At 42.8% G+C, this 144,179-nt stretch overlaps 2 protein-coding genes, 1 long non-coding RNA gene and 1 other non-coding gene across 6 annotated transcripts in view; 1 reads left to right on the top strand and 3 right to left on the bottom strand.

Moving 5' to 3' along the window:
* Positions 1–42,786: 42,786 nt before the first annotated feature.
* Positions 42,787–86,632, bottom strand: Senp2 (SUMO specific peptidase 2). Its single transcript, XM_036203658.1, has 17 exons — positions 86,392–86,632; positions 84,399–84,457; positions 80,889–81,022; positions 79,544–79,610; positions 77,640–77,730; positions 72,094–72,262; positions 69,994–70,121; positions 68,901–68,995; positions 68,354–68,405; positions 65,555–65,615; positions 63,359–63,532; positions 61,844–61,975; positions 59,829–60,032; positions 58,983–59,062; positions 48,225–48,309; positions 46,223–46,318; positions 42,787–43,940 (listed from the first exon to the last, which is right to left on the bottom strand). The coding sequence occupies exons 1-17, from the start codon at positions 86,490–86,492 to the stop codon at positions 43,878–43,880; spliced, it is 1,791 nt and encodes a 596-aa protein (XP_036059551.1). The 5' UTR covers positions 86,493–86,632; the 3' UTR covers positions 42,787–43,877.
* Positions 86,633–98,124: 11,492 nt separating this feature from the next.
* On the bottom strand, positions 98,125–98,230 carry LOC118594362. The gene has a single exon (XR_004946352.1). It is a non-coding gene; the product is annotated as a U6 spliceosomal RNA (small nuclear RNA).
* Positions 98,231–119,375: 21,145 nt separating this feature from the next.
* Liph (lipase H) overlaps positions 119,376–144,179 on the top strand; it is a 46,476-nt gene continuing 21,672 nt past the window's right edge. The window contains exons 1-5 of the mRNA XM_036203659.1: positions 119,376–119,529; positions 127,435–127,802; positions 129,755–129,863; positions 135,317–135,418; positions 138,403–138,492. Coding sequence (XP_036059552.1) covers positions 119,430–119,529; positions 127,435–127,802; positions 129,755–129,863; positions 135,317–135,418; positions 138,403–138,492 — 769 coding nt within the window. The 5' untranslated portion in view covers positions 119,376–119,429. The remainder of the gene's footprint in view (positions 119,530–127,434; positions 127,803–129,754; positions 129,864–135,316; positions 135,419–138,402; positions 138,493–144,179) is intronic.
* Positions 128,498–144,179, bottom strand: part of LOC118593973 — a 43,176-nt gene continuing 27,494 nt past the window's right edge. For 2 of the 3 annotated variants that reach the window (XR_004946315.1, XR_004946317.1), the window contains 5 exons: positions 138,580–138,628; positions 135,212–135,355; positions 133,761–134,195; positions 130,357–130,459; positions 128,498–129,000 (listed from right to left, as the gene is read on the bottom strand). This is a non-coding gene — a long non-coding RNA (uncharacterized LOC118593973). The remainder of the gene's footprint in view (positions 129,001–130,356; positions 130,460–133,760; positions 134,196–135,211; positions 135,356–138,579; positions 138,629–144,179) is intronic. The other variant, XR_004946316.1, reaches the window with a different exon arrangement.

The raw sequence follows: 144,179 nt of genomic DNA, 5'->3' as shown, positions 1-144,179 counted from the left end.
ATAGATGTGTGTGAACTGGGTGTGTGCTAGACTTGGTTGGCTCCTTCCAGGAGAACCTGAAAAGCTTTAAGGTGTTTAACAATATTAGTGTGGATGCAAAAAGCAACACAATTGGGGCACAGTGTCCACTAAGAACTCCAGTCTCCACCTGGATGTTGATCTGTGATGTCTGACTTTTTGGACAGTATAATGTTTTGTTTTTGTTTGCTTGTTTGTTAGTTTGTTTGTTTTGAGACAGGATCTCACTATGTATCCATGGTTCTCCTGGAACTAGCTACATATTTACCTTTCTGACTTGGATATCACACAGTTCTGCCTGCCTGTGCCTACAGAGAACTGTTATAAAAGGAGTTCACTACCATACTCAGTGAGACTATATATTTAAAAATGGGGTACACTTTATTATGCTCCAGGAGTTGTCTTCCCAGTGGTGATTGGTCCTTGTTTTCAGTGTGACCACTCAGACATATTCAGCAGTGAAGGACATATGACTCAGGAACATCATTTCAAAAGTATTTTATGCACAGTGTGTTTACACTTTCAGTACTTTACTCTATTGTCGTTTGTATTAAGAAAAGCTAGTGTGCTAATATGGACTGGAGCTTCTGGCCCAGTTGCCTCAGTACATGATTAGCATAACCATGGAGTTTGCTAATGAAACCCAGAGTTTGACTCCTAATTCTGCTCCAGATGTGTCCAGGATGTCTCAGTCTTATTAGTCCTTGTCCTTGAGAAGTGGAAGAAGGAGAGACATAAGTTCATTCTTTGCTGTAGAAATTTCAGGCTAGATTAGAATACAGATCTGCTCTGGAAAAAAGAAATGGCAATATAGAGAAGATAGGACTTTGGTGAGAAAGGCATGAACAGGTATAGTGTGTTCTCAATGCTCCTGTAGTCATTACCCCTACCTTAGCCAGAATTAATAAAGGCTGTGCAGATGGTCAGTGAGGATGTCACCTAGAAAGTGATGTGTACAGGCACTGTTTATTATATTACCATTGCACCTGGCTACTGTTCTTGTCAGTTCGTGATGAGGACATATCTGGGCATGGCTAGTGGAAGGGGAGTTCCTATTCATCCCAGCCATCATGTGACAACTTGGCTCTGAGTGACTTTCAATCTGAGCATCTCTAGAAAATATGGAAGTCTTGTTCACCTCTCAATGTGGTCCACTAACCAGAGAATCACTAATTGAGAGGCACTAGGTAGGTTGAAAATATTGGAGGAAGATCATATATTTCTACTAAGCTAGGGAACTTCTATAGTTTCTCATGTAAACAGTGAGGGTAAACAGTGAAAATAAATACATTCTCTACTGTTGGAGCAAGAGTAACCAACACAACCTCATGCTACCTGGATTCTCTCAAGTGTGGCTGACTGTTCAATAACAGATACCACAGAGTATATGGACATTTATTTGAGGGCAATCTGTGTGTGTGTGTGTGTGTGTGTGTGTGTGTGTGTGTGTGTGTATGTAAGCATGCATGTGTGTGTATATTGATGGATGGATATATATATGGATATGTATATTCATATGTTTTAGACTGAGAAGTCTCACAGTATATAGCCCTCTAGTAAACACTACTCAGAAAGGAGGGAGCTTGTAAAGTTTACCGTATTTATGGGACTCTAAGAGAGACATGGACACTGTTTATCAGGTAGTAGCAAACTTAACAGTCATGTTGCTCTTCTTTTAACACCATCACATTGACATGAATTTAGGACTTGCCTAAACCATCAATGCAGTGCATCCTGGAGTGTGCAGTGCACTCAATGATCCTCCTGAAAGACCACAGAGACTCTGATCACAGTGCCTGGAGAATGGGCATGACATGGATGTACTAAAACAGACTGGTTTCCTCTATTTTCCTCCACGAAACTGACATAACTGTCTCTGCTGTTAATGCTCTCCTAGGGTCCAACGTCTTGGGAAAGAACACTCAGGAGCACGTGGTTGCTCCTGAGAATGCTGAAATACTGCAAGTCCGGGCAGACACTTCCACAGATGTTCCACAAAGTGAAACGGAAGGTACTGTTGAAATGCATTAATTTCTTTGGCTGATTTATGGTAGTTGTGGATCATCATTGTATGAGAGGAGGGAAAGATGATGACCTTAGCATTAATTTCCTATGTAGATAATGTTAAGTTGCATAGTTCCTCAGTTGAAATTCAACCACACGATTTAAGAATGAAATACAAATTCACTAAGTTCATGCAGTTTTATCCAAATCAGTCAGAGATCCTCTGTAAACAATAATAAGTCCTGTGAGCTGAGAGTCACTTTCTTTCCCCTAGTGTACCCTGAATCTTCTACAGTTCCACTTCACCATAGCTATATGCACTGCATATGTAAAGGTCCTCATCACTTATTCTGGAAAACACAAATCAACCCACTACATATAGCTGTGCTGAGCTTTAAACACATTGTTATAGGTAAATTATGAACACTAATTTTTTCCCAAGGAATTTACAATTTTAATATAAACCAGCTGACATTCATCCCCAAAGGCTCATTTCTAGTTAAAATTAAAAAAAAAAAAGTTTTAAAAAAAGTCTCCCAGAACAACAATGGAGCCTGGGCTAGGTCCTCCATGGTTGATTTACAGCCTGCTGACACAGGGGCTCAAGTCCTTATTATTTTCTTTTTCACAACAGTTTTCCTGAAAATTGGGTTCAGTGACATGGACATTTGTCTAGATAAAACAAATGTGAACATAGCCTGGTGCACAAAATCCCAGGTCACAGCTAGATGTAGCAACTGTAGACACAGAACTATTCTTTCTTACTTGAGCAATCACTTTTTTTGGAAATCAAACTCCCAACTGTCAACTGAAGAATGTGTTTTTGCTTACTGTGGTGCACTAGACAGAAGACAACCAGTACTCACACAATTCACATCTAAAACATGTCTTCAGGGACTCCAGAATACATACCATGTCTGTGGTTTTCAGGGTCCACCTGCAACATACAGTAAAGAAAACACTTTGAGACTCAGATTATGGTGAGTTCTGTTTGCACAACACTTTGGTTCACCTGTTTGCTGGACATTATTACACCAAGGATTGCCAAGCCCTTGGGTGGGGGATTCTGGATTAGTATGTTATGTGATACTGACAGAATATCGCAGGATGTCTCCTTTGTGACAAACACTAGTCTGTTTTTCACTTTTGCTGACTAGAGGCCACATCAGGTATCCCTATGTGTTTAGCCTCCACTGATGGTCAGCTACGATAAATCATGACATGACAGAGCAACTCTTATCTATATGTGATTACTATGATTTATTTGTTTATTTGTTTGAAACTAGACTTAATCTTTATTGAGCACTTATTATGTGCCAGGACAGATTAATATTTTTTAATATTATAAGGCAATTAAGTAAATATTGTTATTGCTACTTTATTGAGGAAGGTAATGTAGACACAGAAAGGATAAGTTTGCCCAAGGTCACAGAGCCAAGAACTCCCAGTGTTTCCAGACAGGAAGCTTGAAGCTCAGAGCTCAAGTTGTCATTGATAGATACTTACATGTAATCTATGTGCATGCGTGGAGTACACACAGGAGTCCCTGTACGCATGTGCCGCCCAACCTTTAAAAAGCTGGTGCCACCTTGCATTACTCTCTCAGGCTCTCAGGCGCTCAGGTGCTCAGGCTCTCAGTCCTTCTCCTCCTCCCCCTTCCCCCTTCCCCCCCCCCTTCTCTCCTCACCCACGTGTGCTTCATCCAGGCCTGTCACCTCTATCCTCTTTAATAAAACTCTCCCGTGGTCTTGTCGTGTTCGGGACGTGTTTCTAGCGCCAAATAACTAACATTTTGGTGCCGTGCAAAAACGGGCGCTTCCGGGCACTCTGTGCCTGGAAACCCGGGAACCGGGACGTAAACTGTGCTACACACGCTGGGAACTCTGCTCCGTTCGCGACAGATCACTCCATTTGCCTGGTCGCACAAATCCGCATGCAACACCGCTACTGATTGGTAAGTTTTCCCCTTTTCTTTTCTGGCTACTGCTGGCCCCCATTGCGGGCCCGGATTTCCAGCCACTTCCCACATCTGCAGCTTGAGATATTTTGCGAAGGGACCACCACCGTCAGGTGCGTTCCGGGGGTCGTGTGAAGCCGGCAGGGTCTTCGCACCCGACGGGGTGGCTGACCGTGAAAAAGGCTCCTGGGGAGGCCTTCCTTCACTCGACCAGGCCCCCGCTTATCGGCTGACGAGCTGATAAGGCGGCTTGTGCCCGAACAGATCTTCGTTCGATATTTGGGGACGCCCAAAATCGGACCTCTAGACCACGTTTTGTTTTTTTAATTTTTTATTTTTTTGCCTCTCCACTGCGGACATGGGAAATAAGTTTTCCAACTCGATCAGCCCTACTTACAGATTCCTAAGCTTATCCGTCTCTGTACTGAGAGACAGCCCAAGTATGCTTTAAAAAATAACAAAAAATCCCAATCTTTTACGGGAGTTATCTAATTCTGACCAGCAAACAGGCAAATGGAAAGAGTTGCTCTTTATTTTAGCTTTCTCTCTCTCTAAAAGCTCTAAAAAGGTAACCATGGCTTGTGATTCTTCCGCCAACCAGCACGCACCTCCTGCTGGCCGCCGCGGATGGTGGCCAGCCACGAGAAGTGCGGCTTTCCATTATTGATACCGCCACGACTTTTTCACAGTGAGTCTGCTGTTCTAATGGCTGAAATCTGAGGTATATGTTTGCGAAGGACAATCCCGGGGGTTGTCCAGGCTGTGCTGGCATTGGCAGGCACATTCTTGCTCGGAGCAAAAATGGCGTCTGGGGTCTACCGGGTGGATCCACGGCAGCACAGTTGCAGCTCCTCCCATCCCTTGACGAAAGTGGGGGACTTTAGCTGAGCTTAGATCTTACTTCATTCTCAGGACGCCTGAGTTGAAGTCTGATCCCGGTTTTTTTATTTTAATTTTTTATTTTCCACTCAGTTACAGCCATGAGACAGAGGGCGGATACCACCCACTTACTTTGGCGGATGGGGCGGTACTGATAAATATGGCCGCTTAACAGCTTTGCGGTACCGGTAAACCTGACCACATAACAGTATGGCAGGTACTTCAGCCATTAAACGTTAAAATAAGAGTTGCTTCATCTCCAAACTTTCTGCTAAAGCTCTAAACCCTTTCCTTTCCCACTAAGGCGTCTGCCACGTGTAACCTCTGTCTGACTTTCGCGCCATTGGTGGGCGGGCTCAAATGCACAGGCTTGGGCAGTTCCTAAGAATTGCCCTAACTCACCTTAACTCCACCCACTCATTCTCAAACTGCCTTGAGAACCACAGACGGGTCTAAAAGTAGCTGAGATCTAAACAATTAAGTTTACAATAATCGGGATGGCTCCTAAGCCAAAGGAAATCAGCTTATAGCCTCAAGCAAGTCTTCCAAAGGATTGGTTTACAGTCTGCCTACTGGCAGATCCTTCTAAAAGCTGTCCTTAAGCCACCAATCATCAGGAAAAATTCAAGACATAGAGCAAATCCATCTCTTGTTCCCGGCTAAAAGTTAAGTATCTGGAGAACAAGGCTCCTGACCCCACGGTCAAAAGAGTCATCTATGGCATTTAAGGTGTGTCAGGGAAAAAGCCCGAAAACAAAATTGCCAAATGCTGGCACTCGCTGACTCCTGAAAGCTGTTGGGTCCCTGTTTTAAATAAAAAAGGCCATGGGCTAGCGAATGCCCTGCCCTTGTGCTGCCTAGAAAGACAACCAGTCAGCTGACTGCCCCCAGGCGCCAAGACGCATGGGTACAGCAAGCTAAGACCTCCAGCAAACCTAGGCTTGGCTACAGACATAGCAGGGAACCCAGAACTCAGCAGGGGAGCAATCAGTTTCCTTCCTTCTGGACACCAGAGCCATTGACTCAGTCCTGGGAGTTTAGGAAGTCACTCCTTCTTTCTATTGTCGGGAACAGAGGACAGCCTTACTTCCCTCACCAGACTTAATTGCACTTTCAAAGTTACTTAATGAAAAAGATTTCCAACTAAGATAAGAGCTCATTGTCTCATTTCAAAGTTACCGCCTGTGTTTCTCATATGCATACAGACAGGGCCACGATCTTTGCCTTGTACCTAATTAAAAAAATAAGTTCTCTTCCACTTTCAAGCTCGAGAGGACACCAGGATCCACTGCCTGGTCACCAATTCCAGAGGAATTTCCCAACTAGGGCCACATAGAGCCGGAGGCAAAAGAGACCGTCAAAATATCCAGGCGGTAAGGTTATAACAGTTTGTAACCGTTCAATACTCAGTAACTGATCACCTGTGTTTCCCAAACTCTAAACTAGCAAAACAAACAGGTGCCTTAAATAAACCACCTCAAATGAGGCTTGTCTCAGATAAAAAAACCAACCAGAGTACTTAAACATCACAGCCACCTTTAACATGTCTCCAACCAGACAGATCTACCTCAGATAGATGTCAGCTCCAAAAACGAAATAATAATGAATCTTTTCTCTAAGCTTTTTATGTCACCAGTGTTTTGTCAGATAGAAGGTTCTCAGCCACACCATGGAGGACGGACAGCGGCAGGATCTCATCCTAGGATCAGCCACACCATGGAGGATGGACACAGCTACAGGATTTCATCCCAGAACTTCAGGAGTCAGCTTCCCCATCTCCCCCCATCTATCATTCCCCATCTCCCCCCCCCAAAACCAATCAACGTCCATCATTCAGCCTGAAGCAGTCTTTGATAGAAACGGCGTCCCATACCCATCTATCCACATTTTTTCTTTTTAAAACATGAGAGTCGGGAATGATAGATACTTACATGTAATCTACGCGCATGCGTGGAGTACACACAGGAGTCCCTGTACGCATGCACGGCCCAACCTTTAAAAAGCTGGCGCCACCTTGCATTACTCTCTCAGGCTCTCAGGCGCTCAGGCGCTCAGGCTCTCAGTCCTTCTCCTCCTCCCCCTTCCCCCTTCCCCCCCCCTTCTCTCCTCACCCACGTGTGCTTCATCCAGGGCCTGTCACCTCTATCCTCTTTAATAAAACTCTCCCGTGGTCTTGTCGTGTTCGGGACGTGTTTCTAGCGCCAAATAACTAACAGTCATACCACCGGCTTCCTTTGTAGAGTCCCTCTGTGGCCCCTGTGTTGGAATTCCTGGTCACTGTCCCCCACAACCCCAGCTACATGACCGACCGAGCATGCGCTGCCAAAATGATTAGTCATTCCAAGGCTTTACATCCTATGTAATCCATGCGCGGCATGATCCCGAAATTTAGGAACAGTGTGATTAGGCAATCTATGCACGTGCGTGGCTTAGCTACATATGTGCATGCGCAGGGGAATCCATAAAAAGCTAATCACAGATTCCTCCCCGCTTCCCTGCTCCCCCCACCCCATGTCTTCCATAGGCCTAAGCACATTCCCTTGTCTCTCCTTCCCTAATAAACTCTGATAGTGGGTTTTGTGGTGCCTCATACCTTTTCCCACACGGTAACAGTGCCGCTTAATAACACTGGCAAAAGCCCAACACCATGTGCTCTTTTGCTCTCCTGGACAACTGCCGCCCGGTTCTCCCCCACTGGGGTTTGCTCTGGATGGGTGTTAGTTCAAAAGCGGCCTCAGCTTCCATACCGGCCTGATGGGGCGTCAGATGTGAAAGGACACATCTTGTTTGGATGCCTTGGGGGTCGTTCTCGTCTAGGCACACAGTCCAGGATGCCAGCAGCATCTTAGAAAATACCTAGCGTCTAGGACAGGGCGAGGCCTAAGGAGGGAGAGGCCAGGACTTTCTGACCCCGCAGGGGCAGGGCGCGGCTGTGCTGGGGGCGCTCCCTCTGCCTCCTCCATCGCCACGACCGGCTTCTCCATGCGGACAGCGCAGCTAAGGAGGCAGCGCCCCGCCTGCGCCGGCTGCGCCTCCCGAGCCAAGGCCCAGGGCTTCGCTTCGTACTGTGCGGGCGGCAGAGAAGCGCCAGCCGCCGGCCACTCTCGGGAGCCTGCCCGCACCGGCCGCCCTCTGCGGGGCCTGCGCGGTCAGTAGCGCGAGCTCCGCGGGCCCGCGCACAGGCTTCCCGAGCTTTTGCAGGAGCTGCAAGTGCCGGGCAGCGCTGCGTCGGGGCCTCTTTCCTCTCCCGGCCGCAGCGGAGCGGGGCGAGGTTAACTCGAGGGCTCCGTCTGCACATGGTGTTGGCAGGCGGTTCCAGACACGGAAATACCGTTTGTTGACCCAAAATGGCCCCGTGGCTGGTTGTGTTAGGCCGGGGGCGGGGTGTTGGAAGAGGGCGTGAGTTCTGACTGGAAAATGTCCCCCTCTCTTCAAGGAGGGCCCCAAACAGGTCCTGCCCGGCCTCCTGTTGAGGCCAAGATCTTAGGGAGGCTGTGTCCATGAGTTGGGTGGGACCCCCTTACACACACACACCCCAGTGTTGGCCGAGGGTTTAGTGATCCCCGTGCACTTCTGTGTATTTATTTGTTTGAGTCAGGCATACTGATCTACACCTGTAGCTCCTGCACTTGGGTGGTAGAGACTCAGGAGACCAGTAGTTTGAGGCAAGTCTGGGTTGTATGAGACCCAGTCTTATATGCCATAGGTTTAGCATATTTGAGGTATGCCTATCAGCTTCCAAGTGAAATTTACATACTTTTATCAAAAGCAGAACACCATTCTCCCAAACACTCCCTGTCCCCTTGGCTCAAATTCACTAGCTGACATAGCATGTGTGAATGTTCTATCCAGTCACTAATCTGGTCTAATTCTGTTTCCCCCTCTTCCTAAATATACGATTTAACACTCACGATAACCTAACCAACTTAATTTTTCAAGTGTGATAGCCACTAAAACATCAGGGAATAATCATTAAAGCAGCTTTTCTCCCTTTCGTAAAGGAAATAAACTGTGTACCTTTATCAAGGAATTAGGAAACTCCTGTACATCAGTTGGGGAAGGTGTAACAGTTGCACGTTCCGGTACAACTAGAGGGACAGAAAAGAACTGTCAGCTTATGGTACCATTTGCCCACCCAAGCATCTTTACTTGACATGGATAAAAGTGTATGGCGTCAGTACATGTGATTAGACTTAGTTAGGCGACTACTGGACTGTTTTTCCTAATGGCAAATGTAGGTAAAGATTAAAAAAAATAAACAAAAAACAGAGGGTTTTTTTCCCTGCTTTCTAGAAAATAGGAATCTAAAGCAATGTGAGAGTCTATGTTTCAATATGTAACTACTGAATGCATGTTTTAAAAACTTTTATACATTTATTCAGTTTGGGAAGGAGCACATCAGAGGACAGACAACCTTTGGTGTCCAAGTCTCTCCTTTCATTAGGTGGATTCTGGGGATAGAACATCAGGTCTGGTGACAAGCACTGATACCTACTGAGCCATCTCACTCTCTCCATTAAAATCGCACAATTAAACCACATATCACCATCAATTACTGAGATCATTTTGAAGCCCAGAAGAACTGACCATCCCTTTAGCATATCTCACAAACATATTTCAACCTCCATCAATAGATACATTCTGATTCTGCATTCATCATAAAGAGCATAGAATTTTAGCCTTGATGACATATACATTACTGGGGAAGTGAATTTAGTATGAGGTATATGGTGTAACTGTATTGATCCTTCATCCTTTGACATACAACAATAATTTATTGAAGAGTGGAAAACAATAATAAGCATATTGTGTCTTGTTTCTATTTCTAGTCTTTTCTTACTATTCTATGAACCTTTGTATTCATGTGTTTTGTGGCATCCAATTTAAAACCAGCAGTGATGGGGAAGAATGATTGTCTGGATCCTGTTGACCATGCAAGTCCTTTAACACAGTTCTACATGAGAGTTGCTTCAAGGGTGATGCATACTCTTAAAACTGGGTAGATATTCTGGGTACTTATGTGTCACTCGTTCAGGGTGTATAGCCCACAAGGTCTCTGCACTTCTAAGGGACACATTTGTATTGCCATTAGACATCAATCAAAGATCTCCCCATTTGTAATTGTCTTTAGGCCAGGTGTGAAGGTGAGTGTGACAACCCTAAGTATCTGTGAACTGATGAGAAGTACTGGTACTTCCCTGTAATGACTAGGATGAAATGTGATACTGATGTAACAATACCTGTCCTGGGTTAAGTGACCACAGACTATGTCATAAAGTAGACAGTTCCTAGGACTTCTACAGACTTGCAGATATCCTGACATGAACTTACATGATAGAACATCTTGTTTGGTGAATAAGGTAACATTTTAAAGACTCAGGATAGTGGGCAATATGTCTGGGTTCACATCTTGGCTCTTCTACCTAAGAGCATATTAACTCTCTCTTCTCTCTCTTCTCTCTTCTCTCTTCTCTCTTCTCTCTCTTCTCTCTCTCTCTCTCTCTCTCTCTCTCTCTCTCTCTCTCTCTCTCTCTGTGTGTGTGTGTGTGTTATTCCACCCTGGGAATTTACATAGTCAATAAAGAAGAACATGTGTCTATGCTGTTACTGAGTCATTCAAGGAATATAACCCAAGCAGTGTCAACACTTGGGAAGGTTAGTTATTGTAAAATATCCTGCTAGCCAAAGTCCTGAATTTTAAATTCCCAGGTCACTGTTCTTCAATCACATATGACTGCTAGTCCTAAAGACCTACATTTTAAATTTACCAATCTCTATTGAAAAGAGGTGTAGATTTTAAAATGATTCCTATGTTGTCCTAAGTATACAATCAATCAAATGTCCATGCCTAAAAATAGCCAGCATTTGGGTGTTGGTGGCACATGCCTGTAATCCCAGCTCTCAGGAGGCGGAGGCAGGTGGGATCTCTGTGAGTTTGAGCCCAGCCTGGTCTACACAGCTAATCCAGGACAGGCTCCATAGCTACAGAGAAACCCTGTGCCAAAAAAAAAAAACAAGCAAAAAGCCAGCATTGTTCTCTAGAGTAGTCTAGCTGCTTTGCCATGGTCAGTGTATACCTGTTTAATAAAATGAACCCCAGAACTCTTGATGGATTAACATTTCATATTAAAATGTCTAGTATTATGAGATCATTGAAAACCTACAATCTTAATTAACAGCTTCTCACACATATGAACATTTCTACCTTTAGGTTTTGAACCTAAATGGGGATGGTCAGGAATATGATTTCTGTTTAATCTGTATAATTCTGATGAATAAAAATAATACTAGAATATTTGTCATAACTGACCCAGGAAAGAGAGTAATAGCATTTTCAGTCACAAAGACAGCTAATTTTAGGCTTTAGAACATATTCAAAGCAAACTTATTGCCCCTGGAGTCGAATACTCTAGGATGAATTCCTAGGTGTTGTTTATCGCTGATTCAAGGTCAGGCTTTTTAGATATAACTCCCTACAGTATTTGACTTTTTGAATGGAGTTCCAGCCTCAGATTATGTTACAGGATCAAGGTTCAGCCAACTTTCTGTTGGGAACCCTCACCAACTTCGAGCTACGTGCATGGCCAAGCGTTACTCACTGGCTGGTCAATGTGACCTACTTAGCCTGAGAGAAACTGTGACTTCTGTGTTATGAGAATGGGTCAGACCCTAAAATGTAACATATAAGTTGTTCAAAGTTGGGCAAAGAGAAGAAGAAGAGGTATGAGAGTGTGTGTGTGAGCATGAGAGACCTGCTGTGAAAAGAGGTGTACAGTGTGAGTGAGTGTGTGTTGTAGGGTGTGTGAGTGTGCTGGAGTAATGTGAGAGTGAATGGATGAGAAAAGAGAGAATAAATGATACGTGAAGGAATGTAGCAGAGTAGAGAGAAGAAATGTGTACAGAAGAGAGAAGTGGAGCTACGTAAAAAAGATGTCAAGGAAAATGAAAAGAGATGTATCTGTGCAAAAGTGGTATGTAGCTGTGTGGAGAATATGTGTGGAATGTAACTTGATGATGTGGAGAATGTAACAAGGTGGAATGTATCTATGTGCAGACAGATTTTCAGAGAATGAGATGTTTTTTAGGTGAAGTAAAAGAGAAAGTTAGAATCAGAATGTATGGGTGCTTCTTCATTTACCTGTCAGATAGATAGAAACTTATTTCTAAGTACCCTCGGACAAAAAAATTGGCTAAAGTCCCACTACTCAGAGGTCTTCTATTCACAACCCTGGAGCAGTTCTGGGGAGCTAGCCTCCTCTGGACTGCATTATAAAGCATTTCATAGAGATTAGAATATACACAATATATAATAAAACATAATTCTAACAACACACAAGTTATACATGTTTAAAGAAGACATTTTGAGAAACATTAACCAGTCTAATTGAAGAAGTATTCAATGGCTAGTAATGTCATACCTCGATTGTTACAGCAGTTCCCCATTATGCTCCAATTCCAAAACAATTATCACTGTATTTATAAACGTCTACAATGAGAAATATCTCAGAGTATACTGGCCACTCTGCACTGAGGCACGAACATATCTAAGTACATGTCAGCAGCAGGTCATAGAGGATTCATTGTGAACTCATCATATTGTGACATCCAACAGCTGCTAGCTAGGCAAGTCAGTTCACATAAGTTCAAGACTACAGTCTGGGTTATTTTGAATGCCAGTGTACTTTACTTCATGATGGCCAACTGCAAAGTAAATGTTTTCCCTACACCACACAAACACACACACAAAGATTGCCCTTAAGGAAGTGGATGCACTATCAAATTTCTCTGTGGTGTCTGTTAAATGGCAGAAGAGTGAGCAACATGAGTGAACTCAGGTAGCATGAGGTTTGTGTTAGTTACTCATGTAACTATCAGTAGAGAATGTATTTATTCTCACTGTTTACCCTCACTGTTTACATAGGAAGCTATAGGAGGGCCCTAGTTTAGCAGAAATATATGATCTTCCTCCAATATTTTCAACCTGCCTAGTGCCTCTCAATTAGTGATTCTCTGGTTAGAGGACCACACTGAGAGGTGAACAAGGTTTCCACATTTTCTAGAAATGCTCAGATTCAAAGTCATTCAAAGCCAAGTTGATCCAGACTCACAGAATACTCTGGCCAAGACTTAACAATTATCCTGATTTTCTCAAAGTTCCCTCAAAGATTAACAGTGCCTCCAGAAAACAGGAAGCAGTCTAGTGAAAACAGCATCCACATTCCCAAAATATTGGCTATGGATGTTTGTTATAATTTTAGGGGGGTTGGTTACAAGTTGTTATTGGTAATGGTCAGAAAAAAGCTGAACAAAGTTGAGTAGATTCAAGGATTTCTTTCTGAAAAAAAAAAGGGGAGGATATAAAAATAATAGAATAAAAGGATAAATTAATGAATCTATTTTTAAATCAAATACAACTACCAGTCTTAAATATTTTACATTGGTATAAATTTTTATATATTGATACAATTTAAAGTTAATTTTGTAATGCTGTATGTATGTTTCTACTCTTGTTTTGGTTATTAGGCTTATGCATCTCATTTAAAAATGTAATGTATAATTAAAAATACAGATTAAGCCAGGTGGTGGTGTTACACACCTTTAATCCCAGCTAGAATTACATAGTGACCCTCACACAACAATCTTGGGTGACTTCAATACACTTTCTTCAATGTACAGATCATCTAGATAAAAACTAAACAGAGATATGCTGGTGTTAAATAATGCCATAAACCATATGTACCTAGTAGATATCTAGGAAATATTTCATCCAAACACAAAAGAATATACTTTCTTCTCAGCAGCTCATGGACATTTCTCCAAAATTTACCATGCAACTGGACATGAAGTAAGTCTCAACAGATATAAGAAAATTGAAATAATACTCTGTATCTTATCTGAACACCATGGATTAAACCTAGATATCAAAAAGAGCAGAAATGACAGAAAGCAAACAAAGACATGGAAACTAAACAACGAATTACTGATAAAAATTGAGTCAAAACAGAAATCAAGAAAGGAATTAAAACTTCTTCAAACTGAATGAAAATGAAAACACAGCATGCCCAAAGCTATGAGACACAAAGAAGGCATTCTAAGGTGCAAGTTCATAACACTAAGTGCCCACATATAAATCAAACAAACAAAACAAAAACAAAGAGATCTAATGTTGGCAACTCAATAGTAAACCTGGAAGCTCTGAAAAAAGAAGGAGAAATATTGCAAGGTATTTTATTACACTGTATGAAAATATGTCACTGTGATTAGTTTAATAAAAAGCTAAATGGCTAATAGCTAGGAAGGATGTGGGGGGCACAGAGAATGCTGGAAAGAAGGGCAAAGATGCTGAGAGATGGGAATAAAGAAGACACGCAGTAAGAGAAGTAAAAGTCATGACCCATAGCAGGACATAGATTAATACAAATAGGTTCATTTAAGTTATAAGAACTAGCTAGAAACAAGCCTGAGCTATAGGGCAAGCTTTAATAATAAGAAATCCCTGTGTCATTATTGGGGAACTGATGGTCCCAACAAACATCTGTCTATAAATGGCATCTAATGTGGGGGTATGAATATCCAAACATAGGGCCTGAGAAAACAAAAAATACAATTCTGGACAAAGAACTAGTCTCTCAGGCAGGCTGGTTCTTGGCAGTGTACAAAGACATGGATACAGGCTGTTGCCTGTGGGATGGTGCCAGTTGCTAGCCATTAGTACCATGTGCCAGTGCGATGGGCTAAGCTGAGCTGTATGTCATGTGATCAGAGAATGTTGCAGATGCTTAGCAAAGCCAGGTCCAAACACAAGAAACCTCTAAACATGTTATAGTGTGTTTAACAACATGTGAAGGCTTAAGGGGGGAAAAGGGATATACACAGTTGTAAAAAGCAATAGTTTAAAAACAATAAAAAGTCTTTAAAGAGAGAAGTAAAGTTAAAAAATAAAAAAAGAATAAGCCATGTAGAGATGGGAAATATACAGAAAGCCTGGATCCTGTATAGTGTTGTATTGACTTTAAATTTTTTGATTGCTGATAAGCAAATAGCTGCTGAGAGACATTGAATTATAAAAACTACTACATTAAACTAATCTATATATTTTTTAAATGTCTTAAATTAAAGTAAAAAATATATTACTTTGGGCAAGAGGTTATGCTTTTGTTTCCAAAGGAAATAAAAGGCTTTGGATTCATTCAAAGTAATTGGGATCAGATTTGATCAGGGAAAACCCCATGAAAATCCTTGCTACAGACATAAAGAAATAAACCTATAAAACCTACAAGATAGGTGATGTATATTTTACCTGCTCAATCATAAAACTATTGTTTGTTGTCTTTTGGGGGTCCTGATACCCAGCTCTCAAATAAATACACACAGAGAGTTAGTCTTAATTATAAATTCCTGGCCTTAGCTTGGCTTATTTCTAGCCAGCTTTCCTTAAATTATCCTGTCTACCTTTTGCCTCCAGGCTTTTACATTTCTCTTACTTTTGTATATCTTACTTTTACTCTTACTCCATGGCTGGCTGTGTGGCAGGGTGGCTGGCCCCTGAAGTCCTCTTAGCCTTCTCTGGCTCCTTCTTTCTTTTCCTCCCAGATTTCTCCTACTTATCTGTCTGCCAGCCCTTTCCTTCCTTTCTCCTGGCCTGCCGCTCAGCCCTTCATCAGAATATCAGGTACTCTAGACAGGCAAAGCAACACAACTTCACAAAGCCAAATAAACACAACATCAAAGAATGCAACATATCCTTGAATCATTAAACCAATGTTCCACAGAACAAACCAATGTAATACGTCTTAAAATAATATTCTACAACATAAAACAAAAAATCATCTTTAACTAACTTGTGCACATCATACAGGCCATACTTGTGTTAATATAGATATGCATGTTACCTTTGAAAGTTTATGTGTTCTCAGAGCATGGGGACCAGACACCAAGGAAAATGGATGGTCCAGGTAACCCAGCCTCTCAGAGTGCATCTATTGCAATTTCCTCTGAGTTCTGCATCCAGAACTGCTTCAAGGCTGCTGGCAGAGATGATCCTACTTTGCAGGCTATTCTAGCCAGCACTTGACCATTATTCTAATTTTCTTAAGGTCCCCCAAATATGCCAGTGCCCCCAGTCAACAGGAAGAAGTCTAAAGAGCATAACACCCACATTCCTAAGAGGTGGAGTGAGTAGTTTATGATAATCCAGTGGGTTATGGATGTTTGTCATAATTTAGTGGGGATATAGGAATTCAGGAAAAAAGACAACAATTAACCTCAAACATTTTACATTGGTATCAACTTTGGTATATTGATACAAATTTAAAGTTATGTTTGTTATACTGAAGGTATGTTTCTATTCTTATTTAAAATATTGTACCTATGCAGCTCATTTAAAAATGTAATGTAAAGTTCTTGCCCTTGAAAGCTATTTAGGATAATAAAGAAATACAGGTTAGTAGTTGGTCTTCCATAAAAATCAAACTTATAGTCCAGTTAGGTATATTTTCAGAGTCAATCAGAGACATATTTTAAATAGATAGATGGTCTTCCAACACTTCACAGACCAACAGAATATGGCATTTTTATGTTTTAATAACATAGGGCTTCTCATGACAGTGAGACAGGTCTGCTCCTGGCAGCACCAATCTACTTCAGAGAAGATGATGGTCATCGAAGAAACTCCATATGGAGTTTGATTTTCTATGTGGCAAAAACTAGCCTTTTGGGCAAGAAACTTCCCTTGCCTCTACTGCTGTCACTACACTGTCCAAACTAGACAAGCAGGACATAAAAAAAAGCAATTACTGAACTTTGCCAAGACAGGATAGGACAGTCCTTCAAAAATTCCTGATTCATAGAAAAGTCTGACAGATAGACTGTAGGCAGAATATGGATGACTCAGTATAGTAGAGGCATGTTAGGTGACTGTCAAGGCAGCCAGATGTCTGTTACTTCTGCAAATTTGGAAGTGGCTTATACTACACTTCCTGTTTACTCAGGTAATATTATATCCTTCTGAGGTCTTTGGTGAAGTTGAAGACTAGATAGTTTTAGTTGTATTTTTCCTTAGTTATGAAAGAAAATAAGTTAGGTACAAAACTTTGGACTCACTAAGATAGGATAAATAATGGAGTATTTTTTATTAATCTGCCTAATACAAATGGACTGGATATTATAAATGTAATACTTACTTGACAATTGTTCTTATTGTATACAGTTTTACTATGTTAGAGTTAAAAATCCTTTTCTTTTTATTTCCCAAGAAGAGGGAAATGTTGCAAGATATTTGATTACACTGCGTGAAGATATGTCACTGTAAATGGTTTAATAAAAAGCTAAAATGGCCAATAGCTAGGCACAATTTTGGGAGCACAGAGGACAATGGGAAGAAGGGCAGAGGTGCTGAGAGATAGGGAACAAGCAAAACATATAGAAGGAGAGGTAAGAAATATGAGCCACATGGCAGGATGTAGATTAATAGAAACTGGTTAATTTAAATTGTAAGAACTAGTTTGAAACAAGCCTAAGCTATAGGCTGAGCTTTCATAATGAATAAGTTTCTGTGCCATTATTGGGGAGCTGACAGTCCTGGTGAAAAAGACCAACAGAAGAAGAAGGAGTTGGAGAAAGAGAAAGAGAAGGATAAGAAGGAGGAGGAGGAAGAAGAGGAGGAGGAGAAGGAGGAAGAGAAGAATGAAAAGAAGAGATAACACCCAAAAGGAGTAGACAGCAAAAAATAATCAACTCATGGCTGAAATGAATGAGATAGAAGCACGCACACACACACACACACACACACACACACACACACACACACACAAACACACACACACATACACACACACCAAAAAAAAAAAATCAATGAAATGAAAAAAATCAATGAAATGAAGAGTTGTTCTTTGAGACAATAAAATTAACAAACACTTAGCCAAATGAACTAAAATATGGAGAAGGGGATCAAAGTTTATAAAATTAGAGATGGAAGGGGGAACATTACAACAGACACCAAGGAAATATAGAGAATCATAAGGACCTTAAAATTTCTGTACTCTACCAAACTGGAAAACCTAAGAAATAGAGGAATTTCTTTATATAGATATATCCTATTAAAGTAAAATCAATATCAAATAAGCAATTTAAATAGACCTCCTAGTCAAATATTACTTAATGAAATAAAAGCATTAAAAGTCTCCTACTCAAAAAAAGTTCATGGACAGATGAATTCAGCACAGAATTCTACCAGGCCTTAAAGAAGAATTGACTCCATTACTCCTCAAATTATTACAAAAAATAAAAACTGAAGGAACACTGCAAAATTATTTTTATAAAGCCAATATTATCCTGACAACTAAACCACACAAAGACTCAACAAAAAAGGAAATTATAGACCAGTATGCCTTATGAAGATAGCAGGAACAATTCTCAACAAATACTTAAAAAACCAACTTCAAGAACACATAAAAAAGATTATCCATCATGATCAAGTTAGCATTATTCTAGAGATATGGGGATGGTTCAACACAGGTAAATCAATGTAACAAACCATATATACAAACTGAAAGACTAAAACCATATGATCACCTCATTAGATGCAGAAATGACCCTTTGCAAAATCCAACACTCCTTCCTGAAGAGTTGGGATACCAAGGACATACATTAACATAGTAAAGGTGACTTACAGAAAGCCCACAGCCAACAGCAACCTAAATGTAGATAAACCCAAAGCATGTCCACCAAAATCAAGAACAGGACAAAAATATCCACTTTCTCCATACCTATTCAATATGCTACTTAAAGTCTTAGCAAGAACAATAAGACAACTGAAGGAGACCAAGGGGATATTAGCAGGAAAAGTGTCAAAGTATCTCTACTTGCAGATGATATGATTGTATACATAAATTACCCTAAAAACTCCACCAGGAAACTTCTACAGCTGATAAACATGTTCAGAAAAGTAGCAGGATTAAAAATTAACACACAAAAATTGGTAGCCTTCCTATGTACAAAACAAGCTGAGAAAGAAATCAGGAAAACAACACCTCTCAGAGACCTTGCCTTGGAGGAGGTGGGAATGGGAGGTGGGTTGGGGGAAGGCTGGGGGTCGGGAGAAGGGAGGACAGGGAAATCTGTGGTTGGTATGTAAAATGAATAGAAAATATAATAATAATAATAATAATAATAATAATAATAATAATAATAATAATAATGAAAAAACCTTGGGATAACCCTAACCAAGTGAAAGATGTATAATAAAAACTTTAAGACACTGAATAGACAAATTGAAGAAGACATTGGATGATGGAAAGCTCTCCCATGCTCATGGATAGGTAAGATTAGTATTGTAAAAAAATGGCCATTCTACCAAAAGCAATCTACAGATTCAGTGCAAGTCTTATAAAAATTTCAACATGGATCTTCACAGAAATTGAAAAGATAATTTTCAGCTTCATGTGGAAACACACACACAGACAGAGAGAGAGAGAGAGAGAGAGAGAGAGAGAGAGAGAGAGAGAAATCTTAGAATAGCTAACACCATCCTAAATAATAAAAGAACTGCTGGAGATATCACCATCCCAAACCTCAAATTGTACTACAGATAATGTACAGTATTGGCATAAAAACTGACACATTGATCAATGGAATTGTATTGAAGATCCAGAAATAAGTACACACACCTATGGGTGCCTGATTTTGATTTTTTTTTTAAGCCAGAAACACACAATTGAAAAAAGAAGGCATCTTCAACAAATGCGGCTGGTCAAACTGGATAGCTACATGTGAAAGAATTCAAATAGATCCATACTTATTGTAGAGAAAGGGGGCCAGCCAAAGAAACCTACCCTGGCCTTGAACCCAGAGCCAGTGAAAGAAACACACCCTAGATCTGAGACCTGACCCAGTGAAAGAAACACTTTATCCCTGAACCAGAACCTAAGAAACATGCCCTGACTCTGAAACCAGTGTCAAAGAAACATACTTTGTCCCTCGAATTAGAGCCGGAAGAAGAGGAAAAGAAAAGAAGAAGAAGAAGAGGAGGAGGAGGAGGAGGAGGAGGAGGAGAAGAAGGAGAAGAAGAAGAAGAAGAAGAAGAAGAAGAAGAAGAAGAAGAAGAAGAAGAAGAAGAAGTAGTCATTCAGGAGAGTGGCTGCCTCTGCCAGGTGGGAAGGAACAGCCCACAACTGAACAGGAGAGGTGTTTATATAGGGCTTCTTAGGGGTAGCTGACCGTGAAGGGCTCCTGGGGAGACCTTTCTTCACACGACAGGGCCCCCGCTTATCGGCTGACGAGCTGATAAGGCGGCTTGTGCCTGAGATCTGTCCAGACCTCCGGGAGGTCTTGGCTCCGGATCATGTTTATTTTTCATTTTTGTCTCTCCGCTGCAGACATGGGAAATAAGGCTTCCAACTCGATCAGCCTTACTTACAGATTCCTAAGCTTATCCGTCTCTATACTGAGAGATGGCCCAAGTGTGCTTTAAAAAATAACAAAAAAATCCCAATCTTTTATGGGAGTTATCTAATTCTGACCAGCGAACAGGCAAATGGAAAGAGTTGCTCTTTATCTTAGCTTTCTCTCTCTAAAAGCTCTAAAAAGGTAACCATGGCTTGGGATTCTTCCGCCAACCAGCACGCACCTCCTGCTGGCCGCCGCGGGTGGTGGCCAGCCATGAGAAGCGCAGCTTTCCACTATTGATAACGCCATGATTTTTCCACAGTGAGTCTGCTGTTCTAATGGCTGAAATCTGAGCTATATGTTTGCGACGGACAATCCCGGGGGTTGTCCAGGCTATGCTGGCATTGGCAGGCACATTTTTGCTCGGAGCAAAAATGGCATCTGGGGTCTACCGGGTGGACCCACGGCAGCACAGTCGCAGCTCCTCCCATCCCTTGACGAAAGGGGGGGACTTGAGCTGATCTTAGATCTTACTTCATTCTCAGGATGCCTGAGTTGAAGTCTGATCCCGGTTTGTTATTTTAATTTTTTATTTTCCACTCAGTTACAGCCATGGGGACAGAGGGCAGATACCACCCACTTACTTTGGCGGATGGGGCGGGTACCGGTAAATCTGGCCGCTTAACAGCTTTGCAGTACCGGTAAACCTGACCACATAACCGTGTGGCAGGTACTTCAGCCAACAAACGGGAAAATAAGAGTTGTTTCATCTCCAAGCTTTCTGCTAAAGCTCTAAACCCTTTCCTTTCCCACTAAGGTGTCTGCCACGTGTAACCTTTTCTGACTGACTTTCGTGCCATTGGTGGGCGGGCTCAAATGCGCGGGTTTGGGCGGTTTCTAAGACTTGCCCTAACTTACCTTAACTCCACCCACTCATTCTTACACTGCCTTGAGAACCACAGACTGGTCTAAAAGCAACTGAGATCTAAACAATTAAGTTTACAATAATCGGGATGGCTCCTAAGCCAAAAAAATCAGTTTATAGCCTCAAGCAAGTCTTCCAAAGGATCGGTTTACAGTCTGCCTACTGGCAGATCTTCCAAAAGCTGTCCTTAAGCCACCAATTGTCAGGAAAAATTCAGGACATAGAGTAAAATCCATCTCTTGTTCCCAGCTAAAAGTTAAGTATCTGGAGAACAAGGCTCCTGACTCCATGGGCAAAAGAGTCATCTGTGGCGGTTAAGGTGTGCCAGGAAAGAGAAGCCCGAAAACGAAATTGCCAAATGCTGGCACTCGCTGACTCCTGAAAGCTGTTGGGTCCCTGTTTTAAATGAAAAAGGCCATGGGCTAGCAAATGCCCTGCCCATCAACAGCCTTGTCCTTGTGCTGCCTAGAAAGACAACCAGTCAGCTGACTGCCCCCAGGCGCCAAGACGCATGGGTACAGCAAGCTAAGACCTCCAGCAATTCTAGGCTTGGCTACAGACACAGCAGGGAACCCAGAACTCAGCAGGGAAGCGATCAGTTTCATTCCTTCTGGACACCAGAGCCATTGACTCAGTCCTGGGAGTTTTAGGATGTCACTCCTCCTTTCTATTGTCCGGAACAGAGGACAGCCTTACTTACCTCACCAGATTTAATTGTACTTTCAGGGTTACTTAATGAGAAAGATTTCCAACTAAGATAAGAGCTCATTGTCTCATTTCAAAGTTACCGCCTGTGTTTCTCATGTGCATACAGGCAGGGCCATGATCTTTGCCTTGTACCTAATTTAAAAAAATAAGTTCTCTTCCACTCTCAAGCTCCAGAGGACACCAGGATCCACTGCCTTGTCACCAATTCCAGAAGAATAAGGTATCACCCCTTTCCCCACTAGGGCCACATAGAGCCGGAGGCAAAAGGGACCATCAAAATATCCAGGCGGTAAGGATATAACAATCTGTCACTGTTCAATACTCAGCAACTGATCACCTGTGTTTCCCAAACGCTAAACTAGCAAAACAAACAGGTGCCTTAAATAAACCATGTCTCAGGTAAAAAAAAAAAAAAAAAAAAAACAACCAGAGTACTGAAACATCACAGCCACCTTTAACATGTCTCCAACCAGACAGACCAGATAGATCTACCTCAGATAAATGTCAACTCAAAAAGCAAAATAATAATGAGTCTTTTCTCTAAGCTTTTTATGTCACCAGTGTTTTGTCAGATAGAAGGTTCCCAGCCACACCATGGAGGACGGACAGCTGCAAGATCTCATCCTAGGACCAGCTACACCTTGGAGGATGAACACAGCTACAGGATTTCATCCCAGAACTTCAGGAGACGGCTTCCCCATCCCCCCCCCCAAAACCAATCAACGTCCACCATTCAGCCTGAAGCAGTCTTTGAGAGAAACGGCGTCCCATACCCATCTATCCACAATTTTTTCTTTTTTAAAACATGAGAGTTGGGAATGATAGATAATTCCATGTCCACATGGTTGGGCTTGCCCGGCGGACCGCCTAACTATTTCCAGTGTAGAATAGCCATCTCCGGGTCAAACATCTCGTGGGACCAGGACTCTGTGGCCTTACGTGGTTGTGTAAAGCGAGCGCGCAGCCATGTAATCTACGCACATGCGTGGAGTACCCACAGGAGTCCCTGTACGCATGCCCGGCCCAACCTTTAAAAAGCCGGTGCCATCTTATATGAGCCCCCCTTCTCTCCTCACCCACGTGTGTTTCATGCAGGCCTATCACCTCTATCCTCTTTAATAAAACTCTCCCGTGGTCTTGTCGTGTTTGGGACGTGTTCCTAGCGCCTAATAAATACTAACAACCTCAGGTGTTTTTTACCTCAGCACCTTGCTCTTGTGTTTCCCTTAGAGATTTTGTAAAACTGATAGTTGGAGCATTTTTTTGTTTTTTTAATAAAAATGAGTTGAAAAAAAAAAAGATTTCAACTGCCAGCCTGGCGCAGGTGGCAGCCCAAGTATTCAGCGACTGCTCTGACTTGTCTTCCGCTAGCCAAGAGCCTGTGTGGCCTTCTTGTGGACAAATCTAAAAATGTTTATTTTTAAAAAATGACAAAGAATAACAGAGCCGTCCTGAATTTCAATAGGGTACGTGCCATGAGGGCTTTTGCGCTGAAGGATGACTACGTCCTGGTTATGTGAAGAAGCCAAGACATCACCAGACTGCAATGCCGGTTTTCTCTACTGCAAACAGTGTTCTGTGACAAAAAAAAAAAAAAAAAAAAAAGGAAAAAAAAATATCCAAGCTAACAAGATCCTGGCGTCCTGGTGTCTTATTTGCTGAGCGTTGTGTCTCCCGGGGGTGTCAGCTAGTGGCCTAGGGGAACAGCCATTGGACAGTCGGGCCGGGGCAGCTCCTTGTCCACCGAGTTCTTGGGAGGGACACAGCTAGGTGAGTCCTGTGCAGCCAGCAGCTGCAGCCTCTCCTGGGGCCTTGTGGGAAGTGCGCCCCTGCTGGGTCCCCGTGGAATGGCAGTTTGAGCAGATCTGCAGAACTAGAGGACAGCCTGCACTGCCAGCTGAGACGCTGCCTGGGTCTGCCCAGGCAAGACTACAGGTCAGGCAACTCAAGGGCAGAGGCTCTCCCTTCCTCCAGAGCGGCGGTTCTCACCTTCCTAATCCGGTGACCCTCTAATACAGTTCCTCATGTGGTGACCCACAACCATGGAATTACCGCGTTGCTACTTCCTCACTGTGCTTTTACTTCCTAACTGTAAACTTGCCACTGTCATGAATCATAATGTAAATATCTGTTGTCCAGTGGTCTTAGGTGACCCCTGTGAAAGGGTCTTTCAACAACCCCCAGGGGTTGCGCCCCACAGGTTGAGAACTGCTGAGTTAGCCACCTTTGTCCTAATTGTCCCTCTTTAAATATCAATACAGACGGAAGCTTAAAATTATGTAAAACAGGTGGTGGTGATGCACACCTTTAACCCCAGCACTCTGGAGGCAGAGGCAGGCAGATCTCTGTGAGTTTGGGGCCAGCCTGGTCTACAGAGGGAATTCCAGGACAGCCATGGCTACACAGAGATACCCTGTCTGGAAAAACAAACAAAAGCAAAACAGACTTAATAACTGTCAAGTTATAGGCCGAGGAGGCCTGAAATAACTTCTCCTGATGGGAGTGTAGCTCAGTGGGAGGTGCTAGCAACACCGAGAAAAGGAGCAGCAGGGAGGGAGCAACCTCCAGGGCCAGGCTGTCTGCCAATAGCTACCATGTCTAGGAGGGACTCACCACTTCCCCCTCCTCCCATCAGAAGGAGTGAAGATGCAGACATGGGTTCCATGGTAGAGCATAGCCAGCAGGAACAGAAATTAGAAGGAAAGTGAAGTTTGCTTGGGGTTATTTTGGTTTTTTTGTTTGTTTGTTTTTAAGATAGGGTCCTACTATGTAACCCTGGCTGACATAGTACTTGATGTGCCCCTTTGCTGCCTGGAAACTCACAGCTGTGTCAGCCTCCCAAGTGCTGGGATTATAGGTGTTCACCATTGTGCCTGGTAGAGAAAGGTGTTAAAGGTGGACCCGCTAACTCAAGTGTTGGACTGCCTGGGGCCAAATTGGTCCTATAGAGAATATTCTCTTACCCAAGCCACCATTATTGTGGCGTTTAGCATGCACAACACACACACACACACACACACACACACACACACACACACACACACACACGTATGCATCAACAAACCAGTATCATACCATAACCATTCAAAAATACAGATTTAGGGGCTGGAGAGATGGTTCAGCAGGTAAGATGGCTCAGTGGCTGGCCCTTTTTCCAAAGGACCTGGATTTAATTTCCAGCACCCACATGGCAGTTCACAACTATCTGTAACTTCAGTTCCAGGGAATCTGGCATCCTCATACAGAAATACATGAAGACAAAACCCCAATGTGCATAAAAAAAAAAAAAAACTCTTTTTAAAAAAATCTAAAAACAACAACAACAAAAAAAAAAACAAACAGATTTTGGCAGGCCTAGTGAAATAGAACTGTAATCATAACCCTCAGAAACTGGGTCAGGAGATGTTCAAGACCTGCCTGGATAGTCCAGTGAGACTTTGTCTCAAAATGAAAAGTAAAGTCCAATGATCACCTATATCTATAGGCCCCAGGGTTAGTGATTATTATATGTCTGTTATTCATTAAGTGTCACTGTTTGCCATGTGTGAAAAGCTGTGAGGCACAATAAAATTCACTAAAGAGTTTATTAAGAGAAGAAACAGAGGGCAATGTGCTTAGGTCTATGGAAGTTGTGCATGAGGAAAGAGGAAGAAAGGAGGAGTCTGTGACACACTTTTTATGAATTCCCCCACACATGCACATAGCTACACCACACTTGTGCATAGATTATGTGATCACACTATGCACAAATCACATGATCACACAGCACACAGATTACATAGAACGTAAAGCCCTGGAATGAATAAATGTCTTGCTTGGCTTTTGGACAGCATATGTTCGGTCAAGTAGCAACACCCAGAATTAACTCCATTCTAAAACTGTATATGTATGTATATTTATTTATATATGCATATATATGTATATGTATATATATACACACACATATACATTTATACATATACAGGTTCAGATGTAGATTCTGAATTTTTTTCTGGTACAATTTCTAATGGGGCTATAATCCCCCAAAATAGTTGTGAAACAACAATTCAGAAGCAAAAATCAATCCTGTTTTAGGTCTCTTTGTTCGGTTCCAGAAGGAAATCTTAAGAAGGCTTTTTACAAGGTTTTTACAGATTAATGTGTATTGATTACTCTTGCCTCCATCTCCTCTTAAGCTCCCTCTACCCTTGTCCATCTCACATCTTTCTTACAAAACCATTTCTCACCTTCTCATCTATTAGCTTTGTCCTATGTGACCCTGACATTCCATGGCTTCCTTTGTAGCCTGGTGGGCTCAGCAATGGCTATACAACTTAAGACAGCGCCTCCCCCTCCTTAAGAATCTGTCAGTAACTGAGAGTAAAGCAGGAAGGGGTAGAACCCTATGGGCCCACCCCCATCCATGACTGTCAACAGGGCTGGTCTTGCGAATGCCCAGTGCAGGCAACTGCAGTACTGTGTTCCTGGTTGCAAGGGCTATGTTGTACTAGAGGACAGCATTTAGCAGCACATCCATGTTCATTGCTGTTATGAATTTGCAGGAGTGGGGGACCCCCAGACGGCCAAGCCAGGGTATTCCACTTGTGAGGGGAAACATGCTGGGCAGATGCAGCAGGGGTGCTGCATGTAGAAAGTCATTCACACTCAGACGCTGCATCCACCTGGAGAGTTTATTATAATAGATGGAGAGAAAGGTAGGAAAGAGGGAGACAGGGAAGAAAGAGAAGGGAGAGAAAGTGGAGGTGTGCACACATCATGGGAATGGAGAGAGGGTGGAAGAGAGAGGAAGGGCTTTTATGTCAGGACCCAGGGTGGCCCCAAGGGGCCGGTCAGAATACTAGCAATTGCTGTTCTATTCATAGTAACCAAGAAATGGAAGCAGCCTAGACTTCCATCAACTGATGAACAGATAACAAAAATGTGGTACATGGGGCCAGGGTTATGGTTCAGCATTAAAGGGGCTTACTGCTCTCCCAGAGGACCTGAGTTTGGTTCTTAGTACCCACATGGGGCGGTTCATAACTGCCTGTAACTCCAGCTCCTCAGGCAACCCCATACACATGAGGCATACACTCATGAACACATAAGACTAAAAAGTTTAATAAAAAGAAAATATAGTGTCTATACACTTAATCTTATACAGCTGTTAAGAAAAAATTATAAGTCTGCAACTGAATGGAACTAGAAAAAATTGTACTGAGTGAGGTCACCCAGCTCCAGACAGACACATGCTATGTGGTGTCTCTCTCACATGAATTCTAATTGTGACATTCTTGGTTTTTTTTGTTTTTTTTTTTCCTGTGGAAGAAAAGAAAGTAGGAAGTGGACATTGGAGGGCAGAGGGGTGGAGCCTTCAGGCACAAGAAATTGAACCACAGGTGAAAAGAAAGGGGAGCATTAGGGGCAGAAAGGTTTAAGCAGGGGAGACACTGGGGGACTGAAAATCAAGAGGGCAAGGTGTGAGTCACAGCCAAAACAAGGGATATACAAAAAGCTATGTGGAAGCCGGGTGGTGGTGCTGCACACCTTTAATCCCAGCATTTGGGGGTCAGAGGCAGGTGTATCTCTGTGAGTTCAAGGCCAGCCTGGTCTACAGAGTGAGATCCAGGACAGGCTCCAAAGCTACACAGAGAAACCCTGTCTCGAAAAAACAAACAAACAAACAAACAAACAAACAAACAAAAAGCTGTATGGAGACACTATCTTGTAAACCAATTTTAAAATGCAAAAGGGATTGCAGGCAGACACCCTACATGGGTAGTGCTGTTGCCCCTAGCAGAGGGTCACTAAATAAACCCTGGTGCTGGGTGTGTGACACCATCATGGGATTGTAAATCCCACTTGATGAGAATAAAACCACGACTGTAATTTTTGAGCCAAATTTGAATCAAGCTTTATTAAATACTGCCAGGACAATGGACACTGATCAGGGTGACTCAGAGACCTTCAGAGCAATGCAGGATCTTGCCAGTTGCTCATCAGAACTAGAGGATAAAGCCTGTATGGAAGACATCATGCCTCTTGATTGCAACATTCAAAGAAAGCAAGCTAGAACTGAGCTGGAAACTTCTTCCCTGTTGGCTAATTTTCAAATATCCCACAAGATGTGAAACAGGCAGCTGGGAAAGAAAAGGTACCAATGGTCTCCCCAAATTGGAAGAACAAAACCAACCTGCCAGGCCAGATGTGCCCACCCATGCAATAATGGCACAATGTTATAGGAACAAGCAACTTCTCCATGATGGATTTGAAGCCTACCCAAACAGAGGGAGTGAATGCCTGGTATCATAAGTCTGGTCAATTATTCATGCATAGGCCCAAAGAGGTAACTTACTACTGGAGACTTTTATACCCAAACTACCTTTTATATGTGAAAACTTTTCTGAAAAATGTTTTCACTTGCAAGGATTCAGCCAAGAGTATTCCCAGGCCACTAAAAGTGGCAGACATCTGTAATCTCAGCTTTCAGGAGGCAGAGGAAGGAGGATCATGGTCAAGGCCAAGCTGGGCTGCATAGTGAGACCCTCTCAAAATACAGAAAAGAACCAGTAAGATGACTTTGAAGGTTAAAGTGCTTGCCAAATAACTATACAACCCATGGGAAGGACGAGGGAGAAAACCAACTTTATGAAGTTGTCCTCTCACACACACTCCACACATATACAATAATAAAAATTTAAGAACAGAAAAAAAGATTGAATAAATGTTAGAGATTGCTTCAAAATGCTATCTGCTTAGCCCTCAGTCACACTGTATCCTTGTTGAAAGATGTGGCCCTGTGACCAAGTTCTAGCCACAGAACATGAACAGAAGTAACTCATGCCTCTCCTACAACTGCCCATTAAAAATTACCTGCCACTCTCCTCCAAGATTTCCACTGGCTGGCTGTTAAGGACTGCAGTGCCCTAACCAGAGAGGCTCATCACCTTTTGCTCGAGACAGAATAAGTATTTCAGGCTTTGCAGGAAACAGCAGGAGGTGATACAAAATGATACCTCTTGGGGGCTAGAGAGATGCTCAGTGGTTAAGAGTGGTTTTTGCAGAGGGCCCAGGGTCAATTGCCAGCACCTACATAGCAGTCAACAACTTTAACTCTAGCTCCAGGGGATCCAATGCTCTCTTTTGGTTTCCAGGGGCACTGCATGCACATGGTACATAGATTTGTGTGCATGCCTATGGAGGGCCATCCCACCCCCACTTTTCCTCAGAGTACTCTTGAGTAAGAGCAGCAGGAAATATTAGTTAGAGGTATAGAGGAGAGAGAAACAGGTAGAAAATAGAGGATAGCCTTGAGAGGGCCTGGACCCTAATCCATCAGGCCAGAACTTTATTCCAAAGGGCTTTTTATGACAATGCCAAGGGGAAGAGCAAAGGGCCTCCCCCTTGCTAGGTACAACACTTCCAAACACTTGATACTCAGGTCCATGGTCCAATTATCCTCTTTATGCAGACCTGCTGAATAAAGCCACCAGGAAACCTAGATGGGCTCCAACAGATTCCTTTTCTTAGTATTTAAAAGAAAAGAAAGAAAAAGAAAAACAAAAAACACTCATTAAGAGCTCATAGCAATCTCCAAAGCTGTCACACCTCCCAGAGAAGGAGTAGAAGATGATATAGATGAAATGCCTTTTTTGGAACTGGTCTAAGATGAATACAGCAGTCATAGTTGCATCAAGCCCTTTTCAAATAAAAAAAAGTTCTTGATGCAACTGCATCAAATAAACTCCTGATACAACTGCATCAAACTTTAAAACTTCCTTAGCTTCATCAATAACATTAGCAGGTTAACATAATTCTAACATAAATATTGCTAGACAAAATTACAATTCTCTCAAACTTACATCCAAAAGCAAACTCTGAATAGAACCATTAACACTTTAAAAACTTTAGCAAAATATCCAAAAGCAATTTCTTAATGAAACTCTTTACACTTCAAAGTAATCCCTTTGTCTAACCATTTGCATTTCTTATTAACAAAACGTAACATTAATCCACTCAACAAGAAAATACTTTTTTAAATTAAATAGACTAAGAAATATTAATTCCCCTGTTTCTTTATAAATTTTTAAACTAAATCTCAAGCCTAGTTAGAAAAAAAAATGTAACTTCTCCATTTAAACACCTGCATTTGTAACATAAAACCAATTCCATAAGCAGTTCCATCTTTATATAAATAGTTCCATAAAACAGTTCCATTTTTAACACAAAACAGTTCATGAATCACCACAATTAATAAAGCATATATGTGTACACAATGCTGCATCTTGAGCCTAGGTAGAAAAATAAATAAATTTTTCCATTTAAACAGTTGCATTTTTAACACAAATAATTTTATAAAACTGTTCCTAAGTCATCACCATTGATAGAGTCTATATAAATAAGTAAATTCAAAACTGTCCCATTGCAATGAAATCACCCCTGTGCAATTCATTTCTTAAGTCCAAAAATTCAAATAATAAATTCTTGTACCAGCCTTCCAAACCCATAACCAAAACCTTTTTGTAGTTTTATCTCTTTTTTTTTTTTAAGTTTGAAAAGTTAAAAATAAATAAATAAATAAATTCCGGGTACTAGACTTCTACTTCCAAAAAAGGAAAAAACATTTCTCACAACCAAAAACCTTTTGTAGTTAACAATTTTAGTTCAACAAATTGTCTCTGCAACTTTCATTCTCACAGACAGAGGTATTTTCAGTTACAATAACATTTTATAGCAGTCTTTCCCTCATAGCAAAAGCTATTCACACTACAAGAGCTGGTTGGTGATAAGTCCTCTCAAAGAGACTTTCTTTTAGCTAGCAAACGGAAACTGCAAAGCTTTTGCTGCTAGCTCAGTTTTACGGCTTTTACAATCCCAGTCTGTCTGTGCCTCCCAAAACTGAGCTGTTCCCAGGACCTCTGTGTCCTGAGGCTAGAAAGCTTTCAATCACCTCATAGCCACACAAGCTCAGGGCTCCTTCAGCTGCTATGAGCCATTTCCTACAGCAACCCTGGCTCTGGGAGGAAATCCAGCCACTACTACAGCTTCCTTGGGTCTCATTACCTGCTTCCAGCACTCTAGGTCCCAGAAACCTCCTGATGCTTTCCTGTTGCATGACGAATGTAACCCCAGGACAACGCCATGGTTCCAGCCACACCCTGCTGCTGGGAGCTCAGGCTGTGTCTCGGCAGTTCCTGCAGAGCCCTGATCTGGCTGTTCATCCTGGAACATGGCTCTAGCTCCTTGGGCTCCAGCACTCTAGCTGCCCGCTTGGCTCTTGGCCTCTTGCATGTCACCTCTGCTGTGTCACCTGCTCAGCTCTCCACCTTTTCTATGCCATCTCAGGACTCCAATTGCCAGGGACTGCGGTTCCAAGAGACAGGCCTGCACCAGCCACTAGGGTCCAATGAAGTCTTTGCTGCACTTCAAGCCACTACCTGCTGTAGAGTCTCCACTCCTGTCCTCACTGCTGCTTTTTTTCTGCAGGAAGCTTGGAGGCCCTCGGGCATCTGCCACCTGCACTGCACTGATGTTCCTCAGGTCTTAGCTGCACATGCCTGGCTGTGGCTGTTTCTCAGCAGCTTCTGGAGTTTCTGAAGCCACCCAGACTGCAAAACTTGTAGTCTGCCAGGGACACTACTCTCTTCATCCCAGGCTGGTAAAGTCTACTCCACTACTTCACTATAAATTCACCTAAGCCTTTACAATGTATATACCTAAAGCTTATTCTACCCTAATATCTCAAACTAAACTTATGACTTACTTTACTTAAAAGAGAGAAAAACATAGACAGAGAAACATAGACAAAGACAAACATTCACTGCAGCACTTGGGCATCCTTCCAGACTCTTTTTTCTTTTTCTCCTGAGGATAAAACTCCCTGCCTCATTTAACTTTTTTCACTACAAAACTGGACCGCCCCAACTGCTTCCCTAACTCTTACTTTCGCCAAGTACTCTTTTTCTTTTTGTCTTTGCCCCTGCTCACTGGTGCCATCTGGGGGGGGGGCATACCACCCCCACTTTTCCCCAGAGTGTAGTAGACCCTTCCAAATACCTGATACACAGGCCCATGGTCCAATCATCCTCTTTATGCAGACCTGCTGGATAAAGCCAACAGGAAACCTAGATGGGCTCCAACACAGGCCAAACAACCACACACACACACACACACACACACACACAAAATTTAATTTTAAAAATGAAGCTAGCTGGGTGGTGGCGGTGCATGCCTTTAATCCTAGCATTCATGAGGCAGAGGCAGGTAGATTTCTGTGAATTCAAGGCCAGCCTGGTCTACAGATTGAGTTCCAGGACAACTAGGGTTACACGGTGAAGCCATGTCTGGGGAGGGGGGAGAAGAAGCTACCTCTGTGCAAAGAAATTTGGCAGTACCTAGCAAAATCACAAATGCTCCTGGGTATTTGACACAGGAACCCCATTTCAAGTAACCTACCCCTAAGACAGGTACCTATATCACTGTACTGTTCATGATAGAAAGACTGGTACCCTCAACATCTGTTTAGGAAGGTACAGCAATAAGCCACAGTGCCTTAAATCACTCAGCAATAGGAAGGAACATGAGGAATAGGGCCTAGAACAGCTTAGGTTAAATCAAGGGGTGTGCATGGTTTATTATGCCTTCTTTAGGAAAGCAATAGAAAGACATGGAAGTCTTGGATGTATTTCCAAAGTCTGGAGGTCAACATGTGGGTGCTGCAGGGAGAACTGGGTGGAAGGGGCAGACCTACTATGAACATGCCTTGCCATGGAACTTTGCCCCAATCATTTGCTCTGTATAAACAAAAACAGAGACAAAAGTCCCCAAACACAAATACAACTGTATAATGAATTGATAGCACAACCACTCATAGTGAACAGAGGGGTTTTTGGTGGCACTGGGGATAAACTCAGGGCCTCAGGGCCACAGCACCAGTTCTTGGGTTTTCAGATGAGTACTCTCATCATGACTCTAGAACACATCTTATACTGGGCTTAGTGGTCCTGTTAGTAGAACACTGGCATTGAGACTGTGACTATGCATATATGTTAGGACCAAGCAAATGATTGTTGATGCAGAAGGCCACCCTGATGTGCAGTATTATGGTATAAGAAAAGAAACCTCAGAGTCTCAAATTTGAAAGTGAAATCAGTAAAAATTCTTCTCTTCAAAGAAAGGCATTTCCTCTTCTATTGCAAAGGTCTGGAAGCACCAAGTTTAAGGCGGGGACTGTGTGGTAACAAAACAATGACAATGAACTTAAGTGTCGTGCCGTCCTCACCCCTGAGTAAAATACGTGCAAGGCAACCAAATAGTTGGGAGCTTTTCCTTCCTAGAACAATTCAAGCTCATGAGCACAGGAGTAATAATGGAAACATATAATCAGCATTTTGTGACTATGAATGAAATAGCACACGTGCACACACACACACACTTTAAGAAGGATTCATCAAAACTTACAACGGGGTTCAGACCAACAAAGCCTGCAACACTGAGCACAACCAGCACCACTAACTGGCACAAGTTGACTTTCTGAGCTCTTGTTGCAGTAAAGTCAGCTAAAGGGGGTCCTTGCCTAATAAATCAAACCAACTACCTGAGAAAATCAACTTCAAAACCTAAGTCTTAGTTCCTAGTTGGGTAGCAAGGCACACAGTGTGGTACACATGATAAATGGAGCAAACCCCAAAATAGTTTAGATTCTAACATATTCTTAAAATAATTGGAGAGTTATGAAAATGAACTGGATATTGGTATTTTTTTAATTGATTACTTTGTTAAATGTAAAATGACTCTCTTTGTTGAGAAGGAGACGTTCTGATACATTTAAGTAGAAGAACATGAAGGCTCATCAGGGTTTTGTTTGCCAGGTTTGGCCATCACCCATTAGAAGAAAGAAATAAGTGAACTAAATCAACTTTTTTTCTTTTGATTTTTAGATAGGGGTTCACTATGTAGCCCTGGCTGGCCTGGACCCCATGGTTGTGCAAACCAGAATGGCCCAGAACTCAGTTTCACAAGTGCTGGGATTAAAGGCGTGCACCACCACACCTAGAAGAATTATTTGTCATTTAATAACTGCAGAACATATTTGCATAAAGGCTTATTATCCTATTTTCTCTTTTTGTCTCTTCAAATTTTTACAAAAAGTTTCTTATAAAATTTCTGTGACACTCAAGTCATTCACTGAGGTGATTCACTCTATCCTTCATTGTGAACCAAATAAAGGCCCACCTGTGAAAAATGTAGGCATTAAATCCCTGGAGACACAGACCCTTAGTTCACGCTAGAAAGGACAACCACTATAGCTCTGGGGAGTGTGTGGCTACAGGCATGTGCTACCATGCAGTTAACACACACCTAAGTGTTAGCCTAGACACCCAGCCTATACCCAGCAGCCTAGATCTTAATGATGCCATTTTGTTCTAAGAGGAAAAGCCAAATATTGTATAAAATGTTATATGTAACAATATTACAGTTAGAATCATGACATTGTGAATTATGACATTGACATGAAAATATGGTCAGAATCAATTGTCAAAATGTTGAGTGAAAATAAAAATGATAAAAATGAAAAAAATAGTATATTTGTTAATTTAAAAATATACACACATAAGCATGAATATGGTGGAAGGCAGCCAGGATATATGCCAAACAATGTTACAAGCTAACTCTGGGTGGTTAAGTTGAGAATTTTTATTCTTTTCTGTTTTCCTTTAAAAGTTTTTTGAGATTATAATTCAATTACAACATATCTCCTCCCTTTTATTTCCTCCCTCTAAACCCTCCCATATACCCTTCCCTGCTTTCCTTCAAATTCATGGCCTGGTTTGTTTTTTACTAATTGTTATTTGCATGCATATATGGATATGATATACATATCATTCCTAAGTAGAGTCTGTTCGGTCCATATAATGCTACCTGTGTGTGTGTAGTTTCAGGGCTGACCACTGGGCACTGAGCCAGTTGGTGTACACTTCTCCGGGAAGGCCGCCTCCCATTCCTAGCCATCCTCAGGTATCTGTATAGTTCTCTGTAGGGTTGAGGCCTTGTGGGCTCTCTATCTAGACTGTCATGCCCATTGGTGTCATCCTTGTTCAGCTCATGTTTGGACAGTCATGTTGGTGAGGCATGATTAGGAGACACAGTCCCACAGCAAACTCCCTGATTCTGTGGCTCTTACAACTTCCCACCTCCTCTTCCACGTGTTCCCGGAGCCTTAGGTGCAGAAATGGTTTGTAGATGCATCCATTGGGACTGGGCTCTATAATTTTGCACTTTTATTGTTTGTGGATTTCTCTGATAGTCTCTTTTTATTGTGAAGAGAAGTTTTCTTGATGAAGGTGAAAAATACACTTATCTGTGGGTATAAAGACAAATGATTATAGGTTTTTGATAGAGATCATGCTAGGTGGTAAATTAGTGTTTGTAGATTCTTGTCCAATAACCATGACTTCACTAGCACTGATTAGCTAGCTAGGTTTCCAGTGTCAGGCATGATTTCCCTCTTGTTGAACTTCTCAAGTCCAATGAGAGAGTTGCTGGTTACCACCAAGGTATGTGCCATTACTGTATCTTTAGGGTTATCCTGCCATGCTGGTCATTGATGTGTCTCACAGGTGTCATAGCTGGGTAGGACTGTTGGTTGTCTCCCTCCCTTGGAAGCTTGCATAGTGCCTTCAGATACCATGAAAGCTAGTCATCAGGGAGGGGACTTTTCAAGTCTGTCCCAGATCCTGGGTCTCTGGGCCCTGTTTCTGCAGTACCTGGTGTCTTCAGCAATAGGAACTTAGCCTCCAACCCTGAGGAGTAACCAAGGGAAATTGCAATTGACTATGTTTTGGGAGTCTCTTAGGCAGCCCTAGACAACAACTCAAAAGAGAAATTTTCCTGCATGTTATTGGAGTTTTTGTTAGGTGATCGTTGGCTCTTGGAGGGACCACAAAAAGTCCAGATGAGAAAGGTTCATTAAAATATATATGTATATTTATACACACAATTTCTTGTTTTATGGGTTTTTGTAAATAATAGTATGATTTCTTGTAGATTTTTCATATGTCCTTATTGGTTTTTTGCTTTTATTTTGGTTTGTGAAGACAGGGTTTCTCTGTGTAGCTCTGGCTGTCCTGGAACTAGCAATGTAGACCAGGCTGGCCTTGAACTTGTAGAGATCCGCCTGCCTCTGCCTCCTGAATGCTGAGATTAAAGGTGTGTGCCGCCATCTGTGTGGCTAGATGTTCTTGTTATTTTACCCACCTCTCTCCTCCTCCTGTGTCTACCTCCCTCTTCAGCCCTAAAGAAGCCTCCTTTCCATTTCCCCATCAAATCGCTTGTGTCCTGCTGTTCCCCTTTACCCTCCTTTCACCCTCCTCTGCATTTACTCCCCTCCCCAACCCTAGGGATTCCCCACTCCCATTTCCCTGGCACCTTGCTAGTCCCCTCTCTATTATCTCCTACCTCCCTATCTTGACAATGGTTCTGTTCTACTTTCCTTGTTTCTGTAGTTCCTATAGGCTTCATATTCACGTCTGAAGATTTGGAGCTAGGGGCCTCCAATAAGAGACCATGCATATCATTCTGGTCTGGGTTACCTCTCTCAACTTGACCTTTTCTGCTTCCACCTGTTTACCCACAAAGTTATTTTATTTTTCTTTGCAGCTGATTAGTATTCCCAGCAGGTATGAGCCACATTTTCATTATCCATTCATCTATTGTAGGACTTATTTCTAAACAATAAAAACCAAAAGCTGTTGTAGTTTCAGAGTCCCACTTGACAATTGCTGCCCCTCATCCTTGGGCAAATGGAGTCCTGTTCAGAAAGTCCTTTCCTACACCTGTATCACTAGGGTATTGTTGTTTTCTTACAGCAGTTTCAAGTTTCAGGCTAAGGTCGTTGATCCATTGGAGTTTGTTTTTGTGCAAGGTGATAGATACAGATCTAATGAGTACTTCATGTGCACATCCAGTTTTCCCAGCACCATTTGTTAAAGACGCTTTTTTGTTTCCAAGGTTATTTGTTTTGTTTTTGTTTTTGAGTCTTCATCAAATATTGAATAGCTAAAGTCATATGTGCTCATGTTTGGATCTTCAATTTTGTTCCTTTAGTCTACATGTCTGTTTTTTGCCAGTACACATTGTTTTTATTACTATGTCTCTGTAATATACCTTATGACCTGGAGTTGCTATCCCTCAGCATTATTCTTTTTGCAGAGAATTGTTTTGTCTATCCATGGTCTTTCGTGGTTTCGTATGAATTTTAGGATACCCTTATCTATTTCTGTGAAGAATGAGGCACAGACTTTGATTGGGAGTGAACCTATAAATAGCTTTTGGTATAATGGTCATTTTTACAATGTTAATTCTACTAATCCACAGACATGGGTGTCTTTCTATTTCCTTGTGTCTCTCTTTCTTCAGCAGATTTAAGTTTTCATGTAGAGGTCCCTCCTTTCCTTGGTTAGGTATACCACTAGATACTGGATTTTCTTTGAGGCTATTGTGAATGAGTGTATGTCTATAACCACCTTCTCTGTATGTGTGTTATTGGTATAGAATACCAATAGAAAAGCTATTGATTTGTGCAAATTGATTCTGTATCCTGCCACATTGCTGTGTTTATTGTCTCTAGAAGTTTTCTGGTAGGATTTTGGGGATCTCTCATGTATAGTGTGTCATCTGCAAATGGATAGTTTGACTTTTTCTTTCCCTATTTGTGTCCCTTTGATTTCCTTCTTGTGCCTTATTGCTGCTGCTAGTGCTTGAAGCACAGCATTGAGAAGGAGTCGGGATAGTGGAGACCCTGTCTTGTTCTTGACTTCAGTGGGATTGCTTCAAGCTTTTCTCCATCAGGAAGGATGTTGGCTGTGGGTTACTTGTATATAGCTTTTACTCCCTGTAGCCTTCTATTCTCTAGTACTTTTATCATGAATGCTGGATTCTGTCAAGTATTTTTTCTGCATCTATTGAGATGATCATGTGGTTTTTGGTTTTAAGTCCATTTATGTCATTTATTATCAATCTGCATGTGTTGAGCCATCCCTGCTTTTCAGGGATAATTCCAACTTGGTGGATAATCTTTTTGATGTTATGTCTGTATTCTGTTTGCAAGTATTTATTATTTTTGAGTCTATGTTCATCAGGGATATTGGCTTATAGTTTTCCTTTTGTGTTTTGCCTTTACCTGGTTTAGGTATCAGAGTGATACTGACTTCATAGGAGGAGTTTGGAACACTTGTTGGAATGGTTTAAGAAGGATCTTCTTTGAATGTCTAGAATTCTGCTGTGAATCTATCTGGTCCTGGACTTTTTGTTTTTCCTTGTTTTGTTTTTTGAAACAGGATTTCTCTGTGTAACAGCCCTGACTGTCCTGGAACTCACTTTGTAAACCAAGCTGGTTTCAAACTTGTCTCTACAAAGTTTTATTGCTTTGTGGTCAGATAGGATACAAGAAGTTATTTCAATCTTTTTGAATTTGTAATCATTTGTGTTCCAGGATGTAGCCTTTTTTTTTTTTTTTTCTCCTTTAGTTTTCCGAGACAGGGTTTCCCTGTGTAGCTTTGCGCCTTTCCTGGAACTCACTTGGTAGCCCAGGCTGGCCTCGAACTCACAGAAATCCGCCTGGCTCTGCCTCCCAAGTGCTGGGATTAAAGGCGTGTGCCACCACTGCCTGGCTCGCCTATTTTTAGAAAAGCTTCCATGTGCTGTTTAGTAGAATACATATTCTTGGTGTTTGAATAGACTAGTCTGCAGATATGTTAAGTCCATTTAATGTACAATGTCAATTAATTCAGATGTTTATTTTTTGTCCAGATGATTGACTGGAGAAAAGTGGGCCAGTGAAATTGCCTACTATGAATGGGTTAATGTATGGTGTGGGGTGGTGCAGGCAGGGCAGAGTCTTGTGGATGGATGTAGGTAGGGCAGGTCTTAGTGGACATCTAGAGGTTAACTTCAGAAGACAAGGCGGTGGGACTGGCTGTGGGCCCCTGGAAGATGTGGGAAGTCTGGGGATGAAGTGGGGTGGTAAGTGGCCAGAATTTTATTTTTTAACTGCTATCAGTATTTTTCCATAAGTACTTTTTATTGACATTATTAAATGAGATTATAAAAGGTATCAGATACTTAGGAATCACACTTTATGATTGCCATACGTGTGTGTAAGTGTGTGTGTGTGTGTGTGTGTGTGTGTGTGGTGTGTTGTGTGTGTGTGTGTGTGTGCTGTGTGTGTGTGTGTGGTGTGTGTGTGTGTGTGCTGTGTGTGTGTGTGTGTGTGTGTGTGTGTGTGTGTGTGTGTGTGTTGGAGTTGCATATGGAGGTGAAAGGGCAACTTCTGGATGGTGGTTCTCTCCTTCCCCCGCAGGTTCTAGGGAGTGAACTCGGCTGCTTTTTGGGCCATCCTGTCAATCCCAGATTCCCTGTCTTATCTCCTATGTAGAGAAGTAACAGGACTTCCACTGGAAATGCCAATGTACAGAGTGATTGCCCTACAGATTTCCATGAAGGCTCTGGACACTTCTAGCCTGTTTGCCTAGGTTTAGATGGATCCCCTTGAATCAGCCTGTGCCTCTCCCATCCTCCTTCCCTCCCTCCCTCTTTGCCTATCTCCTGTCTTCAAAAACCTTTCATTTTGCTCTCAAGTCATTAAGAGCAGTGTTTTCAACTATGGCGGGGGAGTCTATTATGTGATAGCAAACTTCCCAGCACACCAAAGCATTTGCCCCAGCACTTCAAAATGAAAAATAAAACTTAAAAAGAAAATTTGGAGCTAGGCATACTGGTGCATGCTTTTAATCCCAGCACTGGTGAGGCAGAGGTGGGCAGACCTCTGTGGATTCCAGGCCAGCCTGATTTATATATTATAGGACAGGTGGGGCCCTGTCTCAAAATTTTTATTTTTCATTATCTGTGTGTGAGGTTTGTTCATGTGAGTACGGGTGCCAAAGGAGGCCAGAAGAGAGCACTGGACCCCGAGGCTACAGCAAGTGCTCTTTAACAATGAGCCATCTCTCCAGCTGGTCTGACTCCTGTGTTTGTCTATTCAAGTGTATACCATGTATGAGTATACAGGGCCCACAAGAGGGTGGTGGACTCCCTGGAGTCAGAATTATAGGCCGTTCTGAGCTGCCCAGTGTGGATGCTGGGATTAAAATTTATGGTCCTCTACAAAAACATCAAGGACTCTTAACTACTGAGCCCTCTCTCCAACATGAAAAAGCAAATGTTTATTTTACAAAATGATTGTGTACATGTGTGTTATGTATTGATGAGTTTCAATACAACATCTAAAAAGCCACTTAATTCAATAATACTCATAAATGGACAATATTAGTATCTATTCCAACACACCCAAAATCATCCTCTGTGTGTGTGTATGGGTTTTTGGGGGTTTTTTTTGTTTTGTTTTGTTTTGTTTTGGTTTTGGTTTTTCGAGACAGGGTTTCTCTGTGTAGTTTTGGTGCCTGTCCTTGATCTCGCTCTGTAGACCTGGCTGGCCTCGAACTCCTGGCTCTGCCTGCTGAGTGCTGAGATGAAAGGTGTGCATCACCGCAACCTGGCTATCCTTGTGCATAGTAAATAATTAAAAACAATAAATTAGCAAGCTAGCTGTATCTCTACCTTACAAATAAGTTCTAAAAACTTATTTGATATGGAGGTCTTCTCAAAGTTAGCTCACAAAGTCATTTAAATAATGTGGGTTGACTGTGGTTGATATATTGTGCACCCCAATAAATTTATGAACAGCCATAATATTAAACAGAGAGGTTAGGCAGTGGTAGCACATGCCTTTAATCCTAGCATTCCAGAGGTAGAGAGCCATCTGGATCTCTGAGAGTTCAAAGCCACACTGGAAACAGACAGGCATGGTGACTCACGCCTTTAATCTCAGCACAAAGAAGAAAGGTGTACGGTGGGAGTACTAGGGACTAGCCTAGTTAAGCTTTTAAGTTTTTGAGCAGCAGTTCAGCTCAGATTCATTTTGGATAAAGACTCAGAGGCTTCCAGCCTGAGGAAACAGGGTCAGCTGAGGAATTGGCAAGGTGAGGTGGCTGTGACTTGTTCTGTTTGTGATCATTCAGCATTCATACCTGCCTGGCTCTGGGTTGGTTTTTATTAATAAGAACTTTTAAGATTTGTGCTACAGGTTGACTACAGTATTTTATGTTGTTTATATATTTGGGGTTTACTGTATGTGCAGGAAGACTCCCCACACCCACACAAGGCCTCAGCATCATGTGCATCTTCTCGGTGGAGGTGAACACCCAGCATCCCCTCAGCAGTCCCCAAGTTGTGTCCAAGACTCGGGAGAGAAGGAGTGGGGGTTCTAACAGCCTTGACCAACTTGGGTAGGATACGAAATCTGCAGGGGTGGTTGGACAGCTTTCCTCCACCTCAACTCCAGATAAAGCACAAACATAAAGCAGTTGACTGCAGAAAGAGAAGTCACCAACACTCTGAATTTCTTAAAATTTACTCAATTTCAGAGACTGTGTGCTAAACAGAACAATGCAACACTTTTTCAGGCCCCAAAATTGGAATTTCACACACACACAAATCACTGGCTTTAACTTTGCTGACTCACTAGTTACACCAATAGCTGGTTTTGTCACCTATTTTTATGTCATGATCTGTCTGACTGTAACAATTCTATTACCCACACACTTCCTCACACCAAGGGAGACGCATCAGTGCGTCAAGAACTATGGGTTGTGGTGCCTTAGCTTGGATTCCCGAATTCAGGTGGAGTAGTGCAACTGTAACGGCACATCTGTACTCCCTGCTCTGCTGCTCTGTAGACCTACTGTGTGTCTGCATGAGTGAGGTGTGTGCACAGGCCTGCAGATGTGGACACGGGAAGGCCGGAAGAGGGGTCAGTTGTCCTCCATCCCTCCTCCTGATCCTCAGGTCCTCCTGCCTCTACTCCCTCAGAACTGGGATTGCAGATGTGAGCAGCTGCCCGGCTAATGACATGGGTGCTGGGCTGAGACTGAGAGTGAGTTCTCGCTAGCTTCCTGTTCTGAACAAGAATAGCTCTCAAGAGCACACATGGTGGAAAGCTCAGAGGATGCCCCTCAAACACCACGTCAACCGCAGCACCACTCACTCACCTGAGTGGAGAACAAATCGCCGTCCAAGAGAACAAAGCCAACAGAAACAAACCTTATCCAAGGCCCTTAATTCCCTTTAAAATTTACTTATTACTATTATGGTGCACCTGATGGTGTGTGCCAGTGTTTAGGTTAGAGGACAATTTGGGGGAGTCAGTTTTTCCTTCCATGGCATGTCAGGGGTTTAAACTCAGGTCAGGCAGCCATCGTGGTAGGTCTGTGCCATAGACTCTCAGGTAGAATTCTAGCATCCATTTTTCAGCCGTGTAGACACAGTCAACCTCTGAGCTCCTTTGGTTATACCAGCTGCCAGATCCCGGCATCACTGGCACAGTTCCTGGGGGCAGGAAAGGGTCTAGGCTAAAGGAGGGGATCTCTGGACAGCCTGTCCTGTGGAGGAAGAAGGACAAGCAGGTCACCCCTGAATCACTGGACCACGTGCTCTCAGGTCTGGCCACGCCACAGGTCTCTTTGGGTAGGCTCAGCCATTTGGGTCCACACCACAGGCCCAGCTTCCATACCAAGGCCACTTCAAGTCTCAGAAAAAACAGGTTTCAACAGCTACAACCTCTAAGCAGCTTGCCCAGGATTCTCAAGAGCAGGTATGTGCATCTGTGTCTAACATGCATGCAGCTTTTCCAAGTTCTCTCTTCTTTTTGTTTGTTTCCAGAACAAGTTTGGATAGTTGAAGCCAACAAAAGAGGAGAAATTATCAGCATATTCTAGGTTCTGCCAGTCTTCTATTACATGGCAAAAGCAACACTAGGCACTAGATGTTGTAAAATATGCTCTGACCAACTTTCTGAAATTAAAAATGCATAACCACATCTGTAAGATTTTTAATGAACAAAAAAGTTAAATACAAACTTTCATGTGAAAAATAGATGACTTTAAAATGGTCAACTCAGAGCCAGGTACTAAATCTCTCAGTGGGACTGGAGTAGGGCATGCTAATGAGCCAAGGACTTAATTTCAGCTTTATATATATTTATATATTAAAAAAAAACCTCTGAGGAAAAACAGGCTTAAACTGAGGAGCATCTTCTGAAATAGACAGTTCAGGCCAGCCCTCTACCATTGTGAGGGTCATACTCAACCTCACCTGGGATGAAACATTTATGGTCACAGTTACTTTGAATCCAGTTTCAAGAGGAAGCTAAGCTACTTCAGTTGGAAAAAAGAAAGTGTCTAAGATGAGCACGCACTGCTCTGAGGATGCAGAGACTGAGGTCCTTGGCCACATTTCCATGAACTGTGCCTGTGTCATAGCAGCAGACTCCCTAAGAGGCAGCTAGATCCCTACAACAAAGCATCGTCACTTCTGGCATTTTCAGGCCTCAAAAGGGAGAAGGTTAACTTCATGTCGGCAGTTCCTACTCCAGCATTAGAGAAGCTAGTCAACACTCCCTTCCTCCCCCGCTGAGGTCCCTCTGCAGCAGGGAGTGGCAGTTAGATTACATTCTTTTCAGAAATAAATAGTTCAAACAAATTATTTATAGTTAATTATAAAAGAGCAGTGAGAAAAGGGCACTGCCCAATGTTTTTTGCAAATGAGTGAGTGAATGAATACATGTGAACAAATATACAGAAAAAACAATTCATAGAACAAATCCTGCATTTCCCACATTCATATGGAAACAACTCTTTAGAACAAAAAACATTAACTAGCATTTGTTCTTGTATGGGTGAACAGTCCAGAGCTCTGAGCAGGCACAGCCTTACAGACAGGGTTGCAAGCAGCCCCTCCACACCTCAAGTCAGGGCTACTGTGTGTGGAGAGGCCTTCATGCACTCTTGATAGCTCAGTACCTGTGAGAGAACAGAAATGATACAGGGACTTTTAACCCATAATGCATGAGGTATATGGAAACATCCATGAAAGAACCACCAGCAGCTAGAAGACCCAGGCAGGGCACTATCAGAGCAACTGCTGGTGGAGGATTTCCCACACCATCTTCTTCTGGAAGAGAGGCATCTGGTGCTGAAAAGAATCCCACAAACAACAGTATTACACACTTCTGTGCACAATATCACAGCATGACAGCCTTTAGGTGTCATCACATAAATAAAATAGGATGCACATGTCCATCAATCAGCTGGACCATTTTATATCATGTATAAATTTCTGAAGCACAATGGGATTTAGTTTTAGCCAAGAAAGCTTTCTTGTCCTGATCTTCCTGCCTATACCTACAGTGCTGGGATTACAGGTATGTGTTGCCATGTTTGACGAAGGTTTTTGTTTTTGTTTATTTTGTTTGGTTGCTTGAGAAGGGTCTTGCTAAACAGCTTAAGCTCTTGTGGTCACAGGCTTCTCCTGCCTCAGCCTCCCCAGTTCTGGGATTATAAGTGTCCAACACCGGCCTATATACATACATTAGTGTGTGATTACATGTGCACACAAGTAATATGCACTTACAAGTTAAGAAAATCCAAGGCTGAATATAGAATCATATACTACAGGGACAATAATAAAAAAAGGAAAAAAAAAGAGAGAAGAAGAAGAAAGGAGGAGGAAGGAGGAGGAAGAAGGAAGAAGAAAGAAGGAAGAAAGAAGGGGGAGGAAGAAGAAGAGGAAGAGAAAGGAAGAGGAGGAGGAGGAGGAAGAAAGAAGGAGGAAGAAGAAGAGGAAGAGGAAGGAGGAGGAGGAGAGAAGAAAGCAGCAAATGGGAATGTCCAAGCAGTGGCACAAAACTTTTCTACATTCTTTTTTTTAATGGTTTTTCGAGACAGGATTTCTGTGTGTAGCTTTGGAGCCTGTACTGGAGCTTGCTCTGTAGCCCAGGCTGGCCTCCAGCTCAGGGATTAAAGGCATGCGCACCACTGCATGGCCTTCTCTACATTCTAAGTAAACATCACTTTAAAAAAATAATTCGCGCCAGGAGGTGGCAGCGCACGCCTTTAATCCCAGCGCTCCAGAGGCAGAGGCAAGTGGATCTCTGTGAGTTTGAGGGCAGCCTGGTCTACAGAGTGAGTTCCAAGACAGCCAGGGCCACACAGAGAAACCCTCTCTCAAAAAATTTAAAAAAATAAAATAAAAACAAAAACAAACAAATAAAAATCCCAAATAAATAGAGGACCCCACCTTTGGGCTATTTGCGGCACATTGCTACACACAGGTAGAGAGCTATCTCTCTATCTCTATTACACAACACTGAGTTCCCAAGGATGTGTGCGGCAAAAGCCTGAATACGTGAGTGACCATACTTTTTTTTTTTTTTTTTTTAAAGACAAGGTCTTTCATTATATAGCTCTGGCTGGCCTAGCACTCACTATGCAAACCAGAGTGACCCAAAACTCACAGAGACCCTCAGGTCTCTGCCTCCCTAGTTCTGAGATTAGAGGCATGTACCATCATGCCCAGCCTTAACATGGTTCTTGAGTTATTTTAAATAGTTCTAGACATCTAAGGGCTCAGTAGACTATTTGCCTAATATGCATAGTGGTACACACTTGTAATCACAACAATCAGAAGGCAGAGGCAGGAGGATGAGAAGTACCAAGGTCATCCTTGGCCACATAGTGATTTCCAGGCCAGCCTGTGCTATAGGAGACCTTGTCTCTCTATCTCTCTCTCAAAAAAAACCAAAAAACAAAAAAACACATAAAATTCAGTAAAACATTACTTTATTCCTAGTAAAACTGTGAGTGTATTCGCTGAGATCAGAAAGATATGAATTCAGCAGGGCAGCCCTGGTTACTTCATGTTCCTCCAAAGCATTTAGTTCTACTTCTCAATAAACTGTTTGTTTGGAATACAGGAACTATCAAACAGAGGTCTATGGATGAGAAAAATTTCTAATTGGGGTTAACTCTGTCTGTAGAAAGATTGAGAGTCCACATCAAACAGAAACTTAAGGGTTCCTGATATACTTGAATTTCCTCTCAAGTTTGACATCTTTCAGAAAGGAAAGCATGTTCATTTATGCTTCCATCTTGGACCTGGGGTTGAAGTCCTCACAAGGCCTGGCTTCCCCTCACTGTCATCTACTCTCACATGCCTCCCTTTAGCTGAAAACAGTAATACATATGAACCAATCAAAAATGGAGTTCAAGGATAAGCAAATTATACCACTGATCATCAAGAATTCTTGGTCAAGTCCAGGAATACACCTCATGACCGAGCATGCACATCACTGATTCTGAACTTAGGCCTTACCTGAGGTTCCTAGCAACAGTCTGTCTGTTAGAAGAGCCTGTAGTGTGCCAGGCACTGCCAAAGTACAGAAACAAGTAGGAACATGAGAAGCAGCTTGGACTCACCTGAGTAAATGTGATAGGTTTGTCCCTAGAAATATAATCTGCATATTTACAAGTAAACATTCCACAATCACTCCCATTCAACTGCTGAGGAATCTCCTAAAACAAAACAAACAGGAAGAAGAGGTAAACTATTACATGCACACCCCTAGTCTCTCTCTAAACATCACCGTAGAAAAACAGCATGATGATGGTGGACAAATCTGGTGTTGCACAAACACAGATGCACACACAAACATAATCACTCTTATTCCTTGTAATATAAAAACCCTAATCATGACACAGCATATGAGGCCCCCATAGAAACACCTGACAGAAAGAAGAAGTAAAGCAAGTGAGAATTCTAAGCAAAACAGGACCCACCAAACATGACGGGGAGGTGGGAAAAGAAGGAACAGCATTTGATTCATTACAAGAATACTAGTGATGATTATTTCAGATTATTATAAACTTTAAACATACCTGAATGTGAACCATTTTTACTTCAATATGAAGAGGCCTAACTTAACATTAGTGCAGCAGTGACAGGCTGCAGACTAGCACTACTGGGACTAGGCCTCACCATTATAATAACCAAGAAAAGCCACAAACTTTTTATCCTGTGGCAGACCAATCAGAATTGAGACAAACAAGTACTAAATGCTCTAGGACATAAAGGATAGCTTACATAATCTGTCTATAGATTTCCAGTTTCCTTGCAGCAATGCCAGTACCAATCCCTGTTTGACAGAGCTGAGCTCAAGGCTCTCCATGATCCAATTACTGTGTCAGAATGGATGGGAAGTCCAAGCTCGAGCTTGCAATAAAGGTTCTTTGCTTTTGCATATGAACTCAGACTCCTGTTGGTCTCTGGGGGCTCACGATGCAGGCATAACAAATACTGCAGAGGTTACAGTCTTAACAACCAGGACAAGTGCCTGTTGCTTAGGATCCCTAAAGTTTCAAGTGAGATGAGAAAACCATCTCCGAGGTTATAACCAACTAGGATGACTCCTTGAGTCATGTCCCTGAGGCAGAAACTAGGAGCAAGCAGCTAGCTCTAAGAATATCAGAAGATAAACTCATATGGAAAAAGCTGTGTGCTCAGGTCTGTATCATCCCAATCTTGGCTTGACATGACCGTGGCCATCTTGAACTGTGACCCTAACTGAACCTGAGTTGAATCTGTTCAGTTTTCCCAGCATATAGTTTCTTAGCATACTGTGGCAGGTAAAGCCATTGGAGTGGTATGTATGGGAGGTGTAGGACCAGACTTTGACATCGTGAATACACAGAATGTGCCTTTAGTCTCTAATATTAGCTCAAGAAAAACCAGATAATTATTGTTAGATGAAGTTATTTCTATTGTGACCTAACCTTCTGAGCCAATCAGAGGTAGCCACCAGGCCTGCTGCTACTTTGTGCCATGCTTCTGTCCACATGGAATATAAGCTGCAGTCTGTAGTCACCGGTCTGCCTGCCTTTGATCTCACAGTACCCTGGGGGTCAGTTTCAGACACAAGACTGGATTTTCCCAAAAAAGCTTTATATTTAAAGCAAGATAAAAGACAAGAAGCAACTATCTTGGCAATATTGATGGCTATAGGCTCAGAGATAAGCCACTTAAGAAATATAAGCTGGGACTGGAGAGATGGCACAGCAGTTAGGAGCAGTGACTGTTCTTCCAAAGAACTTGGGTTCAATTCTCAGCATCCACATGACATTTCACAACTATCTGTAGCTCCAGTTCCAGGGGACCTGACACTCTCACACAGGCATATAGGCAGGCAAAATACCAATGCACATACAATAAAAATAAATTATTATAAAAAAAGAAAGAAATATAAACCTTAGGACTGAGATTGTATCCACAGACCTTAAATTCAATCTTTAGTGTCTCTCTCTCTCTCTCTCTCTCTCTCTCACACACACACACACACACACACACACACCAACCACACTTCTGGAAATTGTGTGCTTACAGAATGACTGAAACAAGAAAGAAACACAGACAAGTGTCACTTACATGTGGCGTCATGCAGTAGTGGGTCCACTCTAAGAGACTAAGATCTGTATTTCTTTTCATCTTACTTTTATACTGCAAATACTGACTAAAGAAAACAAAAACAAATAATGAATGTATCATTGAAGACCCAGGAGACCACTCACTGTGATTAAAAAGGACTTTGTGATGTTCAGCAGTGATGTCATTCTAAAATCTGGATCTATTTGATTTTTAGAAATGTAATTGGGCTGGAGAGATGGCTCAACCTTTAAAGGTTAGGCTCACAACCAAAAATATAAGAAATGTAATTATATTTTGATTTTGAGTTTTAGGTTTTCCTTTCCTGTTAGTCAAAAATTATACATGTTAAAAGATACCATGCATCCCTACTCTAAAAAAAACAAAAGCCTCTAAAACAAAACCAACAAAATTAAATTTAAAAAATTAAGTAAGCAAGCAAAGAAATAACACCAGATGTATAAACTCCAATGCATTAATGAGGAACAGAAAAAAAAAAAAAAATCAAGCCAGCATAACTACTCTAGAAATGATTAACCAGACAGTAATGGTATCTCGTGAGATTGAGTTAGATGAAATCCCAGAACACTCAAAATAATGATAACAAACATGTTCAAGAACACAAACAGATGAATAAAATAAAGGTGATGGATGTTATGAAAGTAAAAGTCAACAAAGAGAGAGACACTGAAGAAAGCCAAACAGAAATGCTGGAAATAAACCCTGGCAAGTCAAAATTTAAAACTGTGGGAGTCTCAGCAACAGAACGAGTTAAGGAGAGGACAGAAGAGGAAACGAAACAATCCCACAAGGATAAAGATCAAACAATAAAAGGTACTGGTGGGAAGTCCAAGATACACGTGACATTCTGAAAAGATCCAATTTGTGGATTATAAGTATAGAAGGAGAAATCTCATTCTAAAGGCACAGAAGACATTTTCAAGAGAATCACAACAGAAAGTTTTCTAGAGTTAGGGAAACAAATGCCAACCTAGATACAAGGAGGCATATAGGACTGAACAAACCCGAGAAGTCCCTCCCTGGTCATACTACAGCTACAGACACAGACAGAAGTATACTGAAGGTGGGCAGCAAGAGGAAGCACCAAGCCGCAGCCCATCTGAGTAACTGTGGGAGCCCACAGAGCCAAAGAGACTCTAAGCTGCTTCACCCAGCAGGGCTGCACAATGGGAAGATTTCACCAGGGGCATGATTACACTTGGCTGACAGTGTGCTCTGATCTTGCAAACAGGAGGTCTTTTGCTCCACCCCTTGGCATGTTATAAAAGCCATTTTCAACAGAGGACAAGGCTGGTGGGTATTGACCCAGGCCCTCCCAAAGGTATCCTGTCTTTCTGTCTTTCTTCTTGTGATCTAGATCTCTCTTTCTATCTGACATTTCTTAATTCCTCTCTCCTCTACCTAAGAACCCTTCAAAAGGTAGGAGCTGGACCCCCACAAATAATACCAATTAGTCAACAAACTTTAAAATCCAGAAGGGCTTGAGATATTTATCAAGTCCTGAAAGTTAACTGCCAGTGTGGAATAATATATACAGGCAAAGTTACCTGCCATTATTGAAGGAAAAATAAAAAAATCTGATAAAGATAAAGTAATTTATGACTATACCAAGCCAACTCTGCATATGACAGTAAAAGGGATCCTGACTAAAGAGAAAAAAAAAAATCTACCTATGAGGATCACGCCAGATGAATCATGCTAGAATTAAATACTAAGGAAGGACAACCCCAAAAGGTACAAAACAATTGAAATGGCAGGAATTCGATACCCAAGTCTTAACAAACCTAGGAAAATGGAAGTAATACCTTGTATCCTATTTCATCACAATGGAACATGTCTACAAGTGAACATCAAGAGAAACCCTAAGGCATACACAAACTGATATCGATGAAGCAACACACTATTGAACAATGAATGGGTCCTAGAACTAAATGTCAGTGAAAACAATGTCTCAGAACATCTGGAACACAATGAAAGCAGTCCTGCAGGGACCTTTGCAGCTCTACATGTTGATGAAGAAATCAGAGACATTGCAAATACTAACTGAATGATACACCTTAAAAGATTTGGGTAAAAAGAAAAAAAAAAATAAGCCAAACCTCAAGTAAGTAAATGGAAAGAAATCTTTATGATCAGTCCAGAAATTAATGAAATAGAAATTAAAAGAAAAATATAATAATTGAAACTAAGAGTGGGTTCTTTGAAAAGATAAATAAGATTATAAACCCTTAACCAAACTAACCAAAAGAAAGAAGACACCAACTTACACAATGAGAGGTGAAAAGGGGACCATCACACCAGATACCAGTGAAATGAAAACCATCAGGTCTGGAGGTCAGAGATGGCTCAGTGGGTAAAAGCACTGGTTGCTTTTCCAGAGGACCTGGGTTTGATTCCCAGCACCCACATGGTAGCTCACAGCTGGTCTATAAGTCTAGTCCCAGGGATCTGATGGCCTCTTCTGGCCTCCTTGGGCACTGCAAAATATGATGCACAGACACACATTCAGGCAAAACACCCATACACACCAAACTAAAACAAATAAACAAAAACCATAACTTACACAATATACCAGGTCTTGTGCTGAAAATATATATTTCATTAAGTTGGAAAATCAAAAAGAAATGGAAGAATTTCTAGACAATGTGACTTACCAAAATTGAACCAATATGAGATGAACAGTTTAAAAAGATCTATAATAACATGCAATGTGATTTAATCAGTAATTAAAGCTCTCCCAACAAAAAGCAGTCCAAGCCCAGATGGAGTCATGGTGATGTTTATGAAACACTCCAATGCTTCTCAAGCCACTCCATAGAAATGGAAGAAACACTTCCAAACGAAAGGAAGATAAAAACATGGGGTGCAAGAATCAACAAACTAATTTTCCTGATGAATTTCAACTAAATACTTGCAAATACATCAAAAAGATCATTCACCATGATGAAGTTGGTGGTGCAACTTGATCAAAGATATAGGAAAGCAACAGGTGTAAACCAATAAATGTTCTAAGTTACACAAATGCAACCAAGGACAGAAATCCCATGGACATCTTGACAGATGTAGAAAAAGCAGTGACAAAACCTACCATTTCTTCATGATAAAGGTTCTAAAGAAACTTGGATTTATTATAACATTATAAAGCCTACATATGACAGCCTACAGCCAACATGATATTAAATGGGGAAAACACTCAAAGCATTTCCACTAAAATAAGGAAGGAGACAAAGGTGTCCAACTTTTCTATTCTTCTTCAGTACAGTCCTGGAAGGCTTAGCTGGAGCAAGCCAAGGAAAGCACATAAAAGGATACAAACAGCAAAGGAAAGATGTCAAAGGCCCCTATCTGCAGATGTTATGATTTTATACATAAGAATCCCTAAAGACTAACCAGGAAACTTTTAGAACTGATGCACACGTTCAGTGGAAGGACACAAAAAGCAACACACGAATCCTTCCTATATATCAATGACAAAAAAAAAAAAAAACTGAAATCTTGGAAGTAATCCATTTTTTTTCAAGACAGGGTTTCTCTGTTTAACAACCCTGACTATCCTGGAACTCACTCTGTAGAGCAGGCTGGCCTCGAACTCACAGAGATCTGCCTGCCTCTGTCTCCTGAGTGCTAGGATTAAAGGCGTGTGCCACCACCACCTGGCAGTGATCCAATTTTTCACAGCCTCAAAAAAAAAAAAAAAAAAAAAATAAGTACCTGGGAATAAACCTAATCTCAGCATTTGGGAGGCAGAGGCCAGCCTGCTCCACAGCATGAGTTCCAAAACAGCCAGGAGTATTACACAGAAAAACCCCGTCTTGAAAAAAAACAAATGAGATACACTTCCCCCGCCCAAAAAAAAAGAAAAAAAGCATTTTAAAGAGCATATGGAAACACAAGAGACCCTGGAGAGGCAAAGCAATCCTAAGCAAAAACCAAACCACTGAAGTTATCACCATACCTGATTTGAAGTTAAATTACAGATCCATATTAATGAAAACAGCATGGTACTGATGTAGAAACAGATTCAATGATTGAATGGGATACAATAGGGAACCCAGATACAAGGCCATGCAACTTTGGCCACTTTTGACAAGGATGCCCAAAATACATAGAGAAAAAACAATATCTTCAACAAATGGTACTGGAAAAACTGGCTATCTACCTACAAAGAAAAGAAAGAAAAGAAACTCAAAAATCAATTCCAAGTGGATCTAGGGCCTCAAGCTAAGCCCTGAAACTGCTAAAAGAGAACGGAGTACACTGTGAGATATAGGCAGAGGAAAGGACTAAACAGTACTCTGACTGCTCAGGAAACAAGGCCGATCATCCACAAGTGTGATCAAATAAAATTAAAAAGCTTTTGACAGGAAAGGAAGCTAAGTCAATTAAGTCTACAGAATGAGAGAAAAATCTTCAGAGGATCAGTTTCTAGAATATACAAGGAACTACACATTGAGAAAAGCCAATTATTAGAATGGGACCGAAGAGAGAATTCTCAAGACAACAAATGGCTAGTATGCACTGAAGAAGTAAGTGTTCAACATTTATTAAGACTACTCTGAGACCTCACCGTAGTAAGAATGGCTATGATAAGAAACAATGCTGGTGTGCACACAAGGAAAGAAGGCCTGATACACTGTTGGTGGAAATGTAAACTGGTATAGCCACTATGGAGTTTGTCAAACTGCTAAAAACAGAACTTCCATGTGTCCCAGCTAGGCCACTCTTGGATGTGCCCTAAGGACTCCATATCCTAAGAGAAACTTGAGCCAGGAAGTAGAATCAGCCTAGATGTCCATAAACTGATGATGATGATGATGATGATATGCTACTTATACACAATGAAGTTTTATTCAACTGTAAGGACAAATGAAATTGTGAAATTTACAGGCAAATGGATGGGACTAGAAAATGTTAGTTAAGTGAGGCAACCTAGGCCCAGAAAGACAAACATAGTATGTCCTTTTTCACATGTGGATACTATCTTTTAATTTTTATATCTGTTTATTATATAATCAGGAAACTTGAAAGGGCCTATGAGAAGGGCAGGGGCTATGAAGTGGGGCATGTTGGGAATGTCTGAAAGGAATGTCTAAGATGGGAGAGTTGGCGATGGATATAATCAAGATAAATTATTTACATTTGTAAATTAAAATTCTAAATCAACAATGAACTAATTCACTGTTACAGTGTGCCTTTCCTCACTTCAAATTAAGAAACAAAGTGGACTGGACTAAAAAAAGTCATGGTCATGAAATACCAAAAAAGGCAAGAAGACAGTTTTCAATTCAAGGAGGCTAAAGAGACATTAAGTACACATCTGAACTCTGACTGACTCCTGGGCCTGTGGGGAAAACGTCTAGAAATGTGTGGTAAGGGCGTATGTGCCTGTAATCCCAGCACCAGGAAGAAAAGACAGGAGGACCCATGGGTTGGTTTTGCTGTCCAGTTAGTCTAGCCTAATTCGAGGTCGTGTCTCAAAGTAGGCAGACAATGCTCCTAAGGACAACACCCAGGGTTGTCCTCTGGCTGCCACACAAACACAAGCACCTATGTGTAGCCATACATACATACATGAATTTGCACACACATACACTAAAAAAAAAAACTTTACTGATAATTAACTTCCTAAGCATGGTTAACACCACTGCAGTTATAGGAAAGAATTCCTTACAAGGCAAGCCTTGAACTCACAGATCCCTGTGCTTCTGCCTCCCAAGTGCTGGGGATTAAGGTGTGCCTACCACAAGAAGCTATAGAGATATATTTTTTGAAAAAGTATTTGCGTATGAGTTTTTGCCTGCATTTATTTATATGTACCATATTTATGTCTGATGCCATTGAGGCCAGAAGAGGGCAATGGATCCCTAAAACTTCAGTTAGAGAGAGTTGTGGGCCACCATGCAGATGCTGGGAACTGAATCAGGGGCCTTTGCAAGAACAATAATTGATTTTAACCACTGAGCCATCTATCTACCTCAGGAGATATATTCTTCAATACTATGAGTAACTCATTTTAACCTCAATTTTAATTTTAATCTCAAGGTCTTCAAATTGTAAAACCTGTGCGAGACTATGTATATTCTCAACTAGAGAAACACTGTCCCCAGCAGGGCTAAAATTGGCTTTCAGGAGGTAAACATTGTAGGTGTCCAAATGTTTTTATAGCCTTCTAAAGCCGAACCAACCAAAAAAAAAAAAAGTCTTTCTATATTTGTACAGAATTCCAGACTGGCCTCCAATCCAAGATGCTCCTGTCTCAGCCTCCCAAGCTGGGATCAAAAGCATGAGCTACCATGTCTGGCCACAAATATGTCTTTTTTTTTTTTTTCTAGACAGGGTTTTTCTGTGTAGCTCTGGCTGTAAAGGAACTCACTCTGTAGATCAGGCTGGCCTCGAACTCACAGAGATCTGTCTCCTCTGCCTTCCAGGCGTGCACCACCATGCCCAGCTCACAAATAAGTCTTAATCCTTAGTATTTCTTGTTCTTACGATGCAGAATTAATTTTTTCTCCTAATGGAAAGTGATGAGTATCATAATGATGAAAGTGGATTCTGCAGCTGGAAAGAGGCAGTTCAGTGGATAAGAGCATTAGCTCTTACAAGCGCTGACTGCTCTTCTAGAGGACCCAGGTTCAATTCCCAGGACAGACACGGCAGCTCACAGCTGTCTACAATTCTATTCCCAAGAGGATTCATGGCCTGTCGCGCCCGCCTCAACCAGCAAGGAAGACGCAACACCGGGATCTTTCTCATTACAGTTTATTCAGACCTTTGATTAATTGCATTGTGTCTCTCTCGCTGGGGCAAGCCTCTCCCAGCACCTAAGTAGGTCTGGGCAACCAACCCCAAGCAGCCACGTGGGCACTGTCCACAGGTTCACGCATATGCCAGCAACACACGAATCCAGCCACAGCCAAATAAGGAGCTGTTTACCATAAAGAGTGTTTGCCATCGGGAAGGCAGAGGGTAGAAGCCAGCACCATCTTTAGGGTGCGGCTACACGCGGCTCTCTACAATGGCCCTTCTGACTTTCATGGCCACCAGAAGGTACATGATGAACAGACATACTTGGAGGCAAAACGCCAATATACATAAAATAAAAATAACTAAATCTGTGGAGGCTAGAATGATGGCTCAGTGGTTACAAGACCATTTGCTCCTACAGAGGACCCAGGTTCAGTTCCCAGTCCCCAAATGGCAGTTCACAACCATCTGTAACTCCATTTCCAGTGACTCAGATATCCTTTTCTAGCTTCAGTGGGCACAAAGTATATACAAATATGCTGGCAAAACACTCAGACACACAAAATACAAAGTGTGCATGTTGTTGAGGGATTAGCTACATCCAGGAACCTTTCAAAGACAGGAAGAAGAACATAAATATAGTAAAAGTACTAACAAGCAGCGTAGAAAAGCACACTGTGTGATTTTACTAAGAAATCTCTATGCAGGGGCAATACATGTATATACACACGTATCTACATTTAATACTTTACACAGTAAATACTATAAGGACCATAAACAATTTAGTATCTTCTGACTATTAAGTATTTCTTCTCTATACTTTTGTCTAAGATAGCCATAAGTAAAAAAGATCTATACTAAAATATTGAGGAAAAGGAGTCAAATAAACTATTATTAATAATTTCTCTGTATCAGTTCTTAGGGAATTTCGTACTATTTTGATCATATTCCCATCCCTCTTTACTCCTCCCAGATCCATCCTCCCTTCCCCACTCTCCCAATTTTGTGTCCTCTTATATTAAAATAAACAAAACCATCATGTCCACCCACAACTTTTGGATACATGGCTTTCTTCTAGAACAGTCAAGATGGGGGGGGGGGGGGGAAGCTACACTGTGAAGAAAATGGATTATCTCAACAACTGTTCTTTGTAAAATAAACGTTGCATTTCTGTTCACCCTTACTAAAGTTAGAAGAAGGAGCTGCATTTGCTGTAGTTGCCAAAGGTTTAAAAGACTATGGGATTGTCACTAACATGACCATGACTAAATTAACTTGGGGAGGAAAGGGTTTATTTGGCCTACACTTCCACATTGTAGTCCATCATTGAAGGGAGTCAGGACAGGAACTCAAACAGGGCAGGAACCTGGAGGCAGGAGCTGATGCAGTGGCAGAAGAAGAAGGAAGAAGAAGGAAGAAGAAGAAGAAGGAAGAAGAAGGAAGAAGAAGAAGGAAGAAGAAGAAGAAGAAGAAGAAGAAGAAGAAGAAGAAGAAGAAGAAGAAGAAGAAGAAGAAGAAGAAGAAGAAGAAGAAGAAGAAGAAGGAGGAGGAGGAGGAGGAGGAGGAGGAGGAGGAGGAGGAGGAGGAGGAGGAGGAGGAGGAGGAGGAGGAGGAGGAGGAGGAGGAGGAGGAGGAGGAGGAGAAGAGGGGGTCAAGATCATGATGGGGAAACCCAGAGACAGCTGACCAGTGCTAGTTGGAGCTCACTGACTCTGGACTGACAGCTCGGGAACCTACATGGGACTGAACTAGGCCTGCTGAATGTGGGTGACTTGTGTGGCTTGATCTGTTTGTGGGGTCCCTGGCAGCAGGGCCAGGACTTATCCCAGGTGCATGAACTGACTTTTTGGAGCCCATCCCCTGTGGTGGGATACCTTGCTCAGCCTTGATACAATGGAGAGGGGCTAGGTTCTCCTTCAACTTGGTATGCCAGACTTTGTTGACTTCCATGGGAGGCCTTACCCACTCTGAGGAGTGGATGGGGGTAGAGTGGGAGGGAGGGGAGGAGGCGAGAGAAGGGGAGGGAGGAGGAACTGAGTTTGGTATGTAAAATGGAAAACATTTTAATAAATGTATTAAAAAAAGAAAGGAAGAAACTGTCCAATAGGCTTGCCTACAGCCCAATCTTATAGAGGCACTTTCTCAATTGAGGTTCCTTCCTCACTGAAAGAAAACTTTAGCTTGTGTCAAGCTGACATAAACTATTCGGCATACTGAGCTTATTGACGCACTTTAAATACACAACCAATCAGGACAATGAAGAAGTGGCTATGCTTTTAAGGGAGGCTTCTAGCAATTACTAATGGAGTCCCCCTTCTCTAAGGTTTTAATTCTATGCTCTCAGTTATCTCAGTCCAAGAATATGAAATGGAAAATTCTAGGAATAAGCATTTCATAAATTTTAAACTGCACACTATTCTAAGTAGCATGAGGAAATCTGGTACTGCCTGCTTTATGTACAACATTCACAATATACACCGAGGAGCTTCTGAAGTGTGGGTCATACCATGATATAGAGCCATATGACTAAAGATGGCGGTCACAAAACTATGGCAACAGCAGGTTCCCGAATGTTCAACAACCAGAACCACATGTTGTGTGATGACCTAGTTTATGATATTATGACTAAGGAGGTGTTGGGGCAGCAGAGGCCATGCTGCATCAGCAGCACCAGCCATTTCACTACAGCCATTGTTCTCAAGACACAACATGTGAACTGGGCACTGCCTGTGCCGTCACACCCCAACCACCAACCAGTGCTGAACCTCACTCAGACTGGAGACTACTGTACATTATGAATGCCACTGCTTTTTACTGTACACAATTTTCCGCTCCTATAAAAACAAATCTGTCTAATTATACCATTTTTCTATCCAGCATAAAAGTATCAAATGAATATATCTCTGGGTTGTATTTAATGTTAGAATGTCTGATTTTAAAAATTGCTGTTTGGGTCAGGCTGTGCTGATGCACACCTTCAATCCCACCACTCAGGAGGCAGAGGCAGGAAGATCTATGAGTCAGAGGCAGCCTGGTCCACAGAGCGAGTTCCAGGACAGCCAAGGTGGGGGTAGGAGGGTCAGGTGGGGGATTAGGGTCAGTAAGACAGCTCAGCTGGTAAGGGTGCTTGCTGCCAACCCTGACCATTTAAGTTCAATTCCCAGGACCCATTTTTTATTAGAAAATGTTTGACTGTATAAATACTATTTTATGTGCCTATGTACCTAGGGACACACAGAAATGTCTCAGGTGAAAAGAGAAGTGGGAATGTTTAAGAAGCCCTGCTCTGTCATTCTACACATACTTGCGACTGTTCGACTAGCATACGTACTATCCGGAGAGCGGAATATCTGTGTCCAAGTAGCAACTATTTTACTTAATAATGGCTCCTCCTAAAGGCAAAAATAACATGCAAAGGAGGTTTCTGAAACAGAAAAATAGGTGAATTTTCATACTTTGAGACAAAGTGATCCACACAGGTTGGTTCTGCACTGCCTATAATTGTAGATGCTCACCTGGAATATACACCTAACAACGCTGGGGACTACTGTACTGGGAATACTTGCCTGCACAAACCACACACTTCATTTAAAAAACATCCCTGAGTTCTATGAAATGAGCCACAGAAACACAAGGTGACTTTAGGATTACAGGCCAATACTCCCTGGTTAACATTTTTTCAGGACACCCAGAATTCCAATTTCGAGGAAATCTAATTCCTAAATAAGGATTCTAGAGAATGCCTTCCATGGAAACACCTGCAAAGTTGCCGTCCATGATTTAGCAAACAGAATCTCTCAGCTGAGATCAGCGCCTACATTAGTTTTAGACAAAAAGGTGGATTTAACGAAGTCTTAAAGAAGCACATCCTATCATTACGTGTTACTCATAACTACACGTTAGGACAGCAACTCAGAGCGTCCTAGTGTTAAGCAGAAGAGAAACCATCCAATGGAGGAAAACAGCACAGAAATAAGACTTTCAGATTTTACTTACAGAAGAACCTCACAGATCCTGTGGCCTTTTTGTCCCATAGAATCCAGATATTTAAGACACTTTTTTCTTAGGTCCATTACCTATATGGGAAAAGACAGGAATCCTTAGACATCCTTTTTTGCTGTTTGAACCCAGCCTAGTTGAAATCCAGCTCTTCCTCCCTTAGCCTCCTAAGTACAGGGATCACGGCATGTGCTACCATATCCTGCCAGAAACATTGTAAACATCAGTAGCAGTATGAAAATTTATTTCTAAAAAATAACAGCATTTTAAAATTTTTAACACATGTAGCAATATGAACAGATTTATGAACTTTTAGTTAAAAGTTCTAAAACATCACAGATGGTTTGAGATTAACAGGACATACTTCAATTCCTCTACAAAGGCCTAGAAGCTGTTCATCAGGCATCAATAATCCTCCTAGTAAGGGATTTTCCCCTGAATCTTTCTGATAAAAGTCAAAGCTCCTGCCTCCTCAAAGCGTGCCTTGTACCTTTTGGAGCTGAACAAATCAACACTTAGAGAAAGGACTCTGCAGAGCTTGCCTTTCACACACTGCTGGCCTTTCATTTCCTTCACTGGAAGAGTGAAAGCAGCCTTCCTTGTTGAGGACAATCATCTACACTAGGGCTACAATTAGCAGTAGAATCCTTTCTTAGCATGTACGAGGTTCAGGGATTGATTCCCAAGACAAGAAAGGAAAGAAGTGGGGACAGAGGAAAAGGGGACAGGCAGGGGAAGGTCAGGGAAAGAAGGGAAGTAAGGGAGGGAGCAGAGAGAAGGGGTGGAGAGAAAGAGAAGGAGGAGTCTATAACTAAGCTCCAACAATTAACCCTCTCAACTCACCACCAGGCTCCAATGCACCTTCCGATGAATAGGTACCAGAACAAGTTCTTGTTCAAAGAGATTTACCCCTTTGGTCCATCTTTTCACTGCTTGGTAACCCCCAGACTTTAATTTAGGATAGAAGAATGTACTGAATGCATGAAGTGCTGGATAGCCTTGCTTTTTACTCCTTTCCACTAAAAGATTCATGTAAAAATTAATGACCTGTAAAATACCAAAAGATTAAAATTTGGAACATGGCAGGTACATTACAAAATTAAATTCCTACCTGAATCAGAAAGTGAGATGCTTAGGAAAGGGCAGTCCATGCAAGAAGTCAGAAAACAACTGTTCAGTACAAATAAGCTAGACAAAGACGGATAAAGGGCTACAGATTGAGCTTAACCTAGTGCTTGCCTAGTACATACAAAACCCTGGATTTAATTCCCAGTACTAGACCATCTCCCTAAATGAAACCCAGCAAGTCATGTGACAATAATTTTGAAGCACATGAATCACATTTTTATGCAATAATGAAAAGACATATGCAACTGTTATGCAGAAAAATAAACTATTAGCTATATCACTACACCCAAAACATACCTCAATTCAGATATATTTCCCAGAAAGAGAAATGTCAAGATATGTATGGAGCTTTTGAACAATAATTTCTTCAAATATAAAGTATTTTTCAAAAATTTTACAAGCATATTTGCAATGACATCTACAAATGACAGTACTTTCATGTAGCTAGGCTTGTGACAAAGGAAGACGGAGCAAATGAGAGAAAAATCAAGGACAGAGCAGTTGGTTAGCTGAAAAAGTAGTAAGAAATAAGCCAGCCTTTGCAGAGTATGTACTGACGCAGACAATAAATCGAGTGACTTTTTTTTTATATTTATCGTTTGCTATGGCTTGAACACATATCAATCAAAAATTCTTTAAGATTTATTTTTAACTATGTATATATATGTAGTTATATGCACGTTGAATGCAGGTTCCCATGGAGCCAGAGATACAAGAATCTTTGCAGCTGGAGTTGCAGGCTGTTAAGCCAAGGGACATGGGTGCTGGGAACCAAACAAGGGCCCTCAGAAAAGCAGCAAGCACTCTTAAATGCTGCACCATCTCTCTTGTCCTTTCTCTAAAGACTTAAACGGGAATCTAATACTCAACTCAGTGTGATGGCGTAGGCAATGACTCACTCATGAGCACTCTACCCATGGAGAGACTACCTTATAAAGTAGCTGAAGGGAGAGCAAGCCACAGTCCCCTTCCTTCCTGTGTGTGAGGGCCCAAGCACCACTCCCTATCATTGTACCAGCAGCAGACAGTGAAGCTACAGGCAGAGACTGGGCTTTGTGGTCATCAGAACTGTGTGCAACACCTTTTGGTGGGGCGAGGACAAGGTCTCATTATGTAGCCCTAGCTGGCCTGAACTTGCTATATGGACCAGGCTGGCTTCAAACTCAAGAAATCTGCCTGCCTCTACCTCCTGAATTCTACTGGTAGAATTAATGCTTATGCCACCACACCCACCTCACTACATTTTTAATGAGATGTTTACACTGATCAGGTGATGCACAACTCAGTGGGAGAGTGCTTGCACAAGATCCTAGGTTCAACTTCCAGCATGAAAAGAACAGCAAACCAACAAACAACCCCTGGGGCTGGTAGGAAAGCCTATGACCCAGTTAGTTATTCAGGAAGATACGGTGAGGCAGGAGGATCACAACAGGGTTCAAGGCCTGTCTGAACTATGTAAGCTAAGGCCGGCCGAGACAACTTAGTGGAAGCTTGTCTCAAAGTAGAAGATAAAAGGGAAAACAAAGAGGGCAGAGAGCACAGCTGAGTGCAGACCACTTGCTTGTCTGACGTGGGAGACCCCGGTTCAATCCCTGGCACTGAAGAAAAGGCAGCAAAACAGAAACTGAAGTTGCTCCCCAGGCCCCTGTAATTGGGCAGAAGTCACTGTGACAACAGACAGCGGATGACTAAGCAGAATGACAGTCACAGCAGGGACAGACGGAACTGACCTCATCATTGAGCCACTGATAGTTCTTTAAGGTCTGGATATCTCCTCGAGTAATTCGCAATTTGAAAGCGCTGCTTAGGATCTCATCTGGTGGCCCATGGCCCAGGGCATTACTGATTTCCTTTTCCATGTCCTGAATTAGAAGGTCCAGAGGATGTGACTTTAGCATAGAACCACTATCAGGTATCAAAAGCCTCAGACTGAAAAAAATGCCTTTCATCTCAGTAACACCTGGTGCTCTTTGAGAAAATCCACTATTCAAGATCTACGAAACTGCAGTGTAAGAACATTCAAATTTACAACTATTAAACAATCTTAATAAGCTTGGTGGTGGTGGCGCATGCCTTTAGTCCTGGGAGGCAGAGGCAGGTGGATCTCTGTGAGTTCTAGGTCAGCCAGAGAAATCCTGTCTCAGGAAAAAAACCAAACCAAGCCAAAACAGTCTTAGTAATGGCTATCTTCCTTGAATTATTTTAGTGAATTATGCAACTAAATGTATATTTAGCTTACAAACCCAATCAAAATTATTTCCATTATTGTTTTTTATCTTTCCACGTAATTTTGTTGTTTATGACTTGATATCTTATCTCTGTCATGGTCAGCTTTAATATTCACCTCGACAGGATGACCTACATTTAGCTGCCTGTGGGCATGTCTGTGGGGGACTGTTAAGTCAATTGATGTGGAGGAACCCAGCAGAATGGAGAAACAGAGCTGAGTGATCATACATCTAGACACTCTCTCTTTGCTCCTGACTGTTGGTGTGATACATCTAGCTGGAATACACGTGTTCATACCTGGAAGTATGAGCAAAAATAAATCCCTTTCCCCCCAAGCCACTCTGGTCCCTGTTATGGTAATAGAGATGAACTACAAGAACTCCAGTGCAGCGCACTGTAAGTACCAGAGAGATCACTCCTAAGCGAACTCCTCCACACATATACCAAGACAACAGGGAAGGAAGATCCAGTATGAGGAATCCCCTTTAAAATAAGAATTATAACTACTTTCATTTCCTAATTTTTTTAATACTTTCATTATATGTATGGTAATCAATTTAAAAAGGAGATGTTTTAGAAAACCATAATTTTGAAAATGTTCAATACATTCATTTGATACCACATTTTAAAACACATAACATTTGAAGGGTAGAAAAACAATCAGTTACGGGCAGACATGATAGCACGCACATTCCAGCATTTTGGAGGCTGGCAGCAAGAGGACAGCCATGAGTTCCAGACCACTCTGGGCTAAGTAACGACCTAGACCCCGTTTCAGAAAGAGAAAAGAACCAAAACTAAGTATACTTGTCTACCAAGCCACCTTCACACAGACTACAAACGATCAATACAGCAGCATAAGCAGACCAAGAGTCCAGTTCTTGTTTTGTTTTTATAACATTCATACATTCAGTCCTTATCTGGATCAACTCTTCAAAACACAGCATGCATTTAAGTTCAGAGAAACTGGCTGGTCTAAAACAGCCACCTTACTCTGACCCACACAGGAATTATACCTCTGTAAGTTCAAAGAGATCTGTTCTTCTCTCCTTCTCTCTGCTCGGGAAGTTCTTTTCCTTGGCCTCAAGTACTGACATTTTCCTCCTGAGTAAGCCATTGCTTCCACTTCCAAGGCGAAGCCGGGCAGACACTTCTTCGGACAGATCAGGCTCCAACTGGTGCCCCCTTGTCTGACCAAAAGATTTTCAGTGTTGACATGATTCATCTTGCACATACACACTACATAAGGAATATAAAACGCTGTACAAGTTATGAAAGAAGATACAAGGGTTGGGGATTTAGCTCAGTGGCCCTGGGTTCGGTCCTCAGCTCTGACAAAAAGGGGGTGGGGGGAGAAGATACAAAGCTAATTGTTTTCTAGTGTTACCTCTCATGGATTTTCATTTTGGGTGGTGAATAAGTGCATAAAAATATATTTGATAGTGAAAGTGTAAACCCCAATGTGAAGCCACACAGACTCTGTTCCAAGTAGCCTTTGTAACTGTACATACAGTTCATGGAGATGTACAGACTTTGGGTCTGGTTAGTTTTGGTGTATGGTTTTATAAAATTAAGAAAAACTCTGGCATTAAGAGAGAGAGAGAATGAGTATGAGAACTGGCATCTCTCCAGACAGTAGACAGACTCAGACTCTGCTCTGGCAAGGGTGGGCAGAAGATTCAGAGTTAAACAAAGGCCCACAGGGCACATCAAGGGAAAACTGAAACCCTCGCCCTCCCTCGGGAAGTAGGAAGGAAAGAATGTTCAGTTCCTATCCCAATCTAAAATGTAGTTCAAAGGTGTTTGTAACGTTTAGAAAGGCACAAGCTATGGCTTGCAGAGCATCATACAGAGAAATCGACTTCTGTCCTTATTCAAGGTCAGCCTGTGTTAGTTAAACCTGCTTCAATTTACTTCTTCCTCATTCTGTATTGGGGTTGGAACCTAAGACCTTTAACATGCTAGGCAAACACCACCACTGAACTACAGTCTAGTCCTCTATTTTGCCCCCATGTATAAAACTCACACCTTACAAAGAGTTAGGAAATGGATTTAGAGATAACTCTGGAGCAAAGTCACTGTGGTCTCAAGACACCACTGAGCATTCTTTGTTCTTGCTGACTGCCAGGCAGTCCCATCCCCTCCTCCATTGATTATAAGGAATAGCTCTCACTGTGTTGTCCAAACTTGTCCTCCCCAAGGGCTAAGACCATGAGCACTCTTCATTTTAGCAAAATCCATGATAAATGATAATTAAACACAGAGTCAATCTGGAATCACTAGAAACAGAACATTAGATAAGGGAATGTTTTAAGACTTAACTCTTTTGTAGTTCTATATAACTAAAATGTGAGTAACGTAAAGATTCAGTTGCATTTAATCAAGAAATCTTTTCCTGTGTGGAGTGTGGCAGTGCACACCTATAATCCCAGCAGAGGGATTAATTAATTAGTTGGTTAATTAAATTTCTAATTAATTAATTTTTCTAGTTAATTAATTAATAATCCCAGCAGAGGTATTAATTAATTAGTTAATCAATCAGGGGACAGAGGGAAGTGGATCTCTACAAGTTTGAGGCCAATCTGGTCTATATAGTAAGCTCTAGGCCAGCTAAGGCTACACAGTGAGACCCTGATTCAAAAGGTAAGACAGATGAGAGAGAGAGAGAGAGAGAGAGAGAGAGAGAGAGAGAGATACTTCTGCCAGATACTAAATTTTTAGCAAGATACTTCATTATTAAAAACCTGAGTATGGAGGCTGGAGTGATGGCTCAGTGGTAGCACCAACTGTGCACCTACTGTGCTTCCAAAGGACCTTCGTTCAATTCCCAGCATCTACATGTCAGCTCACAACTGTCTGTAACTCCAGTTCAGGAGATCCTGCATCCTTACACAGACATACATGCATGCAAAACACCAATGTTCATAAAATAAAAAGAAAGTTAAAAAAGACAAAACAAAAACCCTGAGTGTATATACAGAGATCTCTGAAACGCTGATTCTAATACTTGCACTGAAAATAGACCAGGTGGTGGTGACATACACCTTTAATCCCAGCACTTGGGAGGCAGAGGCAGGTGGATCTCTGAGTTCAAGGCCAGCCTGGGCTACAGAATGAGTTCCAGGACAGGCTCCAAAGCTACACAGAGAAACCCTGTCTGGAAAAACAAAACCAACCAAACAAACCAACCTTTACCAAGGGCTTCTACTTACACCTTCCTTTTCCAGGCAGAGTCCCACCACCTTGTCTGTATCAGCTTTTCCCTTTGAGTACCTGAGAAGGAAAGCATCAGTTTACACTTCCGCTATTTAACGTAGTCCGTGTTCGTTCCGGAAGAAAGATTTCCTAGTGGTGCACATCTGTAGACCCAGAACTCAGGGAACTGGGGCAGGAAGGTCAGTTGTTCAAGGCTACATAACGAGTTGGAGGCTATCCTGTCTCAAAAAGTTTTTTTTTAATTTTAAAATTAGGACTTACTAATCTCTGAACAAAAGTGGTCTTGAGTGCTGGCCCTGTCCTGTCTGACTCCTGGCCTGCACAAATAAACTGTGGCATTCTTTCTAATGCTTTCCTCACCATGATGGCTGGCCGCTAAAACAACCATCCCTCAAGTTGTCCGTCGGGCACTCTAACAGCAGTTGGAAATAACATGAAGGACTGGTGTCAGGGAAGCGTGGCTGCTGCTGTAACTAGACCTCTCTGTGGATCTTACAGTTCTCCAAGAAATCTGAAGGAAGAACACTGGGGAGATGGAGACACGGGAGAGAGCGCTACTCTGGAGTGCTGAAAGCAGTGCTGAACAGGGCTCTGACAGGAAAGCCACGGTGACACTCGACTGCACTCACGAGGGGCACAGGGGACCTTGGGACTCTAAGTGAAGGACGGCTCGATTTTTTCCTCCAACCCAGAAGCTTATCTGGGTGAGATTTTCAAGAGGATGGAGTACAGGAAGAGGTGGTATATGCCTGTAACCTCTGCACTTAGTGGGCAGAGGCAGGAGGGCCATGAATTTGAGGTCAGCCTTACTTACACAGTAAGACCCTATCTCAAAAGACTGGAAAAAGGGGCTGAGGACATGGATGAGTTGGTAAATCACTGAGTCTGAGTACAGCACCCATTAAAAGCTGGGTGCAACAGCACATGCTTATCATCCCAGCTCTAGAAAGGAGGAGACAGGAGGCCCAGCCTTGCTGACCAGCCAGGTTAGTCAGATCAACAAGCACCAGGTTCAGTGAGAGACCGTGTCTAAAAAAAAAAAAAAAAAAAGAGTAGGAAATGACTGAGGAAGACATCTAATGTCTCCACCTCTGACCTCCGCACACATACACACACATCCCCTCCCTGCCCATTCTCTTGAAAAAGGTGGGTGAGGAGCAGTGACCGCTGAAGTGACCGCTCAGCAGTCAGGATATGGCAGGGCCAAGCTACAGAAGACTTGGAAGGAAACGCAGAGGCGAAGGATGACAGTGATGAACAAGGAGGACGCAATTACCAATTACTAAAAAGGATTGGTACTGCCAACTCACCCCAGCCGCCCTGTCCCCAAAAAACTCAGGTACTCTTCCCTAGACCAAGAAACTGGCCACATGCTTAAAGCACAAAACTGTGACCCTGTCTTACTGACTGCTTTATTGTTAGGAGAGTAGTTTGTTTTGTTTTTTGTTTTTGGTACTCTTACACTTACTTATTAGAGGGGGTAGCAAAAGTTCTGTGATACACAAGTGTAAAACAGAAGGCAACCTCAAAAGGTTGGTTCTCTCTACCATGTGGGTTCTGGGAATCAAACTCAGGTCATCAGACATGGTGGTAAGCTCCTAAGCCATCTTGCCAGCCCTGTAATGTCATTTTGAAGGCTGCCTCAAGAAGAAAGGTGCCTTCCTTGCAGAGAGCTGCCTACGATCATCCACCTAAACACTCAGAGGCCATGGCAGTTGTGGCCCAAGGGAGCTCAGCTATTGTCAAGCTGTAAAAGACATGTTGTCCATGTGGTGAACTTGCAATGGTAATCATGACTGGATTCAGAACTACCTAGTAGACAGAATGTGTCTACGAGAGCTCACCATTCCAGATTGGAAGCTGGGAAGAGACTGGTGACAAGCAAGCATTCCCTTCCTCCTCCGCTTCCTGATCTACAACTACCTTGCCGTGCTTACCCATCACAATGGGCTGAACCCTGAGTCAAAATCAATCTTCCACGACACTGATTCTGTCAGAACTCTGCTCACAGAATAGACAGTAACACCTACTCAACTGATCTGAGATGGCAATCCCAACAAGCCTTTGAAAAGTTGTAAACTTCAACAAACTTTTCAAACTTTCCTGTACAATTTCTGTTTGGATATTGATATACCAATTTCTTTCTACTCTTATGAAGTACCTAAGATTCACAGCATGTGAGTGATATTCACTAACTACACGTAGTTAACTATGCACAATAATTACCCCATTGTGAGTTCTCTGAGGATACATTTATGCCTTTCTGGAACTTATCCTGGCATATAATTTATAAATAAACAGTTTCCTTAAAATGGCTTTGAGTTTATATAGTCCTCTAAACCAATGGTCAACAAATCTTTCTGAAAAGGACACAGGAATAAAACTTCGGGCTTTGTAACTTCGTCCACACTTCCTTCCCTGTGGTTTACCTAACAAGAACAGACAGACCAGATCTGGACCCTTGGCCACTGCTGGCAAAGTCTGCTATAAAATAACAACAGTCTGAAGTCCTAAGGACAGCAGGACTATGTCCACTGTTCCTATGCCTGGGACAGTGGCCACTTAGGTGTGCCTCCAAACCCATACTCCTAAGAAACACCTACTTCCTCAGGCCCCGAAGGCTAAGAGATGAGGGTAGCCTGGAAGTGTGTGACTGAAGAACTATTTCTTTTCCTACTTACAGTGCTGACTAGTTAGCAGCTGAGGAGATCCACAGTTCCTCATGGTTATTCATAAATGTAACTTCTGAGAAGACTTACTCTACATGAAATCTTAGAATTAAATAGGCCACGCACCTCTTCTCACTTCTCATTGAACAGAGGGGTCCCCTTGTTTCAACAACTCTGTCTGTGGGAATGAAAAGAAAGATCCTTTACTAGCCAGTCACAGGTTGGAATTTCAACTGTCAGATTCAAAGTATCAGGACATTTGTTTGCACTGATGCTAATGTGAACTCCAAATCCACTGGCTGCATCACTTACAAGCACCTAAAATACATGTAACTTTCTCTTCCTTCAATATACTCTTGAGCACAAACTGATAACAGATCATCTGATAAGCAGGTCATTCAGTGAACAATTCTTGGAGAAATACAAGGAAGTTAATATGAAGTTAGTTAATTTTAGTCTCACAAAATATACTACCATACAGGCATTTTGCAAGTCAACTTAATCTTAATTTTCTTTTTTAAAATAAAACTTCAGGTCTGCTAGTCAATCCTTGCAGCCTGACAATACTTACAGCCTGGTATACCATCTTTGAATAGTGTGCCAATTTTCAACAAGCATGCTCTCACATGAACTAAGGTCAATGTCTTAAGATGGAACTAACTCTAGAACTCACACTGTTTTGGAACAAAGTGGGTTGTTCTGACTCCATGACTCTGCTCCTCCATCCAGCCTTTGGTCTTTAATGTGTCCATTTGACTTCTCTGAGAACTTAGGAAGACAAAAGGAAGAAGATCAGCTCAGGTACAAAAGGAAAGACCTCAGTCACAGTGGAGAAAGGACTAACATTCAAACCCACAACACCAGGACGACAACGAAAACCCATAACCAAAGTTAAAACTCCCAAATAATAATTTATTTTTTCTGTATTCAATAGCTAGACAATTCTGAGACTCAACTTGATAGTTCCATACTTCATGGGACTCTGTGTATTTGCAATCACTTGTCAGGATTACCAGGTGAACTGAAATCCTGAATTTATACCTTCCTGCCCATTCCTCCAGATAAATGTAAGAACAGACATCACTTCCTTTTGCTGCTGTTACCTACCTGTTCAAATCGCTGGCATATTTAATTAACAAGCAATCACATAAACAAAGTTCTTATGACCCAGTTAACTTTAATTGTATTTCTAAGGAGACGTTGCTAAAATGCAATCAAATCACTAGCTGCCTCAGAGACTCTGTGTGTGTGTGTGTGTGTGTGTGTGTGTGTGTGTGTGTGTGTACATGAGTGTGTGCGTGCGATAAGAAAAATGAAATACAGAAGGAGAGGCTGTGAGGGAATAAAGAAAAGAAAATAGAGAAGGGACAGACAGATGAGCAGAAGAAAGGAGCTAGGACAAAGGCAGAGAGACAGAAACTGTGGGAAAAGTTCATATTGAGGAGGTTGGGCAGTGATTCCCTTTCTGTACATAAATAAGAGTTCATGTGAGTGATGTGGTTTCCAATGCATATAATCTCAGCATGTGGGAGGCTGGGGCAGGAGAATTACAAGTTCCAGGCTAGCCTGTCCTAGATAGTGAGATCACACTATCAACCACAAAAAAAAAGAAAAAAGAAAACACAAAGGATTCATGTAGGCAAAGGTCTCTAAAGCTAACAGAAAATTCCATTTTGTAAGCCACTACACTACAGTGTCTGACAAATACCCAGCCGCTCTCTTCACACCAGCACCTCTCTGAAGCAGGACAAAGGACACATGCTAACCAGGTACTCCTCCCGTCAACTCTCTCCCTACGATGTGGCGCTGCAGGAGGGAGAGTGTCCCCATGACCACCTTCTTTAAGTCGCTCCAGTAACTTCCGATATTTTTCTCTTTCATCCTTTTGGACACCCTGGATAAAAAAGCATGCATGGTCAAAAAGTAGCACATAAAACATAAACTCAAATCTAACCATACATTGGCCAGTGAGATGCAGTCCATAGATGGACTTTATTTGGGGCACACTGTTCTTAAAGTTGCTTTAATTAAATATCAACTTCATAAAAAAAATTTAAAAATCCCAAATCCTGACCTCTTTAGAAAAAAATGAATTAGCCTGGAGCTATCCCTTTAGGTAGGCCATTTGCTTTCCACCCTACTTCAGTCATTTACAATGGCTGCTGGATCCTCAGTTCTCAACCTGTGGGTCCCGACCCCCAGAGAGAACGCCCTTTCATAGGGGTGCCTAAAACCATCTGCATATCAAATGTTTACATTATAATTCATAACAATAGCAAAAAATACAGTTATGAAGTAGCAACAAAAATAACTTATGGTTGGGGTGGGGGTCACCACAACATGAGGAACTGTATTAAAAGGTCACAGTATTAGGAAGGTTGAGAACCACTGCGCTAGATGTTGGAGGCATTTACATCTTTGACAGAATTATTTTGAACAAAATTGAGTTGACCAGAAATTAACAGAAATAATCCACTTGATAATCCGAGTCCACATCACCAATGGCCTTGCAGCCACATTAATCTGTAGTCTCAGGCTTTATGGTACATGGTCACCCTCAGCACCTCACCCAGCTGACCTCGCCTGGCCTTCATGGACAGTAAACTCGATTCTTTTCTCCACCTTCTCCACTGCCCATTACTCTCACTTCTGCCTGCCATAAATGCTGACAGCTCTGCCCACATCTCATTCCATACTATATTCTCCCCTGAATAATCTTATCAGCTCCCTTGAGTTAAATTACATCAATACGTAGAAAATTCAAAAACGCGTCTCTAACCCTGCCTTCTTCTCAAAATTCCCATCACCTATATCCAAGAGTCTACAGGAGAGGTCTTCTTGCGTGTTTCACAGGTACTTTAAACAATGTCCAAAACTGAAGTCAGCATCTTCCCCCTAAACACACAGGGTATCTTAGTCAGTGACATATATTTATCCAGAGCTGAAATCTGGGCCTCAGGTTTTCTCAGAATGCCATGTGATTATTCTCAATTAACAAACGTGTTCTTGCTAAGACTGAGACCCACTGTCCTGGAATCCATCTACTTAGCCCTGTCTCAGATCTCCTAAAACACTCAGGCTTCTCTGCTGAAAACCCAGAGGGCCTCTGGCCCACTGTTCCCTTGGCCTGTCTGCTGAACTCTAAGTTATTAAAACTTCCTGAAGGCAGGGGCCAAATCTAGGATCCACATCCCCAATTACTAAAACTAGTGCAGTGTCTGGGATTTGAATAAACATTTCGATGAACCAAACAAATAGCTCCCAAACCATCTACCAAATTAAAACAGCAGAAATGCCAGAGACAGAAATTCTCAACATTCCTGGACTAAATGAAGCTCTCCAGAGAGAAATGAAGGACTATCTCTTCATTACATCATTTAGCACCTTCACTTAATCACAGTTACTAAAGTTTATAAAAAATAAGTTAGGCAGGGCATGATGGTGCATGTGTTTAATCCCAGCACTCAAGAGGCAAAGGCAGACAAATTTCTGTGAGTTAGAGGCCAGCCTGGGCTACAGAGTGAGTTGCAGGCCAGCTCAGGCTATGTAGAGACCCTACCTTCAAAACTAAAATAGAAAAAGCAATCTCTTTCTAATAGGAGTCTCTCCTTCTTCTAGGTGGACCGAACATCTGAAACTGACTCTAACTATGTGTGTCTAGAGTCACTCTGGGTAGCTAACTGTGCAGCAAAAGTACTTACTACGAGTCAACGCAGGCTGGGGAGGCCAGCAAGGGATGGATGCTGGGACACTCAGAGTCACTGTACCCCTCCAGCACCTTTTGAATTGTATGCCACAGTACACAAGTTATTACCCAAAAGCCACTAAAAACATTTCTTTTAAGATATCAGGCTGAAAGGGCTTACCTCCTCCACAGTGCAATGGGGCCGCCTCACACCCTTGCCACCCTCTTCGGAAATCATCTCTGTTACAGCCTGCTCCTGAGGTTTCCATGTTAAGGAACTCTCTGGATTGCTTTTGCTGTGGCGACGGCCACTTGGTCTTCTACTATAGCCTTCTGATCTCAATGTGAAACTGGAGAGTGAAAGAGAAAACAGAGAGAGAGCATATCATTGAATTGGGACTTATTGTTCTGCTGTTCTAACTTAAGACTGCTAGATTTTAAACAGTCATCATTTGCAAAAGTTAGATATCCAAGCATTTCACTATGGAATGTCTGGTCACCCGAGCGGTCACATCAGCCAGGATTCCAACCCTAACTCCAGATTTAGTTCCCTACTGCACACACCTCTCCCCCAACAATGCACTTTTCCTTTACTCAGTGTGCACCACTGAGATGTCAGCTAATGTCTGCAAATTCTATGCTGGGATAGCGCAGCATGCCTACAGTCGCAGCCATTAAAAATGCTTCGGTCCAAGACTCTAAAACCATCTGGGCAAGGAAACAAGACCCATCTCAACTTTTAAAAGGGGTGTGTTGGGAGTGGCTAGGGGGCATAGATCAGAGGTAGAGTGTTTATCTAATATTCAATGCCTGGGTTCAATCCCTAAAACTTGAAAGGAAGAAAAGGGAGGTGGAAGGGGGTGGGAAGGAAGAGGGGAAAGAGGAGGAGGGAAGGAAGGGAAGAGAGAACAAAATGGGAAGGAAAGGGATGGAGAGGGGAGGAAGGGGCTGATGATTAATAAAGAAACCAGACACAGCTTTTGTGTGGCTGCAGCCAGTGACACAACCTGCGTCTCTCCTGGCTGTTGCCAGCAGCACAGACGGACGGCTAGCACAGCTCTTGGTGAGTGCTCTGAAAAGGATAGAGCATGCCATAGGCTCTTTTCACAAAGACACTGTACTATCTCTAAAAACATCCACTGTCTCTTAAATGGAAATACTAATGCCTTACAAAGAAAGGTTAAGGAGAAATTCAGGATCAAAGCAGATTTTTTAAAGGTGAAAAGCAAAGAGTATGCAATCCTGAACTGGATCCTGGTCCTGAACAGGGGAAAAGTTACAATGGAAAAATTTAAGACTTAATATTTAAAAAAAAAGGTGCAAAACTTTATAACCTATAATTATATAAAATCAATGTCCTCGTCCTTAAGAAATAAACTCAAATATATTTAAGAAAAAAGGCAGGAGTCCAAGTGCTAACTCTCAAATGGTTTAGAAAAACTGTATGTACACATGACCAAGAAGAGAAAGTAGATGCAGCCGAGCACCAGTCAGAGTGGGGTAAGGGTATTTGCCTGAATGAATTTCAAATCACCGAAAGGAAACACAGAGCAAAACTGACAGCATGGAAGGGAAAATCCAAAACTGTAGAAAACACCAACACTCTTCACTCAATCACTAGAAAAGAAAACCAGACCTATATAAAGCACCATCAGCCAGAGGGACCTAACTGATATCAATAGACTTTAGTCAGCAGTAGTAGACTACACAGTCTGTTGAAGACGGTGTTAAGCACCATCCAAACGGGTAATACTGTAGACAAAAGCTGAAATGTTAAAAAACTTAAAAGTGAAATTAATGCAAAGTATATTCTCTGACCACAAAGGGACTAGCCAGAAATCACTATCAGAAAGATATAAGGACTACTCAAGTACTTAGAAACTAAACAATGTACTTTGAACCTTGTAAATGAATAACAGAAATGAGATAAAATTGTAAATAGAAAGGAAACAAGCCAGTCTTTAAGCTTGGTGGATGTCAAATGATTATCACGGGAAACTGACTGCATAACTACATGTTTAGAGAATCAAGTTCATTTCTAAACACGTCTCATGAACAAGAATATCCCTCAAAGAGTAAAACTGCCAAGCATGCAGCACACACTTTTATTTTCTCCAATGTTACTAACACTTTCTTTCACAGCACTGTAGGAGAATCCCATCAGAGCCCACACTGCATCCTGTTGCTGTGTATCTTTGGTGTGCCTCCATCTGATCAATCTTTGCCTGTGGTTTTGTAGAACGCATTTTAATTGTAAAGTAACTGTATTTACTCACAGGTAAGTTTAGATGATCAGTTTCTATAAGAACACTACACTGAGTGATGTTGTCCATATATGTGCAATATGCCTGGAGGCTATGGTGTCACTTTGTGCTACTAACAACCATTTCAATTTCATCTTTTTATTAAGGTAGTATGAGGCAGGGTTCTCTATCAAAAGCCACCCCCTTTCATAATTAATAAGGATTGGGGGAGATACTGTATGTTAATGAGATCCTGGGCCTTATCAAATCCGCACTTTAGCTCAACCATGACTCATCATTACTGTGCCGGTCACAAATGGCAATCTTTCTCCTCTCTTTTGTACTCACAGTCAGCATGTTCCTATAAAGATCCTCCTTTTCCACAATTTACATCCATCCGTTGGTATTTGTGTTCTGAGCTTTACTAATTTTGATGTTTAAATTGTCCCCTATCTGGCCGCTGAATACCTATCAAGTTTTTTCCCAAGTCAGGCTGACATTTCAGCAGTTTGGGCCCTTCTGTTCTGATACAACATGCTCCTATGTCGATTTTACCCCCTCCTAGCTTTACAACGCCTCTTTCATGCAAATTCAGAGGCACCTGGCTCTTAGTTTCTCCTTCTCTCTCTGTCTCTCTCTCTGTCTCTTTCTGTCTCTCTCTCTCCAGGGTCTCACTGTGTAGCCCTGGCTAGGCTGAAACTGGCCATGTAAACCAAGCGGGGCTCGACCTCAGAATCTCCTGCCTCTGCCTCCCAAGTGCTGGGATTAAAGATGTGTACTGCCACAGCTGGCTTTCACTTAAAATGTTTTAAATTATCATTTTATGCATATGTGTTTTGTCTACATGTGCACACAGAACTTGTAGAGGCCAGATGGGGGCATGAGAACCCTGAACTTGAAAGTTACCATCTGAGTGCTGGAAACTGAACATGGATGGGTTCTCTACGATAGCTCTAAAACACTGAGTCGACTCTCCAGCCATCCACCTTTCACTTGTAATTATAAGTCAATTATTAACCGGGATCACCAAATGTGTATGTGTTCATGTTTGCCCATGTGTGCTTGTGCATGCGAAAGTGAGAGGCAACATCAGGCATCTACCTCGGTAGCTCTCAATTTTTGAGGTGGGGTCTCACTGAACCTAGGAGCTCATCAATTCTGCCTAGACTGGTTGGCCAATGAGCTCCGGCATTTGCCTGCTTCTCCCACTTCTGGCACTTGGGTTAAGGATCTGTGTAGCTGTGGGATAGCTTCTACATGAATGCTAGGAATCCAATTTAGGTCCTTCTCTTGTACAGCAAGAACTTGATTAATTGAACTATATCTCCAGGCCCACAATTTTATTCTTTTTATTAAACAGGGTTTCTTTGTGTAGCCTTGGCTATCCCAGAACTCTCTCTATAGACCATGCTGGCTTCAAACTCAGAGATCCACCTGCCTCTGCTTCCTGAATGCTGGGATTAAAAACATGCACCAACACTGCCCCAGCTCTGGCCCAGAACTTTTAATAAAGAATCTAACTTGAAGCCGGGTGTTGGTGACGCACGCCTTTAATCCCAGCACTCGGGAGGCAGAGACAGGCAGATCTCTGTGAGTTCGAGGCTAACCTGGTCTACAGAGCTAGTCCAGGACAGGCTCCAAAGCTACAGAAAAACCCTGTCTCTCAAAAAAAAAAAAAAAAAAAAAAAAAAAACTCTAACTTGAAAGATACAACTAAAATAAACCAAGGCAGGCTAAAGGAAAGTCCTGGGGGCTAATGGAACAGAAAAAGCAGGGTCAAAGAAATTTAAAAATAATAAACAGTTTTTGAGATAAGAAAAGGCACTGCACATTTATAACTGGAGCAAAATACTTAAGGGAAAAAAATCATGCAGAGTGGAGAGGACTCTTAGAACTTAAAAACTATGAGAGCTTAAAAAAATCAGAAGGCTAAAACAGAAAAATTGAGAGTTGGACAGCCTGAGTTACATAATAAATTCCAGTCTAGCATTGACTAGGTGGTTGAGAGCCTATCTCAAACAACAACAACAATAACAAAACCTAAAAAACAATCAAACCCACAAGCAATAACAACAGAAATCAATAAAACATGCCATGGGTGGAGGGGGGAGGGTTGTTTTTTGAGACAGTCTCTTTACATAGCCCTGGCTGTCCTGGAACTCACTATGTAGACCAGGCTGGCTTTGAACTCAGAGATTTGCCTGCCTCTGCCTCTTAGTGCTGGGATTAAAGATCTCAGCCATCACACCTGACAAAACGTGGCTTTAAAATGAAAAGGTAAAAGAAGAGACTGTGAACATAGACATCCACGTAACAGCAATTGTAAAGAACAACAACAGTAAACAAGGGGCAACTGACAAGACAGCTCAGTGGGCAGAGGGCTCACTGCCAGGACTCACCATGACCTCCATTCGGTCCTGGGGCCACGTGATGCAGAGAGAGAACCAACTCTCACAAACTGTCTTTGAACTTACACACACACACACACACACACACACACACACACATACATACATTCACACAGTTTAAAAGAAAGTGAACATCAATTCTTTTTAAAATGGCTTTCAGGGAGGCTGGAGTGATTGCTCAGGGCGTAAGAGTACTTGCAATTCTTGCAGAGGACCAGGGTTCAGTTCTTAGCACCCACTGAACGTTTTAAAACTCTCTGTAACTCCAATTCCAGGCATTCTAATGCCCTCTTCTGGCCTTCAAAGGCACTGCATGCACATGGTACACAAAGGCTCAAGAAGGCAAAACATTCATACACATAAAATAAACACAGATATTGTGTTTTCATTTTCACTTAATTCTAGGATGGTTTTTATTTCCATTTTGGTTTCTCTCTTAACCCAACTGTCATTCAGTACTATGTTGTTTAGTTCCACGAGTCCAGGTACATCTATCATCTTCCAAGACAGGTCCCATACTCAGAAGAAGCTAGCAACACAAACTGGACTTGAGAGAGAGAGGAGGGCAGAGAGGGGAGGGGACACATGAAGTTGAGTGGGCAGGGAGGAAAGGGAGGATCTGGCTGGGAGAAGTCAGAGAGGGGGCAAGAACATGATCAAAATACACTGTGTGAAATTCTCAAAAAAGTAACTAAAACCATTATTTAAAAGGGTCTACAGAGATGGCTCAGTGATTAAGAGTACCAGCTGCTCTTCCAGAGGACCAGAGCTGGGGGTTCAACGCCCTGTTCTGGCCTCCTCAGACATGAACTATGAATAGGCAGATACCTATTCAGAGAAAACACACATAGAATTATTAAAAATAAAAATCTTAAAATGGTTTTCAAAACTCAATCATACTACTGACATGTAATACAGTTGGAAAGGAAACACTTAAATTCAAATCTAACTAGTCATACGATATTCAGCAAGTTATTACCCTCAGAGTGCCTGCTTAATATTATTTTACAGAACAAAAGTGGAAATGCCTAAGCAGCAGTGAGTTCCACTTACAGAACAGCAGATTGAACACTTACCCAAAAGAAGGCAGGACTCTGCGTGGCTGATCTCGGGTCACTGTCACTCTGATCTTTGGATAGTCACTAATTCCATTAGGAGATTTATTACCTTTAAGAACATAGTTGTAGTGAGAGGAAACAAATATCACCATGAACAGCCTGCATTAGGACAGAAAATTTGTGTGCTAGAACTAACCATCTTATCTTTTTAAAGCATAGGACTCCGGCGTGAGGTTACAAAAATTAAGGGAAAGCAATGGTGGGCTAGGAAGGTAGCTCGGTGGTACAGTATTACCTAAGATGGACGAGACCCTAAGCTCAATCTCCACTACCACAAAACCACATCAGCCATCAAATAACTGATATTAAAACAATATGTCTAAGTCAGATTCAGTTTGCATAAACTTTAAAACCAGGAGCTAAATAAACCTCGCTCCTCACGTTGTTCTCTCAGCTATTCTGGTCCCAGCAATGTCAAGGAACCAATACACAGGAGTACAAGTTTATTCACCTTTGCACGTCTACGCCACAAGTGGTACCCTAACTAACAAGTGTGAGGAGCATAACTACAAAGCATCATTTCTCAGCCTCTTCTACTTGTGGCTTCTGAACCTCAACTTCTGTCACACTCATTTTCACTAGCATTGCCCTTTGTCTCTCAAACTACAAGTCTACCTACATGGTAGACACCACAACTGTATCCAGAACTCTGGCTTCTTCTGAGCTTTTCCCACAATACTATTCTGTCCAGTACATACAATCACAATCCCCCTTCAGGGTGTAATGACAATATGCAAGTCTATATAACTGCAGGAATCAGGAACTTAGGGTTGCTCATTAAATATATGATGAACTCTGAGCAAGAACAAGGTCTTCTGCTATTTCTGACAATGTCGACTCAGTGACTGACACATAGTAAGCTTGACGATATTTTTTTTAAGATTTATTTTATTATTTTTAATTATGTGTGGATGTGTGTGTGTGTTTATATCTGTGTGTGAGTCCAGAAGAGTGTATCAGATCCTCTGGAGCTGGAGTTATAGGCAGTTGTGAGCTGCCTGATATGGATGCTGGAATCTATACACAGGTCCTCTACAAGAGCAGTACACACTCTTAACTACCCAGCCATCTCTCCAGCCCTTCCTTGTTTTTTTCATCAATGAGAATTGATCTGAAGTCACATTAATATATATAAACAGAAAGCACAGTAGTCAACTAAAGACAAGAATGCTAAAATTAAGCTCCAAGGTTGAACATCCTTATGTGAAAACCTGGGTGCTGATACTGAGGTTTCCAGTTTCAGATTTCAGATCAGGGATGCTCAACTGGTAGGGAGCATGCAAATATCCCCAAAATCTGAGACATTGTAAACCAGAGATATTTTTAATCCCAAGGATTTAAGGTAAAACCTACACTTATTTTGTTGTTGTTGTTGTTCTTGCTTTGTTTTTCAAGACAGTGTCTATGTAGCCCTGGCTATCCTGGAACTCACTCTGTAGACCAGGCTAGCCTCAAACTCAGAGATCTGCCTGCCTCTGCTGCCGGAGTAGTGGGATGAAATGTGTGCATCACCACCTGAATGGCACCCAAGAAACACCATCCAAGGCTGTCCTTCTACTAAAATACTCAAGACTTCTGACTTACTCTGACTTACTTGCGGTTTGATTTAAAAAAACAAACCTCAACTGTGCATTAATGTCCCCTTCTCCAGATAAGAAACTGAGACACAGACGTTAAGGAACCTTTTAGAGTTCCATGTCTGGTAGAAGGTAGACCTCAGCTGTACTTGTTTTGATAGACAGTAAAGAGACTATGCTCTCTTCTCCTCCTAATCCAAAGTGGTGCTTCCCTCTCACACTCCTCCTCCGACTTCGGAGACACAGGCAGAAGTACAGCTAAGCAAGAGCAATTGAGCGCCTCACCCAGTTTCAGCATGCTGTTGCAGGATCCAGAACCCGTCAGTTCACAAGAGGAAGAGTTCGAAAATACCTAAAATAAAGCAGTCACTTCTGTAGCACTCAAGTTTGCAAATTTAAAACCGTTTCTAACTTAAAAGCTCACTCTATTCATGATTATTTTCAAGCCAGCACACAGAAATAACATCATTAAGATTTAAAAAAGCTGTCAAAACTGACAAAACAGTGTTAAAAAGATAATTACATTTTTCCCACAAATACTTAAATAAGCAAAAAAACAAATTTCCTTTTTCAAGACAGAGACTCGTTATCCAAATCGGCTGACCTCACACTCACCCTACTCTGTTGTTTTGTTTTTAAGACAGTGTTTGACTCTGTAGCCAGCCTGGTCTCAAGCTCATAACGATTCTTCTATCTCAGCCTCCTATGGATTACAGGCATTAATCACTGTACCTGGCCTTTTCTTTTCTTCCTTCTTTTTGTGTTTTAGGCAAGGGTCTCACTAGGTTGTCACAAATAGTCCTGAATGTCCAAGGTCAGCTAACTCTCCTGCAGCAGCCTTATGAGCACTAGGATCACAAGAGTATGCCATCAAGCTCAGTGATCCAATATTCTTTTTTTTTAAGTACTGCATTCTTGTGTGTGTGTGTGTGTGTGTGTGTGTGTATGTATGTGTGTGTGTATGTATGCATTGCTGCGCATATGTGTCTGTATGTGCGTGCATGGACGGAGATCAGAGGACAATTTGTGGGAATTAGCTCTTTCTACAGTGTGGGTCCTGGGGATTGAACTAAGTTCATCAGGCTTAGCAGCAAGCCTCAGTTTGCTTTAGTCTTTACTCACTGAGCCATAAATATTTTTATAATACTTAAATTTTTAACCTTTAATTTCTTGACCTTCATATCAAAGCTAATAAATGCATGTTCATTTCTGGAAATAAGTCAACCTATATGTAATTCCCCAAAAGACTAGGAGAATAGTTTTAAATTCAATTTACAAACATTACAGTGTATAGGGCAACTCAGTAGTAGAGTCATGCTTAAGATATTTAAGACCCATATCACACACACCTATAATCCCAGCAGTCAGGAGACAGAGGTAAGCGGATCTCTGAGTTCAAGACCAGCCTAGTTTACACAGTGAGTTCCAGGACAGCCAGGGCTATGAAAAGAGACCGTCTCAAAAACAAATAGACAAACAAACAAACAAAGGATATACGAGGTCCTGGGTTCCATCTCCACACAGAAAATCAAGGATATACGAGGTCCTGGGTTCCATCTCCACACAGAAAATCAAAAAGGGAAAGAAAAAAAAAAAAAAAGACCAGTATCCAAGCCCCATCTCCACTGACCTCTCCTGAAGGGGCCACATCCCGTGTTCCATTACAAGCAGAAGACACCATGGGTTTTGTGGTCAGCTGTAATGGCAATCTAAATAAACTCGCAACATTGTAGAAATTGTTTTTCACGTGGTGAATGATGCAATCTAGAAAGTACCAACAAATTATAAAAATGGAGCACTAACTTGCAGAAAAAAATTCATTATGTTTTGAAAAGAGCCTACCTTAGTTTTTAATAAAGTCTCATGTTTCAACACTGAAATAGAAATGTATCTATGAAAGTATTTTTGGGCCATCGAGATGGCTTACTGAGTAACACTGCTTGCTATGTAAGCCCAGCAACCTGAGAATGATTTCCAGAACCCATAGAAAGATGAGGGAACTGACTCCACAAAGTTGTCCTCTTGACTTCCACAGACATGCTACGGCACAACTCCACTCACACCTGTGCATCATACATACATGAATAATAAATACCTTTTCCAACTGAACAAATATAATTCTAACACATGAATTTTGTTTTAATCAACTACCACAGCTGCTAGAAAAACATTAAACTATTACTTTAGTAAGCCACAAACTGATTCACCAAGAAATGATCTGAAATAGCAGCTTTTGAGCAGTAAGCTTTGTAGAAGACATAAAATGAAACTTCACAGAGATGAGGGATAAATTAACAAGGAAGATACATACTGCTGGGTATGGAAAGCCTAGAGAGAGCACAGACATGCATTATCAGTTTGCCCTTCCTTCCAAGGCAGGTTACAAGAGGACTGCCTTAAACAAAGCCCCTCCTAAATCTTGTTTGAGTGAAGGACAATACATACAGCTCTTGAGCATCTAGGACAAAGAAAAACTGCCCCACTACTAAACCAGACGCAATGGGCAATCTCAAGCTCACTTCTCCCTGGTACCAAAGATTACAAAATAGAGAAGTAAACAAATAGGGGGGAAGAGGGGGGATGGATTTCAGTGCTCCTCCACTTCCTTTTTTATAATACTACCTCCTTACTTCCTACACATCTATGTTTCCTAGTTTCCCTTGTACTCACTAATTATAGTGTAAAGAACTAGTTTCTGCTTCTGAGAAAAATAGCCTAAAATGGTGGCTTTAAGCAAGAGTTTCGATATAGATAAAATATGAAACAAATACTCTCTAGAAAGGGGAACAGCTCAAATAAGTGAGGAAATGTGTTGGTCCAGGAGGAACAGAATCCAACTTGGAAGCAATTCACTTCTTTGCTGACTATGATGGTGCATACTTGTAATTCCAACATTCAGGAGGCTGTAGCATCCTGTCCTAACTAGGGTTACTATTACTGTGATGAAACACGATGACCAAAGCAACCTGGAGAGGAAAGGGTTTATTTGGCTTACACTCTATCATCACTGTTCTTCAAAGGGAGTCAGGACAGAACTCACACAGGACAGGAACCTGGAGGCAGGAGCTGATGCAGAGGCCATGGAGGAGTGCTGCTTACTGGCTTGCTCCTCATGGCCTGCTCAGCCTGCTTTCTTATAGAACACAGGCTAACCAGTCCAGTGGGACCACAATGGGCTGGGCCCTCCCACATCAGTCACTAATTAAGAAAATGTCCTACAGGCTTACTTACAGCTAGATGTTATGGAGGCATTTTCTCAACTGCCGCTCCTTCTTCTCCAATGACTCTAGATTGAGTCAAATTGACATAAAAATAGCAAGCATACATCCCAAGTTCATGAGGTGATCCCAAGCTGGAGACCAGCCTGGGCAACATAGTGAACTTAAGGATAGCCTAAGCTACATATGGAGACCCTTTCTCAAAAAAGAGAAGTACTAACGTTTTCAAGTTATTGTTTTCCTTTCAAGAATTGACAATTCCAGGTTATTCCTACAATAAGTTGAGGATCATTTCTACTCTGCTGTGTTTTTGAAGTGGGCAAGAAAAGAGCATTAATGATTGATGTTTACTCCACAGGCCCCAGAAGACAAGACATATTTCTTGATAATAATAATATAATAGACACTAAAGTATTGGAATGTTTTATTTTCCTACAAATTTTTATCAAAAAATAGGTATATCCCAATACTGTGTTAAATTATCTCGACTCATACAAAGAAAGGGCTCATCTGTCAAGACACAGACTGCCCTGTGTTCCTGAGACTCTCTGACTTTCACTGTAAACTCATGGGTCTGCTCTGAGGCCCTCCTTCCTTCCTCTGCTGTCTCTCTCCCCAAAGCTACCTAGTTATCCAATGTAAAAGCCAGAAGCCAGGTGTGGTTACCTAGTAATTCAGTTTAAATTAGTGAAAAGTAAAAATTCAGTTCTTTATTGAGGTGTGATGGCTCACATCTGTACTCCAGAACTTGGGAGGCTAAGGAAAAGGAATGAGGCCAATTTGGATTACTTAGACATACACACACACACACACACACACACACACACACACACACACACACACACACACCCCAAAAAATTTTTAAAAATTTAAAACCTTGAAATATGGAGTTAAACTAGCCATATTTCGAGCATACAACAGTCATTTCCCCTGGGAAGAGCAGCCAGTCAGCACGCTGTGCTACCCAGCTTCACCTCCAGTTCAGATCCCTTTCTTTTGGTTTGCAGTAAGGAAATCAAACACTGTATTCAACAGAAATGGAGTGGGGTGATCCTTAGGACAGAAGTAAAGAATTACCATACACAACCAACCCAGGAACCTTCTCTCCCACCACCAAAGATCTGTTTTGTTTTTGCAGTACTAGGGACTGATCTTTGGGTGTTACATGCTAGATAACCACTGAGCTTATTCCCATCTCTTATTACTTTACTTCTAAACAGGGTCTCATTAAGTTGTCTAAGCAGGCTTTGAACTTCTGATCTACCTGCTTCAACATCGTCAGTAGCTAAGACTATAGGCCTGTGTTTTTTTGTTTTTATCTTTTTTTATGTTGCTTTATGTATTTTATTACATTTAAATACAAGCTAATATTTTATATTAATTTTTTTTAAGTAGTTCACTTTTTTCGTAGTTAAAAATGATGGTAGACAGGCCAAGTATTCATTTTTTGACTTCCTATAATTGTGTAAATCAAGACATACTCAGTATTTACTGGATTTAAACGAAACATCAACAAGTTCCACAGTGAACCAATACATCTGGAATAGACCCAAATTCACAATCACTGTTGAAAAAAGGAAACAGACTATAATACTAATCTGTTTTTATTCTCTTCTACCAGTAAGATACAAGAAAGTAGATTTGAGATAACAAATTAGATTGGTTCATCCAGCCAAGTCTGAACAGGTTTCCTTCTCAAAAATCAAGAAAAATTAACGTTTTATTATAGAAGACTTTAGAACTTCAAACACACATTCAATACACATAATCTGAAAGACACAAGCAGTCACCTCTAGGAAAGACAATGGTGTAGGGAAAGGCTGGAAAGAGGCAACTTTCATTGTCTGAACTTTATACCTTTTGAATTTTGCTCCACACATGTATTTTTCCTACTAAAAGAAATGATTTTTAAAATGTAGTACCTAATCTTGGTCTTTTAGCTGGGACTTCATCAGTGTCCACTGTAGCAGAAAACAGAGTGCTGTAAAGAAAGGAAAAGAAGTATGTATATACATATGTAATACATGTATTTTTATAAATAAACTTACCCAGAGCTGGAAGTGTGACTCAGTTGTACAACATGTGTTTAATATGTAAAAGACCCTGGGTTCAACATCTAACATCAAAACTTCATACCATACAACATTCCTTCTTCCAACTACTAGTCATAAAAGGAGATAAAACGTATAAAACAGAAAGCTATTTCTAAATCTTAAGAAAAACCCAACACTCCCTACAGTGTAACAATGTGTAATCTGGTCAAATTAAACCAATAAATCATTTGTTTTTGAACAATGACTCCAAAGACAGACATTTTTTTTTTTATCTCAAGTGACAATAGCAGCCTTAAGAGGTTACATTATTGGGGGCTTTGGGAGAGAGTGCTTAACTGCCCCACCCACCCTTATCCCAGTGCTGGGGACAGAAGACAGGACAGGCATGATAGTCAAGTACTCCACCACTAAGGCATATCTCTAGTCCCTAAAATGAGTTGTGCTGGTTTTGTTTTGTTTTGTATTTTTGTTTTTTTGGGTTTTTTTTTGGGGGGGGGGGGGTGGTTCAAAACAGGGTTTCTCTGTGTAACAGCACTGGCTACCCTGGAACTTGCTCTGTAGACCAGGCTGGCCTCAACTCAGAGATCCGCCTGGCTCTGCCTCCCCAGTGTTGAGATCAAAGGCGTGCACCACCACCACCCAGCAAGTTGTTTTATTAGACTCTAGCCCCTAAATACAATAAAGAACAGAGGTGTAGGCAACTAGAATTCAAGGCTGGCCTGGGCACGCGCACAAGCGCGCACTCTCACTCACACACTCACACACACACACACACACACACCACACACACAGGGGCAGGAGACGGGCACTGAATGACTCTGGTGAACCATGAATGAGAATAATTGTGAGATTAACAGTCCCCATTCAATAAAATATACCCAGTTTCGTTGTACACCAGACACAGAATTAAACAGTCTGCCCTTACGTAGTATTATAAACATAACTTTAGGAACTTTATAACAAATGGTTCTATGTCTCTGGAATATGTGCTACAGTTTAGCTAACAACCAATTCCATCAGTGACCTACATTCCTAGAATCATCTATGAATCATTTTGTTCTACTTCCCCTAAACCAATCTTTTGTCCATTTCTCTTGACCTGGAAACACAAAAATAATAATCATCATCATAATGAATGAAGCAAACACAGCAAAGTAAGGAAAGGAAGGAGGGAAGGATGGGAGAGACTTATGGGGAACATAGAATTTGCACAGTATTTTTTTTCCCGAGACAGTTTCTCTGTGCAGCTTTGCGCCTTTCCTGGAACTCTGTAGCCCAGGCTGGCCTTGAACTCAGAGATCCACCCGTCTCTGCCTCCCAAGTGCTGGGATTAAAGGCGTGCACCACCATCGCCCGGCATGCACGGTATTTTAATCTCTAGGTAAATCCTTAATTAAAGAGGAAGAATGTAAAATAAGTAAAGGAGTAGATGCTAAGTAGTAACATTGGTAATTTCCCTCTAATTTTAACCAAGTCTTAGAGTGCGGTACCTACTTTCCTTCTGCTTCTTACACCGGATGCTAAAGAACAGGACCATTCTCCTCCCCTCTAGCCCAACACACACAGCTGCTGTAAAACAAGACGACTGCTGTTCCCTGGTGCGAAGAGAACAGTACTATGACTATGGGCAAACTCCTAAACCTACTGGCTGGTCCCTCCTTGCACTGCCCGCCCGCTATGACATCGGAGACCGGAGCTGTACCGGGCGAGCAGCACAGCGCCGGCCTCCCGCTCCCCCTCCGCTCACAGTTAGAGGGGAGGACTCGCCCCAGGCCTCCGCGGTCCCGGAGCCGCCGGTTCCCACAGGCCCGCGGCGCCCAACGCCAGCGCGGGGGAGGGGACCGGCGCGCGGCTGCCTTACCTGCTCGAGCGCCGCCTCTTGAGCAGGGCGCGGGCCCCGGGCGCGGGCCGCTCGCACAAGCGGAGAATGGTGCCGAGAACCTTAGCCAGCCATCTGTACATTCCAGGCCTGAGCAGCAGCGGCGGCCGACACACCCCGAGACGCGAACCCCAGAGCTGTCGCCGCCGCTGCCGCCTTCGCTGCTTCGGCCGTAGCCAGGTTCAGGCGCGGATTTGTGACGCCATCAGACGGCCCACAGATTCGACGTTTCCCCAGGCTATGGGCGGACCCTCCCCGCGCTGCTGACGTCACCTTCCGCCCAACCGGGAAGCTGCCTCCGCAATCTGCGCACGCGCACCGTGGCCCCGCTCCTTGTAAGTCTAACAACAGGAAGTTGGCCTGACCCAGCGTGCTCTTGCGCAGACCTGATTGGCAGGATGGTGGGCGGGGCCTTCTCTTTGGTGGAGCCAGTCAGGAGTCGGCCTCGGGACAAGGCCCACAGACCCAGACCACGTGTACCGCTATGAAGTAGTGAGAGCTACCTGAGCCACCTAACTGTGGGGACTCTGTAAAATAATTCACCCCGTGAAAATAGGTCAGGTTATCTGTTGAGTGTTTAACGTTTTACTCTTCATTTTGCATATACATTGGCCTCATACGTTACTCGGATTGTTGCCCTCATGTTCACAGCAACCGAAAGCAATAGGGAATATGCCTGTCATAAAAGCCAAAGGTATATAACAATTAAATCATGTGTCTAAGATAATAAAGCTATCCACCAGCATTTAAACAAGAGTCCAAGTACTAGGGCCCATTCGACATTCTTAAGGGCAAGCCTACCGGGAGAGACATTTTCACAGATAATTATAAGTTAGAATACAAGATAATTAGCTGCTGCCATGAATACAGGTGCAAAGAAGCTAGAGAAAGGAAGACCATATGCTGAGAAGGGAGGGCAGAAGGACAAACACATCCTTAGGAAAGTGGTGTGCAATATTTGTACACTGTGCGAAGATGTATTGTTGTGATTAGTGTAATAAAGAGCTAAATGGCCAATAGTTAGATAGGGAGGCTAGGCAGGATTTGGGGGGACCGGGGGAAGAGGAGAAGGAATCACAGTAGTGAATAATCTGAGAGATGCCAATGATACATAGGAGTCAGACATTCAGAATGAAAGAAAGGTAAAAAGCCACATGGTAAAACGTAAATTATTAGAAATTGGTTGGAGTTATAAGAGTCAGTTGGGGAAAAGCCTGAGCTAAGGCCAAACTTTTATAATTAATAATAAGTCTTCATGTTGTTATTTGTGAGCTGGCCCAATGGTGGTACCCAACATGAGGCTTAGAAAGATTCTCAGCCTTTTTGGATTGAGGAAGGAGAGGGGAGGTCACTGGTCACTTCTCTGAAGCTTTGCTGATCAATCAAGTCCTTACCCTGATATCTGACTCCCGAGTTTTTACTGTTAAAGAATAATTAGATAAATGCTTCATCCAACAACCAATGTGGAGCTCAATTATCCATCCACATAGGGCCCCAGAAAGCGACCTCTGGGGCAAGCTCACCAAACAGAGGCATGGCTCTTTTAAGAGGTCCTGCTCAGCACCTGAGCACTTGAACAGCCAGCACTGGGTACAAATGCCTGCTGCATCTCAGACTCTGCAACTTCCCAGAACTGGGGAAGTAAATGGCTCCAGGCCTGGCTGCAGGCAGGAGGCTAGGCTCCAACCAACTGGAGGGGGGTGGGGAGCTGGAGGCGCCGCCAGAGCCACAGCATCATAGCCTAGTCATTTAAGGTTTGGCTCACGTGGTCAGAGGACTACAAATACACAAAAAGCCAAGTCCAGACCAAGAAGACCTCTGAACAGATAGAGTATACTTAAAAAATATGTTTACCCAAGGCCCTGGGTTTGATCCTCAGCTCCAAAAAAAAAGGGAAAAAAATGTGTTTAGATGCTAAAGGAAAGAAAAATGGATATAGACAGTCATAGAAAAAAACTTAAAAATAATAAAGTCTTTAAAAGGAGAGTAAAGTAATTTTTTTTAAAAAAAAAAAGCCCAATAAGAATGGAAAATGTTATAGCACAGGGAAAAAGCTTGAACCTTATATGGTACTTTGTTAATTTTGAATATTTTGAATGCTAATAAACAGAGGGAATTCTGGGAGAAAAAAGACTCAGAAGATGCAGAGCAAGCAAGATGTTCAAGAGGAGAGGTAGTAGCCACGAGCCATGTGGCAGAACATAGATTAATATAAATGGGTTAATAAGTTAAAGGAGCTAGTTAGGAACAAGCCTAAGCTAAGGCCGAGCTTTCATAATTAATAAGAAGTCTCTATGTCATTATTTGGAAGCTGGCTGGTGGGACAGAGAAAGACTGGTTACAGGACGGCTTCGGAGACACAAGGACTGAATGATACCTGAAGCCTCCTAATCAGCTCCTCTGCTCCCCTCAACTGTCAGGTCTCCAGTCTCATTATCATCCCTGTGAACATAGAGCTCACACAATCAATTATCAACTATGAACAAGTCCCACATTGTTTGTGGGAAATCCATTCTCCTCTCAACAATTCTGAAGATGCATCAAAGGTTTTTATACCCTACAAACCTTTCCTTGACTGCATTTCAGTTAAAGTCAACTTCTAGGCTTGCTTGAGTTCAACCCGAGTGCTTCCCATGCAGACCCTTCCTTTCAGCAGACTGTGTTCCAGGATTCAGCTACAAGCTTCCTGCATGAATGTTACTATTCTGACTTGCCCTTTGGAGACCCACCCATCGTCCTGACATAAAGTTCTCTTTAAACGGAATACTGCCCCTCCCCTGCCTCTCTCCATTCCCATGAGGTGTGTGTTATGCCCAGAGAGACCACCAAAGATGAGCTTACCAGAATGCAAAAGCAAAGTTTTATTGGGAAGCAATTCAAGCCTAGGCAGGGACCCTGACAAGCCATCCAACACAGTGGAGGCTGGAGGAGGTGCCCACCCCTCTGCAAGCTCAATTTTTAAAGGCAAAAACCACAAGGTTACATCAGTTAGAGGTGCTAGTATGGGTAGAATTCTGATTGGCTCGCTTCTAGGGACTTTCCAGAAATCTTTATCTTACATCTAAGAGGGGGTGGATGCCTGTCACCATTCCTCATTGGCTGTCCTCGGGTGGGGACATTTCTGTGGTTAAGCAATCACCATGAAGACTAGGGTTGGGATACTCTGTACTTTGCACTTTCTAATTCCTGGAATCTGGGTCAGCTGGTTCCAGTAACTCAAGGCCTATACCTAAGATGGAGAACATAGGGGTCTAGCCCCTCGATAGCCCTATCCCAGGGTCCAGGAAGAAGCTATGAGCAGCTAATAATTTAATCTTTGATCATATTACATGAATCTATATACACAAAACTCTTTAGTTTTCATACACTCTACTTTTCTGAGTCAGTTCTCTCTCTACACAGCTTCTTTTCTGTTCTTATACTCAGCTCCTCTCTATCCTTTCTCTTCCTGTCCTCTCATTGTCCTAGTTTCTACTAAGCCCTTTCCATCTCTACCTCATCTCCATCTCCATCCTACGATCTGCAAAAACTCTACCTTGCTGCTTTCTTGAGCTTTGCAACTCTGCTAGGAATCTTGCCTCAATTGCTTCCCTCCACCTGATATGCAAAAACCCTTTTGTCCTGAGTCATTTGTTCTGGAACGCCTGTGAGAGGAAGGAGAGTCTGAGCTTCATTTGCCCAAGAAATAAAGCTATGCACTATAGACGTAATTCTGAACTGTTTTACTAAATAAGAAACACAGAGCCAAATGCAGAGTTAAAAGCCCAAGAGGTCAGAGAGCAGTAGCCAAAAGCTGAGACCACTTTCTTACCATCTACTGCTGCTGCTGCCCTTCCCCTGGGAAAGAGACCTACTTCCTGTGTGTCTGTCTTTCTATTGACTTTCTGTTCTGCCTTCTCATTGGTTGTAAACCCAACCACATGACCTCCTCATGACTGCCTGTCTATACAGACCTCCAGGTCTCTATGGTGGGTATTGAGATTAAATGCGTGAGTCTCCATGCTGGCCGTATCCTTGAACACACAGAGATCTGTCTGTCATGTGATCAGGATTAAGGGCATATGCTATCACTGCCAGACTTCCGCTAAATGGCTTGCTATTAGCTCTGACCCCCAGGCACTTTCATTTATTAACATACAAATAAATAAAATCACATTTCAGCACAAATAAAATATCACCATAATGCACCTAGCCTGTCTTCAAGGTGGTGTCTCCAGAAGAGTATTTACCTTAATTCAGGAGACTGTTTGCCATTTTGGCCTAAGATGCTTCAGAAGTATTTTGGATAAATCCACTGTTAGGAGTTTTTGGAAGCATACATAGCATACAAGAAACTCATTGCAGGAACTGGCTAATATATATACAAAAGCTAAAATATCATCAAGACTCCTTAAGCTATAGCTTGACCTCTGGAAAAGTTCTTGACCTCCCAGGTAATAGCTTTTGTCATAGTGACTGAATTCCATTACATATTCCTGCAGCTTGCAGCAATTAGTGAGAGAACCCAAGGGTCAGTTAACCAGATGCTGCCATTTAGGGGATGGGGTCAACAGTTGTGGGTCTCTGTGTTATCACCATCCGTTATAACTAGAAGCTTCCTTGATGCGGGTTAGAGATGCATTAATCTATCTGTATAATGATGTTATTAGGAGTAGGTCAATGTGTCTGGGCATAAGTTTTTGGCCTGATGGGGTCAGGCTTGGGATTCATCTTGTGGAGGACTTAACCGCAATCATAAAGTAGTTGTTTGGGGCTGGAGAGATGGCTCAGCAGTTAAGAGCATTGGCTGCTCTTCCAGAGGTCCCAAGTTCAATTCCCAACAACCACATGGTAGCTCACAACCATCTGTAATAAGATCTAATGCCCTCTTCTGGCCTGAAGATATACACGCAGAGCACTCACGCATAAAATATAAATAAAAAAAAAAAAAGAAAGTAGTTGTTTACTCCCATGATATCCATGTTACTACTGCACCAGTGGGCATGACTTGCCAGCTTGATCATTATTGTGGCTTGCAGGGTTCTCAGCTGGGAAAGACTGATGATTACATTTCTCCTCCAGTAGCATATAGTACCTTCCTACTAGAAACTATGAAAACTGACAAATAGGGATGAAGCTTCTGGGTTAGTACTTGCTTAATGTTCCCATAGTCTGTGACTTAAGCACAAGATGTCTTCAGCAGTAGAGTATTACCATCAAGTTCTGGAGGGTAATCAAGAGTATCACCCTGTAATATTAGTGGATCTGTGGAACCTCAATGGGGCCAAAAACTCCAAAAGAAGTAATTGTTCCTGACACTGGGCTTTTTATTTGTTAGTTCATGGTATCTTGTAGGGGTATTGTTGCCTTGTTATAGAAAAGCTGGATTTTCACCCTATACAATAGCCACAAATAATATAAAATGCTTTGAGATAACACTAACTAAACAAATGAAGGACTTTTTTGATAAGAACTTTAAATCTCTAAAGAAAGAAATTGAAGAAGATATCAGAAAATGGAAGGATGTCCCATGCTCATGGATAGGTAGGATTAACATAGTAAAAATGACAATCTTACCAAAAGCAATCTACAGATTCAATGCAATCCCCATCAAAATCCCAACACAATTGTTCACAGATTTGGAAAGAAAAATATTTAACTTCATATGGAAAAACAAAAGACCCAGGATAGCTAAAAGAATCATGTATAATAAAGCAACCTCTGGAGACATCACCATGCCTGACCTCAAGCTCTACTATAGAGCTATAGTAATAAAAAACAGCTTGGTACTGACATAAAAACTGACATACAGACCAATGGGATCAAATTGAAGACCCTGACATTCATCCACGCACATATGGACACCTGATTTTTGACAAAGAAGCCAAAACTATACAGTGGGAAAAAGAAAGTATCTTCAACAAATGGTGCTGGAATAACTGGATGTCAATAAGTAAAAGATTACAAATAGATCTATATCTGTCACCATGCACAAAACTCAAGTCTAAGTGGATCAAAGACCTCAACATAAATCCAGTTACACTAAACTTAATAGAAGAGAAAGTAAGAAGTACTCTTGAATGCATTGGCACAGGAGATCATTTCCTAAATATAACACCAGCAGCACAGACACTGAGCACAACAATTAATAAATGGGACCTCCTGAAACTGAGAAACTTTTGCAGGGCAAAGGACATGGTCAATAAGACAAAAAGACAGCCTACAGAATGGGAAAAGACCTTCACCAACCCCACATCTGACAGAGGACTGATCTCCAAAGTATATAAAGAACTCAAGAAACTAGACATCAAAATACTGAACAATCTAATTTAAAAATGGGCTAAAGAACTAAACAGAGAATTCTCAAAAGAAGAATCACAAATGGCTGAAAGACATTTTTAAAAATGCTCAACATCCTTAATCATCAGAGAAATGAAGATCAAAACAACTCTGAGATACCACCTTACACCTGTCAGAATGGCAATGATCAAAAACACTAATGACAGTCAATATTGGAGAGGATACGGAGCAAAGGGAACACTCCTCCACTGGTGGTGGGAATGCAAACTTGTACAACCACTGTGGAAATCAGCATGGCGGTTTCTCAGAAAATTGGGAATCAATCTACCTCAAGACCCAGCCATACCACTCTTGGGCATATACCCAAGGAATGCTCAATCATACCACAAAGATGCATGCTCAACTATGTTCATAGCAGCACTATTTGTAATAGCCAGGACCTGGAAACAACCTAGATGCCCCTCAACTGAAGAATGGATTAAGAAAATGTGGTACATATACACAATGGAGTACTACTCAGCAGAGAAAAACAATGACAGCATGAAATTTGCAGGAAATGGATAGAACTAGAAAATATCATCCTGAGTGAGGTAACCCAAACCCAAGGACAAACATGGTAGGTACTCACTCATAAGTGGATTCTAGATGTAAAGCAAAGAACAGACTGCAACCCATAGAACCAGGGAGGCTATATAGCAGGAGGGACCCTAGGATGACTGTGGCTTATAATAAGTTTTGGTTTTATTCTATTACTGGGCAAGCCTCAATGAAACATTTCACTGTTAGGATAAGAATTTATACAGTATCAAGCTGATAATAGATAGATAGATAGATAGATAGATAGATAGATAGATAGGATAGATAGATAGGATAGGATAGGATAGGATAGGATAGGATAGGATAGGATAGATAGATGTAACCTTTCAAAGCCCAGAGGCTAAAAAGATCCATAGGAAAAGACATAAGACATACATAAATGACATACATACAGGCAAAACACCCTACCCATACAAACAAAATAAACAAAGAAAAATAAAGAAAAAAACTGGATTTCAACACTGAGGAATGTGTGTGTGTGTGTGTGTGTGTGTGTGTGTGTGTGTGTGTGTGTGTGTGTTTGTATTTCAGGTTTCCATATGGCTTTTTCAAAAGGTCTTTAGTGTTATTCATACTCCCTCCTCTACTTGCCCTCCACTCCTCCAACCCCAATTTAACCCTTTCTGTTCCATTATTCCCTTTTAACCCTTTACACACATATCAATGTGGCATTGGTCTGGAGTTTTGAGAGTGAGGAGCCTAAAAGGACCCCCTTTGCCCAAGGGCTACCAATGCAGGGAAACCTTACTTCTATCTCTACCTCCTCCCCATTCAAGCTGGTCTTCCAAAATACTTAATGCAAGACCCCACAGAAGACAATATGCCTGAACTATCAGTGAGAATTGGTATTTGCTGTTGGCAAACTTATAACCTCATCAAGTATTGGGAGTGGTATCTCCAAAGGGAAAGAGCAACTTTCTTTCCAATAAACCACATATTAGCAAGCTACTTTTGAACAAGAGCCTATCTCACTCAAGGCTGGGTACCAGTACTCAGGATGAAGGCCCATGGGACTATCACACCACTGTCATTCTTTCTCTGTTACTTCAGTAACACATACATGAATACAGTGTTGAATGCTAGGTATGGTGGCACAGGACTGTAAGGCCAGGCCTTGGGAGCCTGAGACAGGAGGATCACAAATTCCAGACCAGCCTGTTCTACATAAGGTAAAAGCATCCTGGGCTGGAGAGATGGCTCAGCTATTAAAGGGTAAGCTTATAACCCAAAATATAAGAAACAGTCTCATATTTCATAAACCTCAATCCAAAACACAACTCTTACCTCAAAGGGGATAAAATATGGTTTGACCTGGCACCAAATATGAATAACTATGGCTCATGTTGACCCAAATCCATGGTCCAATGTCATGAAAATTTCATAGTAACAGAACAAAGAAAATTACAAATCAAGACACTTTTAAAATACATTAGTGGAAACCTTATGTAGGCAGTTCCCAGAAGACCAGGAAAATCTCAGCTATAGGCATTCTTAGCATTTCAGTTGGTGGGAATTAGGGGTCTGTTTAAATACTCTAAAAGATTTACCTAGTGGTTACAAACTTGTTAGGTCACATATAGAAGAGGGCAATTAATAATAATAATAATAATAATAATAATAATAATAATAATAATATAGTTTTTTTGAGACAAGATTTCTCTGTATAGCCCTGCTGTCCTGGAACTCACTTTGTAGATCAGGCTGGACCTGAACTCATAGAGATCTGCCTGCTTCTGCCTACTAAGTGCTGGAATTAAAGGTATGTGCCACCATGCCTGGCTAGAAATAATTATTAAGGACACTAACGATGGCCCAATGTAACTTTTCTCTGGACTTGCAACCTTCAATCAGTCAGCCTTTGTAGTCAAAACTTCATTCCAGGAATTCTTATTCACAAACAAAAAACTGAAATAAAATTATAAATAAATGCAATTTGAAATATTAATTATGCATGTGAAAACTTCCAGAGCTTTGAGATGATAGGTCTCATTCAGAATCCCAAGGCCTCATCAACAAATAATGCCATTTAGCCGGGCCCATATCCTTAGTTACCCTCAAGAACCAAAACAAACTTCATTCATGTATTAGTTTCTGCCTTTAATCTGTCTGCCAGTTGGTGCCTTTGATGTCCAGTAGACTATAGAACAGACATTGGCCACTATTGAACAGACACTGGCCACTGCTTGTCCACTGGCCAAAGAATGGAATTACCTTAACAACAACCCCACCACTGCCACAGCCATTTCTGGCCTGGGAGCTTATCAGAGGACAAGTGAAGAATCCCAAGGCCATGTGTAGTAACAAGGACATGGAGCCTTCTCCCCGTGGCTTAGCTAAAATGCAACCTTGTCCCACAGGAGGGGTACTTTTCATTGCCTAAGTTTCACCATAGCCAGCTGTTCTAGACACAGACACACAGACACAGACAGACAGACAGACAGACAGACAGACAGACACACACACACATACACACACACACACACACACACACACAATCTGTATTTTATATATGGACTTCCATAGGATCACTTCACGTATTCTTAGTTTGGCTAATCAACTCCTTACCCTCTGTTCTCCACACCCCCACTGATGCCCCTTAAGCCTTAGTCTCTGGTATATTCCACCTCTCCTTTGTGTCACCTGTTTTATCCCCTAATTCAATTTTTTTCCTAGGGTGGTGTCTTAGTTTCTTTTCTGTTGCTGGGAGAAGACACCATGACCAGGCCACTTATAGAAGAAAGCATTTACTTGGGGGCTTACAGCTTCAGAGGGTGAGTCCCTGACCATCACAGTGGGGAGCATGGCAGCAGGCAGACGGGGCACTGGAGCAGTAGCTAAGAGCTTCTGTCTTAATCCATAAGCAGAGAGAGCTAACTGGAAATGGTGTGGTTGAAACCTCAAAGCCCACACCCAGGGCCACACCTTCTCATCCTTCCTAAAAGAGTTCCACCAACTATGGATAAAGTGTTCAACTACATGAGCCTCCAGTGGACAATCTCATCCAAACCACCAAATTCCAGTCCCGGCCCCCACACACACTCCTACCCTTATGATATTGAAAATTTCATCTAGTCCAATTTCAAAAGTCCTCATAGTCTATCACAGTTTATTTCAACACTGAAAAGTCCAAAATGTCTTCTCAGACACAGTAACACTATTAATTGTAACCCCTCTAAAATCAAAAGCAAATTACAGACTTTCAACATACTGTGGCACATAATATCTATTACCATTTCAAAGGTGAAGAAAGAGGCCATAGTGAGAAAATATTGGGCCAAAACAACACCAAAACCCAGCAGGGAAAACTCCAAATCCTGTAGATCCATGTCTAATGTCAAAGATCTTCAGATCTCACTCCTCTCAGCTTTGCTGACTGCAACATCCCTCTCTCTCTCCCTCTCTCTCTCTCTCTCTCTCTCTCCCTCTCCCCCTCCCCCCCCTCTCTCTCCCTCTCTCTCTTGCTGGTTTTACTGCCTGTCTGAAGCTCTCCTTGGCAGATATCCCACAGCTCTGGGACCTCTAACCTCTTGAGGTCTCTAATACAATCCAGGCTTCAGTTTTATAGCTTCATACAATAACCTCTCGGGGTCTAAGTATAGGGACTCCCCTGCCACATGCCTGGCCTCAGTGGCTCTCAACTGCAGAGGAAGATTCCACAACCCCTTTACTCCTGTATCTTTCATAACTGCCACCTGGCTGACACTGCCGAGTTCAGCTGCCTGCTTGGGATGGAGCCTGGCCCCCTCCTTGAATTACAATTGCATAAGCCTTTCTTTGTTGCATGAAATATCTGTAACAGGCTTTCTCTTGGGCCACCAATCAGCTCCTAAATCATGACACAGAGACTTATTACTTATGAATGCTTGGTTTTATCCTATGCTTGTCCCACCAGCCCTTTAATTTAAATTAACCTGTTGCTCTTCATCTACATTTTGCCTCGGGGCTTTTTACCTTTCTTTACTCTGTACTTTCACAGCTCGCTGTGTGTCTGTCTGGCTGGCCCTGGGCGTCTCCCTGTCTTTCTCTCTCACTTTCTCCTTTCTCCTCTTCTCTCCTCCTACATATTCTCTCTGTCCACCAGCCCCACCTATCCCTCTATTGGCCATTCAGCTTTTATTAGACATAAAATGTTCATTAAAAACGTTCTCTAGCCTAGTTGCTAATATTGTCCCACTCGGAAGCCTCTTGTGCTGGGCCTCGATAGTCCACATTGCTCTTAGCACTATTGTCTTCCATGCTACTACTACTAAGATGGCCCATTAGGCCCTGCTTATAACAGTCAACCTCTTTAATAGTCCAGAATCTTCCAATTCTTCCCCAAAATGGCATGGTCAGGCCTGTCATAGCAATAGCCCACTTCTGTCTTAATTGCTTTTATATTATGATAAAACACCATGATCAAGACAACTTATAGAAGAAATAGTTTAGCAGTAGTTCTCCACCTTCCTAATGCAGCAACCATTTGTTATAGTTGCTTGTGCTGTGGTGATGCCCAACCATAAAATTATTTTTGTTACCACTTCATAACTATAATTTTGCTACTGTTATGAATTATAAATATATGATATGCAGATGGCCTTAAGTGACCCTGTGAAAGGGTCATTCCACCCCTAAAAGAATCGTGACCCACAGGTTGAGAATTGCTGGTCTAGGGCATACAGTTCCAGAGGGTAAGAATCCATGACCATCCTGGCAGGGAGCATGGCAGCAAGCAGGCAGGCAGGCATGGTGCTGGACCAATAACTGAGAGCTCGTGTCCATAGACCAAATTCTCAACTGGACTTGACAGAGGTGTGTGTTGGGGGCAGGTAGTTTTTGGCTAGCTACAAGGTCTTTATATATATAATAGAATACTTCATGAATTTGCATGTCATCCTTGTGCAGGGCCATGCTAATCTTCTCTGTATAGTTCCAATTTTAGTGTATGTGCTGCCGAAGTGAGCACTAGCTACATGGTCTTAAACATTCAACAGGAAAGCATAACCAGAGCCTTTTCTTCTCTTTCTTTGGCCCCTTTTTTTTTTTTTTAAAGACAGTCTCTCTACATAGCTCTGCTATCCTGGATCTCGCTCTGTAGCCCAGGCTGGCCTCTAACTCACAGAGATCCACCTGCCTCTGCCTCCCAAGTGTTGGGAATAAAGACATGTGCCAGTATGATCAGCATTGACTATGTTTTAGTAGTTCAAGGGACTACACTCCCAGACATTAGACTTAAATCCATATGAGGTATGATTTAGATAATTATTTCTTACCAATGGTTTTCTTTTTGATTTAAAAAACTGTGTACATATAGAACATCACAACCTTGGCTCAATTCAATACCACAGAACCTACCTGTAGCCGCAAACAGGTCCACTGTTGTTTTAACCTCAATATTAAATATTGGCTAAATTTCTTTTTCTCCTTCTCTAGAAACCATCTGGGAGGTATATCACACCTCGATTTAGTCATTCCAACAGCTATCAAATTGTCTGAAGGCAGCTCTTGAGCCTTCCCTCAAGTCCAGCCTTGGAGCCCAAAGGAGTGGATGGATATTGTTGTGAGACCATCCAGACTTTCTAGTGGACCTTGACTTGGACATTTAAAAAATGTCCTCTGTGGTGATGTTTTATTTGCGCTGAAATATGGTGATATTTTATGTGTGCTTTGATTAAAAAAAGCTTGCCAGGAGATCAGAGGAGAAAGGCCAGCCAATTTAAGTAAACAAAGTCAGGCAGCACATGCCCTTATTCTAATCACTTATCAGGCAGGATCTCTGTGTGTTCAAGGCCACACTGGGGAACAGAGCCAAGCATGGTGACACACACCTTTAATCCCAGTACCAACCATAGAGACCAGGAGGTCTGTATAGACAGACAGTGACAAGGAAGTGAGGTAGCTGGTCTAAGAGCCAATGAGAGGGCAGAAAAACAAGGCATATTAAGGCGTGGATAAGACACAGGAAGTAGTTCGCATTTGGAAGCCGCAGAGTTGGTAAGGTAAGGTTGGCTGGTGGCTTTTCCTATTTCCCTGATCTTTGAGGCTTTCACATTTGGCTCTGTGGTTTTTATTTCATTATTTTAATTCATCTGCAGTCCTCTGTTCTGACTCCTGGGTTTCTGCCTAAGGCTTTGTGTTAACTCATTCCTGTTCCGAGATAAATGAAATCTTCCCTCTACTCAAAGGGTTCCATTCTTACCTTTATTCTTCCCCTACATCTCTATTCAGGTACCAATCACGGTGTTCCTTTCTTCCCTGTGCCTACCTGTTACATAAATATAACCACTGATGAAACTTTCAGGTGCCCTACATAGACCCCCTGGAGGGTCATCACAACTGCCACGCCCAATGACCCCACCAGCAGTCAGAATCCAGATGCAGTCATTGTCCCAATTCTCTAAATAGCCATGTAGAGAATGTTAGTGTTACCACTTCAACATGGAGGAGATGAAGACAAGAGATAGAAATGAGACAAGGCAGTTTAGGAATGGGGCCTCAAATAGTGTCCTTGTTAAAGGCTGAAAATACTTGGTCCTTTCCTGGCTGGAGGCCAGAAATTCCAGAAGTGTTTGGGGACTCTGATCCATGGTCTAGTTCCTAAATGATTTGAGATGCCTCTTGACAGGTGGAAATGTTATAGAAAAAGTCCCTCATATTTCTCTAGTCTGAATGGGAACATGTCATTGCAACAACCCAAACATAGAAGAGTTGGGCAAGTTGATCATCTGGCTAAGGGACCACCCGCTCAGGAAGGCAGAGCCACCTTCATTCATGCTAAAAGAGAGAAGAAATAATCATTCCTTCAATGAGATAATGTGCTTGTGCCTTTGCAGAATTCCTACCCCCTAGTGTGTTGCATGATATTTTGTTTGTGTTCTGACAAATAAAGCTTGCCTGGAGATCAGAGGGCAGAGCTAGCCACTAGTTAACCATAGAGGCCAGGCAGTGGTGGCTCAGACCTTTAATCTCAACATGTGGAAGGAGGAAGCAGGAAAATCGGGAGTTCAAAGCCATCTTGGGCTACACGAGATTGAACCAGTTTAAAAGAGAAATGGAGCCGGGTGGTGGTGGGAACACATTTTTGATCCCAGCATTTGGGATTCTCATGCCTTTAATCCCAGCACAGTCAGGAGATGGAGGCAGAAAAATAAGGTGGGTGGAGACAGGATCTCGGGCCCATTCAGTCTGAAGATTTGTAGAGACAGGAGCCCCCCAATTTGGTCTGAGATTTTGTAGAGGTGAGACGTCTCTGGTGGCCAGCTGCTCTGCTTCTCTGATCATTCAGCTTTCACCCTCAATATCTGACTCCAAGTTTTTATTGTTGAGACTAACCTACCTTAGAACTCAGAAAGGCAAAACTTTCCCTTCTCTTCTCTTGTTTTGGTGGTGGTGGTGGTGGTGGTGGTGGGGTGCTGGCCTAATCATATTTTTTCTGGAACTCTGAGATTCCTTATTTTGTTTTGTTTTGTTTTTTCAAGACAAGGTTTCTCTGTGTAGCTTTGGAGCCTGTCCTGGAACTCACTCTGTAGCCCAGGCTGGCCTCGAACTCACAGAGATCCACCTGCCTCTGCCTCCCGAGTGCTGGGATTAAAGGCGTGTGCCACCACCACCCAGCGGGATTACTTACTATTTCTCTGAAGCATGCCTATCCCACTCCCACCTCTCCACCTTGGCTATGCAGCTGATTGTCTGGCAAATGTGGCATGGCTCTCTGTCCCCCTCTTAAATGCATACCTAGGGTCTATAAGAAACTTCTCTAAACTCACCTTTCGTGGCACATGAGTTTCAGTCTTCAAACTCATGAGACAAGAACCTGAAAGTCTCTGGCTCAGAGTGGTCTTGGTGGTGATCAAGTTTCAGGACCCTCCCTCCCTGAAGGGACTCTGGCTAGCTCTAACAGGCCTTCCCCATCTCCCCCATACCCTCTACCTTGCTAAAAAGTGTTAAATTGCATTTTAAAGCTACCTCCTTCTTTGTGCTGAGAACTTGGTCTTGGGCATCCTGAGCAGATAATTTTCCTTTCACTCCTCAATAAAGACTGTGTTGTTCTTGGAGATATCTAATATAGTATCACTGTACATCCCTCTCCCGGCTCGGAGCTGAGGATCAAACCTAGGGCCTTGCAGCAAGTGCTCTACCACTGAGCTAAATCCCAACCCAAGCACCCGAACATTTCTACAACAGCTTGGGAATACAAACAACCTAGACGTCTATCAACTGATGAACAGATAAGGAAAGTGTGGGACGTATTTAGTCCGATGGGACCTCCAGTTCACTCCACTTTGATCCAGGAAAGCCCCATTCCTCTCCAAACCCCACCCTCTCAGAGAATCGCCAACAAAGAAAAGGCGCCAAAAAGCCCAGTTCCACATTCTTGGTGGCTACAGCAGCTCCTAGCATGAAGTTGACTGCCACCCAAGCCACCACGTAAAGTGCGCAGCTTTTGACCGTATGTGGGCACAAACCCAGCTTGTGGCGGGCACATCACCACCCCTCGCCTACAGGGTATATAAGCTCCCGCTTTAGTTCCCCTGCCTTGATTTCTGGGGGCTGAAAAGCCCACCCAGGAGTTGCTTTGCTCAAATAAACCTGTCCTTTTACTTTTCAATTCAGCTTGACCTGGCTTTCTGCGTTGGCACAGAAACCTATTATCGCGATGCAGAAAACCTATTAATATGCACAACGGAATTATGACTCAGCTGTAAAGGAAGAAAATGAAACGATGACATTTGCAGGTAAATGGTAGAATTGGAAAAAATTATACTGAGTGACGTCACCTAGGCACAGAAAGACAAATGCCACATTCTCTCACGTGTGGATCTTTGCTTCCAATCTTGTTTTGTATGTTTAACCTGGAGTACTGTGGAAGCCAGAAAACTGGAAATGGGCCACTGGGGTGGATAATTAAGGGAGAGAGACTGTAAGATACAGGTAAAAGAGAGAGCAGGGAATCCTGCGTGAAGAGGGTGGGACGTGTGTAAATGAAGGGTGGGCAAGAAGCTTAACCAAAATGCAACCTAGGATCTTCCAACCCTAGAAAAACATTTCGGTGACAAGGAAAAAGAGGGAATACAGTAGGAGTTAAAGGCCTAAGTGGGGGTAGGGGGGTTGAGGGGAGGCGAGGGGAGGGGTTTGATTACCCACACTTATTCTTCAAGAAGAAACCCTGTGGAAACCCACTAGTTTATACGATATTAAAAACATACAGTAATTTTAGAAAGGGAGTTTGGACAGATACTTTTTTTTTTTTTTTTGGTTTTTTGAGAGAGTGTTTCTCTGTGTAGCTTTGCGCCTTTCCTGGATCTCACTCTGTAGACCAGGCTGGCCTCGAAGTCACAGAGATTCGCCTGGCTCTGCCTCCCGAGTGCTGGGACTAAAGGCGTGTGCCACCACCGCCCGGCCAGATACTTTTTTAAAAATAATATATTTATTTGTATTTTATGTACGCTGGTGTTTTGCCTGCATGTGTGTCTGGTGACAGTGTTGGATCCCCCGACAAGTCGTGAGCTGCCACGTGGGTGCTGGGAATTGAACCTGGGTCCTCTGGAAGAGCCAGCAGTGCTCTTAACCACTGAGCCATCTCTCTGGGGCAGAAACTTTTTAAAAAGGCCTTCTTAATCCCTGCCTTTGCCTCCCCCTAAAGAACAGTGAAGGACAGCTTGCATACTTGACCCCCCTGCACATTAATTTTCTCCTAGGGACCAATTCTTCTGGTACTCAAGAAAACTCTATGTGTGGCTCTGTTCTCCTTCCATCTACTATGCCAAAGGGGTTGATGTCTTTCTTATCCTGGATTTCATTACAGAGCTTGCCCACTGAATGAAAAAAAAGAAATAAAAGGAAAAGAATAAGAACATGACTACTCCTGGGTATGGTGGAGGAGAAGGTTTGTTACAGATAAAAGGGAGGCAGAGGCAGAGACATCTGGGAGAGCCCAGAGTGGACATGACCAGACGGAGCTGGGCCATGTGCAGAAGGCAGGAAGGGAAGGGAGAGAGAAGAGGGTAACTGGGTGCAGCAGCCATGAGGCCAAAGGTACAAAAGAGCTCATAACTACACGGTTGCATTATCTAGGGAAGAGCAGCCCAGCCCCCTGGGCTGTAGAGTTTAGGCGGGGGCGGGGTATGCCAGCCATGATGGCTCTGTAACACCTAGGGGCTGAGGGATGCTGGGAGAACCTGGTGGCCAGGTCCTCTTTGATATGTTAAATAGGCAATTTACAGTTGTCTGGGAGTTTGAAACCTAATACTCATGATGCCTGAAGATAGCTCATCCTGCCTCTTGTGGAGAAATAATACCTGGCCCTGTCAGCCGGCTCCTAGTGTCTCAGATCTGAGGGCTAATTAACTATTTATGAAGTGAAGGGCCTATGCTGTGCCCTGAAGAGCATTTGAAGTTTCTCTTTCCTCTCTTTTCTTCTCAGGGCTGACTTATCCCTTATCTGGCCTGTTTAGCATCCTGCATTTTTTTTCTATGTTTGCCCCTTCTCATCTACAGACCTCTCAGAAGTATTGCCCCTTAGGACCTAGTCACGTCTCTCGGCACTGGGAGCCCTCCTCCCTCCCTTTCTTTCCTGCTATTTTCAGGATGATTGTCTTGTCTGAATTTTATTTCTTGCTGTTGGTGTTTTGTCGCGATAAATTTTTATTATTGGTCCTATTATTGTGAAAGATGAACTATAAGTTAAGTTTCTGGGTTTTTTGTTTTTCACTTTTGTTTTTGAGATTCTGCAACATGGTATTGTGTACCTCAAACTGTTCTCAAATGCGGTATGTAGCCAGGGTGGCCTGACTATCTCTTCTCCACTCCCCAGGTTTATAAGTGTATGCCAACGTGCTCAGCAATTTTTTTTTCTGCTACTGATTTTTTTCTTTTTTTTTTTAATTTATTTATTTATTATGTATACAGAAGAGGGCACCAGATCCCACTACAGATGGTTGTGAGCCACCATGTGGGTGCTGGGAATTGAACTCAGGACCTTGGGAAGAGCACTCAGCGCTCTTAAGCTCTGAGCCATCTCTCCAACCCCCTTTGCTTTCTTTCTTTCTTTCTTTTTTTTTTTTTTTAAGGATTTACTTATTTTTACTTTATGTGTATGGGTGTTTTTCCTGCATGTATGTTTGTGCACTATGTGCATGTATACAGTGCTTGCAGAGCCCAGAAGAAGGCCTTAGATCCTCTGGAACTGGAGTCATAGATGGTGTAAGCCACAATGTAAGCACTGGGAATTGAACCTGAGTCGTCTGGAAGAACAGCCAATGCTCCTAACCACTGAGCTGTATCTTCAGCTCCCATATTTTTTATTTTTAAGACTTATTTTAATTTTAAAATTATGCATTTGTGCCAGGTGGTGGTGGTGCACACCTTTAATCCCAGCACTTGGGAGGCAAAGCCAGGTGGATCTCTGTGAGTTTGAGGCCAGCCTGGTCTATAGTGTGAGATCCAGGACAGGCACCAAAACATACAGAGAAACCCTGCCTTGAAACTCCTCCCCCCCCACAAAAAAAAGGAAGGAAGAAAGAAAGAGAGAGAGGAGAGAGAGAAAGGAGGGAGGGAGGAAAGAAGGAAGGAAGGAAGGAAAGAAGGAGGAAGGAGAGAGGAAAGGAGAGAGGGAGGGAGGGAGGGAGAGAGGGAGGGAAGGAAGGAAGGAAGGAAGGAAGGAAGGAAGGAAGGAAGGAAGGAAGGAAGGAAGGAAAAGTATGCATTCATCTGTGTCTGCTTATGTATTTGTTTTGTGCATGGAGGTGTCTGCAGCAGCCAGGAGAGGGTGTCTGGAGTCCCTGGAGCTGGAGTTAATAGGTTGTAAGGCACCTGATGTGAGTGCTAAGGACTGAATTTGACTGCTCTGGAAGATCAGTAAGTGCTCTCATCCTCTGAACTATCTCTCCAACCCCTACAATTTCTGAATTTCTACAAATGGTTGGATTGACTGCTTCTGCCCCAATGCCTCCATTGGTATGAGACATGGTGGGGCCAGGACCTTCTCTGGGCCTTGGCCTGCCTGAGTGCCAGGACGATTTGATCATTGTAACCACAGGCAGGTCACACAGACCCAGGTCATAATTCTGAACCTAGAATGCTCTTCTAGAATCATTGCAAAAGTAGTGTCACAGGGTGGTGATGAACACAAAAACTAGCATAAACTCACACCTTCACAATAATAAAAGGTAAACACAAAATTAAAATAGTTGGATTGATTTTCACCAAATTTCGGTTTTTCTCAGAGTGGTCTGATTTAAAATACAGATCTGAGGTTACCTTTCAAAGCAGATGTGGTGGCACACGCTTGTGATTCCAGCACTCAGAAGCCTGAGGCAGAATTGTTGGTTCAAAAGTCAGTCTGGGGCTGGAGAGACAGAAGGCTCAGGAGTTAAGAGCACTACCTGCTCTTCCAGAGGTCCTGAGTTCAATTCCCAGCAACCACATGGAGGGTCACAGCCACCTGTAATGAGATCTGGCGCCCTCTTCTGGAGTGCATCCATGCATGCATGTAGAATACTGTATGAATGATAAATAAATCTTAAAAAAAAAAAAAAGCTGGGCGGTGATGCCACACACCTTTAATCCCAGCACTCAGAGGCAGGTGGATCTCTGTAAGATCTGGTCTACAAAGTGAGTTTCTGGACAGCCAGGACCGTAACACAGAGAAATCCTGTCTTGAAAGACAAAAACAAAACACTCAGTCTGGGCTAGGATGTTTTAAGCCAATCTGAGCTACATAGCAGCCCCATACCAAACGTGTACACACACACACACACACACACACACACACACACACACACACAGAGAAAGACATATACACAGATACACACAGAGAGAAAGATAGACACATACACACACACAGAAAGACACAGACACACACACACACACACACACACACAGAAAGACATATACACAGATACACACAGAGAGAAAGACAGACACATACGCAAACACAGAAACACACACACACACACACACACACACACACACACACACACACACACACTTTGCTGTCTGTAAGGAAAGTCAGCAAGACAAAGTTGCAAACCAAGAACAGTGAAGAGAGGTGTCTCGGAGAGAATATCCAGTGGGCAGAGACAGCCCCAGATGGCTCTTGACCATTTCAAATGAGGACCTAGTAGGTCACAGAGTGACCTTCCAAACTGTGGGACTTTTCCATGGAGTTGCTTCTCACATGGACAGGCCTGTGCCTGCCTCAGGTATTCCCTGGAGATTGTTGAATGACAATCTTAGAGTCTCATGATCAGCCCTGGGGAAGCCAGCTACAAAAACTAAAACAAGCCAACTACAAAAACTGAAATAAGCCGGGTGGTGGTGGTGCATGCCTTTATTTATTTAGTTGATTTAAATATATTTATTTATTAAAATTTTTTTCATTTTACATATCAACCCCAGTTCCCTCTCCCTCCTCTTCTCCCACCTCCTCCCCTCCCTCCCACTCTACCCCCATCCACTCCTCAGAGTGGGTAAGGCCTCCCATGGTAGTCAACAAAGTCTGGCATACCAAGTTGAAGGAGAGCCTAGCCCCTCTCCATTGTATCAAGGCTGAGCAAGGTATCCCACCACAGGGGATGGGCTCCAAAAAGCCAGTTCATGCATCTGGGATAAGTCCCGGTCCCACTGCCAGGGACCCCACAAACAGATCAAGCCACACAACTGTCACCCACATTCAGCGGGCCTAGTTCAGTCCCATGCAGGTTCCCCAGCCGTCAGTCCAGAGTCAGTGAGCTCCAACTAGCACCGGTCAGCTGTCTCTGGGCGCAAGCCTTTAATCCCAGCACTCAGAAGGCAGAGCCAGGCGGATCTCTGTGAGTTCGAGGCCAGCCTGGACTACCAAGTGAGTTCTAGGAAAGGAGCAAAGCTACACAGAGAAACCCTGTCTTGAAAAACAACAACAACAACAAAAACAAAAAAACCTGAAATAAGTCTGGCACTAATAAACATCTCTGTCAGTTCAAAGGAGACCCTGGTTCCCCAAATCCTAAAAGGCAGCCCTGGGCTATAGGAGCATTCCTCAGGAACTCGTTCCCACTCTTCAAGAAGAGTCATGCTTCTATCACAAAAGGGACACAAGACTCTGCCATTAACCATAGGCTTGTGGTGCTTCTCCACAGATCTAGTCCATGATAGCCTCAGGCTCCCTCAGCCCCCACTCACAGATCCTTGTTATACACTTCAAAGCCTCCACTCCCTGGCTCACAGGCTCCCCTTCTACCAGCTACTGGTGCCATGCAGACTCGGTGGCAGCAGCGGTGTGGCGCCATGAAAAGTTACTCACACCATGCAGACACGGCATCCACATGGAAAGTTGTATTATTAAAGGGGGAGGGGAGAGGGGAGAGAGAAAAGAGAGAAAATGAAAGTGGAGGAGTGCACAACCTCATGGAGAGAGAGAGGAAGAGAGAGGAAAAAGAAAAAAGAGAAGGGGAGGGGTTCTTCCTCTTAAAGGGCCTTACCTAAGATGACGTCAGGATGCTGGGCAAGAGCCCAAGGGGCAGCTGTTCAGCTAACACCCACTCTCCTTATAACCCTGGAGATTTCTCCTCGTCTCCTCTACTCTCTGCCTCGGCAGTTTGGAACAAATTTTTTCCTCTTCCACCCACAGAGATGCATGCCATTTTGGTTTCTTTACTGAGCCCCTTGCATTAAATTTTGACATAACAGTTCAAGATTTAAATGAATCTAAAGTGCATGGTACCAAAAGGCGATTCATCAGATATTGGGCATTCCTCAAACTTCATTAATTTTTGTTTGTTTTCGAACTTTTAATAAGAAAAAGCAATTTGCCTCTGCCTTACTTGTTTTCACAGACCTCAGAATTTCTCTGTATCACTCTGTGACTTTTGAAAGCTCTGGGAATGTACTCTTTTTGTGTATTTATTTTTGAGGTAGAGTCTCTCTCTCTGTGTAGACAAGGCAGACTTTAAACTCTAGATCCTCCTGCCTTAGGGGTTAAAGGTATATGCCACTATACTCATCAGATTTTAATTACTACACTGTAAGGAATTCATGCTTCTTTTTGTTTGTTTTGTTTCTGTTTTTTTGAGACAGGGTCTTTCTGTGTATCCCTGGCTGTCCTAGAACTCACTCTGTAGACCAGGCTGGCCTCAAACTCAGAGATCCACCTACCTCTGCCTCCTGGGTGCTGGGATTAAAGGCATGCGCCACCACCACACAGCTTGGAATCCATACTTTCCAAACACATAGCTTGATGCCATGAAAAATATATTTGTTTTTTGTTTTTGTTGACCATGCTGGGGACTCAGAGTGATTCTGGGCTCAAATTATGCTCCTGTTGTAACCAGCATGCCTGGAAATAATGATTAGCTTTCTTTGTGGCTGGTATTACAAGAACTTGCCTAAAAGAGACCCCCACACACCCCTACCCCGTGTGTGTGTGTGTGTGTGTGTGTGTGTGTGTGTGTGTGTGTGAGTGTCTGTGTAGCTGGAGTTTTCTCCATTTCCTGCTCAGGCCTGCTACCAATCAGACCCAAGTAAACACACAGAGACTTATATTACTTATAAACTGTATGGCTGTGGCAGGTTTCTTGCTTTCTAGTTCTTATATCTTAAATTAACCCATTTCTATAAATCTGTACCTTGTAATGTGGCTTGTGGCTTACTGTTATCTATAGATCTTTCTTCTTGTGGTGCAGCTGGCAGCATGTCCTGACTCAGACTTCCTGTTTCTAGAATTCTCCTCTCCGCTTGTCCCGCCTATACTAAACTTTCTGCCTGGCTACTGACCAATCAGCATTTTATTTATCAACCAAATCAGAGCAACACATTCACAGCATACAGAGCGATATCCACAGCACTTCCTCTTTTCTTTCTTTCTTTTTTTTTCAAAAAGGAAGGTTTTTATTTTAACATAGTAAAATTGCATATAACAAAACAATTATTAGGCAAGAATTACAGTTACAGCTGGGCGGTGGTGCCTCATGCCTTTAATCCCAGCACTTGGGCAGAGGCAGATGGATCTCTGTGAGTTCAAGGCCAGCCTGGGCTACAGATCGAGATCCAGGAAAGGTGCAAAGCTACACAGAGAAACCCTGTCTTGAAACCGCCTCCCCCCCAAAAAAAAAGAAATACAGTTACAATACCTAGTCTATTTGTATATGGCAAAATTAAAGAAGATATCCTATCTAACCTACATTTGTGAGTCTAAGGTTTCATTTTTAACTTTATCCTTTATCATAACTAAGGAAATTATTACTATCTAGTCTTCAGTTACATCAAAGACCTCAGAAGGATATAATATTATCTGAGGAATGGGAGAAGGATGCAAGCAACTTTCGGGAGTCTTGTGAGAGTAGACAGAGACAGCTGGCAGCCTGGACAGTCATCCAAAGTTCCTCTGTAAAGTTGGGGGATCTGTCTTCAGTCCACAGGCCTAGAGTCTCTCAATCACTTTTCTCTGTGTCCTGTAGAATGTCTGGCAGTTTCTTCTGCAAAGCAGGAACCTGAAGGACCATTTTGCCTTGCAAAGTTCAGTGGTTACCTTCCTATGGGTCCTGCATTTCCAGTCAATCAAGCAGTTCAGACAAGAACAGTTTCTTGCCCATTTGGCTATTTTTGCCAAGAAGAAGATAAACTCCATATAGAGTATCTTTGATGCCCATCCTCCTCTCTGAAGTAAATTGGCCAGGAGCAGACATGTCTCACTGTCTAGAAAGCCTAATTTTTTTTAAGTCTAAATTTTTAAAACATTTTAAATGCTATATTCTGTAGGTCTCTGAGGTGTTTGAAGATTATCTACCTAATTGAATTATATCTATGTATACCTAGAAAACTTAACATGACTATAAGTTTGACTATCATAGAATACTAATTATTAATCTGTATTTTAAATTATCTATTACAGTCTAAATGAGTTACATAAATATAATACCTCAAGCAAGAGTAGAAATATATATATATATAATAACAAAATTAAATTTAAATTTGTATCAATAAACTAAAAATCCATAGCAAAGTAAAACATTTCTAAACAAGTTGTTGCTCTTTAAAAGTAGGTTCATTAATCTACCCTTTTATCCTATCATTTTCTATACTGTCTCCTTTTCTTCTTTAGAAAGAGATTGCATTTATAATCAACCTGCTTTAAATAAAAATAAACACATAAACAACATTTTGGGAATTTGGGTTGAACTTCTCATACTACTTCCTGCTGGATGAGGGTCCTGTATTCTTATGGGGACATAAAGAAAATTTTAGGATTATGGAGTAGTCCATGAGAGTATATTGTCTCAGCCAGTTGCCTTGAAACCATTCTGGATGTTGGATCAGCTGGGCCATGGTGTTATTGGAGACCTTTTAGGGGATCTTGGTTGGTCAAACCTGATGTATCTTAATCTGGAACAAATCCATAGCCTCTGGCTTTCTGTGGAAACAAAATCAGAGCCTCCAACATACCCTTAGATCTAAATTTTGAAGTCAAGGTACTTTAAAATATACATATTGGCTTAACTGAGCAGTCTTTATAATCAAATGTTTTTCTGCAGTTAAAAATCCCAAAGACAACACAATCCAGATTATCTGTGTGATATCCATCTTTATGTGGCTTAATTTTTATATTACTTTTACTTTCTCTTTAAAGACTTTATTTTTTTAAAACTGTCTATTTCTTTATATAACTGCATATATTACTTTTTCTTCTCTCTTCCAAGCCTACATACATTTTTACACATATTGTAAATCACCGTTTAGAGGTTCATCCCATCTGAATCTGTCTTATTGTGAATCTATTGCTCTAAACTGCAGCATTCTCTGCCCACCTCAGCTTCCCAACATGGTGGTGGTACGTTTACCACCAGCTGTGGATCTGAAAGCCATGTGTACCATCAACTCTCAGAAGCAATGGATCTATGGTTCTATCAAAGCAGAATATAGCCCAGAAACCTTTTTTTTTAGTCTGTACTAGCAAAAGCTAAATCCACCACACAGTGTAATGTGCTGCTTGCAGATACCTCATGCCTACCATGCTGTAGGTCAATCTTGCACGCCACAAACTTGCCATAGAGTAAGTAGCTCAAGCCTGCAGGTTGCCACTAACTTGAGGGAGACAAGTAGGAAGCTATTTTTAGCTCCGTTTTAGAATCTGCTTTCTCAGGTTTTAGGTGGAACTCGAGCCGTTGGGCGTCATTTGTACTGGAGTTTCCTCCAGTCCTGCTCAGCCCTGCTACCGCTCAGACCCAAGTAAACACACAGAGAATTATATTAATTAAAACTGTATGGCTGTGGCAGGCTTCTTGCTATCCAGTTCTTATATCTTAAATCAACCCATTTCTATTAATCTATACCTTGCCATGTGGCTCATGGCTTACCGGTATCTGTACATCTTGCTTTTCATGGCGGCAGTGGCTGGCAGCATGTCCTGACTCAGACTTCCTGCTCCTAGAATTCTCCTCTCTGCTTGTCCTGCCTATACTATACTTCCTGCCTAGCTACTGGCCAATCAGCGTTTTATTTATCAACCAAATTCACAGCATACAGAGAGATCGATATCCACAGCATGTGTGTGGTATTGTAGTTGGATTTTTCTTTGGGTCACCAGCTCACAAATAATGACACAGAGACTTCTTAATTTTTTTTTTTTTTTTTTGGGGTTTTTTGTTTTTGTTTTTATTTTTGTTTTTCGAGACAGGGTTTCTCTGTATCTTTGGAGGCTGTCCTGGAACTCACTTTGTAGACCAGGCTGGCCTCAAACTCACAAAGATCCACCTGCCTCTGCCTCCCGAGTGCTGGGATTACAGGCGTGCGCCACCACCGCCTGGCTCTCCAAGATGATCTTTGTAAGGAAATCTTTGTTCAATTTCCTCTTTGTGTCTCCCACTATCTCCTGTGCTCTTAGATTCCTCCTCCTCTTCCTCTCTCTCCCTGGAAATCCCACCTGTACCCCCTGCCTAGTGATTGGCCATCCAGCTTTTTATTACACCAATCACATCAATACGTCTTCACACCGTGTGCTAATATCCCACAACATGGTGCTGTATGTGGGTACAAGTGTGCACAGGATCAGAGGAGGACATGCTCTTTGCCTTATTCCTTCAAGACAAGGTCTTTCATGGAATCTGAGACTTGCCCAGAGAGCTGGCTAGCAGACTGCCATCTCTCCCTCCTATCCACTTGTCTCTGCCCACTAATTCTGGGATTACAGGCATGTGATTCCATGCCTGGATTTTCACAGGGGTGCTGAAGATTTGAACTCATGTCCTCATGCCTACAGAACATGTGCTCTTACCAGCTGAGCCACCTCTCTGGCCCAGAAAAAAAAATACTTTTAAAACATTATATTATTATTATTTATTATTATTGGTATTATTATTATTATTATTATTATTATTATTATTATTGTATGTGTATGCACACATGCATGTGGAGGTCAGAGGACATCTTTTGGGAGTTCTCTTCTTCCGCTGTGAGTTCCAGTCAGGTCATCTGGCTTGTCAGAAAGACAGAGGGGAAGAAGAGGAGGGGAAAGGAAAAGAAAGGAAGGAGGAGAAGGACAGAGGGAGAGAGAAGAGAAGCCAAATATATTACCATACGTAATTAATCAATCCTACCTATTAAGGAGGCTGAGGTGGGAAGATGGCAAGTTCAAGGCAGACTGCAACTCTGTGTGTGTGTGTGTGTGTGTGTGTGTGTGTGTGTGTGTGTGTGTGTGTGTTTGGCCCACCCAGTGGCCCGTGGCTTGAGCAAATGGAAGGCAGCCCTCTAGTGGGCCCGCTAGGATGAGCAAGTTTGTGGAGGAGAAAGGGGAGAGGAAGAGAAGCAGAGTGGTTTGTGTACTATGAAGCAAGGCAGAACTGGACAGGCAATGGTGACGGCGAGGAACAGCCTGATGTGAGAGTCCTGTCGTGCCACCTGAGACCATGGATGTCTGGATCCGTTCTGCCGCTGAGGATCATGTCTGGGTCTGTGACTCTACCACAGCTGGGTTCTACGTTGAAGTCTGTTATGTCTGTTACCCACCACAGGCCATGTAGATGTCTGTGGTCTGGGCTGCCACTAGAAGCCATGCTGGTTTCTGAGTGGCCGTGCTGAGCTGGTCCCACCCTTCCTGGCCCCAGTGTTGTGGGCACAGGAGAGCTGGCATGCTGACCAACTTAGCTACTACCAAGACCCAGATCCAGGGCTTTGAACTAGCTCATCCCAACATCCTCCCCATCTATGAGCTGCTGGAGCACATGAGGGGGCCTGAAGAGGCTGGTCCTGTGGAACCATAGATGCAGGATCTCCATGACTGCAGGATATCCCAAAGGAGTCTTGGTGAGGGTCCAGTATTGATTTGTGTAGCAGAAGCCAGAGGCCTTAACCAGACCAATGACTCATTGAAATGAACATTTGCAAATAAGGCTGTTTGGGCAAAAGAGTATACTATGTGACACTCCACAGCTCCAATGCCACCGTGGTAAATGAATATGTGGTGGAGAGGCAGGAAAGATGGAGGAGTGGAGTGATACATGCCCAGAAGGACTGGAGATGGGACAGCTGTGATGGCAATGAGCAAAGGCTGTGCTTGATAGAGGAGTCTGTCGTGCCCAGAGGGGTCGGAAATATTTTTTATTTTAATTTTTAATTTTCTTTTGCAGGGAAGGTTTCGAGAGTAGGGGGGGGATATGGAAGGACTGGGAAATGAGTGGGACTGGGGTACATGATGTAAAATTCCCAAAGAACCAATAAAAAATAATGTTAAAAAATTATTTTTGAGATTATAATATAATTACACCATTTTCTCCTTACTCTCCCTTCAAACTCTCCCAAATAGCCCTTCTTGTTCCTTATCAAATTCATGGCCTCTTTTTCATTAATTTCTGTTACATACATATATGTACTTCTATGAGACAGGATCTCCCGGAGAACCTAAGGCTAGATTGGCTGGCGAGCCCCAGGGATCCTCCTGTCTCCCTATCTCCTGCTAGGATTACAAGTACCACCATACCCACTTCTTGTGTGGGTTGTGGGATTTTTGCTAGGGATCTGAACTTAAGTCTCTGTGTTCATGTGGCATCAATTCATTGACTGAGCCTTCTCCCCAGCCTCCAGCCACTGAAACTTAGTGAGACTGTGTCTCAAAATAAAATTTGAAAGAGTCTAGCTCATTGGTGCGGCCGTGTCCTGGGATCGCCCAGGGCCTACGTTCAATTTCCCTGTAGAGAAAGAGAGAGAGAGAGAGAGAGAGAGAGAGAGAGAGAGAGAGAGAGAGGGAGGGAGGGAGGGAGGAAGGAAGGGAAGAAGTTAGGAAGGAAGGAAGGAAGGAAGGAAGGAAGGAAGGAAGGAAGGAAGGAAGGAAGGAAGGAAGTTAGGAAGGAAGGAAGGAAGGAAGGAAGGAAGGAAGGAAGGAAGGAAGGAAGAAGGCAGAGGAGATACTCAGTGGTGGAATGCCTGCTGAGCACGTTCAAGGTCCTGAGTTCAGTGTGCAGCAGGGCAAAAATAAACAACACGGTCCTGCCGCTGCCAGAGTGTGTGCGGATATCGAGGCCTCTGTTGCCATCAAAGGCCATTCAAATGCCCGGAATCTGGGCCCACACCTGGGAGGGTGAGGGGTGGGGGGAGATGTGGGAGACAGTGCTGGAGAGCTCCCCCAGGTGGTAACGATGAGGGAAAGCTGGCAGACTGACCAACCCAGACAGGAACCAGGGCTGTGAGTTGGACCACCCCAACATCCACCTCATCTATGAGCTAGAGTGTGTGAAGGGGCCGGATCCAAAGCTGCGGGACCTCCATGACACAGGGCAACAACAGGATATTCAAGAGGAGCCCCAGTGAGCACCCAGTATCGGTAGGGTAGCAGAAGCCAGAGGCCTGGAACCATCCAATGACTCATTTCAATGAACACTTACTTACAAGTAAAGATGTGTGGACTAAAGGGTTATCAGTGCGACTCACTGTGTCACACTACAGCTTCCAAGCTGAGAGTTTGTTGTTGTTGTTTTTTGTTGTTGTTGTTGTTTTTACTTTTAAATTTTGTTGTGGGGGGAGGTCACAAGGGCATGTGGCACCGAGTGGGATCAGGATGCATGATATGAAACTCACAAAGAATAAAAAGTTAAAAACAAAACAAAACAAAAAAAACGGGCGGTGGTGGCGCACGCCTGTAATCCCAGCACGCAGGAGGCAGAGGCAGGCGGATCTCTGTGAGTTTGAGGCCAGCCTGGGCTACAGAGTGAGTTCCAGGAAAGGCGCAAAGCTACACAGAGAAACCCTGTCTCGAAAAACCAAAAATAAACAAACAAACAAACAAACAAATTAATTAATTAATTTTTTAAAAAAACTAAGTGAAATTAAATAGAACTGAAAACTGTCGAGGGGGCCGGGCTCAGTAGTTGCAAACAAAACAAAACTGGAGGAAAAAACAAATCCAAAGAGCCCCAGAACTGACAACTATTTAAAGGGGAGGGGGTGCTGGAAGAGAAACATATGGTTTGGGGAGTAGAAATCTAACCTCTCTTGTGGAGTTGAGGAAGCTGACTCATCTTTCTGAACTTGCATTCCAAGTGAGAGACAAGCAGGCTGACACAATGAGTCATACGGCAGCACGTCCCTAGACCGGGATGGGTGGGGACACAGGTCACCTTTTCTGGCTGTCAAAAAAGAGAATAACAAAACTACCTCTCCCCGGTTCCATCACACCTCCACACCTGCCTTTCCGGTCCACAGAGTAGAAGCTGGCTTGCCACTTTCTACTCTCTGTGGTGAGTGGGAAAATCAGGGTTAAAAAAAAAAAACAAAAAAAAAAACATAATATATACTCCAGGTTGGAAAGGCAGATGAGGTGATTCACATATAGTCCCAGCACTTGAGAGGCTGAGGCAGACAGGTCAGGAGTTCAGTGCCAGCTTTGGTTTCATAGCAAGTTTGAAGCCAGCATGGGCTATGTGAGACTCTGTCTCAGAAGACTACACTAAGTGATGATGGTGGTAATGGTGATGGTGGTGATGATGATGATAGGTTGGACTGAGGAGATAGTAATATCTGTCAGCTGTGGTCCCTTATGAGGGCCATCAGACGGAGAGAATCTTGGTTAGCTAATGGAGATAAAGAGAGGGCTTCCTTAGAATACCTTTAAATTAATGTTCTTTCAATGACTGTAAGAGTTGACCCATTTTTGTAAGTTTTAAAACACATTTTACTTTGAAATAATTGTTGGTTGGTAGGAAGTTGCATAAACAATGGAAGAAGGTCCTTGTGTATCCACCCAGTTTTCCAGCAGCACATCTTAAGTAATAAGGTGCTATCAAAACCAGAACGTGGACACTGGCACAACCCAGAGACCTAATTTAGACTCTGTCAGCATGACATGCACATGTGTGCCCACGTGTGTGTTTCTCTGCAATCTCATTGCATGGCTTTCTGTAATCACCCCTCCATTTAAAGTACAGAATTGTTCCACCATTAAAGATCCCTTGTGGGACTAGGGAGACAGCTCAGCCTAGAGCTCTGGTTTAGTGAGCCCAAGGCCTTGGATCCCACCCCCATCCACGGAACAGATGAGACTTCTCATGCTGTTTGGTTATACTCACACCTCCTCTCCTTTCCTCTCCCCCACCTATGGGGTATTTTGTTTTCCTATTATACAGTTAATATTTCTTATTTCAGTGTCAACATTTTTACCCATCTGAAAAAGAAAGAACATGTTCCTCCATTGGTTCTTTGCTATTTTGAATGGTGGAAGGAAAATGGAGCCCCAGACATGAAGTTAGAGGACCTTCTGTGTCCTAAGAATTAACAACAGAGGGCGGCTCAGCAGGATGGCCCTTAGCCCTATATGATTGGCTAGTTTCCCCCTAAAAAAAAGTACATTGGCTAAGTCCAGATAAGCACTCAAAACTGATAGGAACTCAACAAATATTTATCAGGTAACTACACTTACCCGGCAGGGAGGGGCACATTCCAGGGCGGGTTCCTTAAAGAGACAGAGAAATTCTGTTTTCAAATGAGCAAGGCTTAGAGCAAGTGCAAAGTAGAAAAGCTGGCAGCTGTCAACTGGAGTTTCCTATTCGTTCCTTAATTCGTTTCCTTAATTCGTTCCTTAATTCCTTAATTTCCAAACAAGACACAATAGCAAAACACACTGTGGTATGTTCCTGCACTGTTCACGGAAGGACTTGAAGGAGGTCCCCATTCCTCAAGTCCATCTTAAAGGCCCCTTCTCAACTCTGCAGCCTTCAGAGGGAGGGGACCGTGCAGCTGTATGGCCAGGAAGATAGTAAATGGAGTTACCAAATGGTGGGAACAATTAACCTTGGCAGTAGGCATAGTGGAGGACTCAGCTGCAATACCTCATTTAATCTGTGTAATAACCCTGCGCCTTGTGTGATCTTATCATCACTTCATGATTGAGAAAGCTGAGACATATAGAACTTAAATGTTTTATTTATTGAGGCCACACACACAGTGAGAGGAAGATAAGGGATCTGAACTCAGATCAGGGGACCAGCGCCAGCAGCCTTCATGTTCATTAGGTCTCAGGCGTGATGCAGAAACGGACACATGCTTTCTGTTTTCCGTTTGAAGAGGGTCTTGCTATGGAGCTCAGGCTGACCCTTGAACTCAGTATCGCCTTGCCTAGCCTTCTTACCGTGCGTGCACCACTGTACTGTTAAAAAGCCTCCTAGGTGATTGTGAACTGATTTCCTGAACAGCGGCCGCTAGGAGATCTGCTACTGCCAATTCATGGTTAAAGCAGAGACTCCATAAATATAGATGAGGGGTGGTATGTCTTGTCGGTGGCCACTCTCCCCACTCCCTCCCCCCCCTTCCCACCCCCTCTCACCCTCCCCACCCTTCCCCACCTCAATGCCCTGTTGTTTGAGCAGGATCTTGGTATGGAGCCCAGCCTGGTTCCAAACTGCAATCCTCCAGCCTCAGCCCCAGGCCCCTGAGAATGGGGATTCCAGGCATGTGCCACCATATCTAAATCAAGAAACACTTGACATAGATACTCAGACTAAATGACTAATGGTTTTGCCTGATGTGTGGGTGAAAGGGTTGGGTGTTTCTTTTCCCCCCTTTCATTTCTAAGCTTACAAACTAGCCAGAAGCTTGATGTTTGAAGACTTTTCAGTAGAAAGAGGATTATATCGCTTTGCAGCATACCTGTCATTAGTGATCCACCTCCTCATCTACTCCAGGACTTGCTCACCGGCTAGGTACTCTCTACTGCTGAACCCCCTTCACCTACAGTCTCCTCCTAGTGCAGGGTTAGCTACTTCTAGTGCAGAAAGATGTAGATGCCCTCTTTTCTTTGAAGAGAATTGGGAGGGCGAGACCATCACTGCCCGGCTATATTTTATTTATTTATTGAGGGTATTTATTGAGGTGAGTTAGTTCCAAGAAAGCTAGGGCTATTGTTACACAGACAAACCCTGTCTCGGAAAAAAAATTAATTAATTAAATAAAAAAATAGATAGAGAGATGGCTCAGAGGTTAAGAGAACTGGCTGTTCTTCCAGAGGTCCTGAGTTCAATTCCCAGCAACTACATGGTAGCTCACATCCACCTATAATGAGATCTGGTGTGCTCTTCTGGCAAGCAGGCATACATGGAGGCAGAATGTTGTATACATAATAAATAAATTTTTAAAAAAAGATATAAAAACAAAAAGTCAGCTTTGAGGGAGACAAGGACTGTGGATAAGAAGCAGTAAAAATAAGGTTAAGTACGAAAGGTCTTTAATCTGAGGCATAGATACGTTTGTAAACACAGCCATAGAACTGAATTTAAAGAAATGTTATTAATAAAAGTTTAAAGACTGTTCTGTGGAAAGCGTACATATGAATTAACATAGAAAGTGGTTTGTATACACAGTCAGGGAGAATACTGACTGGATTTGTCATTTCATTCACAAGGGAAAAGGATCTCAAATTAGGTTGATTTCAACACACCAAGCCGAACAGCTAGTAAACCGCCCACGAAGAGTGAAACTTTTTACCCCGTCACCCTTCAAATGCAAATGAAACATTAACATATGCACCCATTGTGCAAGCAGAAAATCCCAGACCTTTTATTACGAAGAGGAGGAGCTAAAGCTCCTGACAGGACTGGCAAGGTTGCAGTCCCGCCCTCGGGGACTTCCTGCTGTCACGACTGGGGATTAGCCGGGAGAGCTAGCCGGGAGAGCTCTCCCGGAGAAAGCCAGAATCAGCCAGGTTCTGCTGAATGGGCCACATCCTTGTGTTTGGGACACATGATTTCTTGAGAGGAGTCCCTATGCTGAGGCTGTACTTTCTTATCAGTTTGTTGTGCTTGGTGAAATCAGGTAGGTCATTTAGCCAATGCTTTTAAAAAATATTAATGGACTTTCAAAGTTCTATATGAGCATTTTTGAGGCCAGGAGCTATGGGTAAAATGAATGTTCTTACATTAAATTTTTTTTCTCAATCATAGAGGAATTGCCAACTGTTATTTGAATTAACTTGAAAAAGATACAGTAGTATTAATTTGTGTCATAGCTAATTAATTGTGTCTTTCCACCTATAAGAAATTAAATAACATTTTTGAAAATGTAAACATTTGTTTTATGATGCTTAAGGCAGAGCTTTTTTTCATTTTTTTCTTTTCATATTTTTAGCAAGGGTAAATTGTTATACTTTCATGTATTTAAGTGTATTTAAATCATTATTACAGAAAAACTCCATAATTTTATATATATAAATTTCTTACAATGCTGCATGGTATACTTATAACTTAAAAATTATTCATTGCCAGGCTGAGGACATAGTTCAGTTATAGGATACATGCCTAGCACATATGAGGTTCCAGGTTCAATTTCTAATTTAAAAAAAAAGGTAATAAAAGCAAAACAAGAATCTTAATCTCCATGGTGAGCTAACAAAATGAAGTGAATAAACTCTCAGACAAGGAACCTACTTCCTTTTCACACCAAACTTGTGACTGTGAATACTGACACAGCTTTTGTTTGCTTCTTTGCTTGTTTGTTTTTTGAGACACGGTTTCTCTGTGTAGCCTCAGCTGTCCTGGAACTCTAGACTGGCCTTAAACTCAGAGATTCACCTGCCTCTGTGCTGGGATTAAAGGGCCTGCACCACCACTGTCTGGGGCAGATACTAGAACTGTGACCCCTCAAGATTTATGGCTCGTAAAAGTGTTACAGATGATTTATTCTAAGGAAAACTTTTGGTTTGGGGCAGCGGGGATGGTGCTAGGTTTTAAACCTAGGGCCTTACACGCACTGGGCAAATACAAAAACTACTGAGTTACATTCCCAAGAACAACTTTAAAAATGAAACCTCAAAAGCAGACTAGATGGAGAAATGTCTCTATTCCAGGATTGGATAAGGTTCCAAATATAACCATTTTCTATCCCATTTGTTTATTTATTTAATATGTGTGGGCACACAAGCCACAGTGTACATGTGGAAGTCAGAGAACAGCATGTAGGAGTTGATTCTCTCCTTGTGCTGTGTGGATCCTGGATAGAACTCAGGTTGTCAGCTTGGTATCAGTTGCCTTTACCCATGGAGCCATCTTGCTGGTCCAGTATTCCACTAATTTTTAACAAAAATGATCTTTGGGGCTGAGAAGATGGCTCAGTGGATAAGGCCTGCCAGAAAAGCATGAACCTAAGGGTGCCTAAGTGCCTAACGGGTATAGAGGCACTCCTACAACCCCAGAACTCTGGGCAGAAACAGGATTCCTAAGCAAGCTGACCAGCTGGACTAGCTGAATCAGAGAGCTCTAGGTTCCAATGAGAGACCCTTGTTGGTGGTTTTTTATTCTTTTGTGGAGACCCTCAATCCAGCTCCCAAATAAACTACACATGGAGGCTTATTCTTAATTATGATTGCCTGGCCTTGGCTTGGCTTAGTTTCTAGCTAGCTTTCCTTAAATTATCCCATCTACCTTTTGCCTCTAGGCTTTTCCCTTTATATTCCTGTATACCTTTGGTTCTTACTCCATGGCTTGCTGTGTAGCTGGGTGGCTAGGTGGCTGGGTGACTGCCCCTGGAGTTTTCCTCCTTCTCTGGCTCCCAGCTCTCTAATCCTCTTCCCAGATTTCTCCTTCTATTTATTCTCTCTGCCTGCCAGCACTGCCTATCCTTCTTCCTGTCTTACTATTGGCCGTTCTTTATTCAACCATCAGGTGTTTTAGACAGGCACAGTAACACAGCTTCACAGAGTTAAACTTAGGCAACATAAACAAAAGTAACACACCTTAATATAGTCTACTCCAGACCCTGACTCACTTTACGAGGTAGAGAGTGATTAAGGATGATATCTGTGAATCTCTGGCCTCTGTGTACACTAGCACACCCATACATGTGCACCCACACACATGTGAATACGCATACACATAAATACACATGCCACACACAGATACATGTCGCAAAAAGAGGGGAAGGAAAAATAATCATTAAATTAATTCTGATGCTTTTCAGAAGTACCCAAAGGTGTTTTAAAATTGATGCAAAGGCCTGGTGAGATGGCCGAGTGTGTAAAAGCACCTGCTGTACAAGCCTGGGAGCTGAGTTGGAGCCTGAAACCTATGAAAAGGTGGAAGGGAAACGCTCAGTCCTCCCCATGTGTGAGCTTACGTATGCACATATGCAATAATGAGTTTTTAGACGTATTTTCTTTAAAAAAAAATTTATACTTAATTACATTAGGATTTATTTCCAGCCCACCTTGACAGTATCATTTCAAGTCTTTGTACAACCCTAGGTGGTAAATAGTATTTTCCCGTCACTCACACCAACAGCTGTTAACTGTTTATCATCTACCATGTGCCAAAGCTCTGGAAACCTCCTAAGAATTTATAATTCTTGAACAACCCTGGCAGTCTGGGGGTTTGGGTAAAGTGATTAAGGTGAATTACATTCCCCAGAAACAACATCTAAGATGAGGGAACACCAAAACTCAGAAACCAAGATAAGTGTTTTTAAATTTTTTGACATTTTATGTCTATGAGTGTCTTCCTGAATGTATTCTGTGCACCATGTGGATGCAGTGTCCACAGAGGCCAGAAGAGAGCGTCCTATCTTCTGAGACTAGAGTTACAGATAGTTGTGAGCCACCATGTGGGCACTGGCAATCAAACCCGAGTCCCCAGGAGGAGCAGCCAGTGACCTTAACTGCTGAGCCATCTCTCCTTCCTCATGTTTATAACTTAAAAAATTACGTTTAAGCCAGACGGCGGCGGCGGTAGCATATGCCTTTAATCCCAGCACTCAGAAGACAGAGCTAGGTGCATCTCTGTGAGTTTGTGGTCAGCCTGGTCTACAGAGTGAGAACCAGGACAGGCACCAAAACTACACGGAGAAATCCTATCTCAAAAACAAAACAGAACAAAATTACATTTAAGTAATTAATTTATATGTTTATTTTTATTTATTTGTATGTGTGCGTGTGCGTGCACGTGCATATATACACAAACACAATGTGCTAGTGGAATTCAGAGAACTTGCTGGCATCAAGTTTTTTCCTTTCCATTGTGAGGGTTCCAAACTCAGGTCACTAGCCTTAGCAGAAGGCGCCTCTACCCACTGAGCCATCTAGCCCTCCCAATAAGTGACACTAATACAATATTTAAAATATCAAAAGTATTGCAAATAAATGCATAGTGAACAAAAGGTCAAAATTTACTTCAAGATAGGCTACTTTTTGTTTTATCACCTATAAAACTGTGTGGCGAAAAAGGTCATTTCTAATCAGCAGCCTGTCCCTTGGTGGCCCAGGCTGGCTGCACTTCCTTGTGTAGCAGTTTATGAGTATTGTTGACCCTGTGTAATCAGACGGAATCACACAGAGCTTCATTTAGAGAGTCCTTCCCTTTCCTTTTCTTCCTTTATAGTAGAGTGTTGACCAACAGTGTTCAGTTGGTACAAAATACCAAAGGATGTTTCTGTGTGTGTGTGTGTGTGTGTGTGTGTGTGTGTGTGTGTATGTGAATGTGGTGCAGAGGATTGAACCCAGGGCCTCACAAATGCCACAAATGTCTCAGCTCTTTAATGAGCATATCAAATTAATTTCCCCTGAAGAGTAAGTTACTGGAACAAAACTTAGCTTTATGGATAGATAAGACAAATGACTCAGCCCCACCCCACAACACCTCCTGTACTATAAAATGACAAATTAAACAGTGAGTCATCACCCAGGGATGGGCTCTCCTAGGAGACAGGTGCCATCCGAGTTCTCCAAGGGCATTCCTTCTCTAGGAAGAGGAAGTGAGGGGATGACACAGAAGTGTTGACTTGCTACGGGAGCCATGCCTGACTATACCAGTGTAGATGTAGGGTCCAGGACATTGTATATTACTTTGGTTACTATTACTGAGATAAATGCCGTGACCAAAAGTAACCCCATGACTCTAGCTGGTGTCAAGCTGACAAAAAACTAACCAGCACAAGTTGGTTCTCAAGTTTCCATCGGGGAAAGTCAGAATAGGTGTGTCCCGAGGTTCCCTTGCCTTTTGGTGGCCCATTCCAGGTTTGCAGCCTCCTCCTTCTGTTCCATCCCTTACCTTCCCTCTGACTCACCCCGGAAGATGCTCTCCTGCTCGCTCCGTGCTGGGGCCTGTGCTTCTCTTTCAACAGAGTGGAGTGTGGGGTTAGTGCCTTACAGGCTTGTTTGCCAACAATTCTACTTATAATAATGCAGTCCCTGGGCATTATGTTGTGTCTGGAAACTAATTAGAGTTCTCACCTTTATTTGTCTTTTTCCTTTTGTTGCTTGATGGCTGGAGCTGGCTGCAGGGCTCTACCTGTGCATGCGTGTTCCACCTCTAAGGAGCTCGCCAACGCCCCCCAGAGCAGCTCTTGACCAAAGCATTATGTACTACTGCAAAAGTCAAATTCTGTCAAATTCCAAACCCAAGGACCCCAGAACTCTTTATTTACCTCATATAATATATATATTATATATAAATTATACATTTATATATAAATAAATAAATAACTGAACATTTTTAGAAAAGCTACAAGAATAAGGGAGTAAACAGGACAGCAGCAAACCTTTGCACAGATTTACTGATTGTTTCTTTGTGGAACTCTCTGGGCCTTAAACATGCTGTGTTCAACCACTGCCCACACTGCAGCCCCAGATTGATTTATTCTTAACGTTTTGACACACACATTTCATCATCAGTTAGCTATCTATCTATATTTTCTGAATCATTTGTCAGAAAATTTTTCCCTTTACCTTTGAATGCTTTAGTTATATTTTCTAAGCACTGAGATTTTCTCTTTTATGATGTCTTGGTCATTGTTCTATTGCTGTGAAGAGACCTCATGACCACAGCAACTCCTATAAGTCAAGTGTTTAATTGGGGCTGGCTTACAGTTTGAGAGGTTTGTCCGTTATCATCATGGCGGGGAGCATAATGACAGGCATGGCAACATGGTGCTAGCAAAATGGTTGATAGCTACATCCTGATCTGTTGGAGGAGAGAGGAGAGGAGAGAGAAGAGAGGAGAGGAGAGGAGAGGAGAGGAGAGGAGAGGAGAGGAGAGGAGAGGAGAGGAGAGGAGAGGAGAGGAGAGGAGAGGAGAGGGAGACTGGGCTTTTGAAACTTCCAAGCCTACCCCCAGTGATACACTTCCTTCAACAAGGCCATACCCACTCCAACAAGGCCACATCTCCTAATCTCTTCTCAAATAGTGCCTGTCAGGGTGTTTTGTGTTGAAGAAAAAAGTCTCCAAGCGGGGCAGTGGTGGCTCACCAGCACTTGGGAGGCAGAGCCAGGTGGATCTCTGTGAGTTCTTGGCCAGCCTGGTCTACAGAGTGAGATCCAGGACAGGCACCAAAACTACACAGAAAAACCTTGTCTCGAAAAAACCAAAAAAAGTCTCTCCAAGATGAAATTTTAAGGCCTGTGTGGCAGCCAGAAGGTTGAACCTCTGAAGAACTGAACCTTGAACAGCTGTACAAAGGTATGTTTATTGATTGCTATACAAAGTTGTTTTTGGAGTAAAGTATTTCCTCATACCAAGGTCCTATCTAATCTATATGTTTCTCTAAAGGACTCATGACTTCAGTCCATCATTGCATGTTGTTTGTAATATACAATAATCCAAGAGCCTCAGGTGTGCCAGAGGTGTCTTGTGACCAATGTCATGCAAAGACTGCAATGTCCCTTCAGAAAAACAATTCTACAAATCACAGGAGACAGAATCAGTGTTTTCCACAAAGATTCTTTACTGTTTTCCACAATGATTTGTCAAGGTCAAAGTACTTTCTAGAAAACAGCTATTCACGCTAATGTCTACCCCAGATAGGGAACTCTGCTAAACTCCTGCAAGGTCACTCCCCAGTGACTACGAATTCAAAAGTGTGAGCCTGCGGGAGTCCTTCCTATTCAAACCACCACAGTAACCTCAGTGTGACCGTGAGTCTCCAGACCTGAAAGCTGAGGCTGCACTTTGACCTGATTGTGTAGATACCGATTTTCCAGCTGACTTAGTTTATTTTATTGCACTCTTCCTTCCACCACCAGACCTACCCTAGGGTGAAGTAATGCACTAGTGTATCCTGTCTCTGGAATCCTTTAATCGAGAACAGTCCCATAGCCCTCCTATGCTATTTATTATGGTGATCCTTTGTCAGGAAAACAGATCATATTTCCCATTTTTATATTAATCAGTTTCTCTGTCACAGTGGGGTTCCAGTTCCAATGTCAGCACTGGAACAGTGACACTGTGGCCTCTCCATCCTCTGTTGTTACAGGCATAGAAAGTTCACCTATCCTTCTGCAGTACCACACAGTGGTGACCAAGCAAGACCTAGCTCAGTTTCTCCACTACATTGTTACTATTTCCTAGTGACCGAAAGCAGTCATACAGCACTTTCCCACTGAGTGACATTCCCAGGGAGATGCTCCAAGCCAGGCATGGTAGGACACATCTATAATCCTAGAATTTAGGAGGGTGAGATAGGAGGGCTGCAAATTTGAGGGCTACATAGTAAGTATGAAGCCAGACTTGCTTAATATGGGTTTCATATTAAGATCCTGTCTCAACAACAAAAAGATCTTCCAGATTTGTACTGTGTCTTCCTTGAGTCCTTCCCTTTCAAGGCTGTCCTGCAGCTCAGAGGTGTTGTTGGTTTTTCTATTTTACTCTTTGATGCTCTGTTCTTTTCTCCTTGGGGGCCCATCACCCAGCTCCCAAATAAACACATGGAGGAGACATGTTCTTAATGCCCAACCTTAGCTTAGCTTATTTCTAGCCAGCTTTTTTTTTTTTTTTTTTTTTTTTTTTTTTTTTTAACTTAAATTATCCCCCCTATCTTTTGCCTCTGGGCTTTTGCCTTTCTCTATTTCTGTATATCTTTTCTTTCCTTCTTATTCTATGTCTGGCTATGTGGCTGGGTGGCTGACCTCTTCTTTTCTTGATCCTTGATCTCTTCTCTCAGATTTCTCCTTCTATTTAGTCTCTCTGCCTGCCAGCCCCACCTATCCTTTCTCCTGCCTTGCTATTGGCCATTCAGCTCTTTATTAGACAAATTGGGTGCTTTAGACAGGCAAAGTAACACAGCTTCACAGAGTTAAATCAATGCAACATAAGAGAATACAAAAATCTTTGCATCATTAAATGTTGCACAACATAAACAAATGTAACACATCTTCAACTAATATTCTACAAGGCTTGTCGGGAGAGCTTGAGGAGCTAACAAAAGGACCCAGAACCAGATGACATAGCCTACAGTTTCAGATGCCCAGGGCAGGGCACACACACTGACCACCGTCCCGTTGAGGGTGCTACACAAGAGACCGTGGAGACTCAGTCGATGATTCTTCTGTTGTGTTCTGTCTCTCTGAGGACACACAGGTTAGAAATTACCCATTCTACGTGCTCTCCCAGGACAGAAACGCCTGTACACAACACCCAGAATACATCCTTGAAAGGGATTTCATTGTGCTGTAAGTGAGGTACACACAGGTGCTTAGGGAGTCAGGGAGTGAGGACATGCTTATGGCTGGGAGGATTGCGGAAGGCTTCCTTGAGCTAACTTGTGGTTTTGACCTTGAAAGAGTCTAGAGAAAGAAATTGTTACTTAGAAATGCTTAATCAAGTATTACTTTTCAACTTCATGTAGGTAGATCTAGGCCCTTGCAAGGTGCTGTGAGGAATGTAAGTGAATCACAACACTTTTCTGCTTGATGCCCTGCTTAGGAGGCACTGAACAATGCCATCTAATTCTTATTTCTAGACACGGATGAAATATGCCCATCCTTCACCAGACTGAGCTTCCACAGTGCAGTGGTTGGTACAGGATTAAATGTGAGACTGATGCTCTACACACAGAGAAACCAGATCTGTGCACAACTCATCAACTCCACAGCTCTGGGGAGCTTAAATGTGACCAAGAAAACCACCTTCATTATCCATGGCTTCCGGCCAACAGGCTCCCCTCCAGTGTGGATGGAGGAGTTGGTACAGAGTTTGCTCAATGTACAAGAGATGAACGTGGTGGTGGTTGATTGGAATCGAGGAGCGACGACTGTGATATATACCCACGCCTCAGGCAAGACCAGAAAAGTAGCTCTTATTTTGAAGGAATTTATCGACCAGATGTTGGTAAGACAGACTCCTCTTAGATGACCTTGGCTGCTTGTTTGGAAGCTTAAAGCCAAGAGGCATCTCCTGGTTGGATTTTTTTTTTTTTTTAACATTGTGCAAATGTGGGGAAGAGGGTGTGGCTGTGCAGATTGTCCACCTCACAAGGAAGGGGTACAGGGCAATGTCATTGTAAATGTTGTAGATTTTATGTCCTCACAGTCTTCTGTAGACTAAAGGTCTCGTGACAGGAGCATCATCTTGCAGCTACTGTGAAGGTGTCTTTGGATAGGAGAGGCTCTGCTCAGAGTTCTTGGTTTAAATGCCTGGACCTCCTTCAACCAGACACTAATGTCCAGATTACTCCAAACCACAATGAAAACACGCAGTCCAATGACACAGTCAATGTTGTTAGAAGACCTCTCAAGGCAGGGCCTTAGCTTTTACTTAGTGAATAACCTCACGAGCTGCCTCCATCCCCCACCCCCTTTTTTCTTCCTTTTCTTTTCTTTTCTTTTCTTTTCTTTTCTTTTTCTTTCTTTCTTTTCTTTCTCTTTCTTTCTTTCTTTCTTTCTTTCTTTCTTTCTTTCTTTCTTTCTTTCTTTCTTTTTTTTTTTAGACAGGGTTTCTCTATGTAGTCCTGGCTGTCCTGGAACTCACTCTGTTGTAGACCAGGCTGGCCTCGAAGTCAGACATCTGCCTGCCTCTGCCTCCTAAGGGCTGGGACTAAAGGCGTGCTCCACCACCCAGCAGAGCTGTCCTTTTCTAACAATAACAATTTCATGAAGTCAGAGCAATTCAGAGAGACTCCCACGAAGTGACCACTGTGGCTGGTGGTGATGAGTTGTACATGGTCCTCAGCAAGCAGGTAGTACTTGGGTGGCTCAGAGCCAGCTATCCAGCCTGTCATCGGGTGTGCTCTCCCCTCCCCCACTTTTCCTTCCACCGAGATGGTGACTCCATCAAAATGCTTTATCACCCCTCCCCGATCTGGAGTTACTAAATATGTCCCTGCTCAATGACCAGCAGAGTCAGGAACGGAGACACCGAAAGACACAAGTTTGGGGTTAGGTTGGTTTCAATCCTGCTCTTCACACTACCCACCTGCTGTACTTGGGCCAGATGACTTCAGCTCTGGGCTTCAGTTTCCTCCTCTGTGTATTAAAGCAGTAGAGTCAGCATTGCAGGATGCCGTCAAGGTTCCTCTTTTTCTGCCAGGCTGGGGATTGAACGTTTATAACATATGAGGCAAGCTCTCCACCACTGAGCTATTTTTCCAGCCTTCTTGGGGCATTTAAATGAGACAATAGGGGCTAAAGATTTGGCACAGTTGATAAATACTTGATGTGCAAATATGAAGGCCTGAGTTCAACCCTCAGAACCTATATGAAAAGTCTGGCACAGCAGTGTGCAGTGCATGCATGTAATCCCAGACCCAGGAAGGGGAGATAGAAGACTCCCTGGGCTTGCTGGCTGGTCAGCTAACTCCAGGTTCAGTGAGAGATCCTGTTTCAAAAAATAAGGTGGGGAAACAATTGAAGGAGATATCTAACTTAAGAGGGAAGATTTATTTATTCTTTTAAAATATATATGCGGGTGTTTTGCCTGCATGTATATATGTATACCACGTGTATGTCTGGTACCTACAGAAGTCAGAAGGAGGCATCAGATCCCCTGCAACTGAGTTAAATACAATTGTGAGCTCCTGTTTGGGTGCTGAGAATTGAACCCGGCTCCTCTGCAAGAGCAACAAATGTTTGTTAACCACTGAACCATCGCTCTAGCCTGACACGTGACATTTTGACCATCCATAAGTGTATAGATGTGCGTGCATACCCACCCACGCACAAAAGAGTTGGGGTGAGACAATAGACACAAAGTACTTAAGAATTTTTTCCCGAGTGAACAGTTAGGAAAGCTCTGCAAGTGTCGGCAATTTCTTGAACTCACACAACTTATTGATGAAATTCTAGGCCCAAGGAGGCTCTCTGGACAACATTTATATGATTGGAGTGAGTCTAGGAGCACACATATCTGGATTTGTTGGAGAAATGTACACTGGGAAGCTGGGGAGAATCACAGGTAAGGTTCCTATCGATGACCAGGGTCTCACCTGGGCTCTTGAGTTTGAAACAAGTTCTCCCAATTAGTGAACCTCTGAGTATGGGTCCTTTCATGTGAAAGTAAAGTCCAGATAATATTAACCTCAACCTATGACTTAATAAAATATATGTAGTGCATTTTGCAAATTGTGTATGTCACAGAAAAGCTTGGTGGTGACTTTATTTCCCTTATAGTAACTCCCTCCACCCCCCAGTAATGTCCCACAGGGATTTGATCTGTGCCCAGAGAGCCTTCTTCCTTGGGTTAATTCAGGTGTCCTTAACTATGTAACTAGCTCACAGAAGGGAAAGGAGTCAGGAATTTGGGCAGCTGGGCCTGACTGTCTAAATATCAGCTTTCTGGCGACTCAGAAGGAAAACACTCCAAACTGCAGCAAGTCATACCCTACGGGACAAAGCCTCCCTTTCTGGACCTCTTGTGTGGAGCTTAGGAATTTTCCACAGCTACTCACAGGGCTGAGGGTTGCCCCAGCTTGCAGGAATTTAGCATTCACCTTTCCCAGGAATCATCCTCACACCAGGGTTTTAAACGTAGGGGGCCTGTAGGATAGAAGTCTGTGGAAGGAGAAGAAATATAAATGACTCAAAACATGTATGGGCACGGGAACTGTTATTTATTAAGCGGCGCTGTTTACTATGTGAGAGAAGACACAAGGTACAACAAAACCCACTGTAAGAGTTAATAGGAGAATAGAGAGGGGATGTGCACAGGCCTATGGAATGACCGTGCAGGAAGAGAAGGAATGAGTGGAACCTGCTTTTATAGGTTCCCCAACCCCATCCCCGCATATGCACATATGTACTTACTAGCTACGCCATGCATGCACATAGATTACATGACCATGCAGCACATGGATTACATAGGACGTAAGTCCCTAGGATGACTGAGCACCCTGCCTGACTACTGGACAGCACATGCACGGTCATGCAGCTGGGGGAGCAGCTAGGAATTCTAAAAGTAACCTCACCACCCCAATACCCACTCCCTCACCCGATTGGCTGGCATTGCTTCCCAAAGTTTGTCCTGGATGGTTTTTTTTCCCTCACTTTTCCCAAAGGCCAAGGCTGCCTCAGTTATCTAATTTACACTTTCCTAGGGAAACAAAGTAGTTTTAAAAGTTCAGAAAGTGGGGTTGGGGATTTAGCTCAGTGGTAGAGTGCTTGCCTAGCAAGCACAAGGCTCTGGGTTCGATCCTCAGCTCCAAAAAAAAAAAAAGTTTAGAAAGTACTATCACTATATTTTAAAAAAAAATCAATGTGTCTTTACAAGAGAGAGAGAGACTCACACACACACACACACACACACACACACACACACACACACAGAGAGAGAGAGAGACAGACAGACAGACAGACAGACAGACAGACAGACAGAATCCTTACTTTGAAAGGGCAACTGGCTTGGCCTGGCTACACTCTAGGAGCCCCTTTTCTGGCAGATAGGACTGTTTCTTTCCAATGCTGTGTTGAAGTGGGGTAGGGTGGAGGGTGTTGACTTACAGCAATTGCTGGTTTCTATGATTTCCTTAGTAGTGACTAATCCCAAGCTGCCAACTTAATATCACTGACCACAGAGCTGGGAAGAAGTGGGCCAAGTCTACCCTTCGGCCAAGTGTTTTGTTCTACCCAAGTGCCGTGTTCTCTCTGTGCCTCTGACATTCTGTCCTCCCGACTACTGTGAACTTCAGTGGACCTAGCCTCCAATTATGGAAATTCCCCACGCCAGCCTTTCTGCTACTCTAGGCCCCTGTGACCTGCCCCTGTGACCTGGACTCAACTTCTGGTCCACAAGTCAATTCTCAACCTCCATGATGTCCGCAGTTCTCATCACCTCTGAGCCTCAAATGTAGTCCCATCTGTCTCAGGGGAAATCTCTGTCCCAGTGTCCTTCCTTGGTTGGGTGTGCTCACTGGATCACGAGGTGGGAATGTGATCTGTCACCCAAGGACGCAAGTCAGTATTATTTCCTGAGACAAGGCTAGGTCAGGGCCTGACTCTGCCTGGCCCTTTACCCTGTTCCCTTTGCCATTTCCCTTCTTATGCTCCATTCTCCAAGCATATTTTTGGTTTGACTTCTCATTCATTCGTTCGTTCGTTCGTTCGTTCATTCATTCATTCATTCATTCATTCATTCACTCATTCGTACATTCATTCATACATTTGGTACTGGGATGAATCCTGAGTCTTATGTATGCCAGGTCCAGGCTCTGCCGTAAGTTGCTTCCCCAGATCAGGAGTCTGTACTTTCAACCAGCATATACAGGTGGTCTGGCCAGCACCCTTTGAGAAACAGTACAGTAGCCATTAGCTACATTAGCCACTGGACACTTGACATGCAGCCAGTGCAAACTGAGATAGGCTGTAGGTGCAGAATATGCACTGGTTTTTGAAGACTAAGGTTCAGAAGAAAAAAATTTCACTCTTAATATTGATTACATTGACATGACAATTTTTAGACATACTGGGTTAAGCAAGATGCCTTATTTTCATTTTATTTTGTTTGGTTGAGACAGAATTTCTCTCTGCAGCCTAGGCTGGCCTAGAAACTCACTAAGCTCAGGCTAGCCTTAAGTTCATGGCAATCCTCCTGCCTCAGTCTCCTAAGTACTGGGGTAACAAGTGTGATCTACTAAACCTGGCTGGTCTTTGTCTTGTCTATTACTTTTAATTTTTAAATAATATTTTCTATTTCATAGCTAAAATAATCAAATATTTAATTTATTATTATATTTAATATTTAACTAAAATAACTGGTTTTAACTATAAACATATATAATATTTTTGTTTTCTATGTATTATGTTTGTGTATATGTGTGTGTGAGTGCATGTGTGTGGGCACAGGGTGTATGTAAAAAGTCAGAGGACAGTTCACAGAGTCAGATCTCCTACATTGCATAAGTCCTGGGCTTGAACTCAGGCTGGCAGGCTGGCATGTGCCTTTACCCACTGAGCCATCCAGGACACACGTTTTTGTCTTCTTGAGAGAGGATGTGCCTCTGTAGCCCAGGCTTGTTTTGAATTTACATGTACCCCCAAACTAGCCTTGAATCTGAGATATTCCTGTCTTAGCCTCTTAAGTTCTCCCATGTCTGGTTTAAAATTTAATTTTTGTTTTGTTTTTTTGTTTGTTTGTTTTTCAAGGGTTTCTTGTGTAGCCCTGGCTGTCCTGGAATTTGCTTTGTAGACCAGGCTGGCAGCAAACTCACAAAGATCCACCTGCCTCTACCTCACAAGTTTGGGATTTAAAGATGTGCACCACCACTCCCAACTAAATTTTAAATTTTTTAATTTAATATTTTTTGTGTTGGGAATTATTGAACCCAGGGCATCACTGCATGTAAAGTAAGCACTCTATGATCTGAGCTATGTCCCCAGCCTTGTGTTCTTTTGTTTTAAATTGTGTGTGTGTGTGTGTGTGTGTGTGTGTGTGTGTGTGTGTGTTCTGTAATCCCAGCATTGGGATGGCAGAGAAAGGATCCTTGGAACAAGCTAGCAAGCTGGACTAGACTGGATTCAAGTGAGAAGCCTTACATTAATATATAAAGTGGAGGAGGATAAAGGAAGACAAGCAATGTCAGCCTCTGGACTCCATGTGCACACAGACATAGACATAGATACACAAACATAAACACACAGATACTCACACTAATATACATATACACATGCATGCAAAACACACATTTTAGGTGACTGCTAGAAACTTTCAATTACAAATATGGGTTCACGTTCTGGACTATAATTTTAACCTTCATTTTATAAGTCCTGGTGTGTGGCTAGCACCCCCATCCCTCTCAATACCCCCCCCCCCTAAATGTTTTATCTAGATCTACAGGAGGCTCCAAGCCAGGGTACTCACTCTATTTTTTGTGAAGGAAGTGGATGGTGTTGACTGAAGGGGCGGTGGTGGGGAGGATTCTGGGTAAATTCTTTCCAAGGCTATGGAGTCTTTTCCTACTGTGTTAAGACCTGTTGTGTTTAGGACACCTGTTGTCCTTGGGTGACTGGGTGTTTCCTCATGCCCTCCCACACCAGTTTCAGTTGGAGAGGACAGAAGACGACTGGGGGTGGAGAAGTAAGGGAAGGAGGGAGGGAGACTAAGAAATGTTTCAAGGGACCACAAGGACATTGAGAGGGAAGAAACTAGGAAACCGAAGCAAAGATGCTGTCTGTCTCTTAGATGTGTGTGGAACACGGGAAGAGGAGATGTCCTCAAAGTGACACCCACAGGGACTAGCTGCGTAGCTGAGCACATGCTTTGCGTGCGTGAGGTCCTGGCTTCATTCTCCAGCACCTAGAAGAAGAGTAAAAGTGAACCTAAAGATAAAATGGTATTAACAGGTTAAACCTCCAAGGAAGACGCCCTTGAAACCCTCTTTGCACAGGGTTCTAGTCACTGGGGTTTTTCTCATACTCCGCTTTGTAAGTTCTCATTTTGTGGTTCCAGAACCCCAAGGGTGGCTCTCCAGATTTTCCAGGTGTCTCATTGCTGTGGTAATGAAACCCAGGCAGCACTGGCCAAGACTAAGACATCAGTTCAGGCATTATGGGGTACATTTGATCTGCCTCATCTATAGTGTGGCACGCTCTTCCAAACCTAGCTCTCTAGGGAGTTTCATGGCTTCCTGTTGAGTTGGCCCAGCTAGGTGCTGAGAGACCATGGGCAAGGCAGATGGGGAGGGCTGTACTTTGGAGCCAGGCTCTGGCCACGATGCTTGAGTTCTCTGGGCCTCAGTAACCAAGTCACCTGGAATTATACAGGCCACCTGCTGCCTCCTGGTTTTGTGATGTGTTTCAAATGAGTGAGTAAATGAAGGAAAGTGGGCCTGAGTGGGGTTTCTGAAATCCCTAAAATGGGGAGGACCAGAGAGGTTATGGGTGCCTCTAATTTAAGGCCTTAACTTAATTAATGCCTTTAATTTAATAGCACACATGAAACTGGGGCAGATGGATATGCAATTAGAGGCCAGCCTGGGCTACATAGCTAATTCAAGACGATCTGGGCTATATGGTGGGACTTTGTCTTAAAATCAAGGGCTGGGTATGTAGATGGGTGTAGCTTCATGCATAAGGGTTTAATTCCCAGAGCTACCTTTTCCTCTGTCACGCTCTCTGACGGTTTTTGGAAGAGCCTTTTTACCCACCCATGACCTCCCTCACCTGTGGGGCTCTTTCCCAGCTGGGGCTCCTCATGCAGCCTGTCTGTTGTTCTCTGAGCCATTGCCAGGGTAACCACACTGTGGGAGAAAAAAAGCTACAGGCTGTGGACGGGCTTCCTGACTGCAGGACGGGATGCTAGCAATTACTCACCCAAGCACGCCCTGCAGCCTGTGAGCCATCCTCTCCGGAGGGATCAAAGACAGCTTCAGTGATTCATGGAGTGGGGCTGCCAAGCTGCTCTGCCTTGTCTTTTAGGTCTTGACCCTGCGGGCCCTTTGTTCAACGGGAGACCTGCTGAGGACAGATTAGATCCCAGCGATGCACAGTTCGTTGACGTCATCCACTCCGACACTGATGGTAACTCTCCTTTGTGGATTAGCGCCCCCACGATGCGCAGTCTGCTCCGCCCATTCCCTGATACTATCTTTTCCTCCATGTAGGCAGGGGGGTTCAGCAGCACTGACGGGGTGGGAGTGGGGGATGGGGGTCAGAATCTAGGCCCAGGACCCGATGATGAAGCTGATGTGATTTCCCTTTCTCACCTGGTTTTCCAAAGTGATCAAGTCCAATTAAAACCAGGCTGGTCTGTCTACACATAGATAGTTGGCTTCAGGTAACAGGGGTGTCCTGACTTTTCTCTTATTCTCCTGTGCTGAGAGTGCTGTGTCTCTCCACCCAGAGCACCTCTGCCCTACTTGTGGCTCTTTGTAGATATTCCAGATCATTTCAACATGCCCGTTTCTTTTCTTTCTTTCTTCCTTTCTTTCTTTCTTTCTTTCTTTCTTTTTTTTTTTTGGTTTTTCGAGACAGGGTTTCTCTGTGTAGCTTTGTGCCTTTCCTAGAACTCACTTGGTAGTCGAGGCTGGCCTCAAACTCACAGAGATCCGCCTGCCTCTGCCTCCCAAGTGCTGGGATTAAAGGCGTACACCACCACCACCCGGCACATTTTACATGCCAGTTTCTTATCTGCTTGCTGTTTGTGTGGTTTGGGGTGATGTTCATGGTTGGGTGCCCAGGCTATGTAGCAAGACTGTGGTTGATTTAGCTCAGTGGTAGAGCGCTTGCCTAGCAAGCGCAAGGCCCTGAGTTGGGTCCTCAGCTCTGGAAAATAATAATAATAATAATAATAATAATAATAATAATAATAATAATGTAGATATCCACTGTATCTCGGGGAGGAGGAGTAACTGGGTACTTGGGGAGGAGGGCTGGAACAAAGCAGAGCACTCATTTTATTGTATTTCTTTATGATGTAACTAGCTAACAAACCACAGACCCAGGGCAGAGAATGTATAGCTCAATGGTAGTGTTTGTGTAGCATGCCCCAGCACCAGCGAACAAAGAGCAACAAACCAGCATGGGGCCTGAGAGATGGCTTAGTCTGTAAGGACTTGCTTAAGGGTGCTGTCTGCCACTGAGGCTGACCACGGAGTTTGATCTCTGGAACGCACCTGATGCAAGAGACCTGACTCCCAAAGCCTGTCCTCTGGCCTCCAAATTCATGCTGGCACATGCGCACCAAACATACACTGACACTACAAAACAAAGTCTTTGTTTTTTAAAATTACCCCTGACCCGGTATCGTGGGCACTCCTGTGTAACAATCAGTGACTTTATCTTGGGGAAAATGTCTTTTTGTGGACAGCTGCATTATCATCCTGGCATTTGCAAAGCTGTTCCTTGCTTAGGTAAGAGCCTGTCAGTGCCATTTTAAGATGGACAGAAGAAAACAATTTACTTTTTGTTCATTTTTTGAGGCAGGGTTTCTCTGTGTTTTAGACCAGGCTGGCCTTGAACTCATAGAAATTGACTTACCTCTGCCTCTCGAGTACTGGGATTAAAGCTGTGCACCACCATCACCCAGCTTGCTTTTTATTCTTGAGAAGTGAATTTTGTTTTACAGTGAGGCAAACGCTGAGTTTTGCTCTTTCTGGTGATGCTGAGCCAACCCTGAAGCCTACCAGCCCTTTCTTCCTCTTGATTTCTCCACAGCTGTGTTACAGATGTTAAGAAAATGGGAACGGTGTGTGCGATGCCCAGCTGACACCTGGAGTCTCAAAATATGATAACTATTATCATGATTACTGTAATATGCTGCACATAACACATGCATGTACATATGTATATAGAAACATCTGCTTTTATTTTTTCTGAGACTCTGGCTATGTACTGTTGGCTACCACTGTGCAGCTGAGGCTGGTTATAAACTGTCAACCTTTTTGTCTCAGCCTCCTGGCTGCTGGATTATAATCATGGACCACCACACCTGGTTCCATGTTAACCCATTTTGGTTTTGTTCTTCGAGACAGACAGGGTTTCTCTGTGTAGCCCTGGCTGTCCTGGAACTGTCTTTGTAGACCAAGCTTGCTTCGAACTCACAGAGATCTGCTTACCTCTGCCTCCCAAAGGCTGGGATTAAAGGCATGTGCCACCACCGCCCAGCTCCTATGTTAACCTTTTTAATATAACATTTTCTAATTATTTTGGGGTTTGTATGGCAAGAGAAAATAAAATTGTTACATTTCTAGGTACCTATTTTTAAAAGTGTTTCCAGTCTTTTTTATTGTCTTAGATCTCAGTCTGTTTGTTTGTTTGAAGTAGGGTCTCTCACTCTTTAGCCCAAGCTAGCTTCAAGCTCGTAACAATCCCCCTGCCTAAGCTTCTTAAGTGCTGGTATTACAAGTGTGAGCCACCACACCTGGCTTAGGTCCAACATTTTTATTTTTGTTCTTTTATTTTTATTTGTATTGGTGTTTTGACTGCATGTGTATCTGTGCAACACATGTGTGATTGGATCCCCTGAGACTGAAGTCACAGTTACAACCACTGGAGGTAGTTAGGAGCCACCATGTAGCCCAGCTCCTCTGTAAGAGCAGCCAGTGCTCTTAACCACTGAGCCATCTCTAGATCAGGTCCAAAAATGCTGAGATTTTTATCTACTAAGTAAAAATTAATTGTTTCCTATTTCATTTTCTGAGGATTTATACAATACAAACAGAAGTTTAGGAATCTCTTGGCAATTAGAGGGCTCTGAGTAAATGTAAAGAAGAAAAAGGCCATCCTGTCAGCCCTTCAGGGAGCAAGTGCCCAGAATCTATCTTTAGAAACAGTGGGGATTCCATTCCATCACTCTTTATGTGCTCAGCCAGCACTGACATGCATGCTGATGCAATCAGCTTGCTGCTTTCTAACGCACTAGCTCACAGCTTTGGGCAAGACCTTTAAGTAGGTATAAGGGCCATGATAGCAACCACAACACCACTGTCCCTGCCTAACCCTGCAGGCAGGTGAACGTGGGGACGTGCACGGTCCCCATGTAAGCCTTGCGTGTTCTCTTTTAGCACTGGGCTACAAGGAACCACTAGGACACATAGACTTCTACCCGAATGGAGGACTGGATCAACCGGGCTGCCCAAAGACAATATTTGGAGGTAAGTGTCATACGTTATCCTTTGTAAGACAGTAGTTTGGAAAGGCATATTAAAATATCTGATACTAGCAGGTGTGATGATACATACCTATAACATCAGGCAGGAGGATCTGTACTTCAAGCACAGCCATGAGGTCCTGTCTCACAAACAAAACAAAAACCAACCATAAATTACCTGCTATCCATGGGTATTGTGAATAGAAAACAGACAGCCTGAAAAAAACAGAGGTGGCAGAACCATATATCACAAAACACAAACAGGAAGTTGGAGGGCAGCCTAAAGATGAGAAGAGGGCAGAGTTAGAATCTGGTCCTCCCTAAATGCCCTGACTTATTCCTCACCGCTGCTAGAGAAAGGAAAATCGTCTTGAAAAGCTTCTAGAACAAGGATGCTCTGGAGGTTTGGGAGCTGGCTCAGGGGATAAGCATGATCACTGCCCAAGCACAATGGCCTGAGCTCAGATGCCAACACCCACAGGAAAGACTGTGGGCTGTGGGAGGCAGAGGCAGGAGAACCACTGAGGTTTTCCGGATGTCTGCCTAGGGCCATATTCAGCAAGAGACCCTGTCTCCTCAAAGGAATAGGTGAAGAATGACAGAGCAGGACCCCTGCTGTCTGCCTCTGACCTTCAGGAGCCTGCACACATTGGTATTTACACTATTATACCACATTCACACATTTGAAAAAAGCTAAAGATGGTTTGTATAAAATGACGTCTGTATAGGGCCACATTGGAATAGCAACATGTTTAAAAATAATCCAGCTTACATGACTTCAGTGGGCTTAACCATATGACTGAGCATCCAAATCCTGTCCTATGCGACAGAGTGATCACATGTGTCTCCTGCATTGTTACTGTCACCACGGTATCTGCTAGAGGAAGTCCTAAGGAGCAGGAAGGCATGCTGGCCTGTCAGGTTTTACCTTAGTCCAGTTTGGCCCAGATGCCTCATGCCCTCTTGGTCCCAGTTTGCCCTTCACTGTCTCCTGTGTGGGCTGAACTGAGCACAGGAAACAGGAACACTGATGTAGTAGCAGCACTCTATGCCCCACCCTAAGAGCCAACACAACCGCAGGGCCTGTTTCCTGTTTTGTTTTGTTTTGTTTTGTTTTCATAGACAGGTTTCTCTGTATAGCCTTGGCTGTCCTGGAACTCACTCTGTAGACCAGGCTGGCCTTGAACTCACAGACATCTGCCTGCCTCTGCCTCCCCAGTGCTGGGATTAAAGGTGTGCGCCGCCACCACCCATTTGGGGCTCAATTCTTTTTGGAACCACACCAGCAGCTCCAGGTCTTCTGATATCCATCTCTGTGCATCATCAGCTTCCAGCTGCATCATAACACCTGGTGACATCCACTGAAAAAGAGCCCTGCCTCTGACCACTCTGGCTTAGACTCTCCCTGCCATCACCTGCCATTTGGTCCTTCTCAATTCACTCTGGTGGCAGGAACAAAACCCAGCTACCAGGAGGCTAGCACGAATGCCCCTTGGATCCATTGAACCTTAGGTTTCTGCCATAGTGGTCCCACTGCTGTCTGGAAGCATTGTTGGAGATGTCCCGAGACCTACTGAACTGAGTCCAGGGAAGCTTGGTAGCTTCTCGCTGGCCCTCACTGCCAGAAACTCCTCTAGGGTCACTCCTCCTAGATCTACACATCTCCCTACTTATGTTACAGATGAGCTAGACTTGACTTCCACACACTCCTGTCTCAGTCACTGTTCTATTGCTGAGAAGAGACGCCATGACCACGGCAAGTCTTATAAAAGAAAACATTTCTATCACAGCCCACAAAGAACCAGCTTCCAGGGTGCAGAAGGAAAGTCCACAGTATAGTGCAAACTGAGACTTTTTCATCTGAGGGGGTTAGGGAAAAATAATCTCATGCACTCTCTCTTGATGGTTTCATTTCTTTATTCTCTGATCTTGTCCATGTCTCATGTCTCATCATGTTGTTCTGTCTCATTGCTCCATTATTCCCTTTCTCTCCACTGCTTAAAAACTCTAACGGGGCTGGGTGGTGGTGGCCTTTAATCCCAGTACTCAGGAGGCAGAGGCAGGCGGATCTCTGTGAGTTCGAGGCCAGCCTGGTCTACAAAGCGAGTTCCAGGAAAGGTGCAAAGCTACACAGAGAAACCCTGTCTCCAAAAAACCAAAACCAAAACCAAAACCAAAAACAAGCAAACAACAACAACAACAAAACTCTAACGGGGACTGGAAAGATGACTCAGAGGTTAAGAGCACTGGCTGTTCTTACAGAGGTCCTGAGTTCAATTCCCAGCAACCACATGGTGGCTCACAACCATCTGGCACCCTCTTCTGGCCTGAAGTCATACATGCTGTATACATAATAAATAAATCTAAAAAAAACCAAAAACTAACAGAATCTCTAAGACAGCTAGGTGCCATATATCTTGTAATATCCACTCAGCCAGGCACTTTAAATGAAATTAATGACCAAAATGCCTGTGTTCTCTGTCTTGTGTATAACTTCTAATTATCCAAGAATAACTGCAGCCCTCACAGGGGTTACAGTGTCAGATTGTTTTCTGTGCCTTGACTACTCAGAATTTATTTTCTCAAATTGAGGTCAGAAATGGGTACAAGGACTTAATCACTTGCCACCTAGCAATAATTGGGCTGTTTTTGTATTTATAATCTAGCCAGATAGTACAGCTGTGTGTCCTTGTGAATTAGAAATTGGAAACATTTATCTAAAAACCCATTAGCAAGACATCTGATCTAATCTAATCCTTTGGAGCTTTGTTTCATCTAATGATGTACAAAAACCTGTGACTTCATAACTCAACATAAAGATTAAAAGAATTTGAGCCAGCCTGGCTCCTGGACTCAAATGTTTTCCTAAATTATAAATCTGAGCTGTGAGCTAAAGCAGGTCCTAAGTGTCTCATAGGCCTGGTAGAACAATAGGCCTTAGTAATGAAACATATCCTAGAATTATTTTTATTCATCAAAACTCTGTGTCTATTAGACAGTACAGCTTAAGGAGAAATCAATACAGAAATACATGCCCAGAAGATCAGGATGTTTTCATGAGATAAACATACTATCATGCAGGTAGTGGGGGGCTCGCCACATACATATACATTATATCAGATACCAAAGGTACAGCAGAAGCAAAAGACATTCTAGTGTCTGTATTCTCATAAGCCTTGCTTAAGTGAGACATACCCACCAGAGTGTTTCTTCTGGTGGGCTGACACCTGAACCTCAATTGTCACCTGCAGAGAGAGACAGACAGACAGACAGACAGACTCTGGGCTTTTGAAACCTCAAAGTCCACTTCCAGAGATACACTTCCTCCAACAAGGACACACCTCTTTCTTTTCTTTCCTTTCCTAAGCTGCACCATTCTGATCTCTGGCATATCCTCAGTCCCTACTATAGTGGCAGGGAATAAGTGCTCAGAGTGTTTGTTGAGTGAGTGAATGAGTGGGTGAATAACTGGACAATGAATACGACTGCAGCCAAACTCATACCAGTATTAGATGTCAACTCAGTTTGCAGATCCTATTGATCTACCCCCCTGAATTCTCAAAAATGTCTGTGGCCCCAGGTTGTGTTGGCCAACAGCTCACTCACTTTTAGAGTGAGCATGAAACTTGAGAACAGTTTTGCTAGTGGGAGATTAATCTTAGATATGAGTTTCCTTCTAGGGTTCATGAAGGCCATACCTCTTAATCCTTCAAATGCTTTCAAATAGTGCCACTCCCTGGTGACTAAGCATTCAAATATATGAGCTTATGGGGACCATTCTTCTTCAAACTACCACACCATTAGAGAGCCATTTTGTTTATCCCCATCTTGTTCACAGAATCAATATTTCCTTCCACCTCTGCCAGCATTGCCAGTTCTCTCTTTCAAAGCTGCTCCTCTGCTGCCCTCCTTGGAGTCATTCCTCGGTGCTCTATTTTCCTGATGGCCTTTCTTCTTCCTTTTTTACTTTTTGGGATTTGGGTGTATGGATTTGCAGGTCAGAGATCCTCATCAGATGTCATTCTCAGGAGCCATCCATGTTGCTTTTTGAGACAGAGTCTAGGATCTGATTACCTTGGTTTTTTGTTTTGTTTAATTAAATGTATTTATTTATTTTACATTCCAATTGCAGATTTCCCTCCCTCCTCTCCTCCACTCCCCCTCCAATCCACTTTCTGTTCAGAAAGGAGCAAGTCTCCCGTGGGTATCAGCAAAGCATGGCATATCAAGTTGCAATAATACTAAGTACCTCCCCTTGTATTTAAGCTGAGCAAGGCCATCCAGTATGAAGAACAGGTTCCCAAGAGCCAAAGCATTAGCGACAGCCCCTACTCCCACTATTAAGAGTCCTACAAATAGACCAAGCTAAACAACTGTCACATATATGCAGAGGGCCTAGGTCAGTCCCATGCAGGTTCCTTGGTTGTTGGTTCAGTCTCTGTGAGCTCTTATGAGCCCAGGTTAGTTGTTTCTGTGAGTTCTCTTGTGAAGTCCTTGACCTCTCTGGCTCCTACAATCCTTCCTCTCTCTCTTTAGCAGGATTCCCTGAGCTAGACCTAATGCTTGGCTGGGGGTCTCTGCATCTGTTTCTGTCAGTTACAGATGAAGGCTCTCTGATGACAACTGGGGAATCATCAGTCTATGAGTATAACAGAATATTATTAGGCTTCATTACATTGACATTTCCCCCACTCTAGTTGTGTTTGGTTCTATCCAGCCTCGGGGTCCTGGAGCTCCAGGAAGTGTCAGGGTGGGCTGACCTTCATGGCATGAGTCTCAGGCTGGACCAGTCATTGGTTGGCCACTCCACCCAGCACATCCCATAGATAGGACAAACAGGGTGGGTTGGTGTCCAAATCCCTCCACTAGAAATCTTGCCTGGTCACAGGAGATGGTCACTTCAGGCTCCATAGCCCCTATTGCTAGGAGTCTTAGCTGGGGTCATCCTTGTAGATTCCTGGGAGTTTCCCTTGCATCAGGCTTCTATCTGACCTGAAATCTTCCCCCTTTCCAGTCATCTCTTTCAGTATTTTCCCCCTCCATCAACCTCTCCCAACCCAATCCCTCATGTTCCCATCCCCACCCACCAGCCCCTAGACCACCCACAAGATCTCTTCTATTTTTTTTCTTAGGGAGATCCATGTGTCCCCCACCCCCTTGGGCCCTCCTTGTCACCTAGCCTCTCTGGGTCTGTTTACTTTGTTTTTCTAATTATTTATTGTCATTGTTCTCTCTCTCTTTCCCTCTATGTGTGGTGTGGTGTGGTGTGTGTCTGTGTCTGTGCGTGCGGAAGTCAGAGGTCAACTTTGCAGAGTAGGCTCTCCTCCCCTTTGTTTGAGGTAATTCCTTCCTGTCTCCTTTCTGCTGCACCTGTGTATTCTGGGCTAGCTGGCCTGTGAGTTCCTAGATAATCCTCCTGCCTCTGACTTCGTCTTGCAGTGTGCCACTGCATCATCTTTTTGAGTTTTGGAGATCAAACCCAGGCCTTCAGGCTTGTGGAGCAAGTACTCTTGCCCACCAAGCCACCCCATGTTTTTTGAGATAAAGTCTCTCACTAATCTGGGGTTCTCTGATTGGGCCTAGCCCGGCTGGCTAGTGAAGCCTGGAAATCTGCCTGTCTCTGTCTCCCAAGTGCTGGAATTATAAATGCATGCTACCAAGAAGTCTAGCTCTTTTTAAAATGTGGGTTAT

This window comes from Onychomys torridus, chromosome 12 (genome assembly GCF_903995425.1).
Source record: "Onychomys torridus chromosome 12, mOncTor1.1, whole genome shotgun sequence".
Classification (NCBI taxonomy): Eukaryota; Metazoa; Chordata; class Mammalia; order Rodentia; family Cricetidae; genus Onychomys; species Onychomys torridus.
This window is presented reverse-complemented; position numbering and strand designations above follow the sequence as displayed.

What these genes read in the sequence shown, in the direction of transcription:
- Senp2 (XM_036203658.1), bottom strand. Translation starts at nt 86,492, where the DNA reads ATGTACAGATGGCTGGCTAAGGTTCTCGGCACCATTCTCCGCTTGTGC. An exon ending in CCCATTGCACTGTGGAGGAG is followed by an intron (nt 70,122 to 72,093) that starts GTAAGCCCTTTC and finishes TTTTTTATCCAG; the next exon opens with GGTGTCCAAAAGGATGAAAG. An exon ending in GTTGACGGGAGGAGTACCTG is followed by an intron (nt 68,996 to 69,993) that starts GTTAGCATGTGT and finishes TGTCTTCCTAAG; the next exon opens with TTCTCAGAGAAGTCAAATGG.